Raw genomic sequence first — 144179 nt, 5'->3', positions numbered from 1 at the left:
TATTTCTTTCTAAATATTGGAGGGGGGGACCCTATTCCTTTAAGCATATTATTAGGAAACAAAAGCCATATTTATTATTGAAATTCTAAAAGCTAGCTCAATACTTTATTATCTGAGCTGGATTGATAAAAAATATTGTTCTAATGTGTATTATTGATTTTTTTTCTCCCAATACTTAATGTTGTTGATTTCCCCCCCTTTGTTTTTGGAACACTTATTGTGAGAAATTCATTTCACACTTTGAGAAATACAGTTTAATAACATAATCAATATAAATTAAAGTACCCATTTCTTACAAAAACAGCAACATGAAAACCTGAGGTAAATGATTATAACTGCTAGATAATCTAAATTGCTATATGCACATAGAAATATATTTTATATATTCACTCAGACATGTGTGAACATGTAAGCAAGCATGTCAGGTCATTTCCATATGAACAGAAGGAATACCATCTGAAAGCTTAAAAGTTGTGTAGAAAAATTCTACATAACTTCGTTGACCGACAGTAATAATTGAAAACTGATTAAAGAGGGATTTGAAGCCATTGTGACATAAGTAGCCACTGGGCCAATCCCAAATTCAATATTCCTTATTATTTATATGATGAATAATATATTATCCCAATCCATGTGTGGATATTTGGTATTCCTAAAATGCATGATCATTTCACTACTAAACAATATTACTATACATTTCAATAATTGCTTATCCTAAGTGGTTTTCCCACTTAGAATAATTGTCATTTACCTCTATTCCCAGTGTGAATTGCCATTAAACTCCATAGAACGGAGCATCTGTCTGTTTCCAGAAGGTGAGTAGACAAAGCAATGGACAAAATATACAAGTAGTGCCAGTTTGCACTGGTTAATCATTGTCATAGAAAAAGAATACTTACTATAAATTACTATAATAATTTAATTATTATATCACTCTTTGATTACATCTTTCAATAGAAAAGTACATATAAATGAATATTAACTTTCAAAGAAAATAATGTTATTTCATTGCAGAAAAAAATGATATTGATGATATTGAAAATAGTTAGACCAGATGGATTTTGTCCATACAAAGTCTAGACGGACTTTGTATAAGGTAACTTCATATATTCCACCAAGGTGAAAGAAGCTGACCTTTTCTGTTGTTACCTTGACCTCTGGAATTCTATAACACCCCCACTCACATCTGAAATCTGGCTGTCCCAAACTCTGCTAGCATTTGGAAGATCTTCAGAACATATCTCTGTTTGCCAGTCATGTGGAGTGGGAGGATAATGAGGCCTACGAAATGGGTGAGATGGATCATTATTGTGAATGCTGCTGTCCTCAGTTTCCACAATGTGTATATTTATTGTTAACTTTTATTGTTTTATTGAGTTTTTAACATTGTTAGCCACTCAGAGTCACTGTTGCCTGATAAGCAGCCAAATAAATTGATGAAAGAAATCATTTTAAAAAAACAAATGATATGCTGCTAGGACTGTAAAGTTGTGTTCACTCCACACACTTAATCTGCTTAGTATATTAATCAGTTTTCTGGGTTTATACAAAACCAGATAGTGATCAAATTAGTTCAGTTTTTGGAATATACTAATATCCCCCCAACGCTAAGCAATATTAAATCTATCCAAGTTTAGTATGTTCTAAGAATGCAGACTCTAGGTCTGTCTCTAACCTGGTTAAGCCTGCTATATTTAGTCAGCAGTGAGGAACTTTCAGATACAACTTGGGTTAATCGTTCTATTCTTCACAATGCAGAGATCTCTAAAAACATCCAAAGCTATATAAAGAAAACTTGGAAGGCTGGAAGGCACTTATTGCCTTCTGCCTAGAGGTGACCATGTGGAGGAATTAAAAGCTTCAAGTTCATCATGAAACACATAAAAAGAGGTAAGGCTGAAGTCATGGGCAAGATCTTGACATTTTGATGCTTCCATGAGTGCTATGCTTCTACCATTCTTATTGGTGTTGTTCTTTCATAGCTAGAACAGCACTTGCTTAATCTTAATTCACAGCCTCACTGGCAAATCTACAATCCACTCTCCTAGACTTCCATTTGGGCTTTTCAAATATTGCTTTTCTTAGCACATGGAAATAGAAAAATTTTCCAGGTTTCCTTCTTTGAACACTGAGTCTTCTCTTGTCAAGAGATCCTGTGGCACTTGAGATCTGGTCTTATCACGTGCCTAATTTCTATTCAAATATATTTAAAGGCATTTTCTAAAGTAAACATTAGAGGAAAAGCATTTTTAGGCATATGCCGAACATGCCCACTGAAAGCTGTAAATCTTGGGTTCTGCATTGTACCTGCATGAATACTATAATCTGAAAACAGCACAAGAAGAAGCACAAACAAAAAGCATTTGTAATTTCAACATTGCTAAAAAAAATTAAAAATCATTTAGTTAATATTTGCTTGTCCATATGCCCTGTCATTTTCTGAATTAATTTCTTTCACTGCTGACAATTAGTCTGTAAAGAATTGGAACAAAGCATTCACCACAGTGTTGATACAATAAAGAGAAATTTATATTCACCTTTTGTGTGTGCATGTATTCCCTGCTATACACCACTGGTGGGCAGCAGCCAAGTGTAGTGTGGCTGCATACTGAAAGATCAGACGCTAACTTTACAAGAATGTTTATGAAAGTAATCTGGAAGGCTTTACAAATAAGTATTCCAGTTCTCTGGATTTCAAAGTCAAGAATCTCCAGCCAAATAAAACCCATTAAAACTGGTAAAACTCAGAAACATAAATATTATAGCACCGACAGAGGAAAGAGAAAATGTAAATTTAATAGATTCCACAGGATGAATGTGTTTGTGCGCACACACACACACTTTGTACAGATTGCTAAATTCACAATGCAATCCTCTGACTCTTGGGACAATATTCCATAACACTCAGGAAACAGTGACTTTTTCTGATCAATTCTTTCTGTTTATAGCCAGTTCCAGAGTTTGTGTAAACTACTATTGAAAATTTCTACTTGAAGAAAAGAGGCCTAGCTGGGATCCAAAACCTTCCCCATCATTTAACACATTATGACTTGATGAGAACTAGAGTACCAGCCAGTCAGATCATCTAAGTTATATGCTTCCTATTGCTGACAATAGAAAGGATATTCTTTTAATATTGTTCTGCTTTCACTTCTTTCACCCTGCCTCTTTCTTTGGATTTGGATTTCTTGTATCAGAACGGCCCAAGAAGGGGTTTTAATGTGTTTTGGTGTTGAGATCAATGTGCAGTGTAATAAAAAAAAAAGAGAGAGACAACCACAGGGCATAACAGAAAGAATAAGACTTAGTTGTGACTGATTCAAGTGCCCACCCATCATTATATACAAACCAAGATGAAACCTCTTTATGATTCATACGTAGATATAGATATATTTCAAAAATTACATCTTTGGACCCTCAAACATTTCCATTGTGACCAAAGGACTTCTTCCATTTATTCTATGCCTTCCTCCTTCAATTTATATCCCACATTTCAACTTATTGAACTTACATCATTTAAAAGATATATCAGAACAATACTAAATTATTTTAGTGCAAATCATATTTGTTTTAAGGAATCTTGGTTCTGAAATGTTTATTAAACCAAAACAACCAAAACACATCTCCAAACCTAAATATGAATCAGTCATAAACTGTCCAGAAGTTAAGATATATAAGAAAGGACCATCTAAACATGGATCCTGCTCCCAAAGATTACTGGAAGGACAAGGCTGCTCTGAATGTGGATGGACCCTGAATGTTTGCCTTTCTTTAAAGGTAAGGTTCCCCTCGCACATACGTGCTAGTCGTTTCCGGCTCTAGGGGCGGTGCTCATCTCTGTTACAAAGCTGAAGAGCCAGCACTGTCCGAAGATGTCTCAGTGGTCATGACTGAATGCTGAAGGTGCACGGAACGCTGTTACCTTCCCACCAAAGGGGTCCCTATTTTTCTACTTGCTGTCAAACTGCTAGGTTAGCAGAAGCTGGGACAAGTAACAGGAGTGCACTCCATTACGCGGTGCTAGGGATTCAAACCTCCGAACTGCCAACCTTTCTGATCGACAAGCTCAGCTGTCTTAGCCACAAAAGCAAATTCCAAGTTTGTAGCTGAATTTAAGTAGTCAGGTATACTACAAAAATACTCAGGAGCTTCCAGTTTTAGTCTCTTCGGTGACAGACCAAAATCCGTGATTGTGCATGGTTTCGATCTGTGCTCACCACTGGAGCACCCCGAGCCGGCTGGTTTCGGGGCTAAGCCACCCTGTAGAGGTGGTGAAGAGGGGGGGGGACTGCCAGCAGGGTTGAGGAGAGCTGCATCTCTCTTCCCCAGCTGGCCATTACTCCCGAAGGCAGTTGCAGAGGTGGTCAGAAATGGCCACCTCAAAGAAGAACTGAACCAGAAAAGAATGTGCAGGAGGAAGATAAGAAGAGAAAGTTTTGGTCAACCGGGTTAAACTGAAAAAGCAATTACATAAGGTACCCTGGAATTTGAACTATAAAGAATAACATTGTTCCCAAAGAAGATTTTGAAGCAGCGAAGGAGAGAAAAATGGGAAAGGATTAGGTTTTTTTTCCTTCCCTGTCATATACTGACAGCTAAGAGACTTAAGCAAGAAATTGGGGGAAAAAAATCCATTTTGACATTAATAGGCATTTAAGCTGAAAGTCAAAGGGATAATAAAGATTTCTGGATATTTAAACGTTTTTAAAAGCAGGAAAGGAGAAAAAAAGAATAAAAGGGTAGGATCTGGAAAAATGGAGGAGACTGCCTGGAACTAAGGAATGGAACTGTAACTAAAAGGAACTTACAGTGAAACTTTAACAAGATTCCCCAAAGACACATCCTAACTGAAACTTGGCAACAAAATAATAGAACCCCAGGAAGAGAAAGTAGAAAAAAGAAGCAAGAAGAAACAGCCTTGGATTATTTGGATTACTTGGTGATTTTTGGTTTTTGCATCTAAATGACTAAAACTAATTGGGTGGTTGTTTAAAAGTGTTTAAAATGGCATCACTCTTAGAAGAACTGAAAATGGAACTTAAAAAATAGAAAGAAGATGCACAAGATGGGAAAGGTTCTTTTGGCTTCGTATTTCAATTCTTAGATATGGAGATCTGGAACTATGAGAAACAACAAAAAATGCCTGCAGAACAAGAAGATCGGGACAAGGAAGCAGCCATCTTTAATGGTCAAATAATTTTAAGTGGGGGGAAAAAAGGAAAGGGGGGAAAGAGAGTGAAAGGTTTAAGACTAGAAAAAACAACCAAAAAGAAGAAGAGTTTGAAAGATAAGTATAATATTAGAAAGCAACAGATGAGGTGATTACAGATGAGAGAATTAGAAGTAGAGAGATGAGGGGGTAAAAAGGGGAGGGAGAAGAAGAGGGGGAAGAAGGTAAGGAAAAGAAAGAAACAAGATATAGAGAAACAGGAAAAAGATATAAGGATTGAAACCATAAGCCTATTTAGAGATAATGGGTGAAAATTTAATTGTAAAAAGGATTCTGCAAAGGTACATAACGTAGCATTGTTATACTACAAATAGAAATAATTTTAGAAAATATGACTAAAATGATGGATAAAATATTCACTGTAATGTAGTGGAATGTTTGTTAATAAATAAATGAATTAAAGTGAATGAGAAAATTAAATTAGGAAAGGATGGGAACATTTTAATTATTATTAATGATTTATAAAAATATAAGTGAGAAATATGGGGAAAAAAAGAATTAATTATGGTAAGTTTATAAGTGTTCCCAAGGAAGTATGATATTTAATTGAAAAGAAATGTATATCACATTCCATTCCAATTCAATATATATATATGTATTCAGCTTTGTTCGGGTACTTTCCCATGTCATTGTAGTTGTGCTTTTAAAGTTGTAGCAACGTTTCGGCAGAATCTCATCTGCCATCATCAGGCTTCTGTTGCTACAATTTTAAAAGCACAACTATAATGACAAAGCTGAATACCATATATATATATATATATATATATATATATATATATATATATATATATATATATATATATATATATATATATATATATATATAATATATGTATATATGTATATATGTATATATATATATATTCTTTTTAAGAATATATTGTGTATTTTAAGAATGTACCAAGCAGAATTCGATTTGAAGTTATGTGTTAAATTGAATGCTATAATCTTAAAGGTATACATTGAAGCTTAAATAAGAGTTTGAATGGATAAAATTAAAAGATATAAAGGTGTCATACTTCAATTAGTAACTACAAGGGAAAATTTGTTTAATGAGAAAAGATAATATGAAACTGAAACAGGACAGACAAAAGTATAAATATAATGATTTGAATTGAGATAAGATAATTAAAATAAAGTTGAGAAAATTAAAAGAAGGGAAAACTATGTAGAAAATATAAAACAGTAATAAGATATGGAATAGAACATAAAAATGAGCATGAAATTGAGTTTGTGTCTGTATGAAGAAGTGATAACCTGGGACCATGCTGTTTCCCAAAAAAAGATGTTTTATTTGTATTTTGTTTTTGTGAAAACCCAAATAAAATTTTCAAAAATAAATAAATAAATAAATACTCAGGACAAACAGAACAATTTTATATTTCCCGGCTGTTTTCAGAGCATAACCCTGCTACCTTATACAATGTTGTTTGGTTCTGTACAGCAGCACTCAAAATTTGTGAGATGATGACTAGACTTAATTAGCATCTACTTCTTATTAGAGTGCTCTGTGTTAGATTTTGGCTTCCACGTACTACCTTTTATGTCTTCTAGGCCCAACTAATGCTCCTCCCCCTTCTTTTAGATTCTTATTGACTTCTAATATATATTTTCTGTTTTAATACCTTCTAGCTTTTCAGAATTTTTGGACTCTGATATGTATTATACACTTTAAGTGATTGGACTCCACCTCTTTATGCTGGTTTATGATCATAATAAAGTTTTGATTTGAAATGAAGGTAGTCCTCGACTTAAGACCACAATTGAGCCCAAAATGTTTTGTTACCATGCAGGACAGTTGTTAAATGAGCTTTGCCTCATTTGACAACCTTGCTTGCCTCAGTTGTTAAGTGAATCACTGCAGTTGTTAAGTTAGTAACACAATTGTTAAGTGAATCTGGCCTCCCCATTGACTTTGCTTGTTAGAAAGTTACAAAAGGTGATCATATGACCCTGGGATACTGCAACCATGTCACATGCCAGTTGCCAAACATTGGAATTTTGATCACATGACCACAGGGATGCAGCCACATGTGTAAAAAAAGTCAGAATAACAGAGTTGGAAGGGACCTTGGAGGTTCTCTACCTCCTGCTCAAACAGGAGGCCCTATATCATTTCAGACAAATGCCTCTCCAATCTCTTTTTAAAAGCTTCTAGTGATGAAGCCCCCACACTAAATGAATGGTTGTATAAGTTGAGGGCTACCTGTAGCCACTCAGAATGATTAAGGCACTAGATAAGCATTTTATTTCTTTTTAAAAAATAGATTAGGAATTCATAGCAGAAAAGAAAAAAAAAGTTGTTATTTAAGATGACGTTGGAAGAAATGTCCTTCTGGGTTCCGTTCCAAGTGGGGAAAAAGACACTAGAAACATGGAGGCTGTTTAGAAAGTTGGTTTAATGGTGGACAGGATCACATGCCTTGGAGCTCTTGGGTGAAGAAAAGGGAAGAGATGCTGAGTTTTATGCCCTCTCTGGCTTTGAACTTCCTGGGGCACAGGAAAAGTATCCTGATTGGTTGTCAGACTCCCATGGGGCCATGCAGTGGTAGCTTGGTTGAATCTTGCTGGGTGATGTAATCTTTCCAGGTGCCGTGTGGTGAAATGGGTAAAGGGCTAATCCTATCATGTCCTGAGGGCCGTGTCTTAATCCCATCACCCTGGAGCTGAAGTGGGGTCAGGGAGCTGCAGGAAGCTGCTTTGTCTTTAAAAACATGTTTCTCCTTTTCTCATCCAGGAAAATATAATATCCTTTAAAATATTTCCTAGAATATTTCATTCTTCTAGGAGAGGGGTGGGTTTTAACTTCCAACAATGACCTATAGAAAATATCTACAAATCACTTTAATTTAAAGGTTACTTTTTCCAAAATCAGATTCTGAATCCAAGCGGTCTCTGTGATAATTGCTCCCCTCCACATTCTCATCTACACACACACACACACACACACACACACACAAATCAAAAAGCAAGAAAGTTCTCAGCTTAGTCTTCCCAGGCTGGTGCTCCCCAGATGTGTTGGACTGGGCTAGCTGGAGAGAGGAAGATTTAAAGTCCAATGCATCTGGAATCCCAACACACTTTGGGAAAAGCTCTTTTCGCAACAGACTGTTCAAACAGGAAGATGCAACCATCCAAAACTGAAACCTGATATCCCCATTCCTCTTAGGGCCTTTCTCCACTTGAGTCTTACCAAGTGCAGACTTGAGATTGTCTGCCCTGTTCCCATATAGTGTTGCATTAGTCTCGTTTTTCAGCCTGAAATGGAGATCAACTGTTAAAGTAATGCTGTTCTCTTAAACTGACAGCAAACAGGCAGAGTTGCAAGGATGAGGAGGACTGCCTGCCAAATTTTCCACTCCTGTTGTAGCATCATTGTCAGGTAACCCATGTGGTTCAGGATGACCTTGCCACTTTGGGCTACTGACTCACCCCCACCCAGATTTCACAGCAAACTCCTCTGGTACCATCATTTTTTTTTCCAGAGCAAAAACAGCAAGACAAAATCGTTGAGCTGAAGAAGCTGCATGCTTTCCAGATAACTGATAGAAAAATGGTGGGGTAGAGCTTTGCCTGGGCAGTTTTCCAACCTCTTGGGTATCTGGTTTTGAGGAAGTTAACTGTGTCCAAACAAACTATTAGTGGGTTAATTTGTGGGCTATCTAGTAAAGGCCAATTTACTCAGCAATCTTCCTTCATTGCCCTCTCATTTTAAAAGGCCTTGAATTATTCTTCATTTCTTGAATGGAAATAGTTCTATAGTTCAGAGGTGGCATTCAGCAGGTTCTGACCAGTTCTGGAGAAGTTCTGGTAGTGGAAATTTTGAGTAGTTCGGAGACCAGGCAAATACCACCTCTGACTGAAGATGTTACAGCAGGGGTCCCCAACCACCGGTCCGCGGACCGGTACTGGTCCACGGAACAAATCCTACTGGGCCGCTGGTTTGCTGGGCGCTGCCATCTTGTTTTGATGAAAAAGTGCTTCCGGTGACCTCACCGGAAGCACTTTTTCATCAAAACAAGATGGCGGCGCCCAGCTGATGCCGGTACCGGGCCGCGGCATAAAAAAGGTTGGGGACCACTGTGTTACAGTATCCTTCCCCTGCCACGCCCACCAAGCCATGCCCATAGAACCAGTAGTTAAAAAAATTGAATCCCACCACTGCTATAGATGTTCCATGCTGAGTTTTTTGGAATAATGATATTCCAGTTTTTTTCTCCCTGACCCTTGACTATGCATGGGCCTCTTTGTTTCATTGTGCTGATTCTTCAGTAGTAGTTTCTTCAGTAGTTTCTTAATAGTAAGAAACTTAATTATAAATTGAAGGCTAAATTCAAATATTCCACGTCCGTTCTAAAATCTGGATTCTTATTTCATATCAGAGTTAATTGTATAAATATAAACACAAAACTGTGAGGATAAAACTAGGTCACTTAGCCAAAATTTGTATTTTAATCATGGGAGACTTTGGTTAAAACCTGGTTGATTCATAGGCAAACAGTAGTGACTTGAACAAAAACAACAATAAATCTCAACCAACATAAAATCTTTGTCTTAAAACTGACAAAATGATTATGCATTTGAAAATGTAAGGATGACTGAAACCAATCTGTACAAGACAAAAATGACATGGAAGTAATTAGGGCTACAAAATATGCCCCAATTTATAAAACATTTTTATAATTTTTTATCAGGCATACATTTTATAAAACATAAAACAAAACAGATAGGATGGTGATAATTCTGATAGATGAAAAAATTGCAATTGCTGAGTACAATGCAAGTAGAAAAAGTGGAGTTACAAGAACTCAACAAACGTGGTGCAGCTTTTCTGATCAGTCACCTAATCATGACTTTTCTGGCCTTGAAATGGGAAGACAGCATGGTGTTTAAAAAAAGGCTACCCAAACAACTTAGCTTTTATTATGCCTTACCAATGAAGCTAGTAATGTTGCCCCTACCCATTTTTCCTAAATCATCAGGCTGGAAAGGACTTCAGAGTTCTTTCAGTCCAACAGTTCAGCCCAAGGCAGGAGACCTTATACCATCCCAGAGAAATGATTGTCCAATATCTCTTCCTTAGGCTAAACACACTTAGTTCTCTTATCTGTTCATTGTACAATTTAGCCTTCTGACCCCTTATCATCTCTGTTGCTCTTCTCTGCACGTTTTCTAGGTCCTCAGCATCTTTTATGTATTATTTTATAGAACCTATCCAGAATTGTTGTGGACAGCCAAGCCATGGTTTTCACGAACATCTGTGTTGCTTTGTAAATTGTCTTGGAAGATTACCCAAAATCTTCAATGCAGGCTAGATTCAGGGCTGCAGTTGGTTGGTTCTCTCCCATCTTTTACCCCTCCTCCTGGTATTCTCACCAATCATTCACCCGACTGTGCCCAGTAGACAACAACAGATGGGAGATTAGAGGGGAAGTACAGCTTTGTGCTATACATCCTCGAATGTTTTGTTTCATCTTTGCAGAAATTAGTCCAAGAGTGCAGCTGAAGACTAATGCAAAGGAGAAAGTTAGGCAGGACCATGTTTGGGAAATTGACCAGAATCATGAATCCATTTAGGCAAAACCCTATTCCACCCACTGTAGTCACACCATGAAAAATCAAGTAGGCTGACCTAGGTCTCCATTAGTTGGCTGCTGCTTACAATGTGTCTATGATAGTTTGACAAAAGACCTGCTGGATTCATTACATCAGTGAAATGTGCAGCCTCTAAACTAAGCATGGGCTCCTAAACTTTTTGACTTTAATTTCAATAGACTCAAAAGCACATGGATAGAAAAGATCTATAATGCTAGATGGACTAACATACATAAACTTGAATGAAGTTCCTGGGTAGATTTACAGCAAGGTGAAGTTTCTTTAAACCATTTCCTTCCTCTAGCCCCTGCATATGATCTGTGTTGTCTATTTTCATCTTCTCAGATCAGATTAACAGATTAACAGATAATCAGAGTTGGAAGGGACCTTATAGGTCATCTAGTCCAACCCCATGCCCAAGCAAGAGACCCTACACCATTTCTGACAAATGGCACAAATCTCTTCTTGAAGGTCTCAAGTGATAGCACTCGCACAACTTCTGAGGGCAAGCTGTTCCATTGGTACTCACTGTCAGAAAGTTTCTCCATATTTCCAGGTTGAATCTCTCCTTGTTCAGTTTCCAACCATTATTCCTTGTCTGGCCTACAGGTGCTTTAGAAAATAGCTTGACCCCTTCCTCTCTGTGGCAGCCCCTCAAATATTGGAAGACTGCTATCATGTCTCCCCTGGTCCTTCTCTTCACTAGACGAGCCAAGCCCAATTCCTGTAACCATTCTTCATATGTATTAGTCTCCAGTCCCATAATCATCCTGGTTGCTCTTCTCTGTACTTTTTCTAGAGTCTCAACATCTTTTTTATAATGTGGTGACCAAAACTGGATGCAGTACTCTAGGTGTGGTCTTACTAAGGCTTTATAGAGTGGTATTAGTATCTCACTTGATCTTGATTGTATCTCTCTGTTAATGCAATTTAGGATTGCATTAGCTTTTTTGGCTGCTGCTGCACACTGTTTCAGCTGAAAACTCTCTCTCTCTCTCTCTCTCTCTCCCCCTCCCTCCCTCCCTCCCTCCCTCTTTCCTCATAGGAAAATGATTGCAATATAAATGCCATAAAAATTTTCAAGTTAAATGTGGGTGTAATCAATATATCAAAGTGAAATACAAGGTGAACTAGATCTTTGATGCAAGCTTGAAAGAAAATACATGATTAAGGGGGAGGGAGGGGAACAGCATGTTTCAGTATAAGAGATGTGTGGTAACATGATTACAGGTTCTGATTTATTATAAGCTATAGTTCAGTCAGTTATTGCAAATAGTAATTTTAAAAATTAACATTTTAGAGCATTTTAGCTTTAGAAATCCCTGCAACAAATTACAGAGAAAGTATTATGCCCACATTACAAAAGGATGAATTCAGGGCTAAGGCAAGATACGAACCACGAATTTCCTGGCTCATTGCTCACCTTATTTGTAACCACTACACTACAGACCTGTTACTCTAGCACTTCTGTTTTCACAGGCAATTATAGATGATTATCTGCTTTCACATTCAGTGTATGCAGGAAAGGGTTTGCATGTCTGAAAAAGTACCCGATTATTTTAAACCAAAGCAAAAACCTTCCCTATCCATGGAAAATAATTTCAGTGGACAAGGCTAGATGTTGTCTCCATGGCATGCTACTTTTCTACATTCATGTAGAGTCCCTTAATGAATTTCACTGTGGCGACCTCAGCAATACTGTACATAATTATTCTGAATCTTTTACTCAGTCTTCCTATTTATTTACTGATAATTCAAAGAACCAGACAACATCTGTCATGACAGACAGACAGACATTGACTTAGATACCATTATGCATACATAGAACAGACCCACTTAAATCAATGAATTTTAAATTAGTCATGATTTCAATAGATAGACAATGAGAGCAAGGAAGTACACAAATGCAGAGAGATCGAGCTATTAAAATACCAACATATATGTATTCTTAAAATGAAGTTTTATACTATTTTATATATTCACATGGACTAATATAGCAATAAGAATTCCTTTACACTTCTCTTTTGAATTTTGTAGGGGGAAAAAAAAGCCATTGACCCATTTCCAACCCAACATCAATTTCTCTCGAAATGTGTCATTTCTAATTTGCTTAACACCTTAATTAAATGAAGCTGGCAATCTTGCCAAAAGACTAATAACAGTGAATATCTTGTAGGAGATTTCTTTTGATAATGAGTTTTGGAAGTGATTAATGCTTACACATATGTAAACATTTTCACTATGTCATTAGTCTCTGTGATGCTAATTTATACAGATTAAAGGAGGCCTACGGATTTACATTACATGAGCAATCTATGTGAAACAGGAACAATATTTGAATTAGGTGAGAAGGAACATTTTAATCCCCCTCCCCTTCTAATTCCTTATATTTTGATGCTATTTATTACAAATAACTCAATGGTAATTTCTAGTAGTATTAACTTGAATAAGGATAGGGAGAATTCAGCTGCATTTCAGTCAAGGATTCTTTAAGACAGAAGGAAAAGATGTGTCCGCTTTTGTTTTAAGATCATCTTTTAATTATAGATTATCAGTGAAATGTAATTTGAGAGCAGAATCTCTCCTTCACTCCCTCCCTCCCTCCCCAATGCAATGACATAAGAAAAGCTATTCTTATCTACTTTAGGGCAGCTGCAAAAAAAACCTACGACAACTTCTCCTGTGTCCATTTATTAATGAGATACAAAACAACACCTTTGTTGGAAATGAACCAATTTTAAAAACTGATTGTGTTTACCTAAACAAAACAATAATTGTTTCCTAAATAACTTGTTAGGACTGCTGACTCAAAAGGAAGAGGAGATGGCAGTGGTTCCAGGATACTGAATAGCAATTGATGTTCTTGATGGGGTTCCTGTTTGCTTGCTTTAAAAGAAATCATAAAATCTAGTCTTAAAAAATTAACAGTAGTAATCTGCACACAGAAAGAATCAGATTTCCAGTGGAGCGGGAATTTCTCTAACAAGGGCATACATGACTTTTGGAGTGGTGGTGAGTTTCCATCTGATGATGGTATTTGTGGGGGAAAAAATCTACCTTATTCTATTTGAACCACTACTGGAAATTATTCCATCCAGTCAACTAACCTGTAATCTTCTAGATAGAAGATAGATAGAATTCTTTATTGGCCAAGTGTGATTGGACACACAAGGAATTTGTCTTGGTACATATGCTCTCAGTGTACATAAAAGAAAAGATACATTCATCAAGAGTCAAGAATCATAAGGTACAACACTTAATAACAGTCTAGAGCAGGGGTGTCCAACCTTGGCAACTTTAAGACTTGTGGACTTCAACTCCCAGAATTCCTCAGCCAGCTTTGCTGGCTGAGGAATTCTGGGAGTTGAAGTCCACAAGTCTTAAAGTTGTCAAGGTTGGACACCCCTGGTCTAGAGTCCAATAATACTAGAGATCAAATTGAGAATATTTGTGTTAACAACTATCACAGAGACACAAGTTGTTGTTCGGCATATGTTACATATATAGATAACTGCTTAGATAATAATTCCACATGTGTACACAATAGGGTCTTTTTTTTGAAAACCCATTGATGTAGCATCTCTGAATTATTTCATACAAATTATCTTTGAAAGCTCTATGTAGTGAGTTAACATTACACACTTGCAACGGGAATGGTCAACCAGGAGTTCCAATTTTTTTTTGACCTTCCTTGAAATTGCTTTAAAAATATCTGCAGCAAACCATCCCGAAAAAGGTACATATTCCTTGCAATTTTACTGCAAATGCAATGAAAATATACTGTACAGATAAAGTATTCGATAGATTCCACACTTAAAAGTATGTAACCAAGCAAGGAAACAAACAGAAATACTGGATCCTTTTCAATGACCACCAGAAATCCTGGCTCAATTCAGGGCTTTTGCTTCATATGCCCTTGCCAAACAACAGGTGGTAAAAAAGTGCCTTCTTCGCAGAAATCTCAACACTGTTCAACTATTTACAAAGTCTGCACTACTATTACTATTGATGTTCTCATCACTCCTTATCACTTATCCCCTCCCACTTGTGACTTTATGACTGTAACTTTGTCATTTGTATCCTTACGAATTATATTGACTGTTTCCTAGTATGATTTGATTGCTTATTGTACTCTATGACTATCATTAAGTGTTGTACCTTGTGATTCTTGACTCTTGATGAATGTATCTTTTCTTTTATGTATACTGAGAGAATTTGCACCAAGACAAATTCCTTGTGTGTCCAATCACACTTGGCCAATAAAGAATTCTATTCTATAAAGAATTCTATTCTATTCTGGGGAAAGGCTGCCACAGAGATTTCCTGTAATGCCCTCTTTATGTTCATTTAAACATCTGTTCAAGATCTTTGGTATAAACATACCATTTAAGCAGAGATAGCAATACATTTTTTTTTCTACATAGAAAATATTCTATTTTTTCCCGACATTTTTAATGTTTCTGTTTTTAATTATGGTAAATTGTATTTGTATCTGGTTGGGGTTTTTTTTTTTGTCAGTAAAATAGAGAATATTTGCTAAATGGTAACCATGTAAACCAAAGATATAATCCAGATACTAGTAAATACAATGGGTAACTTCTCTTCCCTTCCATTCCCCTCCCTAATCTATTCTTCCCCATTAATTTAAATCAGCTGTGAAAAGCTACATACTTCTTTATTGGAGCATTTCTGTTTCTGTTTGTTTCTCATTGTGAAAGGGAATTGATGCTTCATCTTTGATGCAAGACACTTAAACATTCTCCCAAATCAAAGAGAAGCTGTATTCTAGCTTGACTTTCACCTGCAGCAGGCACAGTCTAGGCAAATAGCCCAAAGCATATTTAGAGCTGCCCTGCAGTCAACGCAACACATCAAGTGAATAGACAATGTTAAAAATAAGTCAGCCAGAATGTAATTGGCTTGGATTGCAAAGCTGTGAGGTGAAGGCATCAGGGCGACTGGTAAACTGCAAAATCATTTTGACTTGATCTCTTGATTCAGGGCCTCTAATGTGAATAATTTCCATGGGAGGTGATAAAGACAGTGGAGGAAATCTTCCTTAACAAGAATGGACATTTTAAGGCAGAGCAATCTACCCATCTTTCAATTAGCCTACTGGGTATGGCTTGAAATAAAGCAGAAGCTGCAACCCTCAGGACATAAAGCAAGACAGGGAAAGGAACACAGCTCAGCATGTTTGCAGGAAATCCAATTATTTGTCTGATGTTTTGAATTCAAAAGTGGATTCCAGAAGTCCTAAAGCAATTACAATTTGCTGTTGAAAAAGGCTGAACTGAGCCAGCAGCTAAACATTAGTATTGTTTTTGGCTTGCATACTCCATTTACACTAAGGAGCCCCCTTAAGCCCAAGCTCTTCAGCATGTAACCAAAGTTATTTCAATTTTTAATAGGCCGTCTTGAAGTATGTTGATCAAAATACCTAAATGGCAGGGGCAAGGGAAGTAGAATCTCTCTCTCTCTCTCTCTCTCTCTCTCTCTCTCTCTCTCTCTCTCTCCCTCTCTCTCTCCTTCTCTCCCTTTTCTTTCTCTCTCTCTCTCTCTCTCCCTTCCCCTGCCTGCCTCATTTTTTATTTTTTATTTTAGAGCTGGAAAAACAGCACTCTCACAATTCTCTAATTTTTCTTGTCTAAATTAGATGCTTTCTGAATAGCTGATAAGTATATTCTACAGTTTTAAAATATTTGCTATCACTAATTGACATTTTGAATCACTACTTAACAATATGACTATCTGGACAGAATGGAACTCAGCATTTCACCCAAAAGTTTTTAGTGTTCTACTATTTCTCAGAGGTGAAACAATCAGGTGTGAATTTGGATTACAGCAATCCAGGGATAGCAAATGCATTAGACCAGAGTGTCCCAAATGACTGAGGTCCAAAGGGAGTCCATAGCATGTCTCAGTAGGAGCACTGACATGACAACTAACACTGGCAGTTAAATCTTCTGCAGAATGAGAAGTTAGAAGATATATTGTGCAGATACCTTATTGTAGTACAGTGAAACTAAAACAAGAATTTTATGTTAGTCTGGTAGAAAGGGAGACTTCAGAACTATTCTTTCAGATGCCAGTATGTAACTGGAAGATAGTGGGACCACACAGGAAGATCTTATGAGGAGTAACCACAATACATGGCACACTGTCATGGGATCTAGCATCTTGTATTACCCAAGCATACCATAAAAACTTATACAGTAACCTAAAGTTACTGCTTCTTGTAACTTTTCATAAGATTCTTAATTACAGTAATGGAATGATCTGAAACCATAAACCGCCCATGGCATTATATCAGTACTTCTGTTTACTTCACAGCTTTAGTATTCTCAAGGTCATAAATTAAAATAATAATAATAATGCTTGTGCAAGAAGATCACACAAACTGACTATAAACAACAACATAACACAGTTGCCAAATGATTCACTGGAACATCTATAAAAATTAATGTGCCAGTAATGAAAAATTGGTGGGAACATAGAGTTGAAAAAGTAGTTGAAAATGAGAAGGTTAAAGTATATAGTAGGGTTTTCAAATACAAAGACTCGGAGGTGGTATTCAGCAGGTTCTAACCAGTTCTGGAGAACAGGTTGCAGAAATTTCGAGTAGTTCAAAGAACCAGCAAATACCACCTCTGACTGGAGATTTTACAATATCCTTCCCCTGCCATGCCCACCAAGCCACACCCATAGAACCGGTAGTTAAAAAAAATGGAATCCCACCACTGTACAGACTGATAACATCTTGGCACAAAACATACCAGATTTAACTGTGATTGAAAAGAACAAAGTGTGAATAATTGATGGGCCAGGGGATAACAGAACAGAAGACAAAAAACTGGAAAGATCAAAAAGACCTGAAAATCGAAGGAGAAAGATTATGGCATACACCAGCTGTGCCAATACCAGTGGTTATCAGCACACTAGATGTCATACCAAAAAGTCTTGGACAACAATCACAAAATTGTTGAATTTTATCACAAAATTGACAAAATTTCCATCACTCAATTAGAAAAGGCCACATTGCTTGGATCTGCACATATGCTACATCAATACATTACAACATCCTAGGTTTTGGGGAAGAACTAAAGCCAATAACCAGCTAAATAACTGGCAGCTGTGATTTTATATTGTTGTATATGTGATAATATAATATGCTATGTACTCCTAAAACTTTTGTCTTTATATCTCTGAAACTCTCACTCAATGGGGAACAAATTTCCTAATAATAATAATGGATGTGGCAGTACCTGCAAACAACAGAAGAGAAGAGAAAGAATTGGAGAAAATCACAAAATACAAAGACCTGTAAATATTAGTAGAACATTTGTGGCAAAAGAAAGCAAAGATAATACCAATAGTAATAGGCTGCAATCCCAAAACAGCTGGAGCATCACTTAACATCATTGGTATTGACAAAATCAACAGTTTTACTTAGAACAATTTACATCCTGCAATGATACTTTAATACAACCAAACAACATATGCCTATCCCAGATCTCAGATTTAGCACTTTATCCACTCAGTAGGTGAATAAAATGCCAAATCCAAACTAAACATCTAGCTGTCTGTATAACCAATACATATAGGTAGTCCTAACTTAGCAACCATTCAAGTTACAATAGACCACCTCACAAAGTTGCTTACAACCCAGTTAAGAAATTCATTGTTACATCAATCTTGATTGGAATCCTCAGAGTGATACCTAAAGGACTTCCCTGATATCTAGAAATATTGAATATATCAAACTTGAACATTTTTACAAAAAAATCCACCCTGCTTGGAACTGCCTATATTTTTAGATGCTACCTTAATAATTCTTAGGTCCTTGGTTATTATTTGAATTATTAAGTTTCTACCAATCTTTGACTATGAATCTAACTGTAGATTACCTACATATAATAATGATAAAGAGTTGATATCTGTGAATTGTAATCTCAATGCAACCAGAGGCCATAATATTGGAAAATTGTATATAATCCATATAGTACATAAACTATATATAGATAAGAAATGAAACCCAAATCTTTCAAATCATTTCTGAGCTGCAACAATGGAGATAATCAGTAGAAGGCATTAAAGGAGCTAATTCTTTTGTATCTCTTTGCTGCCGCCTATTGGCCATCTTGATGCCTACAAATATTGCATTACTTGAAAGCTGTACTTGAGCGAGTGTTGGATCCATATTGGTCCAGGCAGAAATATGTCACAGGTGATTAGGCTTTAAATAACAATAGGAAAACAGAAATATCTGAATACAAAAGTATATTTTTAATGTTGTGCACATACAAAGACTGAATCATATTTTTTTGTTTTGCATATTCATACTTTCTAGTAACCTTGAGTGCTCTGTCTCTCCCATTTAAGAAACTTGTTATTTTAACATCATCTTTTATTTTGTATTGTATTGTATTGTATGGTAGCAATAGGAGAAGCCTTTTATTGTAACATGAAAAAAAACATTTCAAAATAAATGTTAGTAATAATGATATTAATCTCTTTTAGTCCTAGTCGCTTGGACTAACAGGGTGGGGCATGAGTGCCAATTATTGTGTGGTCATGTAAACAACTGAAACATTGTATGAATTTTATGCATCATGTTCCCAAACCACAGCCTGTTGTAACACATCCAGGTCTGAGTCAACAGGTGTTGCCCATAGCTGGCAACACCACAAGGTAATATCACAATTCTCATTCGTGTTATCATTTCTTCAGCAGGAACTGCTCATACAAATTAAGGCTCAGAATTTGGTGTCACTTATGCTGCTCCTGTTCTTTAAACCACATTCATTTTCATTGAGATATGTTAAATTTTTAGGCATGCCTTCACACATTTTAAATTATGAATAGTCCAACAATGGCAGTGAGGCCAATAATAAGATCATTTTTCAATCTGGATTAATTTCAGATTTTTAAAATGTGTGTTTGTTTGTTTGTTTGGTCATCCATTCAATCACTCCAGATGATTTGATCTGGCTCAAATGCAAATTGACTTACATGCACAGTTATAAAAGAATCATATCAAATTAAAAGTTGATCTGATAATATTTTACAGATGAAATCTTTTAACAGGAGAGTTAAAGATGACCTTGAAAATATGAATCTACCTTACACCTTCCATGGGGTATTCTTTATCTCAATAAACCAAATAGGATAAATATAGAGAGATGTGGATGGATATATAGATGTGAAACTTAGCACCCCAAAATATAGCTTCAAAGACTTTATTGCCAAATCACGGATTTCATATATTTCACAATATCAAAAAATAAAACAGCATGATCCAACCAAAATCCTGTTGACCAATTTGTTCACCTTTTAAGAATAAGTATAATCATATTTTTATGTTTTAAATTCATCAATAATAATAAGTGGGATTTAACTGGTGGGAGGTTCAGCCAAGGCTATCTGAAATGGGAGGGTGGCTGGAGCCCTGGATCCAATCACTCCTAGGTAGCCATTCTCTGTGTGCTGATCCTGTGAAATTCCTTGTTTTACTGAGGAGCTCCAAGAGATGAAGCATCAGAAAGGATGCCTGGAGCATCACTGGAGAAAGATTCAAAACAAGTCTGGCTGAACATGGGTAGGGAACCAATCTTTATCTGCCCTTATTTTGTCCATGGATAAACAACCAGGGACTCTGTTCCATGTGATCTGGTCCAATTGGGGAGGGAGGACACATCCGCCACTGTGAGGTTCATACAAGCAATTTGGTGGATAAAGCTGCTCAAATTTCCTCCAACATAGACTCTAACTGGTCAGGATAGGCCAAGGGAAGGTCTGATGATGTGATCCAGGATGAGTTTGAGGCAGTGACTCCTAAGGAAACAGACAGTTTTCTCTGTGTTCTTAGTTCTGCTACCTGTTTCTTGATCTGAGTTCCTTGTGATTTGTAAAAGTAGCCAGGTGGGTGGCTCAACAGTTTTCAACAACTATCAACCAGTCTTCAAGCTTTTCTTTTTGGGGAAGCTGTTGAATAGGTAGTTTGTCTGTAGCTGCTAAGAAGACTGGAAGAAACAGATTATTTAGTCTTGTTACAGTCTGGTTTCAGGTTGGGATTCAGGTAGTCTTGGTTACCCTTGTTGATGACCTCTGACAGGACCATGATAGAGGTGATAAACCCATTTTTCTACTCCTTGATCTCAGCTGCTTTTGATACCATCAATCATGTCATGCTTCTGAGCTGGCCTCTGGAGCTTGGGGCATTATGTAATACTCTTCTCTAGGACCAGTTCCAGTTAGTGTTGATTGAGGGGATCACTCCCTAAGCCCTTCCTGTATGTGGTGCCATAGGGTTCTATTCTCTCTTCATTCATTTTCAACATCTATATTAAACTGCTGGGTAAGGTCATCTGCCAGTTTGGGATTTGGTGCCAACAGAACAATGATTATGCCCAATTATATGTATATTTTGACTTAGCAAAGTGGGTCTATCAAGGTTCTATTTTACTATCCGACGGTTGCGTGGATTTAGATAGTGAGGAATTGTCTCTGACTCAGTCCTACCAAGACCAACTGTTGTTTGGGATGCCCAGATTTGAAGATACTCCATCTTTTACCCAATTCAAGGGTTGCATGCAATCTGAATATCTTCATAGATTCATAGCTCCTGTTTATAGCTCCTCAACTTTGGTCAGAAAGCTTAACTACTTAAAGACCACCAGAAGCTTCAACTGGTCCAGCAGTGTGGACGGTGATGGGTGTACCTGTGTAACACTTTAGCTTTGAGAGTTGCAGTTGTTGTCATTTTGTTTCTGGAGGTAATTCAAATTACTGATTGTTACCTATGAAGCCCTTCTTACAGCATAGGGGCTGATTACATCTGTCTCCCATAATAAACTGGCTGCCTGATTGATTTCATGTCCTTTTGATTAAACAATGCCATCAATTGGGACCCTCAAGTAGGTCTTCTCAATTGGAATGGGGGTCTCCTTGAGATCTAAATGTTCTGTGTCTTTAGATATTCAATGCATTTAGTCTTTATCGTTAAAGAAGAGAGAGAGAAGACATGTAGGCAGACAATGGAGAATACGCATAGAAAACCACATAGTAGCACAGACTGTTTGCCTCATTAAGCCTTTTGGAGGTGAGGTACAAACTGCATGGGAGGTGAAACAAATGTCTATTAACTTATTAAGGTCAGAGAAGGGAGCTTGTTAGTTCAGGATTCACACTTGGCAAACAAATGGCATGCTGCTTAGGAAAGCGGCTTAGGAAGAACCAGCTTGTTTAAGAAATCTCTCTTCATGGAACTAACTGAAAAAGGGGTCAGTCATCAGACACATGTGAGCAGAGCTGAATGGCCAATAGATAGCAGAAAGGGGAGGATTTTTTTTTTTTGCATCTCCTTGCTGTCACTTAGTCCCAGAATTCTGGGAGTTGAAGCCCACAAGTCTTAAAGTTGACAAGTTTGGGGACCCCTGCCTAAGACCTTGTCAGTGGTCCATGAAATCAGAAATATATGCCAGATGTTGAAGGTATTTGCAAAAAAATTTAAAACAATGTCACTCACTGTTCTTTTTATGAAAATTATTATACTTATATAATAATATAATAATAAATGAGTTTAATAAATAAATGAGTTTAATATTAATATTAAACAATATTAATATTGCTATTTGTATATTATTCAATAATTGTGCAACAATCAATTTTTAAAAATCTTTAATTTTGATAAATATAACCCATACAAGCAAAGACTTTTTTATGTCCTTCATAATTTTTTAAAGTTCCTGATGGGTCCTGAGAATAAAAAAAGTTAAGAAACACTGGTCTAGACATTTGCCACGCAGATCTGATAGCCCTAAGAAATAATATTATTGTGAGAAGGGGTTTAATCCATTCCATAACCTTAGTTGAGTTACTGTTGTACTTAGTTAAATATACACAGTATTATATTAGTAGTATTAGTATTAGTAGCATTAGCATTGAAAAACCTTACTCATCATAGGGTTTTTCAATGCTAATGCTACTAAAAAACTCTGATTTATTATCATGGTATATTCCTACGCTTTCCTCGAAAGTTCTTTCAGAAAATTAATACCCACTTTAACAATGTCTTTTAATTGTCTGTAAAATAAATTATGGATTCAGAATAATCCAACAATTTTTAATCCTGATAATGTGCACATTTAATTGAATATTCAGTCATGTTGCAATTGTAGACAATCCAAATTCCACTTATGATTATTGATATGGTTGAAAGATTTGATCAGCAAAAACCTGTCTGAAGCATTAATATCCTATTAGCTCCTTTCTCAGAAAACATTTACCGTCAATTATTAAATTGAAATTATTCAAAAGTATAAATGTATCATATGTCTAAAGGTTAAAATTAAGCTTCTTTCCCAACAAATTCCAAATTTGTTCTGCCAACTTTAATGTTAGAAATGTAATGACAATATCTAAAGATAGAGCCAAGTTCTCTTCTTGCTACCAAAGGGTCATTTAATAAATTTCCAACTATTTCCAACTATCTTCATAGTTTATCAATTTTATTAAAATACACAAGAATACATAATAATAATAATAATAAAAGCTTTTAGCTGAATCATGCTGTTCCATTTTTTGATTTTGCCAAATACATGAAATGTTTTAGTTTTGAAACTAAAATGTTTTAGGGTCATTTTAGTGGTAACCTCACTGGAAATAAAAAGTTATCCATTGACAAGGTCTAATACTGAATAGCTGTCCTATTCATTTCATTGAACTAGGGAATGTCCAACAGATTGCGTGTGGTAGAGCCATGTTTTCACATGTTTACATCTTGAATAAAAAGCACATTTCAACTTTCCTGTTAATATATTTCTCAGTAATGCCGACTGGCTTTCAGCAAAATGGAAGATTTCATTTTGTGAAATACTTATCCATTCAGCAGCTGATTTGATGTGATTGTTTTGTCAACCCAGTGCAAATAAATCAATTTGCACTTGAACCAAACTAAATGGATTACACAAATTGACCTCAGCTCTGGTAGCCATAGGAAAAACACCAAACTGATTTAATTCCTTTATAGATAACTGGCATGTCCTTAGTTAAGTACTGCCAAATGGTGCCCAGCCATTAACGGCTAAGCCCAGGAGATTTTTATTACAGTGTTAAAATGCAAACTTAGAAACAGGATTTTAGATGCCATTTATTCCATCCTGGACCTTCTCTTTCTCTTTGGCCAACATCACCCTTACAGGGAGTAAAATATACAAGGTTGCAGGATGAACCCAGAGAGCAGTGTTACCCTTCCATATGTCTTCCCTTAATCGATCCATCAGCATTCCCACCCGTTTTCTTTCTGGCTAATCACTGCCCAGTCTGCTATATACTATATCTGGGAAAGAGAAAGGACCCAACAAATCATGATTGCCTAGGAATGAGGAGCCTTCAGAAATAGCATGAAAACTCTTTGCCTTATTGTAAAACAACCTCCCCAGAGAGTCTGGACCCCCTGCTTCTGACTTAGTCCAAAGTCTTGCATCAAATAGAATTCATATGATGATTTAGATAGGCTGCAAAAATCCAAGTGATCACAGATGGCAGCAAGGAAATATAAAATCCCGCACAACTCTTTGCTGCCATCTAGTGAGTATATCTAGAATTTTCCCACCCAAGATATGGGGGTCCTAACCTTACAGATGTTAATCACTCTGGGGAACTACTGGAGCTTTCTTCTATCAGACAGGAACTATTTCTGTTACAGATTTAATTGGTTAAAAAGCAGGGAGAAGTATCCCAAATGTGAGCAGGAAATTACACAATGTGTTTTAGATGGTTTGCTTATTTATTAAATTATTTGTTGTCTCACCTTTCATTCAGGGGTTCAGGGCCACACGCACAGCTCTCACCTTCCTGTTTTTTCTTGCAAGCAGGAAAGGAAATTGAGGTAGGTGGAGCTGACAAAGACAGATAATGCATATTGCAAATCCAAAACAAATAAACAACTTATTTAATTTAACACAAGTAAAATTCAATTTCTAGTCATTTCTAATCAACATATTTTAGCTAGTAACCCCAGCTAGAGGTGCATTCTGTTTAAAGAAAACTACTCCTCTCCCTTTTTACATAATGATAAGGAAAGAGCAAAAATGCTGAAGCCTTTTGGAGAGGTGGAAAACTTGTGCAGTCATTTGGTTTTATATGAGAATGTAAAGCATGAAAACGGTGATAAAAGATGAGCCCCCAAAAACACTGTTTTAAAATATTGATTTAATTAGATTGGACTTTTTCCTCTTTAAAAGTGGATATTTTTCATCTTGCAAATGGCTACTCTTTGCATTAACTTCAAATTCATTGACAGGCATATTTGTTTTCGTGTTTTCAAGATAAAATAAGTTGAATTATAAAATATGCATTTCAGAAATGTGCTTCCTTTGTTGTAGATGTAAACAATATATTGTGCTGAATTTGTTTTATCTTATCTCATGTATACATCGCATTTTTACCTGCATAAGCTATATATTTGGTTTGATTTTGTAGTGCCCTTGATAAAAGCTGCAGCTGAAGAACATAGAGTTCGTATACCATAAATTATTTCCTTCTGGCACTTGAGATATTCTCACTCCTTTTAGGGAGGAAGAACAATGCCTACCTGTTTTTTTTCTTCTATTGCATATCTAACAAGAGACTGTTCTTCAGTCATCCTCTAGTATGGTTAACCCTCTTTGACCAAGTATGCTCAGGTTAGGGTTAGGGTTAATCTGGTGTTTGTTTCTTCATTACTTTTGCACATGTTGGAAAATAATTTGTAAAACTCAGTTTGCTCTTTCCAGTGTATATAATTGTATTATCTGGATCTTTTAGGCTGAATCTAAATTGTACTAGTTATTCTAGTTACAGCCTCAGTGTATGAAAGCATCTGATGCCATTATCTCCATAAAATGATTTAGGGACTCATCCAAGAATAAGAAAAATCCAGACTTGTCCCAAAGATGCTTAAACTCTATTATGTTTTTACCACATTGATTCAACTTATACTGAAGAATGAATAACTAAAAATGGAGGTTTTCATTTTGTATACATTTTGTATACCATTGGGTGACTTGCTAGAAAATGAGACTTGGATGACAATGATGCAATGCAGTAGCCACTGGTTTTTCTTTGGGAAGGATATCTGATGTTCCTCTGCTTTTTACAAGAAATTAGCAAATGGTTCATGCGGATGGCTGGTGGAACATTTATACAGAGGAAAGACCAATATATTGCAGAAAATCTCAGAGAAACATTTTGCACATATTTACTGTGAAGCATTGTGGAAGGAGAAGAAATTTAACCCATAGGAATGTTAAATAATTTGAGGGGATGCATCAAAACTTTTTAATGAAGGTGAGGCTTTCAACTATTTCCTGTGTCTAGTGATCTGCTGGAAAGCCTCATCCTGTGGTGGCACAGTGGTTAGAAGGCAGTACTGCAGACTACTTCTGCTGACTGCCAGTTGCCAGCAGTTTGGCAATTCGATTCTCATCGACTCAAGGTTGACTAAGCCTTCCATCCTTCCAAGGTCAGTGAAATGAGGACCCAGATTGTTGGGGGTCATATGTTGACTCTGTAAACCACTTAGAGAGGGCTGTAAAGCACTGTGAAGTTGTATATAAATCTAAGTCTAAGTGCTATTTGCTAATTTTCTATACATAGATATCAAAGCCCAAAAGTTGAGGACCCTCACTTTGGTTGCCTAGTCAAGAGAACATGTAATTGAATGTGGAGCTTTTTCACTGGGAGCATAGGATTTTATTGTAAAATCTCATGGAGTTTATTAAGAAGTCTGAATGCCCTCCTCTTCTTTAAGTTGGCTGTTTTTAATTCCCAGAGGACTAAACTGCCCAGGTTTGCTAAATTCTTTCACCAATGATGTTTGGCTGGGCTCTTTTGGGAAGATTAGGAAGATTATGTGGAAGATCACTATTACCTAAAGCCCAAGTAGTAACAGGCAAGGTGTTTCCTACATAGTCTGGATCTCTTGTCAAATAACTGTTTTGCCACTAAAAGAAATTGTGTAAATTGGGCATTCAAATTCATATTTTTAATAAGGTTTTTCAAATTCCACCATCCATTCAAATTCATTTTCAGATTCTTCCTTTGCTTTGGCTTTTGGACAAGTCTACATTATTTTCGAGAAGTATGCAGTCTGCAATCTTCAGAGCTTTCCAAATGGTCAAATGCTAAAATATCATCCACACGGAAGCTCCTAAATACTAAACACCAACCATTGGCTCTCTTCAAACATCAGTAGTATTGAATGTCATTGATCAAGTACAGTCAGATTTTCAGTTTCATTATAGGGCCACAGGATCGGTTTTTGGATGCTCTAATATCAGATGTCGGACATGGAAAGCAACGGTGAGTATCAGTGGTGGGATTCAATTTTTTTTACTACCGGTTCTGTGGGTTGTGGCTTGGTGAGCATGGCAGGAGAAGGATACTGTAAATTTTCCAGTCAGAGGTGGTATTTGCTGGTTCTTTGATCTTACTCAAAATTTCCACTACCGGTTTTCCAGAACTGGTCAGAACCTGCTGATTACCACCTCTGGTGAGTATAAAAAATAATAAATCAAAAGAACGTTTTGTTTTCCATACCAGAAAAGAAAGGGTTTGAGGGTTGCATTCACATTTCAACTCAGATAAGGGATGGACTTCTGAAAGTATTCCAAAGGATCCATACATCATCAAGTCTTTCACCCAAAACTTTTTCCCCTCCCACATGCCTGAATGAAGGTATCCCAGATCAGGTCATAACAAAGACAGCAGCAGGACAGAGCATGCTGTTAGATGTTGAAGAGAGTCTGCTGACCGCTGTGAGCATCATAAACCTCTCAGTTTGATGATCAACTGTGCAGTCAATTAATTAATCATCATTTTATGCCTCATCAAGCACTTTGCTGAGGCTCTCAATGGGGGAGCATCTCAATTAGCCAATGGGAAGCAGACTGTTTTGTTTAGCTGGGTGAGCCTTCTATAAACAAGGGAGGCCTTGGCAAGCTAATAAATATGTCATCTGTCTGTGTCAGTTGCTACAATGTGGCTTCACCTGTAAATATGTGGAACTGGGCCTAACACAGCTGGCAGGGCCCTGAGAGAGGAAAGGGAAGTGCTTCTGAATCCGTATACTCTGCCATAATGGTATAACTTGGGAGTTAGAAAGCTGTGCCACTGGGAGAATCAGTCCCTAGGATGTCAATGCAGAGATGCTGTTCAGGGATGCTAGTGGAAGGGGGGTAACCGATTTAACGCAGAGAAGGGGCATGCCGTCACCTTGATATCTTCACACACAGGACTATGGCAAAGGGTATTTCCATCTTGTACGGTACAAAGAATATTGTTATAATTGTAGGTGCGATTTCTTTGCTCTTTGTCTAGTTTTATGAATGCCCATAAAATGCAAAAGAATGTACAATCACAGCCAAATTGTTTTTCTTGCAGACTTTTATTAGTGCCTATGAGTGCATCAGTAATTATTTGTGGGCGGGGAGGCAAGTAACCAGAAGGAAGCTGATAACACACCGTGCATGCTAAAATTCAGAAATAAAAGCAACAGGAATATGTATGGGTATATTAAGTCCAGATAATAGGAAAGCCCATGAGGTGTTTCTGGAAGTATCCCCTTCTGCATTTAGGATCACTGTTTCATTAGTTTTCTCCAATTCCACATTCAACCTGGGATTATGAAGCATGTTATAATATGTCCAAGTGATTTCAGATGGACAAGCTTTCCAAAAATATCTCAGATCTGATTCAAATATGATACCTTCTGTGATGAAAGAATGGCAAGAAGATTACCTAACTTTCTCCATGAAAAGCAATTTGCTCGAAGTACAGTGATTTGGATTTGGCCCTCAAAAACATTATATGATAATACAAGTGTTCATGTATGAATAGGTCTCAACTTTTCAATGGTGGATGTGTGGTGTTCTCATCAGTGGTGGGATTCAATTTTTTTTTTACTACTGGTTCTGTGGGCGTGGCTTGGTGGGCATGGCAGGGGAAGAATACCTTAAAATCTCCAGTCAGAGGTGGTATTTGCCAGTTTTCCGAACTACTCAAAATTTCCACTACCGGTTTTCTAGAACTGGTCAGAACCTGCTGAATACCATCTCTGGTTCTCATGTATTGATTACCAGCAGGACCTACCTGGGAGCAAACAGGACACCTTAGATAAAGGGTCCCCAACCCCAGGTTGTGGCCCACAACTGGGCCTTGAGCCTTTCAGAACTGGGCCATGGAAGTAGTGGGCAAGTGCACACATGCATTTCTACTCTCACCAGCAGTGGGTGAAGGCATGCATGCAGAACCATCCCCTCTCTCCCCCTACCACCAGTCTACAAAGCTGAAAAAGTTGGGGTACTCTGCCTTAGATGGTGTTTCATCTGGTCATCCTGTCTACCTTTTTCCCACTGAATGTGAGTCAGAGAGCTCTGGGAAGTATCTTTGTTGCATGGCTAGGCAAAGGCCTAGAGTCAAACATCTTTGCAATTGATATGTTTATTTATGATGCCAGAGGTGATTCAAGAGGTAAACCAACATTGTTTATTAAGATCAGCACAGTTTCAGCTCATGCTGGAACAAAGAATGTGATGTATTGCAAAAAAACAACAACAACATGCCATTATTCCATATGGGTAGATTCCATTGTTAATAAATAATGATATCCTCACGTCCCCTCTTTCTAAAATAAAATAATTTAATCATGCAACATTCAACACTCTTGAAGTGTTGCATATAGGTCTACAGTCAGGTAAATCATTACATATCTGTGCCATGTAACTCATATAGTAGCAACATATTCTTTGTTATTGCCAGTTATTCTAAACTTTCTGCTGATATTTCTTGAGACTGATCAGGTTGCTGGGTAAAGCTAGAGACTGTTTTCAGTTACATAAAACTGAGTCTATTTTGATTCTAGTTTGACCCAATTGAATTGTGGTGAGCTTTGCACTTCAACTTTGGCTTGAAGTCTCCATTATTTGGGAATTTTTGCTCTGACATTTTCTCCTAGTAAGAATGAACAAGAAGACACAGTTCTGTCATAGGGATAGGATTGCAATTATGTCTTTCAGTCTTTAACTAAATGTTACAAAATCCTTGTTGTGCTTCTTGAAATCTATGATTAGAAGTGGTGTCATTATTGTTCTTCCCAAACAAAATGGGAACTTACAACACTATGAACTATAGGAAATATCCCATCATTCCTAAAAGGAAGACAAGGATTATTACCATCCCTGGATTCTCAAGAAAATCTTGACCATCCTAACGTCAGCTTCTGCCATTTCATTATAGATGTTTAGAATTTTACATCACATGTTTAAACCTATATGCTGCTAAACAACCCATAACTATCGAGCCCTCCTTTCAGAGATATTTCCTTATCTAATCAGAGAAACAGAATGACCACAGGCAGGCAAAAAAGCAGTAGGAATAAAAGCGACTTCCAATTTCCTGCCAGGTTCCCCATTGACGTTGCTGTAGGAAGCTGGCAGGGAGTGTCATAAATAATCACAGCATAATTTTTATCATGTAGTATGAATGAGTAAATGCCTTCTTTTTCCCCTAGGGCCCCCCCAAATTCTCCTCTCTGAAAGATTTTATTGGCAAGCTAGGCTAACAAGTCTGACAGAACTTACATTAAACTGTCTGTACTTCAGTGCATGGTATTGTCTCTGGATTTCTCAATCTCTATGTGCCCTTCATATAGGCTGGCTAAAATTGTGAACTCTAATGAGTGAGGTAGGATGATGCCAGATGGCATCTTTGCAAATTAATGCTTGCAGATTTGTGGTGTGAGAATAAATTTGGAGGCATAATTTACCATGCCCCAGATCTCCTAAGCCTTTGTGGCATGCCAGTTCTGGCATGTCGTGCTTTTTATTTTGGTGTGGTTTAACATTATCTTTCATTAATGTTTTTCCCAGTTCTGTATTTCTTGAACTTTGAAACAGCATTCCCTTTTGTTCAATGGAATATTTTTGGCTTTTTCTAGTACCAGTTATACTCAACCATTGGGGATTTTATGGTGCCATATAGAAGTATGACATTCTACGTTGTCGCTGGAATGCTTTCTATCAGTTGTTGCATGGCCCAGTGAAACACTTCAGAAGCAGAACACAACCCAAAGGCCATATGCACAAAACTGCATGAGTGACATGTTAAACATACAGACACGAGTTCTTTTTTATTCAGTACTATGTGCCAAAATTAGACTGATCCATCCAGCTTGGAAAATTGTTCTGCACCAGCCAGTTCTGCAAAGTGTTGCACTCATGCCAGGATGTGATAATGCTTTCTTTGAATCAATGTCTTTAATTCTTTGGAGTCCAGGCATTTTCTAATGTGAGCTTTTATTTTCCACGTGAGCTATAATCCAGGAATAAACTCATTCAGTTGATTCTTCACTATGGCAGGTACAGCAGTCCTTACAACCACAACTGAGCCCAAAATTTCTGCTGTTAAGCGAGACAGTGGTTAAATGAATTTTGCCTCATTTTATGACCTTTCTTGCCACAGTTGTTAAGTGAATCACTGCAGTTAAGTTAGTAACATAATTGTTAAGTGAGCCTGACTTCGCCATTGACTTTGCTTGTCAGAAGATCGCAAAACATGACTCCAGGACAGTGCAACCATCCAAATTTTGATCATGTGACCATGTGTATGCTGCAACAGTTGTAAGTATGAAAAACAGTTACAACAGTTATTTTTAGTGACATTGTAACTTCAAATAGTCACCAAATAAATATTTGTACATCAAGGACTACCTGTACAACTGCTCTTCTTTCCATTCTGTCCAGTTCTACTTCACTTATGTTCTCAATGCTAGTGGTGCATTTCTGATGTCATATCACCGGGTTGTTCATTTTTGTAACAAGTTATTGAGAGGCACCCAGTACCATAAAATAGTAATAGCAATAGCACTTAGACTTATATACAGTGCTTTACAGCCCACTCTAAGCAGTTTACACAGCCAGTCTATTGTCTCCAACAAACCTGGGTCCACATTTTACTGACCTTGGAAAGATGGAAGGCTGAGTCAACCTTGAGCCAGTGGGAATTGAAACTGTAAAACTGCTGGCACTCAGCAGAAGTAGCCTGTAGTACTACATTCTAATCACTGCACCACCACAGCCATCTCGATACCTGCTTAACCACAGAGATCTTTTTTTTTCTTTCTCCATGTATGTAAATATATGGCTCACATCAAAGGCATCTACTTTAGCCACTGTCAGGAAATGTCTGATTTTCTGTTTGTCTTCTTGGTAGCAGCTAGTTGTTCTTAAGTATAATATGTTTGTGCAAAGCACTCCAATTGGCCTTCTGCACTGACAAGTTTCATTTCTAACGGTGGCCTCAGAGCATCCTTTAGTCTCCACCCCTTTTAAGCCTGTCTTCTCTGTTTTTTCCCTTCCCCTCCTTTTTTAAAAAGCCTGCCACTGCTCAGATAATACCAGCAAAGTGCCAGTCTCTAAAGGCTGCTCATAATATGCAGCTAGACCCTTAGCCCTCTGCTGGTCCTCTAAAGTTGGAAAGTTCAGTAATATTCACATTTTTTTCAAAAATATCACAATAATTGGTTTTTTTTAAAAAAAACAAAACAATAACATTAAACAACAGATTTCTAGGATATCATATTTGCTGCATAGGAATTAAACTTCACTTCTGAACCCATGTGTTGTTCATTTATATAAAGGTTAAAACACAAGAGGTAAAGTGACTCTTTTTATTAAGAACTCAATTCTAATCTGAAGTGAAAAAGAATTTAACAATGAAAGGACCATATTGTTCCTCCTCAGTAACATAGGTAAGATTTAGCAGGCAAATGAGTTGTATAGACCTCAGGAAAAAATATTTTCTTTCTCTGTCAAGCTATTGTGAATCCTCATACTATTGAAACTCATTTTTTGGCTGCTGCTTTGATTGCATCTGTCCCCTATATTGTATCTCAAAGTAGCTTTGTGTACGTTGTTGAAAATGTATCCCAGTTCTTCTATTTTGCTCTTTGATCATCTCTTCTTTCATTGCCTCTTCCTCATCTTGCTCTGGTCTATTGCTGCAATATTTGTTTTGATCCCCAGATTTCCATCTTATTCATTCACTTGCATGCATTTTGTTTAGTGACTTATGTATGAAATATTCTCCTTTCACCCTATAGATCTGTCTTGGTTTTTTTTTCATCATCACTTTCAAGGAGATGAAAGACTTAGCTGTAGCTCAGACGTTTTCTCATCTATTTGAGGAAATTTTGGTTCTTTTCTGTTTGTTTGATAAAATTATTCCAAACTTCACAAATGTCTTTATAAATATGATAAAAGAACTTGAGATTTAAGGAAATTTTGGAGACAACAAAACAGATCCACGCATCTACTATATGTTCAGCAGAGCCTGTGATGCAAAAACAAGGGTTTGCCATTTCTTTTTCTTTGATCAGCTCCGTCTTTGAGAACTCATTGGTAAATAGGTACAATCTCTCTCTCTGTGTGTGTGCTAATAGATAACATTTAAATTTAGGTAGACCATGAATTAATTATAATTTGGTTTTGATCATTTTTTTTCTTAACAACTTGTCCTAATTTGCATTTTTCTTCAGAATCAAACATTGGCATTGTTCCTACTGGTCAGTTCAATGCAGAACTTTATCATGTAATGTGTGTCATGAAAAGCATTATCATACTTTTTCATCCCTTACTCTCTACCTCTTAAATCATGTTACTCTTGAAAATACAAGCTTGTAGTGTACCTATGTACAGGCTGAAACTTTTCCTCCAAGTTTTTGGGTTAGGAGAACCTAGTACCTGATTAAACTTGCATAATATACAACAAACACACTGTCTGGACTGAGCACAGGCATTTTGTTTCCTGGTCTTGACCATTGAGAGACGTCTCAAAGAAAGTTGCTGATAACTATTGCTAGTTTTATGCCAGAATATTGAATTGCAATTCAGTTGCTATTTAGCCCACAGTAAGCTCTCTGAAGAGCAGAGAGGAAAATGAATAATGCTGGCCAGGGAAGAATATCATCCCTTATTTTCCAGGCATTGGCTCTAAGTAATCTCAAAGAAAAGAGCACCTGCCACGCTTATTTTAAAATTAGCCAAGGCACCAAAGTGATCTATGGCCACAGTTCTTTCTGTGATACGGATATCATCCCTATGGGGTTTCATGAAGTAGAATTGTTCATATGGGCAAATCATATGGACGACAGGTGGAAAGAAAACAAAATGAGTTGATTTATTGACAGCAGAGACTCATCTTTCTTAGGCTATCCAGATTAGTCACTCATGCACAGAGGTATTATCTCTGTCTCTTTCTCTCTCTTCCTGTGCCTCTGTCTGAGGGATTCTTTAAATAATATTTTTCTGCCTTGCAAATTAAATTGTTTCATTCAAGAACTTAGCTGAAGGGGAAGTGCAGACAGCCCAGCAACAGTCCCCTTGGATACCAGGCTGGTCATATTTGTCTGGATGTTTTAGAAATCTTCTTCTACAGAAAAACCAAGAAGAGGCTTTGGAAAAGATAATCCAGCACTTCTACTATCAGCCTGATGCAGAAAAAATATATGTGAGATTGACTGGACTGGTTTGTCAGATACTTTGACCATTCCTTATACATTACTACACTAGTAACACTTGAATGAAAATTAATTACTTTTTAAGCCCATATTGATTTCAGTGGCAGTCTTTAAGCCGTAGTTTCAATGAAAAATATTAAACAAAAGGCTAACATTGCAGATGTGGCTATTCATATCCATATGTGGCTATTCAGAAACTACCTTATTTGGATTTATTCCAATAATAATAATAATAATAATAATAATGATGTGTTAAATCTACAGCCTTTCCCATCCACTGGGGTGGAAATAGTGCTATAGTATTAGATATAAATTTGGTTTTTAAACTTTCACAGAAGGGTCTGCAGTGAACCACACTGATGTCAAAACATTGACATGTGCAGGGTGACATGACATAAATGTTGCTATTATGTACTTTTATCATTGACTCTACTCCCTTGCAACCCCCGTGCATCTTCACAGTGACAGCTGCAAAGATTCACTGGGAAAGGCTATCCTCCACTGTATGAATACAAACTTAGCCTTTATCATTATCCCTGTTAGAATACTGTTGTCTGATCTTCCTTAAATCTGTTGTGTTCCATCAGGTTGTAGCTAAGTCTTGGGTGCTGGATAGATTAAAACTCTTCAAGCTATCCTGTCTCTTGTCACATTTTACATTTCTTACAGGTGTTATCTGTGTGGTGGTTACCCAGCAGTAGGTATGGACGGCTGAGGAGAGCAAGTACTTAGATGAGAGGCCAGGACCATTAGGGAGTGGACTGCTGCCTTCAGAGATTGTGGGGGCTGGCAGAAGTGATGAGGAGGTTCCCAAGGAGACTGTGCCAAGTGCGCATGTGCGCAGGATTGCTTGCAGGAAAGAGCAATTGCAACAGCACGGGCAACTTGGGAGTAAGGCTGCAAGGTAATGGCCTCTCCTTCAAGAAGATAAAAGCCAGCTGTGAAGTGAATGTTCTTTGCAGGAAGCAAAGACATTTTTGAAACTCAGCCTCGTGGACATTACAGTATCTTAAGTTGGTATTTGAAGACTCTTGTGTTGTGAAATATTTCTTATCTGTGATTCTTGGCAGTTTCACACAGTTTTGGCAAGGTTTGTGCTTATCAAAGTCAATTAGTTTGCAGCAGCCTTTTAACTGGGGATTCGTAAGACTCATTAAAAGGTTTCTGTTCCCTTTGGTTCGTGTTTGTTTTATTGGAAAAGGGTTTGAGCCAGAACAATTTGTAGGTTCTAATCCTCTGTCTAGCCCTTTATGTGCTCTCAGTCTTTTCTCCATCCACTTCGCTCAACATTATATTCTTTTCCATATAGATGCATCGGTCAGCCTGAAGCATTCCAAAATGCAATAGTTTTTTGTTTCCCTCACAGCCAATGAGCATCCAGACTTGATTTCCTTACACTATGAGAGCAGCGGGACATAAATGTGATACATAAAAGAAAATTAAATAAAAAGGAATGAAAATCAGCCTCCTCAAATACCATCGTCCAATTTTCTTTCACTTTTGTACAGAGTGGGTGGCTTTAACTTGAATTTTCATTGAAATGTCATAATCCTCAATGAGTTTATGTGGGATTTCCAATGCTTTTATGCTCATCATTATTCTTTTTTGAATCTATTTTGCATACCCACTATATTGATTAGTCCTGGAGTATAGAAAATAACACTTGTTAACCACTTCTACTTTCTCATAGTTTATCTTAAAATTCTAGTTTTCTACTATACATATATATTTGTTATCTTAAAGTATGAAGAAAACCTAGCCTTTTTCTTCTCCTATTTTACTGGCAGAATGATTGTTCTGAGGCCTTCTTCAGTTTCTGCAACCAAGGTGGGCTCATTTGCATACCCGAGTTTATTGACATTCCTTCAGTGGACCTTCCTTTAACTGATTCCAGCCTTCAATTCTTCCGGGCACCTAACACATATGCTTTATTTACTATATAGACTGAGCAGGCAACCTGGCCTGATTTTTACAGTGTTAAACAATTCTATGTGACCCCACTTTGGGGGCATTCTAATTATTGTAGAGATTTCCTATCAGAAAAATCAAGTGCTTAAATACACTCATTGGTTTGAGAATCTTCCAATTTATTTAATGATTGGCACAATCAAAACTTTAGAATATAAAACAGAAATAGAGTTCTTTTAAGTATTCTCCTGTTGTTTCCACCAGCCATTTAGTATTAGCTATGTATATGATCTCCCTCTCCCCCACCAGTTCCTCCTAAAATCTGCTATTCGACTATACTTCCCTATCTAAGATTTTCAATAATATCTTGTTAGCACGTGCATTAAAGACATTGTCCTATAATTTAAATGTTCTGTTCTGTCTCCCTTTTTTAGAAATTTGGATGCAGATATATGGTAGTCCTTTTCCATCTTTGGGCCATGTTGCTTTTTTGGCACAGAGCTGTCATAATCTTCCATGCCAGCTTTCTTTTTGAGGTGCGTGAAGATTTCATCCACCTCGGGGCTTTCTTGTTTGACAATTGATTTATACCCATTTGACTTCCTTTTCAAGCACTGTTGGTTTATCATCAAATTCTTCTCTCTCAAATGTGATCTTATCTGACTCGGTCTTCTTGTAAAGGCTCTCTTTGTATTCTATCCACCTTCTTTTAATGTTATGTTTCGTCAGTAAATTCATTCCCTGATTGTTCCTTATGACATTGACATGAGCTTGGAGTGCTTCCATGATTTTCTACTTTTTCTAATGTTCTAAATAGATTCCTTGTTCTTCCAGTTTTGCTATGTTCTTCTACTTGAACATTCCAAATTCAAATGTCTTTATCTCTTATTGCCTTCATTTAGTTCTCTAGTTTTCTCAAATCAGATCTGGGTTTCACTTCTTTAGTAATGTCTATACCTTTCTTTGAGAGCCAGTATTGCCTTCATTTTTCCCTAGTTCTTGTAATATACTTTCCAGCTTTTTATTTTACAATCGTTTTAATTTCCTCCCACAGTTTTTCAGGCTTTCTATCACAAGATCCAGGTTTTGGAATCCCTTTCTAACCTCAGTCATATATTCTTTGGAAGTGAGTTTGAGGATATGTCTCGTGGGGATTGATCCTTTTTAGTATTTGTCAGTCAGTTGCATATTTCTGTGGTGAGTAGTTGATGAATAGCAGTGTTAGTCAGCAAAAAAACTTTTCAATCTGTTGGTAAATGCTTGATAACAGTGTTGTCCATTTGGAGATTTTGTTTGGGATGTTGAAATAACATGTTAGCAGCAAATAGGTCATTTTCTGCATATCAACCATTGTCCTACATTATTGCAGTTTCCTAGTTTATAGTTTCCTACAGTTTCTTTTTTCAATCTTTGCATTTAAATCATCAATAATGATTAGAACATCCTTCATTAGTGTTTGATCCATTACTTCTGCTCATCTTCCATAGAATTCATTAACTTCTTTTTATGTAGTATCTAAAATTGATACATATTACTGCATAATCATGAATTTATCCCTGACTCTTTATGAGAGTTAATCTGTTGTTGACAAGATTGTACCACATTACACAGATGACAATATGCTATGAAAAAAAAAAGTCCATTCTTTCTGTGAGTTTATTTCTAGAACTGAGCTCAGTGAAGTTCTGGATATCAGGTAAGTGTTATACACTACTGTAAAAGATGTATAACAAATTGCAACAGACCATATTGAGGAAAAGTTGAAAAAAATTCAAGCTCGGAATTTTTATTTTAAAGTTGGTTGCTATGCTTGCTACATCCACATTGATGCTTTTCCAGTCTATATGTAAACTTAAATTCATAGACACACATATTTGTATGTCCAAAAAATCCTGCCCACACAAATAAAAGCAATTCACAGCATGAAAAATTGTGAGCAATTGTGAGGGATAATTGTCCATCTGTCTAAACTGAACACTGAGCAACTTGCTGTCAAAGGGACCCAATCTGCATAAATATTTTTGAAACTGGATTAAAGTGCAGCTGGGCATTAGCACAGGATAGGAGCAGCTTAATTGTGGATATGCAGACAGAATGACATGTAGCATTTCTTTTAGTTGAAAGTTTAGGAGCTAGATTTGACGGTCTCCATGTAAAACCATTACGATAGGGCAGCAAGACAAAAACACTCAGCCACTGAGGCCAAATTTTGAATTCAAAATGCAAATTATTGTATAAGTATACAGAAAATTTCACCCTGTACGCTAACCAGCCTGTCTGTAATTTGAGGTTTATGGCTATATATTCAAACAGTCTGCTGATGTTACAGCCAACAATTGATATTTAGATGTATGGAAACCATTTCTGCCATGTTCATGTTGGGCTTTTAGAAGCAGAGATTAGCACTGTCCCAAACCAACAAGAAGGGAGGCACTTGGGTTTTGCTATCTAGCAATTCAGAAAAACCAGGTTAGAGTCAGATCTGATGGCAATTGCAAGAGCACATGTTGCAATTTTTGCTGCAGTGACTTATACGGATCCCATAGGATTCAACTGCTATAATGAGAGGCAACTGAAATGCTACAAAAGCCAACAGATCGGGGGAGAGAAATCATAAGCATTTAACAACAGGGTTAACACTTTACAGATTTTGTAAGAATGACTTGCCATTCAAGATGAGGTACCTTTTCAGGTGAAGCTTTCTTCTGAGACAACAGCAACAAAAAGCTGCGTCTTTTTATGAATGACACTTCTTGTTGTAACTGTTCCCCACACCAAATGCCTCCAGGCTGTCATTTAGGCATTTGATAAAATCTCAGACCAGGTGCTCCAAGTCTTTCAACATCATAAATTCCACTCTGACAATTTAAAAAAAATAAAATAAAAGGTTAAACTAGTTTGATGGAGAGACACTCTCCCAGGTGTTATTTTCAAAGTGCCTGACTAATTTACAGCAGTGAGTAATTATTATAAATGATAATGATCATGTAAATTACCCAAATTAGAAATGTGCTTCATTTTGTCAGGAAGGCACTAAATGGTTTTATCAGGCCTTGTATGACATAGTATTTCTAGAAGATTGTTCAAAATATTTGTTGGGATGGGTGGGGAATCAAGAATCGATTTTGAAAGGCAATGCATTCAGTTTGAACTGCAGAAATTTGGGTGAAGTTTCATTGAACAAATCAATTGACCTATCTGAAATCAGGAGATACACAAATGTATAGTATTTTTTTTTTTAAGGAACATATTTGCATAAGGCAGTTGTACTAGATTTCTTGCAAGATTTCTCATTTTTCCTTTGCCCACAACCAATTTTATTCAATGTCTGAATAAAGAGTCTTCTGCCATCGCTAAAACAAAATTGCTAGAAATCCCCAAGGATTTGTTGGGTAGAGCAATTCCTAGATCAGGAAGGGAGCCATCTTTCCTCTCAAGAGCTAAATTTACCTAGATTATTTTGTCTACAAATACCTGAACCAGAGCCCAAAGTTGAAACCATCCGTTATTTCTCTCTCTTTCTCCTATCACCTACAAGGCAAAGGGCATTCACTTATAAGTGCTTTTCTGATTACTTATAAGTGCTTTTCTGATTAAACCAATGGCTAGGAGTAAAAGCCAGACAATCCCCCTTTATTTAAGCTCCAATTGCAGGGTAGCCACCACACATACAGCTCTATGCCTAAGGACAGGGTGCTAGATATGTTTAGCCTATAAAAGAAAAGGATTAGGGGGGACATAACTATATTCCAGTACTTAAGGGGGAGTCACAGTGAATAGGGGATTGACTTATTCTCCAAGGCACCAGAGGGCAAGACAAGAAGGAATGGGTGGAAGTTTGTTAAAGAGAGATCCAACTTGGAAGTAAGGATAAATTTTCTGATAGTGAGAACAATTAGTCAATGGAATAGCTGGCCTTCAGGATTGTGGGTGCCCCAACAAAAATAGACTAGGCAACAATTTGACTGGCTCCTGCCCTGAGCTGAGAGTTGGACCTGAAGACCTCCAAGGTCCCTTCTAGACTTATGATTCTATTCTCTATGTTATAAATGACCCTTCTTTGTAAAATTTGGGCTGGAGAGTTTTCCCTTCCCCTATTTAGATATTCATATTCAGGGATTTAGAAAACCTGAATATTTTCTAAAAGGATGGTAGAAAATTACTAAGTTGGCTGTCACTGAAATTAGTAATTAGTAGGACCTATGTGTGACACCAGTAGACCTAGGATTACAATAGGTCAGTTTATACTCCATGGTGGAATCAGGCAGTTGTTTTGTTAATAATTGCAATGACTGGATTGCTCTCTTCTAAAAACTGAGAAAGACAGTGGAAGTATAAAGTGGCCTATTGTAACTTGAAGGCAAGGGGATGTTATGAATGATCACAAGGAAATAAGTATATAGAAAGATGATGAGGAAATGTAAAATATATCTTGATGTTGATATAATGATGTATAAAGTTTTATGTTTTTAAATTTTGAAAACTAAAATTTAATAAACAAAAAAAATTATATAAAGGTTTTTGACCTTCCTTTGACAGTCACATATTATCCAAGTAATGTAAACTTTGTATCTTAACAATAATGCAACTATATGTAAAAAATTGGGAGTATGCTATTGTGTATGTGTGTGGGGGGTGTTTTGCTTTTGCTTTTCTAGGAGCAATATGTGGAGACTTCCACTGATGTCCAGACAGGTGCTTTTGAAACACAATTTAAATGATTTATTCATTTATACAATAAACATATGTGCTTTAAATTAAATATTGTAGAAAACAGATACAGAAGTAAAATCATGGGAAATCTTTCACATGGAAGATACTCTTGTCCAACATTTGGCTTCCCCTTCCTTGTTTATTTATTTAAAAGCATTTATACATCACATCCCACTAAAATCTTAAAGTGATGTGCAACAAAATTAAATAAGATGGTGATGACAGTTCTAGCTGATAGGGATAGTATGGTATCCTTCAGACATTTAGCCAAATCTTTTGAAAACCTATTTAGAAGAATAGAAACTGTCATTGCATCATATTTGTTTATTATATTATATCCTATGTTTTGACTAAGAGTCAGTTCCTGGATTCCATGAGCAGTATGTAAAAGCTAGAAGTCAAAAGATTAGGTTTGGTAATAATATAATCACATTGTGTAAATGTCCTTTTCTAACTGTTTCAATCCTTTTTCCTGATCATCCCAGACTATCAGTATAACACATTGGATATAATTAGAGTCTTATTATAGTTAGAGCCTTATATAGTAGGAATAAAACATGGAGAAGCTGCAAGGTCAAAACTATGAGTTACTGTCAGCTTCGTTCCTACTTCACATGTTCAGAACATGCAAAGTGACCTGTAAGTATTTAGATGAACATGCAGAGATACCTGATCACTGGAGATATTCCAATAACATAACATAAATGTTCAAAAAATAGTCACTCCTTCCCATTTAATAATAATATGTGTACCATCAAATGTTGTAGAACAGGGTGTCAAACACAAGGCCCACTGGCTGGATCCAGCCCATGGAGTACTGAAATCTGGCTCGCAGGACTGGCCGGGAAATATCAAAGGACTGATTTAGCTGACTCTGGCAGCTAAAATGGGCTGCATGTGGCCCCCCTGTTCCTTGTTTTCATCCTTCATGGCCTCCTGAAGCATTCTGCTGCTGAATGTATCTTTTCTTTTATGTATACTGAGAGCATTTGCACCAAGACAAATTCCTTGTGTGTCCAATCACACTTGGCCAATAAAGAATTCTAATTCTAATTCTATGCTATGCTTACATATTTTTTAACATTGGAAGGCCACCCACTCACAATGGATTTTTTAAGTTTATCAACATGAATATAAAAAGAGAGGAAGACCTGAATATAAATACAATTGGATAAATATCTGAATAAAAAACCCTCACACACACCTTTAGAATGTCTGTTCAAAGTTTATGTCACAATATTGCAGCATCAAAATGAGCAAAGTTGTAATGTTATGAAAGATAAGAAGATATTTTAGTGTGAGGGCAGTAGTTCCTGGTAAGTAATATTAAATAATGATAGATAATCCTACACAATGAATAATTTCACAGTGAGTTCTCAGCATAACTAACTCTCCACTAGGTAGTCTCAGCACAACTAACTCTCCACTGTGTATTCTAAAATGAGACACAAATCTATTCACAGAGTATAAATGAACTATGAATGCTAGATAATGTGATTGTTTCTCTAGGCGGTCCTTTTGAAATAATAATCAGATTTGCGAGCATAAGTAAACAAATACTCTTGCTTTTGTTAAAATATTAACACAGTCCAAAATAGTTAAACAAAGCAGAGATTCATCATGTTTCAACACTGTCTCACAAAAAACACAAAATAAAAGTTTTACGGATGTAACTTATATGTTTCCATCCAAGATGTACATAATTATCATCACAAAAACCTGTCTGATTTTGTAGTCAGGTATCCATATAACCCCAAACCATACTTTCTTCTCTATGTGTTGATTGTACCCTAATTCCAAATCCTTCTTCACAATAAGAAGATAAATTCAGAGGGAAAAATGAGGCTGGATTTTCACTTTCCATAGAATGAGGCAGATTGTACAACTTCAAAATTTCATGGCCTCCAAATAAACTAACACTCCCTGGATATAGACAGCTAAGAAAGCTCAAACAATGCCAGACTACCTGCTGGGCTACATTTATGCAAATAGAGTCTTTATTTTGTTGTTTAATATGTGAAAGTATTCAGAAAGACTGTTTCTTGTACCTGTAATCTCATTCTGTTGTATTTGTCAGCTTATTCTTCTGGTGGAATTTAAGAGATGAAAAGGAAAAGAAAATATGACTTAGATGATCCTGCAAGGTGCACTTAGCCATGTTAGTTCAGTAGAACAATTCAAAAGTCATAGCCAAACAATATATTTCTGAGAAATGAAATGTCACAAATAAAATATAAAGTGATAAAGAGTATGTGAATAGAAAAAAAACACTACTATCTGAATTAGGAATGAATAACTTAATTCCTAATTCAGATAGTCCTTGATTTACAACCAAAATCGGGCCAAAACTTTATGTTGCGAAGCAAGATATTTGTTATGTGAATTTTCCCCTATTTTACGACCTTTCCTGCTGTAGTTGTTACGTAAATCATAGCACTTGTAAGTGCACATGGTTGTTAAGTGAACCAGGCTTCGTCATTGCCTTTGCTTGTCAGAAGGTCACAAAAAGGGATCACATGACCCCAAGACACTGCAACCATCATAAATATGAGCCAGTTGCTAAGTGTCCGAATTTTGACCATGTGGCCGTGGGGATGCAGCAATGGTGGTAAGTGTGAAAAACAGTCATAAGTTGCTTTTTTTTAGTGCTGTTGTAACTTTGAATGGTTACTAAATGAACTGTTGTAAGTCAAGGATGACCTGCAATTTATTTAAGGAGAAAAAAAGTGAGAATTCAAAACAGGGTGTTGTGTTTAATTCATATATGGTATTGTAATTATATAAATATTAATATATAAATTATATGCATATATGCATTAAATACATATATTATTGCATACTTTTGTGGCCTAACAATTAAGATCTATTTAATTTGCCTACATTTGTTTCTGAATTGTTTTTCCTTCGGGTAACACACCTTCAACTAGCAAATTTTTATATATTAAATTTATGTATCCTCATCCACTTTTTTGTGACTATAGAAACCGTAAGTAAGAAATCCACTTATTTATTTATTTAGATTCATTTAGCCTGCACACATTTTTAGGTTTCCTTACAAAGTACATTATTCAAAGTAACTTTCCAAAGACCTACAGATGCATGTTTTCATTGTGGACAAATGCTACTTAAGCTATATAACTACAAATTGAAAGTTGGCATTAGAGATCTTCCTCCAGAGTAAAGAAATTGGAAGCTGTAAAAGGCTTGGTTTTAAATAAATGACTGGGGTAGGATGGAGACAGTGTATTTCATAAAGTTAAAGATGTGATCACAAACATGTACAAGCAGATCAGGATTAAGCTTCAGCCACTGTAAAAAGAGAGCAAAGTGGAATTTGGTGTTAAAAGAGGTGTGAATACATCCACAAACATTTAGATTCCCTTCAATCATAGAACACCAGGAGCCGTGTGTATTTCTGCAGGATGTAAAATGTTAACTGGGTTGTGATATTCATTTTGAGAACCTCAACTTTCAGCCGTTCTGTTTTTATACCATGACAAATCTTTATTCTAATATTTAAATAATATTGCAGAAATTAAAGTCCAGAGGGATACAATTGAAAATTCACTGCCTGGTCCAGATATAGGTAGTTCTAGATTGGAACTACAATCTATAAAATTTCCTCTGTCAGGTAAGAAGTTGCCCAATACCAAGACTGCTGATTGATTTAGCCCTGTTCGTCCTTAATGATAGGAATGGCAAATGCGTCCTTCAAGATATTACTGGAGTCTAGTTCCCATCAACTTTATCTAGTATGGCCATTGTTAACTCTTTATGGGAACTGGTCTGTTTGTGTATATAGTGTGAGGTAAGCAGGAATATTTCCAGATGGAATTTAGAAATTTTTATTACCTTGATTCTTGCTTTATTCAAACAAATCACCTGATCATATTTGATTTTTGTTTTCCAGTTCCATTTCACTTCCAATCTATGCATAATTGGCCATGAATATGAACATGGGTGTTTTTTTCTCGTTAAAAATTCAGATATGAATAGCAAATTAAACTCTTTTTATATGAAATGCTATATTCTGTCCAGAAACCAAAATTGTGAAGAAACTTCTGCTTTTGCTTGTTAACAGATCCCAAAGTAAAGGAATTCCTCAGCTCATTCAAAGTAACCCATAAGGTTTTGTAGAGTTGTTTGCAAAAATGAGTCCAGCAAACACATATTCATTCATACAATAAATGCCATTGCAAAAACCAATCCCAACCACAAAAAACTTCGCTCAAGACCAGACTTATCCATACTGCAAAGAATCCGCTCCCGTGAACTCCGCAAGGAACTCAAAAGACATCTAGACAATGGAGAGAAGGATCTCTACATTGACTACTGCGCTGATTGTATCAAAAGTAAGTCACACAACCCACAACTCCATATCCAACCCTACCTCATTCAACCCACCATCACTCAAAACTAGGCATGCATGCCCCTAACTACCTCAATTCCAACTACTGCTGGCCTTAAATGCAAGCTACTCAATGCAAGAAGCCTTGTAAATAAAATATCTGAATTTCTCCTCTTACTAAATATGGCTAAATTCGACATCATATTTGTCTGTGAAACATGGCTCAATGCATCTCTCCCTGACTCCATTACCACAGTAAGAGACTATCATATTTATCGATCAGATCGTGAAATCCGTAGAGGAGGTGGTGTTGCCATCTTCTATAAAAAGTCCTTACATCTAAAAAACATCCAAGTTACCCAAGAGCTTGCTATTCCTGAGACCATAGTCTGTGAACTGTCCTTAAATATCACATTTCGATTATTACTATGTTACAGAGCCCCTGATTATGACATCAAACATATAAACAAGCTAAATTCATTACTAACATAAGCAACATCCTGCCCACACACTTTTATCTTTCTTGGTGACTTCAATCTACCTCACATTAACTGGACCCTAAACAAATGTAAAACTGAACCCATACATGCAACCTTCTACAATGTTGTAACAAACCTGGGACTGGAACAACTAGTAACCAACAATACTAGACTTAACAACTGCAATAGTTTTCTTTTCATCTTCTGCAATAGTTTGAATTCAATTTATGGAATACAAATTAAAGAACCCTTTTCCAACAGTGACCACAATATGATTGACTTTTGTCTCAACATATGTCCACACAAAAATCAACACAATGATGTGATCCCCAATTATAACTTTTAAAAAGGCAACTATTATCTTATAGACAACGATCTCTCATCACTTGATTGGCAATCTCTATTCACTGGATGCAGTACTGTTGAAGACCATTGCAACATATTTTTACTTGAAGTCAAAAGAGTCATCAAACTATATGTACCAACAACTCCCAAAACAAAAACAAAAACAAAAAAAACAGATTACCCACAACAATAAGGAAACTTCAATCCAAAAAGAGATCACTCTGGCAGAAAAACTAATCTGGTCACGTTGCCAATTTCAAAAGCCGATACAAAAATTTATGCCACCAGATAAAGACTGAATGCACCAATTATCACATTAAACAAGAGGAAAACCTTCTACGCACCAATTCCACCCGCGCTGTCTACAATTTTGTAAACAACAAACTAAAAGACTCAAGGTCCATCCCACCCCTGAAAGGACCTAATGGTAAAGACTGCAACGACGACACTATTAAAGCCAACCTCTTTAACACATTCTTTGGCTCAGTATTTGTAAACAGCAATGGATCAGCTTCAACCATAACAATACAAAAGCAAACAATAGATACAAACTCAAGGTTAATCGCACCAAACTTGATTGCAGGAAATATGACTTCAGCAACAGAGTGGTCAATGTCTGGAATACTCTACCTGACTGTGGTTTCTTCCCCAAACCCCAAAAACTTAGACTATTGACCTCACCCCTTTCCTAAGAGGTCTGTAGGGGGCATGCATAAGCGCACCAACGTGCCTACCGTCCCTGTCCTATTGTTTCTTTTATTTTTCTTATATGTATCCATGTATTCATAACTATGTTTTTACTTATACCTATTATCTTGTAAGCAATTGACAAACCAAGTAAAATAAATAAATAAAAATAAATAAAATAAAGGAAGGTTCAGACAACAAAGAGATCAGTTAAGAAATGTGGTGACTGGCATTAAAACTGGCACATTTATTTTCCCCTTTGACATTTACAATGGCCATAACAGAAATTGCATATATAAAAACATTCCCTTCTCAACTTTATGGTTGGTCTTCAACCTTCCTCAATCTCAGATCCTCTTCTGGACAGAGAGCTCTGATGTTGTTCCTAGGATCTGTTGGAATCACTATTTCAGCTTAGGAGTCAGAGTCCTGAGTGTTCCTACCACTACTGGAACCATTCTGGCCTTTATTTTCCACAGCTTCTCTACTTCCTCCTTCAGGCTGTGATACTTCTCCAGTTTCTCATACTCCTTTTTCTTAATGTTGCTGTCACTTGGCACCAAGAGATCTATCACCATGGCTGTCTTCTGGTCTTTGTCTACTGTTACATATGTAAAAGAAACAGCAAAAAGTCAATGAAACATAAATGTGTATTAAAGTAGTCTTACATAAAATATCATCACATATTGCAAAACATTTTTAAAGATATAGAATAGCTTGCTTAACAATGTGAATGGTGCATATGAATTAACATGGGCCATCCATTTTTCTAAGTAATCCTCAGGTGGGGCTTCTGATAGCACTCTAAAAACTTTGTTCAGATATAGAAAGAACGATGAACTCATCAGGCTAATGCATAATTGATGGAATATGATTATTTTCCTTCCTCGTAATATCCTCTTTCCTGCCCTTTCTCGCAAACTATCTATTTCCATTGTCTTCCTGTTTTTAAACGAAAAAAGAGAACTTTGTTGCCACAATTATGTACATGATCCTCTTGTCAGAGCACTGTTTTTCTCTGAAGAGCAGCTTTACATATAATGCAAGTAACTATTATCTCTCTGATATAGTTCAGCAATCATCTCTTAGTCATAAAGTTTACTAAATAAGCACTAGGACTAGTTACTATCTCCTATTCGGACAGTAATCATAAATGAGATCCAATTCCTCAGCTCTTGATTTCAATACACTTCTGCTGGTAAAACCAGTTGGCTCTAGTGGTTAAGGCAACAGGCTAGAGAGCAGGAGACCATGAGTTTGAGTCTCTTCCTAGCCACGACAGCTGGCTGGATGACTTAGGGCCAGTCACTCACCTCTAAGGGTTGTTGTGTGGAAAATAGGAGGAGAAAGGATATGTTCACTGCCTTGAGCTGTTCATAAAAATAATAAAGGATTACAAATAAATGGTAAATATCCATCCAAAGAAATACTGCCACCAAAGAAAGAGGAGAAAAGAATGACCACTGGGTGCAGAACCTTATTTATGTGTTCATTTACTTACTTACCCTGTTTCTCCAACAATACGGCCTCCCCCAATAGGAAGTCCCAGCATGTTTTATAGGCATGAAATGAAATTAAGCCCCTCCCCCCAAATTAAGGCCTATATTAAAACATGCGAAATGGGGGGGGGATGGCGGGGGGGCTTGCTGTTAGGAAGTACTTTTGTTGCACACCCGGATATGGTGCTGCCTGCGTTGACCCTGATACAAAGTGCCCCACCAATGCCGAGGTCAACATCCAAGCCATCGCCACCCGTCCTAAGATGCAAGGGGGGGGAATTAAGTCACCCCCGAAAAGACGGCCTAGCCGTTTTTTCAGGGCTCAAAAAAAAAATAAGACCCGGCTTTATTATATGAGAAACAAGGTACTTACTTACTTACTTACTACTCACTCACTCACTCACTCACTCACTCACTCATTCACTCATTCACTTACTCATTCAATTTATATGCTGCTGATCTTACTCTGCAATGCAACTCCCGGCATGTCTACAATGACCTCATATGCTCTGGAACACAATTTAATGAATTTCTAAAAGGGAGCAATGTAAATATTTGTGTATACAAGTGTATATACTTTTAAAATTTTAACATTGATGTGAAAAAAACTAGATGCTGAGAATTAAAACATGAATTTTGAATTCTGGCATTCAATGTCAAAATCTTGTGCATGTTTAACATGTACTGTATAGATCAGGACTGTCAAACTCCCGGCCTACAGGCCGGATGCGTCACACACTGGCCACACCCAGTTCAGCGAAGGGGGGGAAAATCCCAATACGTCACGCCGCTGTGACTCCGCGAGTTTGACACCCCAGTATAGATCAATGATACAGAACTGCTGCACACTCTGCTCTCCTAATCACAATTCATTGCTGATGTTTACATCTTAATTATTTTCAAGACTCTCCATTTCTTGACAGCAATATGTTTAGAGACCACACAGCAACTGAAGCTTGGAATGGTGAATTCAGAAACCAACACCCTTTCAAAGTATGATTTTTCCACAGATAAGAACTTTAATGGAAATCTTCTACCTGATCTCTACAGGTTGATTCAAGTCTTTCCGCATACTCTCCCACACATTCATTTGACTTCATACAATGGTTCTTACAGCACTAGCTTATATCAGGAGAAAATAAATTAATCTGCTTTTAACTGTTAAGCATGCTTCTTAATGACTACAAATCATTTGAGCAATGGCCAGGTTTTAATTATTAGTAATAAATCTAAGTTTGTGCTATCTTTGCGTTTCCGTGGCAAATGAATTGTTGCTGATATGGATAATGAAAGTAATTTTGGATATCCAGGAAGGTCTTTTATTATTCCAGGAGGCAATCTAAATAGACTACATGCGTGGCCAAATGATTTGAGCAAGACTTTCTGTAGTAACAACAACAGCAGCAGCAGCAACAACAACAACAACAACAACAGCAACAAAGGTTGGAAGCCAAGCTTAAACTTTGGGATTAAACCCTGGCTTTAACTGGTGCTTATTGTGATCCGCCTGAGGACATTCCAGCCACATATAATTAATTTACAACATCATGGGGCCAAGGGGAATATTGTTCTTATCAAAGCATGGCTGAATACATGGTTGTATAAATTACAAGTGCAAACAAGACCTTTATTAGAGCTTAATGTATAAAACCACATAACTAGAAGGGGTTATTTAAGCTATCAAACTTTTTCAATACAGAAATCCAAATTAAAACATTGCTAACAGATGGTTGTCTATCATGCATTTAAAAGCATCCAGTGAAGAGGACCTCGTGACATGCTCTGTGTAACTTATTGAATGTTAGAAAGCCTTTTTAAAAGCTTTCCTATAATTTTAACCAATTATTCTGTGTCTTGTACTTTGAAGTGACAGATTGTTTCACTGTTTTAAGAATGCTGTAATATACATGGCCCTTCTCTAAAAGTCTCCACTTCCTTCCCTTTCTATTCACTGGATTTAATATCTTGAAGTATTTTTAATACCTTAATTTAACCTAAATTTAATTTAAATTCAAATGATTTAAAGTGTAGAATGTGCAAAAAGCAGAAGAAACAGTAGATCCTATGACCAGCTCGTGCAAGAGGATTGCACGAAGTGATTATAAACAACATAATACAGCCTCCAAAATGATTCATTGCAACATCTATGAAAATTATCATGTGCCAATAGTAAAAAAATGGTGAGAACATATAGTTGAACAGTAATTAAAATGAGCATATTAAAATATTGTGGGATTTCTAGGTATGGAAATCTTGGCTCATAAGACACCTGATATCATTATAACCGAAAAGAAGAAAGTGTAGATAATTGATGTGGCAATATCAGGGAAGAGTAGAATCAAAGATAAAGAATAAGATAACAAAGTATCAAGATCTGAAAATAAAAAATGAAGATAATGCCATAAACCACCAGTGGTGGTCCCTGTAGTTAATTGGCAGAATAGGTGCTATACCAAAAAACCTTGGACGGCCTTTAGAAAATCTGCACCTTGGCAAAATTTCCATCTTTTAATTACAAAAGACCAGTGTTCCCACTTCTTTCACTTCTTATGCTAAGTCTTCTTGATTGGCTAGCATCTCTTTTGGTTCCTTGTAGTAATACGTCAACAATTGCATAGGTTTTCTCTTTCTCCTCACACAATTTTTTAGCAGCTTCTGCTTATTTAGCAAGAAGTAATCATTTAAACAGGGACAGTGAGCAATCAGTGGCATTCAGGCTATCCTCTTTGCAGTGGCTGAGATTTAAGAGAGTGAGAAAAAAAAGAGACCTAAGGGAGATAGGAGAGATAAAGCTTTAAACTGAGATAAGTTTACTCATGAGTCAGAGATAAGACAACAGGGATGTAAGATAGAAAGTAAGTGACAAAAATACTTGTGAGTAAGAAGTAAGATAAAATGCTCAGTGGTTTTTGCTCTGCACATGCCTTGCTGATGTATCTGGCTATAAATGGAATTCAAGAACAGTGGCTCAGTGGGCAAAGAACTCAATGCCTCAACTGAAGAGATGATTGAGACCAAAAGAGCCAGAAGAACACACTGTGTGGTGGCTGAGAAAATGGACCAGGATTAGGCAGAGCCGAAGAGCTGACAAGAAGTTGATCTTATCTAGAGGACTCAGCAAACAGCAATAGCAATAGCACTTAAACTTATATACCACTTCACATTGCTTTACAGCCCTCTCTAAATCTAAGCAGTTTATGCAGTCAGCATATTACCCCCAACAATCTGGGTCTTCATTTTACTGACCTCGGAAGGATGGAAGGATGAGTCAACTTTGAGCTGGTCAGGATTGAACTCCTGGCAATGGGTAGAGTTGCAATACTGCATTCTAACCACAGTGCCTTGACCAAGATCAAGAGAGTACAAGTCACCAGAATTTAGACCTTTTGGCAAGGCAGCTGTGGTGTGAGCATCCTTGCCAAGGAAAGAATTGGACTCACAGTGTGCATACAATGCTATATAAAATTATTTTTGAATCTGTGTCAATCTGGTTTTGTATAGTATGGCTATTGTATTAATGCATATAATAAAGTGGAATTATTACTTAGCCTTGGTACCATTACACATAACAAAACAAAAGTTATTTATTGATTTGTTCACAATCAGAAGTTGGTTTTGGGATTTACTGGATCTGGAGATGGAGGGAACACCCTTTAGAGCCCCCATCTCGTTGCAGATTTGACAGCAGTTTAGTTGAAGTGTTTTGACTGGAAATTACATTTTTTAAAATGATCCTATAATTGGGAGCTTTCCCTTGAGGGACAGTTTCTCAGACTCAGGACTACAGTAGTCAGTGTGATGGGGTAAAAGGTGTGTGTGTGTGTTCAAAGAACTATATACTTAATTTGCACATTTCCTGGAAATCACAATTTAATATAAGTTAAACCAGCTCTTTCAATAAGTGTTCTATTTGCATTAACAAAATAAGATGGAAGCTGTGAATTCGCTAATATGTGCCATGATTGTTCAATGGCAAAGCAGCCATGGTGATTTTATAACAGCGGTGGGATTCAAATTTTTTTACTACCGGTTCTGTGGGCGTGGCTTGGTAGGCGTGGAAGGGAAGGATACTGTAAAGTCTCCAGTCAGAGGTGGTATTTGCCAGTTCTTCGAACTACTCAAAATTTCCGCTACTGGTTCTCCAGAACTGCTCAGAACCTGCTGAATACCACCTCTGCCTTTATACCCGTTGGAAAAACAAGCAAACAAACAAATATAGGTTTAATGTATATTTTTTATTTATTTGCCTTTGAGTCACTGTTGTCTCCTGGCAACTGTCTGGAAGTAATTTGCCACTGTCTCCTTCCTAGGGCTGAGAGAAAGTGACTGGGCCAAGATCACCCAGGTGATTTTGTGCCTAAGTCAGGACTAGAACCCATGGTCTTCTGGTTTCTAACTCCATGCCTTAACCACTACATCAAACTGGCTCTTTTTAATTTATTTTCTGTATTTACAACAGCTGCACTCAGTTCAAATACAAATCTAAATTCAAATACAAACCTAAACAATCAACATACAGTAATTCAAACAAAATTATTAAAATACAATTTAAACAGTTTCAAAACTATGCTTTGTCAATGCTTTCTATTTCCTCCTGCTTCACTTCAGTGAAACTGATCATCATCATCAATAACATGTTTCACAAATTCTCCCGAATATCTAATCTATGAAATTTATTTGAATGTAGTTGTTCAGTTAATTCCCCCTTTTTAAGAAAAGGGATTACAATGTTATTTGATGTTACAAGGTTATTTGACAGATTTTAATGGAATGTCTGCAGTTCATTGTCCATGATTTCTCAGTGTCATCTTCCCATCCTAGAGACCCTATACAATAGCCTTATATATTTAGGGCAATGTGCCTATATGCAATAGGAAAAGGACTCATCCTCCAGGTCCTTCCATTAGCTTGCCTGTAAACAGAATGCTGTCCTACCTTGGACACACACACACACACCGATTCCTCGCTACCCATTTGATGTGCACAATGTTGGGAAAGAGTATTGGTGGAGATAATAATGGAATGCTACCCAGATTCAGCTTTCATTCTGCACTTCCAGGAGTGAAGGCAAGCATGAGACTTCTACAACTGCTAATTAGAAAATTACACCACAGTGAATGGCTTGGATTCTACTCGCAGCTAAACCTCTTCCCCCCAGTGTTCTAAAGTATTTTTTTGAATTGTTTGCTGTCAGCAAAACAAGCCAGCTACCTGTGATTCAACAGACAACAAAGCCCAGCAGCAAGATTTCAGTCAGATGATGTCACCCAGGTAAAATTGTACTGACAAGCTTTTAATTAAAGTTTTCCCACACATCTTTTGCGGCTGGTCCCCAAGAGCTATTATTCATTATGTGCCGATTGTCAGCCAATTGTGTTGGGAGGGAAATGTTTTATTTCCAAAGCCCTTGCTGACAGCTACAGAACACTTTGTTATGCAATGTTTACTTTTCCCCCTTCCTTTTCTACAAGCATGTTTTTTTTTAAACACGCTAAAGGGGAAAATAAGCAGGTAGTTGTGTTTCTTTTAAGTGGAATTCATATTAAAATGCATCCCTGAGTGGAATCTGAGAAGGAAGGATGTGTGCAAACCAAGGTCTTGTGGGGAATGGTGTCCGGTCTCCCTGGTGAACGGCAATGCATGTAAATATATCTCTTAAGGCCCGGAGCTTATTGTGGGTCCATTTTTGGGGGGGAAAAGCAGGCCTTAACAAAAGCATGTTAGAAGACGGGGGGGGGGGGATTAATATGTTTTGAAGGGGGAGGGAGGATAACATATTTACCTGAAACATCTTTTTCCATTTTAAAAATAAGATGTACTGTACTGTTTCAAAAATAGCCAAGATAAACACAAGTAAGTAAAATCCAGTCCAGTGTATGCAAGTCTGCACTGAAATCTATGAAGCTGAAGATGCTTTATATTTACAGAAAGGAGAACTTATAGATCAATCGATCAATGGAGAATAGTCATCACAGCACAGGTCAGGTCCCAAACAGCAACATGTTTCAAGGCACAGTAGTGAACACAGAGGTACGTCCAAACATGTCAAAGCCTTGTGATAGGGGGCGTGCATAAGCGCACCAATGTGCCTACCGTCCCTGTCCTATTGTTTCTCTTATTCTTTTATTTTTCTTATATGTACCCATTTCATGTATTCACAACTATGTATACATTTATACTTATTATCTTGTAAACAATTGGCAAATCAAATAAATAAATAAATAAATAAATAAATAAATAAATAAATAAATAAATAAATAAATAAATAAATAAATAAATAAATAAATAAATAACGGAATGGGCTGGAGAAGTGCATGGGTTAAAATAGTTAGAAGTTTCACAATTGCCTCTTCACTCCGATAAAATTGATTGTAGTAGCTACAAGCAACTACAAGCAACACATGGAAACCCCTCCCCATTCAAGTGGCATCTTGTGGAGGATAAAATGTACCCTCTGCACAGCTGAATATCTTGCCGAGTTCATTTTCAAATATGGTCATATACTTATGCAAATGAGTCAGGTATATGGCTTTCTCCCCACCAAGCTAATTTTCTACACGTAAGGAGTGAATCTCCTAATCATGATTGACTGAGTGGCACACTACCAAACTGTTGTATGAATAGTCAGATGTCAATCTTACCATCTGAAATATAGCAGTGCCAACTGTTCTATTGTTCGTCTTAGAAATCCATTTTCTAAGCAAAATAATCCCTATCCATTTGTCTCTTTGTACCTAAGAGATTTCTTACAGCTGCTGGCCTTGCTGGCTGAAGCTTTGGGGATTTGTAGTTCCAACACATGTAGAGAACATTTAGTTAGGCAATGAGGGTGTAAAATATTGGTGGAACAACTTTGCATGATCATGTCAAATTTCAGGTGAATGGTTGAAGGAAGAATATTTTGATGTCTGATTTTTTTTGGTGGAGGGGGGGTTGTTTGCTTTTATTATGTATTAAATAAGTACATCAAGCAAAATATCTGTCATTTACACAGTCTTTCATACTTTTGAAAGCATTTTCTATTAATTTTCCCAAGAAAGCTTATTATGGTAGTGTTGTATCTTGTCCATACTATGGATAAGGTGGAACCAAGAAAGAACAGTAAAAACATTGCAAAACACAACCAAACAAACAAAAAAACAAAAGCAACAACAACAGAGATCTTATTTTACCTGCCACCAATCTGGGACTATAGCAGCCAGAAGATTTTGTTTTTCAAATGAGAGTGATCATTTTAAAAATAAATCTGACCCAGTCTCTCAGAGGAGCCATAATAAAAAAAATCAAATAAAAGTCTCTTGGACCTGCATCCTATCTTTCTATATAAATGGCTTGGTCTTCTTAACAACCGTTGGCAACCAATGACAATGTTAGTTTTGGCTGGCTTTGGAAAGAGGGCCTTAAAAGCCAAGAGCTTTATTATACCCTGGTTCATTTTATTTCTCGTAATTAAAGTCCAACCAATGTACATTCCATATAACTACTATGACTATTATATGCCCTTTAAGTCTTTAAAACTCTCTCTGGTATATGCTTCTAGAATATAAATAATTATGTATTAAAGTAGAAATTGTAATGGTCAGTGAAATGCTTTATTATTGCAAAATCAAATGTAAGTACTTTGTTTCATTGGAGAACTGCCATAATCTTGTGACAGTTATACTGTAAGTTATGGGCTGGGAGACAGATCAGTGCATTAGATTAATTCCTTGCCTTTTAAATCTATTAATCCACCACCTTTGGGACAAGTTTTTAAATCCACTCCAGACTGAAGTGACTGAAAATCATTCCCGCCTGACAGTTTTAAAAGATCAGAAATGAAATGTGTTAAGAAGGTCTCCTCTTGGCTGATACCAAACAGAAAGAATTGTATCAAAATAGAATCAGTATAGAAACTATTTTCATATTTTCGTCTCTGAAAAATAGAGAACCACATTCCCAGAGTATATATTTTTCTCCCAGGCTGAAGTCTATCATTAATACCAAGACTGAAATACACTGTCTTGACATACAGACCAAGGCTATTCAAAAGTTAGTGATAGATTAAAATATTGGACAGAAAAAAAATGCTTTTGTGTCACAGATACAGTGTTGTTCAGAAGTTTATTCAATTATGCCCCATTTTTTTTTCCAAATTTCCCTATCAAAATGAACAGGATCAGTGTTATAACACAGGCTGGTTCCTGCTAGGGCATACAAAGCCAGGAATCTTGCATTGTTATTTTGCAGGTTAAAACAGGACTATATACATGTTTTAAAAAGCAGACTTTGATTGTGTGGTTGTGCTCACCATTTTAATATATTTTTTTAGCTCCTATTACTATGGATGTCCCTGAAGCTGTGTGAATTCTGTTGCATGCAGATAAGCCGCAAGAACAAGTTTTACTATTCATAGAAGACACAGAGATCCATCAGAGGCTTTCTGTTAAAGAGAGGAAACATTTACAGATTTCTCCCTTTTCCCTTTCCTCACAAAAGCCCCTTTTCTGAAGCAAAGACACAAGAGGAAATAGGAATCACAACAATATCCATCTTTTTCCACTTGTGCTAACAAGACACTGATCTGCTTGTGATACATTTTTAATCTAGTCGATGTAAATCCACTGTCAAGAAAATATGAATTCTGCAGCCCATATATATTGCATAATTTTTCCTGGTATTCTCTTTGGTATGTTTTATTCTTCTTTTTTTTTTTTACAGTTTTGTGAGATCTGCTTGAATTTGTTTGCTGATGAAAGGGGAAAAACTACAACCTCAACCACGAACCTTTTATTTTGCATTTTTGTATTTTGTGTCTGAATAATCGTTTCCAGCACATTTTTCTAACCATAATGCTGGGTATACATTTTGGGGGAGGGGGGGTAGCTAAACACTGTATTTTGAAAAAATGTGGGCCGTGAACCAATGTGGGAAAATACATAAGGTGTTTGGAAGGTGAGGAACAAGAAGAGCCAGGTTGAGATCTCAGCCTCATTGCTCAGTGACTTTGGGCAACTCTCACTGCCATGGAGAAAAGCTAGGATATAATTCAAATGAATGAATGGCTTGATGTGAGGGACAAATTGAGGAAATGAAATTGCTAAATAGGTGTCTTACAGTTTTCAGTTAAAGTACTTATTTTACTTTTTAACACTGTTAAAATATAAACAAATACTTAGAAACATCCCGATTTTTGTGTTTTTAAGAATAGATTGGACTTATTTCCAGATTTATTTCCAGAATGGTATAGTGTTTCCTGCTTGAGCAAGGGTTGGACTAGAAGACCCTCAAGGTGCCTTCCAACTCTGATATTCTGTTTGCTTAAAAGCCAAATTGGTATTTTCAACTCTGCAGGTTTAATGTATCCACTTCTTTCTTTAAAGCCCTCTAATTTTTTTTTAAAGGTGAACCACCACCTTCAAGAGGACTTTTGTGCTAAAACTGGTTTTTTTTGAAGGGTGCCTTCAAATCAGTGTTGACTCCTGGATGAGTCCCCACAATATTCTTGGCAAGATTTTGGAAATAGTTTGCCATTACCTTCTTTCTAGTGCTGAAAGAGACTGACTGGCCCAAGTCACCCAGCTGGCATTGTGCCTCAGGTGGGACTAGAATTTTCCAAGTTTCTAGTCTGAGCCTTACCAAACTGGTTGTCTTTCTCTGGTTCTCTACTTATGCCATAAAGACTAGTAAATTTATCTTATCAAGGAAAAACAACAGCCAAGATTCTCAAGATGGAATCTGCATCTAACATCATATTTTATACTTTTTCCTGAAATCCTGAAAAATCCTGAAATAGAAATAGAAGAAAGCTTATTTAGTCAAAGACCAGCATATAACAGAGAATCATAAAGCAGTCAGCAAGTATAAATAAAATATAATTAGATTTGCAAAATACTGATCAGGTTTAACATGAGTTTCAAATGGCAGATTGCAATATGATTGCCAAGCGATGTTCTAATGCACACCTTACATATAGTGTGAGTGTACTAGCCTTTGCACCAATGTAGGAAAACTGAGGGGCAAAAGGAGAATTTTCATAAAAAGAGCAATGTGGATACATAAGACCATAGGATCATTAAGCTCAGAATTATCTGCACTATAGGAAAAAAGCTTTCCAGAGCTTCAGATAGATTATTGCTCAGTCCAACAAGGGAAGTGTAGGGATTAAGACAGTAAACTTTTGCATGCCTGGCAAATTCTGCCACAACAGTTCTTTTAGCTTTCCTGCATGGGAAGAAAACAAATGTTGAGAAATTGGATCACCTTCTTTCTCTCAGCCCAGCAGTGTCATCAGGTGAGCTCTACATTGTTTTTTTACCACTCAGACTTCTAGCTACACAAGCACATGAGAATTTTTTCTGAATTGTCTCAGCCCATGACGAGAATGCACAGGTGGTAAGAGCCGTGGTGGCCTAGTGGTTAGAATGCAATATTGCAGGCTGAGTCAGAACCGAAAATGCTTCTTGGTTGAGAAGTGAAACATCTTCAAGGAAAAACAAGAAAGTCCAGTTGCCTTTTGAAAAAGCACCTTTGGGACATATAAAGCATCTATATTCATTAAACAATATAGAGCAGGGGTGTCAAACTCAAGGCCCACTGTGCTATCCTGCTCTATCCAATGTGAAGAGGAAAGATCGGGCCAGCCTGGTTTCAGCTTGGTATGGAGGCTTATTAGTATAACCTCTCAGGGCATGACTAATACAAATACAAATTTTCCTAATACAAATTTTCACAATCATTTTACTTCATGAGTATTTAGGTAACCTATAGGACACTACTTCAACTTATGTTTACAAAGCACCAAATTCCATTACAGTTCTTAATACTTTTTTGTGTAAAGGTTTACATAAATGCTGTAGTAGTCTTTCCCCCATGAATTTGAATGGAGAAGACTCCAAGCAAGTCCATTCAAACCTTCTCAGGAATAGCTCCATTGAATGTTTTATATATATATTAAATGTATGTATGTATGTATGTATGTATGTATGTATGTATGTATGTATGTATGTATGTATGTATTTGTTTTCTTAAGTTTTCTTTAAGTTTCTTAAATCTATATCTATATCTATATCTATATCTATATCTATATCTATATCTATATCTATATCTATATCTATATCTATATCTATCTATCTATCTATCTATCTATCTATCTATCTATCTATCTATCTATCTTCATTGCAGCTTTAGTTCCAATCTGGTAATTAATTAATTAAATTATTTAAAAATATATATTTGAAAATAATGCAGATCAGAAATTTGTTTCTAGAAGCAGATCATTCAATAGAGTAAATCTTTTCTGATCTGTTAATCTCATTTATTGTGCATTAACTGCAATGTAATGTAGAAATGCATAATATTATGTCCCATCATTTTTTTCTACTTTTTCAGACCAGGCAGTATTTACATGGGCTTATGCTACCACTCCCTCCTCCTTTTCTTCCTCTTCCTCCTCCTTTTCTTTTCCAATGTGAGCCTCCTTCTTGTGTCTGCAATGTAGCCTCCTCTTTGTTTTTCCTCCAGCTTCTATCAGTCAAATTTCCCCCTTAGAAAATGAAGGTACATTCAGATACAAACAAAAGCAGCTTTAATTAGCGTTTCTGAATGTCATATTTTAATTAAATCTTTCTTACTTCAGGGAACAATAGCAGTCTTCTTTTAATAGGATCTTCCAGATGTTGTTGCTGGGGCTAAGAATAAAAAGAAGACATCTGGACATTAAAGTGTAAATATATTGTAAAGATTTGAGAGAAGGCAAACTCTAGTTTCATGCTATCACAGTAACTTCAAGATAACACTGTAAAAAAAAAAAAGGCAGCGATTGTCCCCTAGCAATGAATAAAATTTGATAGTGTCCATGATTCCAGTTTCATATCTTTTTTCCATTTTAAACTACTACAAAGATATAGTTATTATATTGGTCTACAGAATGCTCAAAACAAAACTCTTCATGTGCATTATATCAGATTTCTCCTGTAGTTGTACCTTCTTATGTGCTTTAGAAATGTCAAGATTACAAATTTCAGAATGTCTAATTAATATGGCTGCATCTTCTCTATCATCCAAGCTTCGAGGTAAAAGTTTGAGGAGAATATCTTGCTCTACAACTCTCCCCCTTCTTGATAGGACCACGATGATTTAAAATTCTACTGGCTCAATGTCCCCCAGTTTTGAGCAATGGAGAACAAGATCAGTGAGGATGGAGCTGACTAATGCACCCTACCCCATTCTTCCACTCACATAATAGTCTGATGAGAAATGACTCAAGATATTGTACTGAAAAAAATAATTATTTCCTGATCCCACTAATTTCTAGTACATATTTATTTGTAATAATGTAGAATCAAGGCATTTTATAGGATTCGGGGGGGGGGGGGAATATTGGGCAGGAATACACAGAAAAAGCCTTCGGGTGCTTTGGTAGATCACAAACTGAACATGAGTCAACAATAAAATGTGTCCACAAACAAAACAATGCAATCAATAGATACAGGCTGTATCAACAAAATATAGTATCAAAATCAAAAGAACTTATCTTTTTTTCTATAGTTTGCATTGGTCAATCTGTATTTAGTTCTAGGCATCGTATTTCAGGAATGATATCATCAGCAGGCTGGAGCAGAAGAGATTAACCGAGATGATAAGAGGCCCCAAAGGAAAAACTTACAAAGAATAATTGAAAGTGTTGGGTAGGTTCATAATACTTCAGGGAGACATATAGCTATTTCAAGTATCTGAAGGGTTGTCATGCAGAAAATATGGCAGAATTGTTCTGCATTGTTCTGGAAGAGTAGAAAATGAACAATGGAAATACAATTACAGAGAAGTCAATTTTCATTGGATGTGGAAATAATGTTCCTAACAGTAGGAACTGTTCAACAATGGAACAAACTGCCAAGGGAAATATTTAAAAAGAGGCAAAATGGTCTTCTAGGTGAAATCTATATTAGGAACATGGATTACTGCCTTATCCTAAGACATGTCCTTGGTATGTCTTGCTCCGAGTAAGCTACATTGATTGATAGAGAGGCTCAGGTCTTCAAATGGGAAGAGAAATACCAAGAAATGTATCTGGAATGATAGTCTCCCATTGTGTATGTGAGAGTGACCTTGGGAGACTGGGCCTAGATATGCTGTATAGGGAACAGTCAGATAAGAGACAGAATTGTCCATAGCTGGATAGCGGACAGGGCAAGAGGTTCAGAACAGACTCTCCTAGTTTCTCAGGTTATAAAAGAGATAGATGAGAACTGTCCTTTCAGACTTGCAAGATTCTGTTAATATAGCTTTACAATAAAGTAAAATTAGCTCATCTGGTCATGTTTCTTGTCTGGTCTACCTGGTAAAGCTGACACATTGAGCTGCAGCTTTGCCAAGCTAAAGCCAATCACAAGATGCCGTCCCCACAACTGCAGATAAACTCCAGAGGGAGTTATTGCCATCATTATAGTTCTCAATCAAGAATGGTAAATAACAGCAGAGGGATGTGGGAGTTATTGTCTGTTTCTTGGACTGCACAGGTGGGTTGAATCCTTCTTGCTGTATAAAAAGCATTTGATGGCTTTGGTGCATATTATTTATTTTAATTATGATAATGTTTTATAACATGTTAGTAAATGTTCTGCAGTGTAAGTAATTATCATTAACATGAGACATCACAGCAGGCCTCTGCTATTAAATTTCCATCTATTTTCTGTGGCTGAACTTACAGGGTGTGCCTATTAGCAGTATGCAAATGAATGCCATTCTTTAGGCAGAATTCAACAAGGAATACATATGTTGCCATTCCCCAAAACCCATTCTTTGTTTCTCTCCTGTAAACATTGAGGAAGGAACTTCCATAGGCAGTCATTATGCCAGCTGATAGTTATATTTTGCAAAATCCCCACTTGGAAATTGTGCAACCAACTTTGAATTTGGTTTATTTCAGCTCTGATACATATGGAAAGATTAGCTCCCTTGGTTTCTGGGATGTGGTTGTGGGTATTGTCTTAATGTACCCTACCTTTTGAGCATTTGCCTACTGTGGGATTCTAGTGCTATACAGGGTTGCACTTCCTAAATGTTTACCAGACCTCTAAAAGAAAAGTGAAAATATATGGAGGGGGTGTTGAAATTTTAAATTGAACAATGGATACACAAATACATCAGTGGTAGGAATAAGGGGAAAGACTGGCATACCTGAACTATGGTTTAAAGAACTTTTTTTTAAAAAAAAACAAACAAGTTTTATTTTCAAGACAAACAATACATAAATACACATAAACACAAAACATAAAAGCATAAAAAATCTCTTTTCTGAAACTTGCTTAGTCCTGGGTTAAAACTCTTGGTACAGACACAAGTTCAGTTTCATATTCATTTTACATACCATTTCATATCTTATTAACATTTTCAATTTTCTATATAACTTCTCCTCTCCTTTAAATTTTCTCAATTTTTTTTCCTCCTCTCAATTCATATCCTAATATTTATTATTCTTTGTCTGTTCTATTCCAGCCAATCATTTATTTTTCTTCTTTAAAAAAAGAAGAAATACTTCTCCTGTACACTATATGGAGATGATGCCTTTATCTTTTCCCTTATATTTATAGTACCTAATATAAAATACATAACATACATTGGGATTCTGTCTGGTACATTCTAAAATTATACTATATTATCAAAATAATACAAATCTATTCATTAATATTGATATTCATTCATATCTTAGACGTTTAACTCATTACTTTTCAATTAAATCACATACTTTTATGAGAGTCCTATTTTCCATAATTATCCCCCCCCACATCACATATTATAGCTCAATATTTCATTGAAATGTTCCTCCTTCTTCTACTTCAAATCTCATTTCACAAAATTTTTTGCTAGTATACCATGTTCTAATCATTAATTTTAACAATCATTTATATCTTAAACATTTTATCCATTTCAATTGAATATTATGCCTTTGTGGGAACACTTATGCTTTCCACGATTATTACCCCCACATCACAATCTTGAATCATATTTCATTACAGTACTCTCTTTTTCTTAACAAAAATTTCACTTATTTATGTTAGATATTTTATCACATTTTAAGCTACATATTATTTCTAATTTTCTATAATTACTTCTAAATACAGATATAAAAATGCAATCTTATGTACCTTTCTAGAATCCCATTAACAATAAGATCTATCCATTATCTCTGAAAAACTTTTGCTTCTTAATATCCTGCTCCCCACCATTAGAGCTTCTCATCCCTTCCTTTCTCCCTTGCTTCTTCTTCTCCTTGTCCTCTTTAACCCCTTGTCTCTCCACCTCCCTTTTATTCTGCTTTCCCCTTTCTGTTGTTTCTTAACATAATGTCCTTTTTTCACCTTATTCTTCTCTTTTTGGGCTGTTTTTTCAGATCTTAAAGACCTCTTTTCCTTTTTTCTTTGCTTTTTCCCGTCTCCAATCAAAGTCCTTTTTTCATCAAAGATGGCTTCTTCTTCTTCTTTGTCCCCATCATCCTCATTCTGCTTTGCATAAATATAAACCGCCATTTCTAAGTATTGAAAAATAGTGCCAAGTCCATTTTCCCCTCCTTGTTTTTCTCTTTCATATTTTTGATATATAAGTTCCAATCCATCCACAGGTGATGCCATTGTGTAGAGAAAAGTTTTTCCAAACAACCACCCAGATGATTTAATCAGAAATAATTTCCAAAGGTTCCAAAATCACCAAACAATCCAAACAGACTGTTTCTTTTAAATACCTTCTTCTTCTTCACTTTTTCTTTCTGAGGTTAAAGTAATCACAAATCCTTTTCAAATATATTTTTGGAAGTTTTTAAACTCTTTGCAATTCTAGGCAATTTTCTCCTTATTTTCAAATTTTGCTCTGATTTTTTTTTCACTCTCCCTTCCCACTCACAGCCAAAAAGATTTTTTTTCCCGCTGTCACTTTAGGAAGGAGAGTAGAACAAAGAGAAAAAAACTTTCCCTTTAGGGTATTCGCAGCTTGTGGCTCTCACAAGGAACAATATATCCTTAACAGCTTTCAAGGTTCCAAATCACTTTCTCCCGTCTTGTCCCAGTTAAAAGCACCTTTCACTTTCTCCAGCTTTCTCCCTCCTGCACTTGCTTACCCGGCTGCAGCTTTCTTTGTGGCGGCCATTACTGACCGCCGTTCCTCCGCCTCGGGAAAAGGGAGTTTAGCCAGCTGGGGAGGGGTTTGCGGCACCCCAAACCCCTTGCCGGATCCCCTGTCTTCAGCTGCCTCTATGGGGCAGCTATATCCCCAGATCCAGATGGATTGGGGAACCTTGGCGGCGAACGCAGCAGGGATCGTGTGGTCGCAAATCCCTACCCCGCCGAAGGCTAGCAAACCGGAAGTCCGGTTTAAAGAACTTCAGTATATGACATCCTACAGTACAAACATGCCCACTCAGTTCTATTAGGTTTTTTTAGCAGCACCTGATATATATCTAAAAGGACTGTAAGCACAATGCTTCCATGGTTAAGCTCTTGCCTGCACATAGAATTTCAACCTGTAATCATGGAGCAATTGAGACCATTTTGGATTGCCATAGGATTCAATGCTCACACCCATGTTTTTTAATAGAAAACCACTGGAAAAGATCATTTGGTGATTTGGGGTAAAGTGACATCAATATAGGCATGAGACTCATTTATATACTGCACACTGACTCAGAAATTCTGAGAGTTGAAGTACAGATGCCTTAAAGTTGCCAAGCCTGAAAAAAAAAATCTGTTTTATGCTGCCAATTATATACAAGAGCCAGCTTCTGATACAAACTCAAGGTACTTATTGCAGAAATTAACTCTTAGCTATAATAATATAACCAAGTTGCAAATTATAAACTTTTTGCTTATAGAATGAAGACACAAAAGTCTACTTTTCAAATAATCCAGAAAGGGGAAAAACCCAATCAGAAATGATCCTGATCAAGTTCCAGTCCAAAGTTTAGCTGGAAAATCTAAGGAACATACAGTTAGGATTATAGATAGGCAGTGGAGTGGATGTAATATGTATAATTTGGTGCTTCTTATAATCAGAGATTTGAGTAGGACTTTTCTGCCTACATGTTAAAGTAACTGTTCGACCATTCCTTTAACCATGTTTCTGGATGGCATCTGGAAGCTTTCTCTTAACTATATATCATTCTGTTTATGTTTTTGTTCTTGTACACCAGCCAGAAGCTATGCCTTGGGTCAGGTTACAAAATTGTGAAATAAATAAAGCCCTCATTTCCTGAAGTGGTTATTCATTTGTGGTTCAGGATTCACCCACTGAATGAAGCTCTGTGGGCATGATAATGAGGTTATATAAATCTTAAATTTATCAGACTAAGGATCAAAAACACAAAAAAAGTATTCATTTCTAAAACATTTGTTTGCTATTTACTATTGTTAATGTTATGGTCATCATCATCATCAATAGTAACATTACTTTTGAATTCTTAAATGCTATCCCCAGTAATTATTAAGAAAACAAAACTAAACCCAGAAATATTCTCAATATCTGACTGGAAAAGTGCAATGAAGGGGAATTTCTGCCTGAATAATTTTATATAAGAATGGGACTGATCTACAGTAGGGAGTTTCAAACATTTTCAAGACATAGAATCCGTTTGCTACTGAAGTTGTTGCTTTGAACCACTAATCAAGAGGTGAAGCTTGAAGGACAGAAAATTAGCAGCATTTCAGTGAACCTTTCCGCCCCTCTTTAGCTGCTCATGGAATAACATCAAGTTCTCATGAAATCTTTGCATTCCATGGAACACAGTTTGAAAAACCCTGACCAAAAAGGATGACAGAAACTGTTACTAGAAGTGATGTTTCCATATAGCCTTTTTTCTCCTATACTTCATGAGCGAGGAAATGCATAATTTAATATTGCATCACCTGCAAGTTATTGAGATGAGAAATGAACAAACACAGGGGTGCCACAGGGGCATGGTAACCCAATATCATTTTAATACTAGTTTTGTTACTGATTGATTGATGTATCTGGCCAGCTATTGTACTATTTTACCAAAAATTATGTTCCAGGCAACAGTGAAACCACAGACACCTCTTTTAAGCCTTATATAGCACATCTCTAGTTTTCATTCAAAAAAATTCCTGAAATTTAGAATATTTCATTGTAAATTGAAGTACTAAGCAAGACTCTCCGATTTCACCGTTATTGCTAGGTATGGAAATCACTAGCAATCTTTTTTTAAAAAAAAAAAATAGTTATCAGAAGCATGAAGATTAATGAGAGGAACATCTGATAAGTCAGTTTGTAAATACTGTAGCCTTATTCATTTTAGGAAACATTTTGGAGCTGAGGGGGGAGGTGAGATTTGCCTTCCAGAGGTCTTCTGTTTACATTTCTTCCCTTTCAAAACCAGAACCGAAAGTAACCAACAAAAAAGCAAAAACAGGTCACCCTAATGCCATTTTGTCACTAAATTTTGTGGACCAAAATTGAGACAGAAGGATCCCATGTGGGGTGTTGGAGTGCTGCATAGGATGTATGGGGCCTAGTAGCTCATTTTATACCAGAGAGACAGACAAGGAAGCAGTAGCCTGTTTTCTGATGGATTCAAGTCCTGATTGCATGAGGAGATTCAATTACGACAGCAAGTGAAAGGGATTCATGTTGTTCCACTTGTAATCAAATTATTCTTGCCTTTACCTTTTATTAAAATAGGTTAATTACTAGAAAATGCCTCTTTAGGAAAAGGCTGGAAGTTGAACAAAATTGGAATAAGAATTTTCATCCTTGTTATCTGAGAAGAACTTTGGTTCGGATATCTTGCTAAGCTATAATTGGACTTGTTGGCTGATGTGTGAGCCGCCAATTATGGCTTAGCATGATGCATAAACTGCATACACATGTAACCTTTCTAGCAACCTTGAATTATACTTTAAATCGTGTCATTAGCATAGAATCAAGGCTAATGCATGTCCTCTGATTGGAGTGAATAATAAATTCAGGCAAAGCAAAATGACAAATTTATATTCATTTTCAAATACATTGTAACAGTTAGTAGTTATTTATGGGCATTACATTCTACTTTTATTAAAATAAATCTGAAAGCAATTTATGTTAAAAATAAACAGCAGATTGTCTAGATTATTTAAAAACCTTTCTATTTTTATATAAAGCCACTCCTTAGGTGCTAAAAAAACTTTTTTTATTTATTTTTTTCCTTTATAGATTTTTCAGGGAAAATGTTCTTACAGTTTAAAGCAGATCCCCCTCCCCATTTATAGAAAAATGATTGCACGTATACCATTATGCTGTGCCAAGAAAAAATGTTTTTAAAAGAAAGATTCAGTTCGTCGTACTTGTACAGTTGCATTTGAAGGTGCATGTGGGTTGCAGAGATTGTAACATTGGCATGCTACTGGAAATTATGAATTTCATCTGGTCCCATTCTAACACTGTAACATCTACATAGAAACAACACTGTTTCTATGTCAGGAAAAGTATTAACAGAAAACAGAGTATGAGCATAGAGCTAAGAGTAATAGTTTGTCACTTGATTTATTTTAAACTCTCGTGCTCAGAGTTATGAGATGGCAGGGAACAGGGAAAGAGCAGAAATGTTGCTAAAATTTCCAACTTTTTTATCATTTGGTGGAAATCTTTTTTGACAATGTCCTTCTAACGCATTATCCTGTTCCACTTTCCCAAATCAGGGGACCTATTTTCTTTTGGGGGTTTTAAATATAGAATAGGTTGAACAATTAAGGACAGAGAATCTGCCTAGAAATAAATGACACCAGTCTCAATGGTGGGAAGGTAGTTGAACTAAACTGATATCATTGGACAAAAAAGATTTAGCTTTCTGAATACTTTTAGGTATATATTACAGATTTTTGGCTGCTAATCCCAAAAATAACCTTTAACTTAATATTTCATGTACCATTTTATATAAATCTTCTGTTTTTACACTGTGGCAATGTATAATGTTCAGTGTCTGTTGGCTTTGCTGTACGCATGAAATAAATATATGAAAACATGAAACTGTCATTGAAACACATTCAGTAAAACTGGCATATCTGTGGAGATCTAAAAGTAGTGGCTCTGCAGCTTGGAATGCACCTCAGATACACCAAGTACTTGGCTGTTACAGATATGCGCATTATATGCATGGGACAGCCATGCAAGAGAGATTTATTGCATTTAAAAAATGGACACTCTGAAAGAATTTGGTTGCAGGACAGAAAAATATTGGAAGGGGATAACTTGCCAGAGCCAATTTGCTGCAGCCAATTCACTGCAAGAAAACTCACCATAGGACAACTTGCTGCAGGACAATTTAACAATTCTATTTAATTATTTAAAATAAATAAAATTATTTTAATTTTTGCCATTCACATTTATTCTGTTCTTTCTTTTACATCTTTTCTTTAATGATTCTATTCCACTATTTCTTTGATATTAATGTAACTCTTGTCCTGCAGTAAGTTGTCCTGTGGCAAGATTGTCCTGTGGCTGTGGTGAGTTAGCCGTGGGGAGATGGCTGCGGTAAGTTAGCCATGGGGAGATGGCTGCAGTGAGTTGGCCATGACAAGTTGGCTGTGGTGAGTTCGCTCTGGAAAATTATCATACACCCCAAAAATGTGGCATATGAACCTCTTGTTAACCCAACAAAGATATTTTTGCCTCCGCTTCACATAAAACTCGGATTGATGATTTTTTTGTGTGAAAGTGATGAACAAAAAACAAAAAAAAAACCATTATGACTGTTTTCCACATCTATTTCAGAATTAGTTTCTTTAACTCTTATTTTCTTTTTCATTTTATTGATGATTCATTGTACATTTGAGTGCAATAGGTAATAACGCATCCATAATCTTATGAAAATATGAATCTGGCTGTAAAGCCTGATAAAGTGTTCCTCTTGAGCTAGGTTGGGGGGGAAATGTTTAATACTGGGGCTGTTTCAACGTTCATTTATACATTAGAGAGAAAATTACATATGAATAAACTTTATTGGATCAGCAATGTCTTAATAAAATGTAGTAATTATATGCACTGCCCCAACTCTCTGAACATAAGGTAATGTGGCAGATCCTTGAAGTTTGAAAGCAGTATTTACCAACTGAGTCTATCACCTTTGGGTTTTTATCTTCTATGAAGCAACAAATATTAGAACAAAAAAAAAAAAAATCAAATGTATACTGTGATGTAGCAGGACAATTGAGATAGACAATTATTGGGTTGTTCTACATGACATACCAGAAGGTTGAAGTGTTTTTTGTTTAAACTGATTAAATTAGATGTTGCCAAATTTGAATGGTTGCTTTCCTTTTCTTTTTATTCAATAAACTTTTTAAACATGTTTTAAATTCAATCAGCAAATGTCCATTACCAGAGATACTGATCAATTAGTGTGAGTTAAAGATGAGATAATTTAGATGAATCGCACCCATGGGAAATAAAATATGTCCCATGCTTCCAGCTCATACTGAGCTTCACATTTTCCTGATTATCTCAGGTAGCCAATCCTGATAAAGGATTTAGTGCAATTCAATCCTTAATTGCATTGAGTGGAAGGATAATTTTACTCTTCCATCAAGAGTCTCTGGACTTGCACAGCTATCCATGAACTATGTAGGTGTCAGGTGGGTTCCCATGATCCATGGGGCATTACTCTGTGTGCCAGACCCTGTGACCCCTATATGGAGGTGTTTTATTCAGTGTTGTGTCCAGACATATTACACTATGCCCAACAGAGAAGATACAGGGGGTTTAGTACTGTTGAAGATGGGTTCTGGGTCTAAAAACATAAAGGATATACAGAAGTGTACCTATGAAACCTCTGAAAGAAAAATATTAGTCAACTTCATATAGTGTGTGTGTGTGTGTGTGTGTGTGTGTGTTCAAATGCACAGGTGCAGTATATGTGGTACCTTGCTCAACAGCAATAACTATGAGAAGAATCTCGGAGTCCTAGTAGACAACCATTTAAATATGAGCCAGCAGTGTGCAGCAGCTGCCAAAAAAGCCAACACAGTCCTAGGCTGCATAAACAGAGGAATAGAATAAAGATCACGTGAAGTGTTAATACCACTTTATAATGCCTTGGTAGGCCACACTTGGAATAGTGTATTCAGTTTTGGTCGCCACAATGTAAAAAAGATGTTGAGACTCTGGAAAGAGTACAGAGAAGAGCAACAAAGATGATTGGGGGACTGGAGGCTAAAACATATAAAGAACGGTTGCTGGAATTGGATATGTCTAGTCTTATGAAAAAAAAGGACTAGGGGTGACATGATAGCTCTGTTCTAATATCTCAGGGGCTGCCACAAAGAGGAGGGAGTCAAGCTATTCTCCAAAGCACCGGAGGGCAGGACAAGAAGCAATGGGTGGAAACTAATTAAGGACAGAAGCAACCGAGAACTAAGAAGAAATTTCCCGACAGTTAGAACAACTAATCAGTGGAACAACTTGTCTCCAGAAGTTGTAATGCTCCAACACTGGAAGTTTTTAAAAAGATGTTGGGTAACCATTTGTCTGAAGTGGTGTAGGGTTTCCTGCCCAGGCAGGGGGTTGGACTAGAAGATCTCCAAGGTCCCTTCCAACTATCTTATTCTAATATATATATAAAAGTTTAGACCTACACTAAGTTTAATATATAAAGCAATATGAAGTCAATGCAAAGGAGGATAACTTAAGATAAAAAAGCAGAAAATATAATTGTATGCATTGTAGTGAACCTATAATGAATAAGAAAGGGCAGGAAATAAACCTGCACATAATTGTTCTTAGGAAAGATCTGGCTCATTTGTACGTTACTGATGATTGTTTTCTGTTCAATTTACATACTCCATCTTACTCTGCGGAGTGTTCTTCATTGGAATTAGCTATAGCCATTTAAACATCTTCAGATTATACAACAAATGTTAAATCAAGTGAAATCCCATTGATTTTCATAGGATTAGCAAAAGGAAAATCAATGGAACACTTTTGCTTAATTTTATCTGTCTTTTTGTTAGGCCAATTCCAATCTTTCTACTACAAACGTTGGAAATTAGAACATTTCCCATAAGAACTTCCAATTTTTAAAGTTTAAAAAGAAACAGATTACATAATATATCGAGAACTGATATTTATTGTTTATTATTATATTTCAGATATTTAACTGTTAACATTTAACTGTTTTTCTGGATCACTATGAATATGCTTGACTTGTTTCCCTGAACTTAAGAATGATTGTACCATCCAAACTAATTCACATCAGATCAATTATACCAAAATTAAACTGTTTGGTTCCATACTTGCTTGCATCTACTTGCTCCAGGAAAAAAGTTGAAGAAAAGTTGTTGAAGAAAAAAAATACAACTCCTGGTTTGCTGCCAGTGCTTCCTCTTACTCTTCAGTCCAGATCCAAACATATTATTACTGAGAATCTGGCACTGGGATCTTATGGCAGAGTAACTTGCCAGGAATAAAAACAATGTCAAGCTAATGTAAGACTTGGGCATCTGTGGGATAAGCTGTTTTTGCTTATTACTTGTGTGGTAACAGATAATAATAGGGGTTACTTTCTGTTGGACTGGTTCTAAAGTTTTCACCCTCAAATTGTTCTAGTGTGTTACATCTATTTTCTCCTGATATCCATTGGTTTGTTCAGCAATAAAAAAGTTACGATTCAGGCTTACCACCAAATAAATGGTAACATTGTTCCTTCTCTAAATTGTCAATGAGGTACCCAGAGATGCCAATGGTCTCAAAATAAACCTGGACACCTACCTGACCCTCAAAAAGAACATTTCTGTTTACTTTTTAAAAAAAAAAAAACTGGGGAAATGATAGGGTCTGTTGGAATGGTCTGCCCCAGATAACTGATTAACTCAATTGAGTCCCAGAAGAAACTTAAAGTTTTCTGGGGATATAGCGGATGGTTCAGTCTTAGTCTCTGCCTAGAATGGGCAGCTAGCTGGGACCTTGGAGTGCATTGCCCCAATGCAGCCTCTCCTGTGTGCTGAACCCAGCTTATCCTTTGGTTTACTGAATTACTCCAGGAGTTGCAGCATCAGAAGAGATTATTGGAGTGCTGCTGGAGGAAAACTTGGAACAAAGTCAATCAACCAAAAAAATGCAGATAAGAGAGCCCATATTAGGGATTACCTTGTGGCAATAAGGGCAGTGATGTATTAATATTTTCCCACCTTTATTGCATCTGCTGACAGCATTCATTTAGGGCAGGGGTGGGCAAACTTTTTGGCTCGGGGGCCGCATTGACTTTTAAAATTTGACAGACGGGCCGGGTCAGCACAAGATTTTTTGGGAATGCCCCCCCACCCTTCCCACACCCTTCTCCTCCTTCCCCTCCCCTCAGAGGCCGCTGAGTCAGGAGTTGCTACCGCCGGCGCGCTCCGCGTGGCTCCAGTCCCGCGTTGCCTCGGGAAGGAAAGGCAAAAAGGAAGAGCCGTGGCGGTGCTTTGCAACGGGAGCAGCGGCACGGAGGCTCAGGCTCAGTGGCTCCTGGTTTTGCCTTTTCCTTCCCAAGGCAACGCGGGACTGGAGCCGCATGGAGCTGCGCCGCGGTAGCAACTCCTGACAGCCCCAGACAGACACCTGAGCGGAGCCCGGGCGAAACTGCCTGTTGCTGCTGCCGGGAGCACCGCCGGTCGCCTCCTCCAAGCAGCCTGCCCGCCCACCGGGCTTCCCTCTGCCGCGCAGCTCGGGGCCAGGCGCGAGCGCCCGCAAGTTAAAAGGAAGCCGAAAGTTGCTGGGAAGTTGCTCGGGTGCTGGGAGCAGGCTTTTAAAGTGCCGCCCGAGCAAAGTTTAAGCAGCCGCCCGCCCGCCGGGCGGAATCCTTCCTGCTCCTCGGCGGGAAGACGCTCCAGCCTGCAAACTTTGCCTTTGCAAAGTTTAAGCCTGGAAGCCCCGGAAAAAAAGGGGATCGGCAGGACTCACCTTCGGAGAGGTCGCACTCAAGGTGATTTCGAACTCCCAGCCGAGGCCTTTGCAAATTTCTTTCTTTCCTACCCCTAGATCGCTCCGCACTGTTTTGCAGCTTTGGGGGCCACGCGGCACAGGGCAATATGCCACGCCCAGCGATTTTTTTTCAGGGGTGGGCCGGATTGGACAAACCAATGGCAGCGATTTTTTTTCAGGGCGGGCCGCATTGGACAGACCAACGGGCCGGATGTGGCCCGCGGGCCGTAGTTTGCCCACCCCTGATTTAGGGTGACCTGATCCCTGCTGGGCAGAGATGGACCTTGAGATCCTTTGCCCATGGGCCACAGGATCATTTGCAAAGCATCTGTAAAGAATATCCTAGTCATCTCTGCAGATAAAGTGCTCAGATCTGATCCAGGTTTCTCTCAGATTGAGCAGGTATGACCAAGGAGCCTGCAGTCCGGTCTTGTAGTAGATGACTTTAACCAGTGATCCCTGATGAGGGGGACTGGGTTCTTTGTGCTGTAAGTTTGGTTTCTTCTTTGATGGATCCAGCTTTTTCCTGAATTGTGAAGAAAGCTAAGGAGGGTCAGTTCCACATTGTTGATGATAACCTCTTTGATGGAGGAGGTGGTGCCTCTGACCTTGAAAGAGGTAGTGATATACCCAAAGTTATTCTTTGACCAAACAGTCTTAGAAATTGGTCGTCTGTTTTCTCTTTCTAGGGAAGGTGTTTGTAAAGATGGTCCTAGTGCAGCTCCTAAAAACCCTGTAGGAAATGGATTATCTAGACCCAAGTCAGTTAGGTTTCAGGCTGATATTTGGTATGGAGACAACTTAATTTATACTTCTTGATAATTTGTGGTGGTGCTGGGATGGAGGTAGTGCATACATCTTTATGCTCCTTTAATCTCTCAGTGACTTTTCATACCATCAGCCACAGTATCTTTCTAGACTTGCTCTGGGAATTTGCACTATCTCTAGCTCTACATCTAGTATTAAGCTTGTCAAGGGAACAAAAGTACAATTTGCCTCCGACAATAGTCGCACTACACATCATGCTCACAGAGAGACAGAATCCTCCAGTATAGAGAAGTCTTCTTAATTCTTAGGAGGGGTGTCTCATCAAGCAATCAGACCAGAAGGGAAAATGTGGCTTTGATAAGTGTAAAACCAAGAATGAAGTCTAGAGAAGCAGGTTGTCTTTTACACAATGGAGTAATTTTACAGGAATAACTATTTGGGAGACCAGAGTGGATGGATGGGAGAAAGAAAGAAAGAAAGAAAGAAAGAAAGAAAGAAAGAAAGAAAGAAAGAAAGAAAGAAAGAAAGAAAGAGAGAGAGAGAGAGAGAGAGAGAGAGAGAGAATGAGAATATAGAATTCAGAAGACATTTTTGAATATTTGAACCAAGTCTGAGCAAGGTAATCTGATTTGTTATGCTGAAATTTAAACTCCTTAAAATAATGTCCTTGATATCCTTATGGATTTAATCATGAGTGTTCTGTTGTTGTAGGTGAATGCTTCTCTATATGCCTCAGAGGGAAAATCTAAAAAAGACGTACCTAGAACAGGAATACAGATTAACAGAGTTGGAAGGGACCTTGTAGGTTATCTAGTCCAACCTCCCAGCAGACCGTACACCATTTCTGACAAATGGCAGTCCAATCTCTTCTTGAAAACTTCCAGTGATGAGGTTCCCACAACCTCTGAGGGCAATCTGTTCCATTGGTTGGTTGTTCTCACTGTCAGAAAATTTCTCCTTATTTCCAGGTTGAATTTCTCCTTGTTTATTTTCCATCCATTATTCCTTCTCTGACCTACAGGTGCTTTAGAAAATAGCTTTACCTCTGTGGCAGCCCCTCAAATATTGGAACCCTGCTATCATGTCTCCCCTGGTCCTTCTCTTCAATAGACTAGCCATGCCCAGGTCCTGTAACTGTTTTTCGTATGTTTTAGCCTCCAGTTTCCTAATCATCTTGGCTGCTCTTCTCTGTACTTTTTCTAGAGTCTCAACATCTTTTTTACTGTATGGTGACCAAAACTCAATACAACATTCTAGGTTTGGTCCTACAAAGGCTTTATAGAATAGTATTAGTACATACCTTGATCTTGATTGTATCCCTCTGTTAATGCAATTTAGGATTTCATACAAAGGAACGAGTATTATAATAAGTAAGAACAACCTGCTCGGAGGTTTTTACAGTTTAATTCCTAAACAGATGAACTAAAATATCCTGAAAGTCCCCAGCACATAACAATGGGGAGTTCTAAAGGCAGCCACTGTAGAGGCACATATTTACAAAGGCTAAAGTAGGATCACCTCCTGTGGTCCTTTGGGATCTTCTGAATTTCAGGAGGGATTTCCTGAATTCTCACACATACAAAGCCCAAAGGTTCTGGGAATGTGACTGATCCTTTAATATGAGTCCATTTTAATATGATATGCCATTTTACATGACAAGCTAGATAGCTGTACACTCTGAATCATGACAAGTCAACTAAAAAATGCTGAGGAAGAATGCCCCTAATCTGACAAAATTACAAATTACTGTAATCTCTTGAGGAGAGCCAGTTTAATGAGTGTCTAAAGGGGCTGGAATGGAACCCAAGAACAGAAGCTAGGTAGTGACTTTGGGCTAGTCACACTTTTTTTTTAGCTCTAGGAAGAAGGTGATAATAAACCACTTCAGAAAAATCTTGCCACAAAAACTGCATGGACTTGTAAGCGTTAGGAGTCAAGACTGACTTGGAGGAGTAGAAAAATTAAAAATAAATAAATAGAAATCCTTAAATATTGCATTGTGTTATTATTTTGCGAGCCCCCTCCCCAAAGTATGAATCTCAATGTTTATTCTAATCATATGGATGTGACCAAAAATGCACATCTTGCATCCTACGTGAAACTGATTTACATAGCCAAATAAAAGGGATTCCAAACACAATTCATATGATGACCCAAACTGACTTCCGTACAAGATTCTTTCTCTCAACCTTTAATCATCTTTCCTGTTTTGGTTGTACTAGTTCTGATGAGGCTATCTGAAATTAAGACTCCAAGAGTTTTCCTCATTAAGAAGTGCTACTAATACTTCATCTAGTTTGAATAAATTTTTGTAACTATTCTTACAGAGTTCAACATAAAGATCACTAGATGAATCACCATATCAAAAGCAGTCTCGAATTAACTATTTAGCATGTAGGAAGTACACATCCAGTTGGGAAATCTGCATGCAGCATGATGATAAACTTGTTCTCTGTCTTCATATGAATGAACATTTCTCTTGATATTTGAGGATGCAGAATAATCAGGTAATTAAAAGGAAGTTTCCTTTCCAATCCATATTTTCCAGTTGAAAGAATTGATAATTGATAATTTTAAGGAAAGCTATACTTGTGGAACATAACACTGGGTGTTACTTGTCCATAATTTGCTTCTGATTACATGTGGAAAGTATAAAATTACAGAGAGTGGGTAGGAAAGACTCATATTCCTAAGACTTTAATAACAAAGTAATGAGTTCAATGGAAACACTGACACTATAAATGTAGTGTTTTTCACCTACAATTACTTTAGTGCACTTAAATGTCAGATATCAAATGGATCATTTTTACACTAAATGTTCAAATATTTAGGGCATTTGACAATTGATATGCAGTATTACTCAATGTCTTGCTATATTTTGCCTGCAGAAAGTGCTTGTGAAATTCACCGTACATCATCAAAGGTAAGGTCTGTACTATCATTCGTGATATTCAGAAAGCTTTTGAAATATGGCTTTTCCAATCTGCATTTGGGTATTGAGAAATCACCAAGAGATAGTGAGAAGGTGGAAGTGATGAAATATAAGTCATGCATGTTCTGTCTCTAAAAGATACACAATATTTTACCAGGTAATGTATAAAAAGGTGAAGTTTGTGTTGTGATGTCAACATACACATTTTGTCATTGTAGCATTATCATTGCTAGCTTCAGACACCTGATTCAGGGACTGAACCATGAGTAGTTAGACATCTACCCATGACATTAAATCAAAAGGACTGACAATAAGAGTGGCAATTTTAAACAGACATTGAGATATGTGATGATATGTTTTCATGATAGTGCTATATTTTACAATCAGGAATAACTAAGACTTAAACTACTACATGATAGTGTATTTCTATGATTTGGGTCTACGTTTTATGATCATCGTATTTTGAATAAAAATTTGTATTTTTCTGCTTGAGTGTCATTTATTGTAGAATTATTGAAACTGCATAAACACATTTATAATAAATAAATAAATTTGGAATCATGAGTTGTTTTAATCACCTCAAATATTTGTTAATGGACCGACTTTATTTTTCTTCTGTCTTTCTGTTTTTTACAATAAAGGATTAAAATCTCATACTTGATATCCAGATTCCTCATTTGAATTGTAAACTTTTGGGTAATGTGAAATAATAATAAACAGCAAAATGGGTTTTTTTATTATTCAATAACAAAATTTAGGATGTAGATTATTTTCATAGTCAGTGATAAAGTTCTGTGAAGGGATGCTTTGTTATTTCTCATTTGGGATTCCCTGACAATGAAATTCTTCTATAACCATTAATTTTATTGATCCATCACTCTTCTGAGCTCTCCATCTGCTCAATTCCTGCTGGTTCTCTTGTGAGTATCCTTTGCTGTAGCCAGATGAGTCTCATCAGGAAGATGAAATAAAAGTTATAATTTCCCCTGAAGTATTTACCATAATGTGCTTATTTTGAGAGCTGTTATGTCTTGTCCTAAATTCCACCCACACTATTGAGGTTCTGAAATCAATTAAACCACTGCTCACAGTTGTTTTGTGTGTATGTGTGTGTGTGTGTGTGTGTAGTGTGTGCAGTGTATGTGTGTTTGTGTGCTAAAACCAATTACTACTGTCACAGTCCAGTTGTATTACAACCATGTTCACACAGAATTATGCTTTTACATTTATATGTGACCCTTCCTCTGTAGAGTCTATGACAACTCGCCATGGCCAACTTGCTGTAGTCAGCTCGCCATGGACCAACTCACCCTGGGACAAGAGTTACACTAATATTTAAGAAATAATCTAATAGAATCATTAAAGAAAGGATGCCAAAGAAAGAACAAAATAAAATGTGAATGACAAAAATTAAAATATTTAAAAATTATTTTAAATAATTAAATTGAATTGTTGAATTGTCCCACAATGAGTTAGCCATGGTGAATTGGCCATGGCGAGATAACCTTGGTGAGTTTTGGCTGTGGCAAGGTGTCCCATTCCACCCTGCATGTGTATAAGATTAGAGAGGGAACAATGTGTACCTAGTTTAGTGGGAATTAAGTCCATGAGTGTCCATAGCAGTATAGCAGTTGTATCATCCTTCAATAACTCTTGAAGTTATTTCAGTGTGGCCATTATTTTGGGATGGTAGTTCTCAGTTAACAAAAGTTTCCAAATAACTTCTTGAAACTTGGTGATTATCTAAAGGCAAAAAAGGGCAACACTTTGTGAAGAAAGCATAACATTCAGGTAACTATTACCAGAAGGCTTATCACTTATGATTTGATCAGTGTATTAGAAATATAGAAAACTTATGGCAGAAAACACCTAGTGATCTATTGAGTCTTCCCTTTGAGGTTTTTAACCTATTTAATTTTTAAAATTTGTTGGATAATGGACATATGTTCAAAGCATGTTTAAACTCAATTACTGATGACTGGTCCCATACCACCACTAGAAGTTGGTTTGAAGCTCCCACTGTTTTTTCTGCAAAGCAATAATTTCTGACATTACTTTTAAACTTCCTTCCTGTCACTCTGAGCTTATGCCCTCATGTTCTTGATTCTTCCTTAATATTGAAAATACTGCCTTCTAGAACAGTGGTGAGATTCAAAAAATTTTACCACCGGTTCTGTGGGCGTGGCTAGGGGACATGGCCATGTGACTAGGTGGGAATGTCTCCTTTTTTTGCTTTTTGCAGCAACCCCCACTGTTTTGGGGCCTTCTGAGCCTCAGGCAAACCTCCGGGGGGGGACATTTTTGCTCCCAGAAGTCTTCTCTAGGGCTCAGGAAGGCAGAAAACTGAGCCGGGGGGGCACACATCTTCCCCCAACCTCCATTTTGGGGCCTTCTGGGCCTCAGGGAAGCCTCCTGGGGGTGTTTTTGCTCCCAGAAGGCTTCCCTCGGGCTCAGGAAGGAAAAAAAATGGAGCCTGGAGGGGGCGTGCAGCACCTCCCACCCTCCATTTTGGGGCCTCCCTGGGGCCCAGGAAGGCAAAATGACTTCCTGAGCCTCAGGGATGCCTCCTGGGCAAAGCAGTGGGTAAGTGAGGGGAATCCCAGCACAGCTGATCACAGGGAGGGGGAAGAAAGAAATACCTTAAGGAGTGACTGGGTAGGTTAGCATCAGGCAGTTGGGGTAAGCGAGCATTGAGCAGCGACCAGGCGACTGGATCAGGGGCGTGGCCAGCCAGAAGTCACAACCAGTTCTGCGACCCATGCTAAATCCTTGCTACCAGTTTGCCCAAACCGGTGCGAACCAGCTGAATACCATCACTGTTCTAGAACCTTATTTAGACCCTTAATACATTTAAAGATTTCAGTCATGTTCCCCATCCCCTTTCCCCCTTCTCCTGCAAGATATGCATATTCAGTTCCTCCAGTCTCTCCTGTTATACTTTTGCAAGGTTTCTCAGACCTTGTATCAGGTTTGTTGCTTGTATGAAATCACCTTGTACACATATCACTGACAGCAAAATTATAAATTACAGTTTGTAAAGCCCAGCAGTTGGCTCATATAATACACTAAGCAACAACCAACCCAACCCAATTACAGCTTAGTTCTTGGGCAAACCAGGCTTTATAACAGATTGACAAGATAAGAATTGAGGCTTAGGGAGGTCACAAGTTAATGCCCATTAAAAGAAGGGTAAGATGAGAGTGCAGAACAGAGGCAACATAAGGCTGCATTCATTTAATGAAGGCTTCATTTAAAAAGTAGATAAGGAAACTTAGAAGGAAAATGTAGATAGAAATCCGTTTGCAAAGAAAAGAACAGGAGCTGGTGATGAAGCAGCATGCTGTGGGTCTTAAGCTCCCTGCTTCATGTGATTTTGATATTTGAAAAAATATTTTTAATTAAAAACTGGCATGCTACAAAAGACTCAGTCGTCCCCCTCTCCCCTCCCTCCAACCCTCCCCCTTTCTTTCCAAGACTGCTTCCTGTACTTAAATCAGTTTTCTTACAAAATAAAAATGATGGATGACTGTACCTAAGAGAAATACATATATTCATCTGCCTGGAAAGAGGACAATGTACCTCCACAGGATGGTGGCAAATAGCATTCTGGTGCTTTATGACTTTGTAAGATTCCCCATGATACTCATTTTGTTAATTGGCAATCACTCCCCTGGCAGCCATTTTGCAAAAGTGCCTTCAACATATACTCAGAATTCTAAATATACCCATTACTAAATAAAAAAAAATTAAAAACCCTGGTTTAAGTTATGGAGGTGGCAAACAGAAGAAACTTAGCTACAAGAACTAGGATATATCTAAGAGGAAGCACTAGACGAATAAAGCAATAAAAAAAAAAAACTGGCTGCCAAAAGCTTCAGGTTGGTATGAAACAGCATTCAGAGTCAATATAAACAAGAAAAAGGAAGGAGATAAGAATAGCAGAAAACTAAGTTTTGTTTGCATAATAAAAATGGGTTTTAAGAAAACCTGAAGTGCAGAAAACTGTGCCTGACCCATTCCAAGCTAAGGGGACTTTCCCAACACAACTAGAAGATCAAAGGGATAAATGCCATTGTTGATCTTGACAGCTACATGCCATGGGGAGATGGAGATCAAGTGTGCTTCGGATGGAAGAGACATTGTCAAAGACAGCTTTTCCCAATCTGCTGCATTCCAGATGCGTTGGGACTACAACTCCCAAAATTCTGAAACAGAGTGAGCCTGTAGGGAAAAGTATGCTAAAATAAGACTATAAACTCCATTTTGGTAGGGAAAAAGGGAACAATTTTTCATTTATATTCAGAAAGTGTAGGGGAAAATGATATTTATCTGTATGATCCATCATTCCTTTTACAACTTTATCACTTTCAAAAGTATGTATGGCTAGAAACATTTCTATTTTTGAAAAAGCAAATGCGATAAGAGGGGGAAACTGTATTAGAAATCAAAATATAATATATTTCATATTGAAAATCCCACATGACAGCTATAATTCTAGTAGAGCTCCCCTCCAGTTTCAATATTATCAAAAATCAAAAATTTTAAGGGAATCTTATGTCTGGACACAAATGATAATAATGTAGAACATAATTATAAAACAAAAGAAAAACAAGATAAATGTTTAGGGAGAAAAATTAAATTTTATTTGTAGCTGAAGACCAAATTATTTTATCTTTAAAAGATTTTTTAAAAAGTATGTAAAATGCTCTACAGACAGAAAGAAACACAAGTGAGAATTAAAGTCAAATGGTTTGGATGTCCTATTGGGGTGTGTGGGTTTTTCTTTGACACTTTCCCATCCTGTAATGCAAAAATGCTGCAAAAAACCATTATAATTTAGATAGAAGTTTCTTAATCCTTCGTCAAACTCTTTTCTGCTGAAAATTAGTCTTCAAGCTACTTTTCTCTTGGAGATAGGCTACATAAAATGCAATCAATGGCTGTCGTTGGTGTAACTGAAGTTGTAAATATTTTTACTTTACACAATTAGCAGACTAACTTCTAGAAACCTTTTCCATTTATCTCTGGAGAAGGTTCCTAGAAACTAGTCCATATTACTAATAAGCTTCCCACAATACCCTCATTAAATCTTTTGAGATTCTTAGCATGTTTTAATCACCAGACCCTCAGCTGTTCAGTGTCTATGGAAGAATTGATGATGGCAGAGACATGGAAGTCAAACACAACAATTGCTGGGAAAGACTGTATTGTTGGAAAATCACAACATAACGACGCAAAAGAATTGGAATAAGCCCTGGGTGAAATCATCCACCACTATCGCTTGCGATATCATCAATATGCTAGTGATACTCAACTTTACCTCTCCATATCTGGTGACCTGAGTGATGGTGCCACTTTCCTTTGCAGTGCCTGGAGGCTGTAGGGAACTGGATGGGGGGAAATGGGCTATGATGAACCCTGGCAAGACCAAGTAGTTTTGAATACATGGAGCTTCAAGATCCAGATCTTTGACATCTGTGATTCTGGATGAGGTCACACTACTACCCTGTTAAGACCCAGTTTGCAACTTAGGGAGTTTCCTGGATGCACAGATCCTGATAAAAGATCAGGTAGCAGTCATGACTAGGAAAGCTTTGCACAACTTTGACTAATGAACCAGCTGCAGGCTTTCCTGATTCAGGGCTCCCTACGCTTTGTCACTCAAGCCCTAGTCATCTCTCATCGGGATCACTGCAATGCACGTTGCATGGGGCTATGCTGGAAATGCTATTCGGAAGCTTCAATTGGTACAAAGTGAGCAGTGCAAGAAGTCTTTGGAATTGGTAGAATGACCAATGTTACACCACTTCTTCAGAAGTTGCACTGGTTTGCTTACGGGTACAGTTCAAGGTGCTGGTGATGACCTTTAAAACCCTTCATGGCATAGACCTAGATTACCTGATGAACTGTCTCATCCTACTAAGACAAGCCCACCCTATTTGTGCCAGCAAAAGTCTGCTGATGACCCTGCCAGTTAAGGAACTCTGACTGACAGAATCCAGAAGAACCTTTGTGCTGTAGTGCTGGCCCTCTGCAATATCTTACCCTCTGGGGCGAGGTTTGCCTCCACCCTCTTATCCTCCTCCAAAGGCCTGAAACCCTGACTCTGCCAATTGGCCTGGGGACCCAATAGGGGAGCACATTACTGGAAGTGCCTGCTGGTCTAATTAGATGACTGAACCCCCTCCCATCTTTCTGCTCTGCCTCTACCCATCTTCCTTAATTTCATATTATTTTACTTCCTTTATTTATTTTTATTGTTTTATGTCTTTGCTATTGTTATATTTATATATATATATATAAATACACATACACATACACATACACATACATATACATATACATTTCATTTTATTGCTATAAGCTGCCCAGAGTAGTCCCATGGCAAGATGGGCAGCAAACAAATTTAACAAATAAATATTCAGAGGGTTCCAAATTGTTGAAGTAATAAAGCTTTATCCCTCTTTGAACATTAACGATACCCCATATACAAGAGGAGCTGGATCTGTTTTGAATAGGCATATCTTCCTGGTCATCAGTCCTGCGAACACTAATATGGTCACATGACCCAAGAGGACAATGTGTTATTTCTAATATTTGCAGAGGAGAAAACATTGGGCCAGTTCTCTTTCTCCATTTGTAGGATGACATGTGAACAAGACAGAATCTTTGGTTCCCTTAGGTGGCACATATGTTATTTTCAAAGATTTACCAAACAGTTCTACTGTTTACAATTCCACAGCGTCTGTGAGATCATTTCCATCCATTAATGCTGGTCATAACAAAGGGGTTAAACCATTATATCTATATATGTCTATATCTATCTATCTGTCAATCATCTATCTATCTATCTATCTATCTATCTATCTATCTATCTATCTATCTATCTATCTATCTATCTATCTATCTATCTTCTGCTATAGTTTATCCCCCCAGAGGGGGGGATCCTCCTTAAAATATATAGCAATTTCACTAGAAAATTTTTTAGGCCAAACCTTGATGCAATGATTGACTACTTAAAAAAAAAAAAACACATGCAATCAAAGACCACAATTTTATTGCTGAATTTTGTAATACAGGAGGGTCTGTACACTGCAAAAGTGAACTGATTTCAGACATTCAGGGGTAGTGGATTCAAATGCCCTTGAGCAATAAACTTTAATACTGTAGAATGGAATATAAATAAGATGTTGCCTGTAAAAAAACAGAATGAAAACCTTGACTTTCTTGAAAGTATTGTGCAAATGGACATGAAACTGGACAACTGTCTTGCCCCATTCCATCCAGAGGCCTGAAACCTCCAGTGAAACAGCCACTCCACCAAACCCATGCATATACTTTGAATAAAATAGAAAGAAGAAAAATACCCTTGCCCAAATCTACTGTTAGATAGCAGAGACAATATTTACGGGAAATGTAGAATTTCTCCCTTTGTCCTTCCTCTTCTCCTTCCCCTTTAGCATTGCTGGGTTGTGCTCTCAGGCCACTGGACATGGATCAGCAATGGGGAAAGCACATATCACAGTGATACAATTTTCTGTTGGGTCACTATAGATGTATAGTATAACCCTAACCCTAACCCTTCAGAGTAACATTAAATTTATGTATAGCTTTTAGAATTTTGTACTTCAGAAAGGGGCTCATTGTCCTTGCAGGATTTTCCTCACAAACAAACCTTTCCACTTACAGAAAAATAAACGTTGCCAAGCATCCATATTCCTTGGACACTTTCTTTTTGTTGGTAGCTGGTACCTGTGCTTTGTCACATCAATGTGAATTCTTGCAATGAGTTATGATAGGCCTGTTATTACAGAACATTTATTTGGTGTGTTTTTTTTACTTGAATATATTAGCTACTCGGTTCCAATGGACCCTGAGTGATGTGTTTTTAATTTATTAGAATTTACTTACTGCATTGATATGGGTGCCCATCTTATAACAGTAACTCTGGATGGCATTCAGTTAAGACAATTTAGTCGCTGAAAACCACTCACCCACCTGTGATGTCACAGTCTTGTCACTCTAATGTAACCTTGTAAGAAACCTGTATAACCAGATTTGCAGGAAAGCTCTTTCAAGGCCATTCCTATGAAAAATGGCCTATTTGTTGGGCCTAACTGAAAAGGATTTGTGGTCATAGCACCATATGAATGCTGTTCTCCTAGAGCAGGGGTGTCAAACTCGCAGTCCATGGGCCGGATGCGTCATGCGCTGGCCACGCCCACCCCCAGTTTAGTGAAGGGGGGGGAAAGTTGCAATACATCACGTGATGACGTGTCATCGCAAGTTTGACATCCCTGCTCTAGAGCAAGGTTTTCCTTTCAGGTTTTTAAGACAGAGTTGAGTTTTAATATCCCCTTTGTATTTTTACAGGTTGTTATTCTTTCCAGGTTACATTGTTCCTATTTGTGTTCTGGCAATGTTTACCCAAAGGTGGCATGCAAAGGTGGCATACATTTTTTTTGCCCAAAGGTGGCATACCATAGGCTGGATTTTATTTATTTTTTATTTATTTTTATTTATTTTATTTTGTCAAGCAATTATAAGATAACAGGTATAAGTATAAACATAGTTATGAATACATGAAATGGATACATATAAGAAGAATAAAAGAAACAATAGGACAGGGACAATAGGCACATTGGTGCGCTTATGCACGCCCCCTACAGACCTCTTAGGAAAGGGGTGAGGTCAATAGTAGACAGTCTAAGATTAAAGTTTTTGGGGTTTGGGGAAGAAACCACAGAGTCAGGTAGAGTATTCCAGACATTGACCGCTCTGTTGCTGAAGTCGTATTTCCTGCAATCAAGTTTGGTGCGGTTTACCTTGAGTTTGTATCTATTGATTTGGGCTAGCAGAGGGATGCATTCCTTGGTCAGCCACTTGTGGAAAAAACAGGCCCCAGATGTGTCTTCCGGGAAGTCAGTGAGGAGCATACGTATTTGTTTTCTTCCCCCCAGGTGTTAAGTTTTGAGAGAAGACTAAGTTTGCCTTGTTGAGCCTTGTAACCCCCCCTGACTTCTTCTTGTAAACTTCTGTGTCAGCAGAAGAGGAAAGAACTTCAAAAGGGTCGGCACAGCCCCGGGGGGGAGGTTGTGCAGAGACGCCAGCACAGAGATCCTAATCAGGCAAGCAAGCAATTGGGGGTTATATTTGTCTCAGAAGCTGGGACAGGCCGAGCCTTCTAAGGCAGAAAGAGGAGCTTGATTCGGCCTCCAAGCCCCTCAGAGAGTATTGGCTTTTGCTGGGCTCCAGGCATCAGCTGCAACGCCAAGGGAACAGCCCAGTTCAAACTCAGGCGGCAGAGAAGGAGGGAGGGTGAGAAAATGAAGTACAGGAGCTGTTGGAGATAATGGATTTTTAACAGGCTTGGGTAGACCTTGGACAGAAGCAAGAGATGTTATCATCCAAGCCCAGCATTCCTCTTTTTGAAGGGGGTGAGGTGGGGTAAATGGTTGTCTCCCCCCCCCCCGCTCTTACTTCTTCCTAGCTAATATTAACATTCCAGCCAGGACTGCTAAACAGAATCTTAATTAGAGCTGATACTCTTGTGCAAGGATTTTTTCTTAACTCAGGGTTGCTGTCAGGGTGTCTTGCTTCTGCTCTTCTTTGGGGGATATTGTATTCAGCTGCAAAAAGCATGACTGAAATGTAATGTGCATGCCAGGAAGAGAAGGGAAACGGAAGGGGGGAGAAGGAGAATGAAGATCAGCAAAGCTGGAGTGGCTTGCCGCCTCCACCTCGTGTCAGCATGACCCACCTCTTTCCGGAGAAACCCAAAACATGCTGTTTCAATCAAAGGATACTTTGCTCCCATTCAGCTAAACAAAAAAATAATAATAATAATCCAGCAACAGGGCACCCAATCTGGTTGTCCATCAGCCACAGCAATCTGTGAGGAGATCTTAACTTTCTTCATCTTTTGGGGAGACAGATGTTATTTCTGGATTAGAAGGGGCCTTTTTCCTGGATTTAGAATATTAACACAAGAATACCCAGATACTTGCTAGGGAGCAGGCACAGACCTGGATCCAAGGTTCTTATGCAGAGCAAAATACATGTTGTTTGGTTCTAATCCACACAGCGATTTATAACATCAACTGCCTACTCTAGCTGAGGCCAACCTTGGCTGTTGTGCAAGAAGTGAAACACTGTAGGATGTAGTTATTAGTCCTATAAAGTGGTTTAGTTTGATTTCAGAAAATTGCATGTGAAAGTATGAACATAGATTTTGGTTTGGAACTCTTTAAAGCAGCTGTATCTTTTCCCAAGCAGGAAGGATCCCGGGAGAATGATGTCACTGCTTTAAAGAATCTGTAAGTCAGATCTATCTTCTTTCTCTGGTTCATTGAATGCTACACACTAGATAGCTAAATTTCTTACTTTTTGGATGGGAGCCACCACAAAATCCCAGAACTGAAAAGGATCTTGGGGGGAAGGAGGTAGCAAACTACTTCCATATTGTTACCAAGAAAAACACAACAGCACTTGCAGGCAAATTGCAATATCGCTAAACTGTCAAAATCCTCGCCAGAAATCATTCACATCCAGCCTGCATCACACATCAGGACATAAGTATGGAATGGCAGCATTGGCATCAATTGCAGCATTGGCATGATGGTGTCATCATGCACATTTTACCATTTCTCCTCCTGCTCTTCTCGTGGATACTCATGCACGGATGTGCCCATATTTTCAATGGGAATTGAGTTGGACTCAAGAAAGCTTGCACTTCTGTGGCATGATGTAACAATTGCTATAAAGTGTCCTCATTATTCAAGCTGTTTTCTCATTAGTGAGAAACTAGTGACTTATAGTACCTTATCCTATCAACCAACGATGACAGTGCTGATATGATAGTAACAAAGGCACACTTTATATGGCTAAAGGTGTGACTATAAATCCCTGGGCACTCTTACCTGTAACAGAACTGCCTCTTGCCACACTTAGCAAGATTCCTGAATAAATGTACTGTTGATTTGCCTTGCAGAGGTTCTCAATGTTGTGGATCTCTTCAGTCCTGAAGTCACTAGAGATTAAATTGGTCTAATATCTGGTTTTAATATATGGAGAAAATAACACCAATTATCCTTCCCACTCAGAGGTGGTATTCAGCAGGTTCTGACCACTTCTGGAGAACCGGTAGCGGAAATTTTGAGTAGCTTGGAGAACATGATAGCGGTCTTCCAATATTTGAGGGGCTGCCACAGAGAGGAAGGGGTCAAGCTATTTTCTAAAGCACCTGTAGGCCAGACAAGGAATAACAGATGGAAACTGAACAAGGAGAGATTTAACCTGGAAATAAGGAGAAACTTTCTGACAGTGAGAACAATCAACCAATGGAACAGCTTGCCCTCGGAAGTTGTGGGAGCACCATCACTTGAGACTTTCAAGAAGAGATTGGACTGCCATTTGTCAGAAATGGTGTAGGGTCTCCCTCTTGCGTGGGGGGTTGGACTAGATGACCTACAAGGTCCCTTCCAACTCTGATTATCTGTTATCTGTTAACTGGCAAATACTACCACCTCTGACTGGCCCCCACCTATTCTCTGCTTTCCAAGTCGAGTCCCAGCTGATCAGCTGAGTCTTCTTTTTGTTGCCCTGGACAGGAGAACGGAGCTGGAAAGCAGGTTAGTAGGGTGGGGAAGGAATGGGATTTTGCAGTAACCTTCCCCCAGGAGTGGGGAGGGAATGGAGATTTTTGTAGTAACGTTCCTCTACCACGCCCACCATGCCACGCCCACAGAACTGGTAGTAAAATGTTTTTAATCCCACCACTGTTGCCACTGGTATCTCTAGTCCCCATTGAACTCCTGCTCCCACAGCTCCCCTATTCGGCAAAGAGGCCTCTGAAGGCTTGGTGTGGCAGAATGGGAAGCCTTGTAGTGAAGTTCTAGCCTTGGTATTTGGGTGCAGGGATCTTTTGTGCCAGGCTGTCTGGAAAGCTTATCCATAAGGATGTCTGCAGAGGAATCCAAAAAAAGTCAAAATGGCGGCCACAGCCATAGGATCAAAGACCCTGGCATGGCCAACATTTTGAGGGTATTTTGTTTTCGTTTTTAATCTCAATTTCCCGACCACCATTGAGCCCAAACTTTCTGCTGCTAAGTGAGACATTTGTTAAGTGAGCTTTGACGTCCATTTTACCATCTTCCTTGCCACCATTGTTACGTGAATCGTTGCCATTGTTACATTAGTAGCCCGGTTGTTTAAGTTAATCTGGCTTTCCCCATTGATTTTGCTTGCCAGAAGGTCTCGGTATGAGCCAATTGCAAAGCATCTGAAATTTGATCACGTGACCATGGAAATGCTGCCACGGGTCGTGTGAAAAATGGTCGTAAGTCACTTTCCTCAGTGCCATTGCAACTTTGGATGGTCAGTAAACGAACTGCTGTAAGTCGAGGACTGCCTGTATTGTCCACCTTCTTTTTCAGTTCTTATACATAACTCCAGTCCTCTCTCCTGCTTACTCAAAGTCAACAGGACTTCTACCCTCCCCGCATCTGGCCCATTAACTCCTCCCCTTCCCAGCGACCAATAGAACGGAGCAGCCTCCACCAGGCGCCGCCTAATGCAGGGGTCTCCAACCTTGACAACTTTAAGACTTGTGGACTTCAACTCCCAGAATTCCTCAGCCAATCTAGGCAACTTTAAGACTTGTGGGCACTCCCAGAATTCTCAGCCAACCTCGGCAACTTTAAGACTTGTGGACTTCAACTCCCAGAATTCCTCAGCCAACCTCGCAACTTTAAGACTTGTGGACTTCAACTCCCAGAATTCCTCAGCCAATCTAGGCAACTTTAAGACTTGTGGGCTTCCACTCCCAGAATTCCTCAGCCATCTAGGCAACTTTAAGACTTGTGGGCTTCCACTCCCAGAATTCCTCAGCCAACCTCGGCAACTTTAAGACTTGTGGGCTTCCACTCCCAGAATTCCTCAGCCAACCTCGGCAACTTTAAGACTTGTGGACTTCAACTCCCAGAATTCCTCAGCCAACCTCGGCAACTTTAAGACTTGTGGACTTCAACTCCCAGAATTCCTCAGCCAATCTAGGCAACTTTAAGACTTGTGGGCTTCCACTCCCAGAATTCTCAGCCAACCTTGGCAACTTTAAGACTTGTGGGCTTCCACTCCCAGAATTCCTCAGCCAACCTTGGCAACTTTAAGACTTGTGGCTTCCACTCCCAGAATTCCTCATCCAACCTTGGCACTTTAAGACTTGTGGACTTCAACTCCCAGAATTCTCAGCCAATCTAGGCAACTTTAAGACTTGTGGCCTTCCACTCCCAGAATTCCTCAGCCAACCTTGGCAACTTTAAGACTTGTGGCCTTCAACTCCCAGAATTCTCAGCCAACCTGGCAACTTTAAGACTTGTGGACTTCAACTCCCAGAATTCCTCAGCCAATCTAGGCAACTTTAAGACTTGTGGGCTTCCACTCCCAGAATTCCTCAGCCAACCTTGGCAACTTTAAGACTTGTGGACTTCAACTCCCAGAATTCCTGGGAATTCTGGGAATTGAAGTCCACAAGTCTTAAAATTGCCAAGGTTGGAGACCCCTGGCCTAATGGTTATCAGCTCCGGTTGCAAACCTCCAAGCTCTCTCACGGCCTTCTCCCCTCTTCCGACTGAGGGGCGAACCTGCCTCTGTGGATCTCTTCTTCTTCTTCTTCTTCTTCTTCTTCTTCTTCTTCTTCTTCTTCTTCTTCTTCTTCTTCTTCTTCTTCTTCTTCTTCTTCTTCTTCTTCTTCTTCTTCTTCTTCTTCTTTCCCCGTTTGATGTCCGCGGTGCGAAGAAGGAGGGAGGCCAGCGCGGCCACCCTTCACCCTGAGAGGCACAGAAAGCCGAAGCCACTACAAAGGACTTCGGCTTCTTGCCCTGCGATCCCATTTCTCGGGAAAGGCTCCAGAACAAACAGCCCTTTGTCTTACCCACCGGCCGTCTGCCACCACCCAGATTTTCAAAAACCAGGTAGATTAGAGTTTGACGGTAAATACCACCCACAACTCCAGCCGAGCAAGAAGTAGAAGAAGAGGGGGTGGAGGTTTGTATGGGAAAAAAGGACTTTTCAAAAGCCCTGATTTCTTTCTGTTCGTTGTTGGCGTTTCAGCGCCCTTCAGATGCCTTTGCCTTTCGACTCTGGGCGTTTTTCTGGAAAGGCGGACTACAAAACTTCAATGCTTAGAAAGCCGCAGATGAGATCTCCCGTTGGCTGCTGTCCCTTGAGCCTCGCCGGCTCTTTGCTCAACCAAGTGGGGGCTGACGTGGGAATACCGGAGGGCGGGAGGGTGGAGGTGGGTGGGGGGAAGAGACATCAGACGGCCCTTTAATTCACACACACCCCCTTTTAAACTTGTTTTTACGACGTTAACCGGCTAAGTAAACGTTGCTGCCTTTGATTGCCTTGAAGTGACAAATGAAAACATACCCCTTTGAAAAGCGGTATTCTTTGGTGGACGGAGAGGACGGGAAGGGAAAAGAGGGGGGGGATTCGGATAGAGCTGTCAGGCTGAATTAATGTGGGGGTAGAGCCGCATTTTGAGAGCCGCGAACCGAAGCAGTCAGTCCGAACGGGAGTCTGTTTGGAGGAGTTTCTCCAGCTACACTCCAGATTTCTTGATCTTCCCCCGCTACAGTTTTCCCACCCCGACGTATTTTACTGCCTTCGATTCGATGTGTACAGGACGAATTAAATTGCGAATATTATCCGCCTTACAGATCGGTATAGAAAGGCTTAAATCTAATAAGAGCCGAGTTAATAAAGACGATTGAGCCTAAAGGGGTAACATTACGGATGCGGCTGGAAGTGGGAAGGTCAGCTGAGGTCACTCCCCGCTTAGTCCTATTTCAGGGAAATGGCGAGGAACAAAACCAAGAACAAAATACTTGCCGGCAAGAATTTATCCAGAACGCCAAACCTTTACAAGGTTTGCCCGTTTCACGGACCTCCCGTTAGGACGTAAATCGGGGCCGCTTTGGTTTGCTCAAAAAAAACAAACCGTGATTTCAGAACGGTGTCTTGACACTATGTGCGAAAAGGCCAACCAATTCAGGATAGTCGGTCTAGTTAATCCAAATTGGAGACGCGTTCAGTGAAGAGTTTAGGATCCAGGTAAGAACGAAGAATGTCATTTTGTGAGTGGGGTTCCCCTCTCTGCTTTCCAGCCTGAAGAAAAACTTCAGCAGGCTCACTACCAGTAATAGTTACTCACTGAGCTGATGGTCTAAAGCAGGGGTCTCCAACCTTGGCCACTTTAAGCCTGGAGGACTTCAACTCCCAGAATTCCCCAGCCAGCAAAGCTGGCTGGGGAATTCTGGGAGTTGAAGTCCTCCAGGCTTAAAGTGGCCAAGGTTGGAGACCCCTGGTCTAAAGAATACAGTCTCTTTGCTTTGTGGGTAAAGACTGTTCCCAAGAGAACACAAATTTTTTGGGGTTCCGTAAATGTGGATTCCGGGACTCCGATTGGGTGATATTACTATAATTGTGAGAGGACCCACCACAAACGATCCTTACAGAAACATTTCTGCCCTTGCAATGTAATCATGATTATAATTGTGTCTGAAAACCCAAGTGATTCTCTGAAATTTATTTGGTCCTGCTTCATCTACCTGAACTTCAAAATTGTATTTCTTGGTGAATTTCCAAAACCCCACTTAGAAAGAGGATCAGTGGCCTGCTTGATTCCAGTCCAAGAGCAGTTTCTACCTTCATTCTAGGCTTGGGGAATTTTTTTCAATTCTTTAAAAGTCAAGATAGGATAGGATAGGATAGGATAGGATAGGATAGGATAGGATAGGATAGGATAGGGTAAGAGGAGAGGAGGGGAGAATGACGTTTGTTTTTCTTGAAAAATGACTATTTCACAAATGATGTTCAACAAGAATATTTTAAGGAAGCTGCGTCCATTGGTGAAAAATGCTTTCTTTTTATCGCTTTCCATTTTTTCCCTAGAGGGATTTTAGCCGTGAGTTCAGAATGCTTGAAATGTCCCGCCATAAAGATTCCTTGGAAGGCTACAGTGACTCCTTCCTGCCTGAGTGTCGATACTCCTTCCTTTCCTTCCTTCCTTCCTTCCTTCCTTCCTTCCTTCCTTCCTTCCCTTCCTTCCTTCCTTCCTTCCTTCCTTCCTTCCTTCCTTCCTTCCTTCCTTCCTTCCTCCCTTCCTTCCATTCTTCCTTCCTTCCTTTCCTTTCCTCCTTCCTTCCTTTCCTTCCTTCCTCCTCCTTCCTTCCCTTCCTTCCTTCCTTCCCTTCCTTCCCTTCCTTCCTTCCTTCCTTCCCTTCCTTCCCTTCCTTCCTTCCCTTCCCTTCCCTTCCTTCCTTCCCTCCTTCCCTTCCTTCCCTTCCCTTCCATTCCTTCCCTCCTTCCATTCCTTCCTTCCCTTCCTTCCCTTCTTTCACGGTCGGGTGAGGAGGAGCCGGCCGAAACTGCCCGGCTGCAGCCAAAGGCTTGATTCCCCGAGGGAATGCATCCGCGTTCCCGCCTTTCCTCGGCGGAAGGGTCGCCCTCCTCTTTCTAGTCTACTGCGGCCTCCGCAGCTTCTTTGCAGCTCTTCCCTTCGCAGCAGCGATCCGCTTAGCTGCCGCCCCTCCCGTCTCGGGGCAAACTGATTCTGTGAGAGGGGGAGAAAGAACCGCGAGGGAATCTTGGAGCGGAGAAAGGCGAGGAGCGCTTCCCCCCAGACCAGACAGCCAGAATTGTCTGCCCAGAGGAGGCAGGGAAGAGCGCCGAGGACTCTGCTGACATCCGAATGAAATCAACTCGGAGTCCATTACACCAGAGGATTAGCTAATTGCCAGATCAGAGAGACGAGGAAGAAAAATAAATAAATATGCCTTTAAGTAACCGAAAGTAATTATAACCCCATTGTTGACGCTAACGATTAATAATTGATCGGCTGTTCTACACAATGAAATGTCAGTTTACGCTCCTTTGAATGCACATATGGCTATTTCTTTCGGGGGAGGGGAGGGACCCGCCGTTTCGGATCCTAAACATTTGATATTTGGAAAGGCAGCCGGTAAGAGAACCTTCCTGGCTTCGGAATAAGAAGGAGCTGGATATTCAGCTGGGTGCCCTCTAAGGGGAGAACGGGCACGTTTGTTTTATTACATTTCAGACGCTGCTTATTACAATACAAACTACTTATTTAATTACAAACTCAAAGCTCCGAGCTGAGGTGCAGTCCTGACGAGATTATCGTTATCTTTCCTCTCTTAAGGGCGAGGAAGCGAAAATGCCCCCCCCCCACCACCACCACCAGGAAACGATCTTAAAGAGTATCCTCTTGTCTGACTGTTTGATAATTTAACGCGGAGATCACTTAAACGCCCGTCATCGGGAAGGGGCGCTTGCAGGTGGGCCCACCCTAAGCGGCTCTTGGCTGTCAAGGAAGCGCAGGGGACGATGATGGGCTCAATTGGAATAAGCAGGTCGCTAAAGACGTCGTTTTTGGGGGGTGGGTAGGGGTGAGGGAACCGTCTTCTGGAGCCCACGGCGTCCTGACAGTCCCGGGAGGAGAACCCTGTCCCTTTCTGAGTGCAGGGATCGTGTGAACGGAGAGAAAAGGCAAAGGCCGACCCTTGCGCCAAACAGGCAGCCAGGGACAGCCAGGCTTTGGCGGAAAAAGAGCCATCACAAAACACCCTTCTGCGGACTTGTCGCCGCTTTTTCCTTTTCGAAAAGCCGCATTATCTCACGCACAGGCACTTAAGGCTTGGTGGGGGAGGGGAGAGAAGGGGGGGGACCCGACACGTGTCTAGTCTTCAACAGTACGAAGGTCCATTGCTGAGATCTTCGGGGTGTCACTTTCACCATCTGTACGGACGCGGTTTTAAGCGCCTTTCGTCAGAGTCTGTACGTCGTTTTGGAGTCTTTTCAGATGCCCCAAAACCTGAAGCTGGGGCAGTGAGTGAACCCCCAAACCGGCTTACTCCCGGGTTAAAAAACAAACCAAAACCAAACTCATCAACCTTAACCCCTTCCTTTTGGGCATACTAAGCAACCACCAGAACAGCTAAATTAATTTCGCCCTCACTTTCTTCCGACGTCTGTTAATTAGGGTGGCGAGTAACGTTTAGGATAAATTCATTCCGCTTTTATCCCGCTTCGGGATCAGGGCGGTCAACAAACGGCGGCACCTCTCAAAAAGTTACCCTGTCCGCTTTATGGGCTGCGTAAAAAGATTCGACGCCTTCTCACACACCCGTAGACGCGCCACGCTGCGCTCCGCGCGATTGGAGAGGCGAGACCGGAGCCCTGCACTAACTAAAGGCAGCCTCCCAAATAAGCGCCCCGATCCATTGCGCTCTTGCAGAATCCGATTTTGCTGCGGCTGTAAGCCTGGGATGAAAGCTCTGCATTCTCCTAAGTAGACGCTGCAGTCGACAGGGAATGGAGTAGGCGCGTTTACCTGGAATCCACCGGTTCACACCAACTGAGCCAAAGAGACCCAGGAGCAGCGCCGGCGAACTCTCGGTTGTAACTCTAGAAAAAAGGACGCGGAGCAGGGTTATTGTAACTCTAGGAAAGGACGTCGACTGCAGGGTTATTGCAAGTGGGAAAGAAGCGCGCCGGTGGCTTCCAAAGCCGCATTAATGGCAAGCCATTTTTCGGCTGGGAGGGCTCAGTGGCAAGCAATCCATTGCAAGCAATCCGCGAAGCCTCCTGTTCCCCGGCCCTTGTGTCTGGAAAGCTAAAACCCTCCACCTCGCCGCGTTCCGGTCTTTTTCAAGCAAAAGCACAAAAACAGCAAAGCGATCACAATCTTACACTTGACTGGGGAAGGGGGGGGTTAAAAAAAAACCAACCCTGCGGAGGAGTCTCTTAACTGCCCCGCCCGCTCTTCCCCACCCCGCTTGCAAGAGAAATGAGAGCGGGACAAGTATCAGTTCTTTCAGACTGTTTCTTTTCTAGAAAGAAGTTTCTCTTATGGACAACACGCATTGCAGCCCTTTGAAGGTCAGGACAGAAAGAGAGCAGCGAAAAATTGGAGGGGGGCAAGCTCATCCCCCTCCTTTTGGGACAATCAGCCCAACCAGTCTCAGAGGGGCAGAAGAAGGGAGAGAAGGCGGCTACCGGACTCCGAAACTAGCGTTAATCGTTAAAATTAGAGGCACAAGGGTTGTGCTAACCCAACAGAAGTTGAAGGCAAAGGGAAATTGGAGAAGGCTCGGATGGTAAAAGATTTGGGCCGCCGTCTGGGCTGCAAAGCGATGAGATATTACAACAATCAAATCGTTCTTTAAACGTTATTTAAGAAGAGAGTGGACAACCGTTTGTTTGAAACAAACATTGTAAGGTTTTCTCCCAGAGCAGAGGGTTGGACTAGAAGATCTTTAAGGTCCCTTCCATCTGTGTTCTTCTGTTATTTAAATGGCTTCCTCATTGGGGGAGGGGGGTGGAGAGGAAAAATGTGAAACCAAATATGAGAATACCACATTGTCCTTTGGCACTGCATTTTAATGTTATCGTTAGTCCTTTGCCTTCCTCGTCTCCGGACTTTTTAAAAGAGTACAGGTCTGTCTAATTAGGGGGCGAAATCCCTCAGAAAGTTCTCCTGCGAGTTGACAAGAGACTGAAGTGAAACTTCGGATCTAGAGGAGGAGAATTCCTAAATTAAACCTTCATTAAAACGCAGCGGATACACACACACACCGGATTGTGCAGATCCAGTGGAGAAGAACTGCCCTGTAATCTTAGGCGTACTAGATGTGGAACGGATCCTGCTCTTCTTTTACACCGCAGAAGGTCCGCAAGGAGGGTGAGAGGGGCCGCGGTTCCATTAGGCACCGCTCCGTGTTGGCATTCTTCCTCCGCTTCGACCCCGAGATTACACCAAACCGGCTAAAACCTGACAGTCCCAGGAGGAGGAGGAGGAGGAGGAAGTGAAGAAGGAAGCAATTCACAGCTTCAAGTCTTCCAACTTTTCCGCTAAAGTCGTTAGATTTCCTAATCTTCGCCACAAAATGAATTTAAAGTAAAACCCAATGGAATGTGCATATTTCCTGTCAAAACAAAACAAAACCCGGAATATAACAAGAAGGGAGACAGGCAAAAAGACAGAAAAGTGGAGGTGAAACTATTATGTAAGTGGTCGATCTTAGGGGGAAAAACGTTCCCTTATAAAGAGCCTCCAAAAAGGGAAAAGAGGCAGGTTGGTCTAGCAATGAAAGCACCAGGCCCCCAAAAAAGGAACTGTGAGTTCTAGTCCAACATTAGGCATATGAAGTGGATGTAACTGTGGGCCAGTCATCACTCTCAGCCCAACTCACACCACATGGTTGAAGTTGTGAGGAAAAGTGCAGGAGGAAGGAGTATTAGATATGTTCAGGACTTATTTATAAGAATAATAAAGTTATTTATAAGAATAATAAAGGCAGGATAAAAAAAGTTTTTTTTTTTTTTAAAAAAACCCAAGTCTCAGCTTTTCCCCCAATAATCTGACTAGGAGAAATGATTTGTACCCCCAACTGGGGAGGGAGATTGCAAAGCCTTTCTTCAACATGTTTTAGCCTGGATTTTAAAAAGAAAACACCACTACATTGTGTTTAAATGTGAAATTATTTTAATACCACATGTCATTCCTAATAAGAAATCTGTTTTGCCAGCCACACAATAATGCACGTGGCTGAGTGTTATTAATTCAAATCTCATTGTAATCTGGGCTAGTAGAGATATTAGTAAATTTCTGATAGTACCATCTACCCCTGAAATAAATTGAAGGGGTGCAAACCCTAATATAGCATCTTTTATGTTAACCCAAATTGGAAAAAAAAACCAGGCATATCTTTATTTCTGTTTAGCTGAAGCTTTCGGGGTGAATTCCTCCATGGGCTGGTCCTCTACTGTTTCCTGCAGATCAGTATAAAATATCATGTACTCTAAATTATTTCTTAAGTGCAAAAAAAAATTGCACAGACACCCTAAGAAATAAGGAGTGGGAAAAACATTTCAATAAATTCATTTGTGTCTGTGTAATGAGCAGTAAACAGTTTTCACTTAGTTGGAATAACTTCTAGAAATGAGGATTAGCCTGATTAATTTAATTGGACTTATTTAACTGCCTTACTAAAATCCAAAGATGTACTTTAAAACGTATTTATTTTGAAACCCAAGCCATTTATGTGTGTGGGAACTTCAGGTAAAGAAAAGAATCCCATTGGGTTAAGAAGATTCTCTCTCCCCTTCCTGCAAATTTGTCAACTTGTTCCAACAGTGTCTCTCATCTTTTGGCTAAGCTGCTCTAAGCACCAAGGGACTAAACTGCAAATGCCTAAAATGTTTCCAACCTTCCTGTAGCTGCAGCCTTCCCCTCCTTCCACCAGCCCTCTTTCTCTCTTTCCCTCTCTCTCTCTTTCTCACAACTCCACATTCTTTATCCAGTTAACATTCCCTTGGCTGAAGTCTGAACTATCTGAGATCACTTTCAAATGCCCTTTCTAACAAGCCCCTGAGCCAGAGGCCACTAATTTTCAGTGAACAAAAAGCCACTGGAGAGAGTCCCGTTTGTCAATATCAACTGTTCCAGCCATTTGCCATCTTCAGACACATCGGCCTATCTGAGCTGGCAGATGTTTAGACAAGATTTTATAAATGGTTCAATATCAGCCCGTAATGAACCCCAACTGACCATCGCAAAGCAGCTAAAAGCATCCAGGATCTCTCCTGCTGGGATCTAATAATGCTCTCATGCCGGAACATTATTAATCATGGAATAAAATAGATGAGCCTCTTGAAAAATAAGTGTATGATTGATTAAAGGGCAGTCTAAGAAGCTATTATTCTTGTTTCATAACCGTAAGTTATATTCACTCAATTTATCTTTGGAAAAGAAAATAAATGGTTGTTTGTCTCTTTATTGAAATTTTACTATGTGGGAATTCTCATTATTTGCTGGGGAGTGTAAAAAAAAAAAGACAGTTGAGCTTCTTCTTTTTCCTTTTTTTTTTTTTTAAAAAAAAGCCCAAGATGAATGTCTTAGGTGATTAGTGCATTATAGAAATGTGTAGAAAGCCCTTGAAATGAGGGAGAATATTTTTTACTGGGAGGATTTCTTACAGTGTTTTTACTTTTTGATTACAAAAAATAGCTGCGTTTATTTCAAATGTGGGTTAAAACATCATTTTGTATGAAAAATGTTGGTTATTTCTATATGTGTATTTATAGAAATTGATTAAAGTTGAAGTTTTTAAAATTTTCCTAATAGTTTAAGTTTTAGTCACATTGCTAAATAAATTCAAAAGATATAACATATCTGTAATGCTTTGCAAATTATAATAAATTACCAAATATGCATATTTATAACCAGTAAAATAGAATAAAAAGGCAGCACCTTGTTGTAGACTAATCTGTTTTATTTACAATTATAGATATAAATTAGTAAAGAATTCTTGTTAAACAACAAGGGATTGTATAACCATCAATGTTTCAAATAAAAACCAGGCATAATTTATTTACAAAAGACTTGGGATTCCATTGCAATACAACTTGCATAAATTACTAGATTTTATATCATTACAAAAATAAATATCAAATATGTTTCATTTTGTAAGTACTTGCAGTTTCTTTAATTAATCCCTACTGTATCTTTTACAAAGAATTTGTACAATAAGTCCTATCACACCTACAGAATATAGATATATAGATTATATATTTATATATATATATATATGTATATATGTATATACCGTGGCAATGAAGTGATCAAGTCAAGATATCCTGAGAAAAAACAGATTTCCTTTTTTTTCCATTTTTGTTTTCCTTTTTTTAATCACACATACATTAGGGAAACTAGACTATACCAGCAAACGCACATTAATGTCCAACAAAATTCTGGTTCAATAATTAGAGAGAGTCTGTAGATCTAAGAGTGCTCTGTGGTCTTCTTTTATACAGTGGCACAAGTTGTGATCCGGATTTAGAGTTTTGTTAGAGTTACGGATAGAGATAGATAGATTAGCTTGGGAAGAGATGATGGCTTGTTGACTTTTCTCAAAGCAATTGTGACACCTACCTGTGGACCAAGGAAAACACCAGATCATCCTCAATCTTTCATTTACACAGAATGTGTTAAAACTGGCAGTAAAGTGAAAAGGTTATTCTCCTACCTTGCCTGAGAAGGACCGAGGTTATTTTTAGGCAGTAAAGAATATTTGATCAAAAGATTATTATTTTAAAAACCAAATTAACTGCAGCAGGTTCTTGGAAATAGATGGGTAATGAATGCAGATACTCTTTGGAACCTGGCCAAGGTCTATCTCATTGTCTGTCTCTGCTATTTGAAATGTATATCAGATAAATTAAAGGCTTGTTTTGATGGACCATTCTCTAAATTTAACGTCTATGTGGATACCTTATTGTACAGCCACCCAGAATCAATTGGAGTCAGAGGATGCCTAAACTGAATTAAATAAATAAAGTAGGAAGTTCTCCTGCATTTCCTACGGGCAATATAACAACAAAGGTTTCTTGCATCTATTATTTTACATGCTTACTTCAAATAGTGGAGGAGGACAATGAGATCCATTCTGGCTGGATTGCAAAGTGAACACCATTCTCTCTTCCCGCCACACCTATCATTTCAATGAGGTTTTGGTGCAATAATTGCTCACTCCCTTATTGCAAATAACATTTAAAAAGTCTAAGTATCCATTCCAAAAGGGATGGTGTGCATAACAAAACAGCTAAACGGTTTTCTGCAAAGTGAAACAAAAGGGTAAAAATGCAGTTGGAGGTCCTTGGTAATCATAGTCTTTGGTAATGGAGCAAGAAATGAGCATTAAGCCAATTTACAGGCCTGGGCAATGCGTCTTAGGACCTGATGCCAAACGATGCCCCCTAACTAGTGCAACAGAATAAAAGGCAGAAAGAAAAAGAAAAGAAAAGAAAAGAAAAAAAGGGTCTCACTTACTTGCCTGGCTGCTGTGTGATTGCCCTTCTATAGGTATGGTTGTACTCCTACTGTGCACATTTCAGTGGGGTCTGTCAAAATAGAAGCGTCAGTTAGTCACAGGACACAGCTGGCTAACTAGATTATTCACTCTGGGCTACAGCTCCTTCTTGCACAAAAGCTCAGAGCTGGTTGCTTGAAAGGCCTGCCCCTATGGCATCATTTCTCAGCTGATGGAGATTTAAGGGGAGGGGGCATAATTGCTCATCGGGAGACCACCTTTCCTAATGATCTCCCATTTAAAGCTTAAGTAAGCTCATCAGGGTTCGTAGGGTGATAGGACACCCTTAGATGGGGGCGGTTGTTCAAGCTGCAATCCTCGGCATCCAGAGTTTAATAACCCCACTCTTACATTCTGCTGACTAAATATACTCATACAGAGAATCTACTAGCTCACAGACTGCCAACATTTCTGCTTGTTTCACAAAATGAGTGGGTGTTATTGCTACTACACTACTATCACATTTACTCAAAACATTGTCTCCAGAATTAGGAATGTTAGATGTGTGGTATTTACACAAGCTGGCGTTCTATCTGTGTAGCTTTCCATTTTTCAGGTATGAAAAATTCATGACATAACTTTTTAAAAAAAGGAGTTTTAGAACTGGTTTGAAGTAGTTTTAACCACCTAGACTCCACATTTTGTTTTTCGTTCCCTCAATCTAGTTTGGCTAATTTTGGAAAGGGCTATTTGCATTTCCTTCCTAACATATGAATTCCTAGAAGGAAAATCCTCTTCCCTTCAGGCAGAATCTTGATTAGGATCGCAGCCCAGGATCCCAAACAAAACAAACCGGAGGTGAGGCCAGTGGCGTCTCAAGGAGTTGACATGCCCTTTGCCTTTGCCTTCTCGAGCTATGGAAAAGCTGCCTCCCCCACCCCACTCCTCCATCTCTGGACCGTCTATTCCGCTCCCCCTCCAGTCTTCTGGGGGGGATCGGGAAGGCCCTCCCGTTTTGGCCGCTCCTGGAGTCGGCTAAGCGGGTGTTTCTTTCCTTGGAAGCAAAAACGAGAAACAAAGAGTTTACCTACCTTTCTTGGGATCGGAACTGGGAGGCTTGTAATGCTGTTCGAGGTGGCTTGTGATGGTTTTCAGCGAGGTTTCCGAGCCCGCCTTCAGAGCCGCGCCGCCGCCGCCAGTTAAGACCGCTTGGTTGAGTCCCTCGTTGGAGGCCACGGCGGTCGAGTTGTACCTCAAGATGCCCTGTCCCTGGAGGGCGTTGAAGTTCCCGTAGTTTGTGTAATTGCTATAAAAAGGCGACGTATAATAAATATGCCTCCCCAAGAGCGAAGAAGGCGAGTAGGCAGCGTTGTGTGGGGCGGAAGGCGGTGGGCCCGAAGGCGGGCAGCTCTGGCCCAGGCTGTGGTTGTGGGGATGCGAGTGCGGGTGTTTAAGGTCCGAGGTGGCGATTTCTGCCAGCGACCAGAGCTTGGGCTTGCTGGCTTGCGTGGTCTGGGAAGCCACCGAGGGGGAGATCCGGGCGTCCAGAGCAGCTTTGGCGGCGTTTCTGGCAGAATCCTGGCCGTGCGGGTGGCCCAGGAGCGGGGCTTCTACCCCAGTGAGAGGAGACGAAGTGACGGGCTTGGGGGGCAGGCCTCTGCCCGCCTCGTCGTTTTCCTCGTCCTCATCCTCGTCCACGTCCTCTTCGTCGTCGTCTTCCTCGATCTCCTCGTACTTGTCCTTATACTCCGAGCCGGACTCGCAGAGAGGGTCCCCCGCCCTGCACGGGCCCTTCTCCCCATCCGATTCGGCCGAGCAGGAATGGTCGGTGAGGGAATCCACCTGCAAGCTGATCCCTGCAGCAAAGAACCAGAGGAGCTGACAAGGGAACAGGGCGACCAGCAGCCCCAAATCCCCCCCCTCCCCGCTCTCCTGCCCACCGCCAGGGAACTCCTTCCAACTCGAAGCTCGGGTGACCCTTCTAGAGCTCGCGGCCCAGCGCCCGTCTCCCTACCCGGCTCGCCAGGCCTTAAACCGGACGCCACCCTCTGCAAGGCCCCAGGCCTTTTGCCCTATTCTGAAGAGAAGGGCCGCGGCTCATCTGGCCGGAACTAGGCCGGGAAGAGAGCCACGCAACGGCCTCCCCTGACTTTCCCCTCTTAGCGCTTCTTAGTGGTGTAAGGCCGAGCTTTCTTGCCGCCTGCAGACACTATATTCCTAAAGCTTTTGAAAAGGGTAGCGTAAGGGCCCCAGCATTGCTCCCACTATTCCTCCAGCTCTTCTATCCGATGCAGTAAACGAGGCCCTACCGGTGGGAGAACCTCACAGAAACTTTCGCTTAGTGCTGATTTATTTTTTTTGTTTTGTTTTGTTTTGTTTGGGGGCGGGTGTTGAGTGTTGGCTAGACCGGAGGGGCTAAAGGCCGTCAGAAAGAGACGGCCGCTGAAACCTCCTTCCTAACTATTCCAACATGGAGCAATCCCGAAGCAGGCGGACCGCCGCCGGCGCGTTCACCCCCACCCCCCCACCCCGCCCCGCGGTCGAACTCTCACCTTCATCCTCCGCCGACGTTTCGTTGCTGTCCCGCCCTTTGTCCGAGCCGGTCTCCTCCTTGCTCCGGATCCCGCCGCTCTCCCCTTCCAGGTCCTCGTCCTCGTCCTCGCTCTTGTTGCGGGGCGCCCAAGTCATCTTGTTCTCCTTCTTGAGCCTCCGGCGGGCGTTGGCGAACCAGGTGGAAACCTGTGTCAGGGTCATTTTGGTGATGATGGCCAGCATGATCTTCTCGCCTTTAGTCGGGTAGGGGTTCTTGCGGTGCTCCTGCAGCCAGGCCTTCAGCGTGGCCGTGGCGTCTCGCGTGGCGTTCTTCCGGTAAGCCGGGTCATTTAGCTGATAGGGGTAGGCTGGGCTGCCGTAGGGATGGTAACTGATGGCCCCGCTCATGCCCGTCGTGTGGGCGTCGTAAGGAGAACCCTGCCAAGCGCCAAAGCAAAGTGTTTACTCAGCTATTTCTACAACTGGTCGTCGGCACAAATATTATTATTATTATTATTAAAATATAAGGGAACACAACAGAGCACTATATATAATGATTTATTTTTGGGGGGGGAACACTCCTACGCATTTTCCTTTATAAACAAGCCCGGGTGATATTGGAACCAGATTCCTTCGCCTTCGGGAAAAACTACTGAAATTGTCATTTAATGATTTCAATTTATTTAATACATTTGTTTATTTTCCTCTCTAAGACTCCTTTCTACTATTCCCCCCCCGGGGAGCGGGGAGGGAGAGATAGGAAGAGAGAGACAACAAAACCCCCCACTTAGCAATTCAGCCCGCTAATGCATTGCAAATCCAATTTGCAAACCAGGAGATATGCACCGTTTCGAATTGGTCAAATACGATATAATTAGCATTTTAATTCACCCTTTAAACGTTTAAATTACGCTGGTTTAAAGTCTGCGTCATACGAGAGTATGGAGAAGGGAAGGAAATTAGTTGAGCAACTTGGTAAGTTTTATAGCCGGTTCAGGAAAGAAAACGACATGCTCCAACTTTACCTAATGTTCTTAAATAACCCATGGAGGAAAAAAAAGAAAGACTTGGCAACTTGCGGGTGCTTTTCTTTTGCCACGAGAAAGTCAAACAGAAGAGCATTTGAGTTGGGGCTCTCACCATCCTAAATAAAGATCGCCCGGCTGGGAGAAAAGGCGAAGGTTATGGGAGAGAGAAGAAGGGAGGGAGAGAGGGAGGGAGAGAGAGAGAGACTCCAGCCAAAGACGCTGGATCTGATATCTCGTGCTTAGTGAAAGAAAACGAACCCTTCGACCCACTTTCCCAGGACCAATTGGCTCTGCTATCTTTAATCCTTCATCGGTTTGCAATAGCTACAAAATACGCACGAACGCCGACATTAACATACTTTGCAGCAATCGGAAAGTGGTGGACATCTGGCCGAAGCTGCGTGAAAAGTGCGCTCGTACACACGCACATACACACACACATACCCACCCGCGCGCGCGCGCTCCCGGCTTGGGCTCCTTTAAACCAGTGAAACGTATAAATTACACAATCAGAAATAAAAGTGGACAAAAAGAGACAAATAAGAGAAGAAGAAGAAACTTAACAGAAAAATAGCGAAAACATAAAATAGAAAGGAAAGTGAGAAATCCAAGGAGGAAAAAAAAAAACCAGAGAGGAAAAGGGAGGAGGAAGTTTTTAAAAACCCGGGGGATACAAAGAAAAGGAGAAGAACCTAAGAAAGTAGAAAAGCAGCGAAAGGTAGCACAAGCGAAGAACAAAAAGCAAGCAAGCAAGCAAGCAAGCAAGCAAGCAAGCAAGAAAGCAAGAAAGAAACGAAAGAACGAAAGAAAGAACGAAAGCAAGCAAGAAAGCTTCCAGAAAAAGAAAGCCGACGAGGGGAAGACAGCTGTTCACTCCTTTCCTCGGTTCACACGGGGAGCTTAGCGCGGGGTCCATTCACACGATCCCCCAGCCTAGCCCAGATGGTCTCGGAGATTCGAGTGGGGGGAGCGATGGATGAGGAGGAGGAGGAGGAGGAGGAAGATGGAGGAGGCGGCGGTGGTGAAGGATGGCGCCGAGGCGGCTCGCTCGCTCGTCAGTTACCCACCATGTAAGAGGGGAATCCCGTGGCCGGGTCGGTGGAGTACTGAAGCGGGCTGCTGAAGCCGGTGGCTGCCGCTTGGGCCGTGAACGCCGCGGATCCGGGATAAGGGCTGAACGCCGAGCCCGAAGACGATCTGGCCAGCTCTTCGCTCCTGGGCGCCGCCAGCGCCGACGCCCCGTAAGCCGGGCAGGAGTAGAGCGCCAGCGAGCCCGGGGGCTGGTAGAGGTAGCCCTGAGGGTAGGACATAGCTGGCCGGCCGACTGTCAGCGGGCGGGCAGAAGGAACGGAAGCGGGGGGCCTGGGCTGAGCGCCGGGCGGAGAGGAGGAGGAGGACGGCTGGCGCTTCAGCGGCTAGGCTGCCGCCGCCGCCGCCGCCGCTGCCTGTTTGCTGAGCACTCCGGCCGCGGAGGAGCTCACAGCGTCCGCTCCATAGGCGAGGAGGAGCCGGAGCCAAAGGAGAGCCGGGCGCGAGGCGGAGGAAAGCCGCTCGCTCGCTCTCTGGGCGCGCGCGCGCGCTCTCTCTTTCTCCTTCTCCTCCTTTCCCACGCAGAAGTCACCCACTGCTGCGGGGGGGAGGAGGAGGAGGAGGAGGTGGCGGCGGCGGTGGGCATCTGGGCAAGAAAGGCGCGCGGGGAGAAAGAGAAGAGGAAGAGGAGGCGTCTCCCCAAAGCCCGGCGGGGAAGAGGTCCAAAAGAAGGGAGAGCGGGAAGCAAAACCAGCCTCGGCCGGGCTGCCCCGGGTAAGCAGTCTCCGCTGGCTCCGCAATCCTTCCCTCTCTCCTGCGCCCGGAGCCCGCCGGTAAGGCAAGGCGAGCTTTCCCCCCCCTCCACCGAGCGCCTGCGACAAGCCTTGGATTTTGGAGCAGGCATAGGAGCTTGGGAAGGCGAGGAGTTTGTGTGAGGAAAGAGAGTTTCGGAGGGACATTGGCAAGGCGAGCTGTCCGTCAACGGCGTCTCATCTGCATATGCGGGAAGACACGCCCCCTCGGCCGCTTCTTCCCGGATAGAACCAAGGAGGGAAGGAAGGGCTTTTGGGCGGGACGCTGGGAAAACAAAATCAAATCAAATCCCGCCCCCACGGTCCCTCGGCAGCGGCGGCGGCTCCTCAGAGAAAATCGCGCGCGGTGGCTTTTGAGGCCCAGCGGTGGAGCGCAGCGGCTGCAACTGAAGAAGCTGGCCGGACGCCGAGCCACGAAATGCATTCTTGTCTTCCTCTCTCCACCCCCTCTGTCCCCCCCCTCCAGCTCAGGAGGGTTATATAGCGTCACGTAGTTTCAGAGCTGCCCGCGAGGGAGGCAGGAGGCGTTAAGGGAAAGGGGGGTAAGGCCTGCCTGCCACCAAACTAAAGGCATTCCCCCTTGGCACCAGGCTGAGGCTTTGACAATGGACATGTGGCTTCGTTCCATTGCAGACCAGCCCCGGATGGAGGCCTGCAACGGAACCTCGCCGCCCTAAATAAAGGAAGGGAGACTTGCATTCGTGCGGGGCGGGGTGGAGACTCGCTGCGGGGTGCTTGTGGGGAACTCCCTCTGGGGACCCAAGAAGTGTTTGGGACGCCTTTGGCAAGGCTGCAATCCTAAATCCAACAGAAGCTTAAAACTTAACAAGCTTTTGGTCTCCACCACGTCAACTAAACGGGGACTGAGTAAAAGCCGAATCAAATTCCAGGTGTTGTAGCGCAACTTCCATTCGGATGACTAGGACGCGTGCTTTTAGGGTAGAATGAAGACATCTAAACGAGCAGCAGTAGCAAAAAAAAACCGTTGGACCAAAAAAAAAAAAAAAGCGTCCATTAGTCTGAGTTTCATGGGGTCACGAGCGATGATATTGGCGGGAAGCAGTCCCTATTCCAATGAAAAGAGAAGCGGTCCGTAGACACTTTCCATTGGGATGGTTTTTATGTATTTATTTATCCCGAACTTCAAGTAATTCTTTCCAAAAACCCGCGCCCCCTCCAACGAAATTCCGCCCACTTTGGGGAAGCAAAGGAAACTATCACTGACCTCTGGAGGATTTTTCTCACGCTGGAGAAAAATCTATGTGGACACTAAGAATCGACACGTATATAATCGTCAATAAGTTGGGGGAAATCGGATGATTGGTTGTGTGTGTGTGTGTGTGTGTATACACGCGCTCGGTCCCGATTCAGCAGCTGCTACGTTTGCTTCAGTAGGATGGGTGAGGGGACTTGAGGTACCTGGTGGTCTTTCTTTCCATTTACCCCGTTTTTCTCTGCCGCCCATATTCTATACAGGCTGGCTTTACTCGAGTGTCGTCCTTACGGCCTGACACGCGCTTTAAGCGCTTGGCCCTAAAAGCCACCCCGACCGCTTAGCTGAGGCCTTCGCGGCATTGCCCCCTGAATTGCGGGGTATAAAGAAACGGCGTCCAAACGACTGGCGTTCCTCAGCGATTCTACACAGGCACAACGTGGGCCGATCTCGACGGGGTGTCTTTCCGCTCAGTGACTCAACTCTGGGTAAAGATCTAAAGAACAGCACAACCTCCATCCCGCCTGGTCGCCGAATGCTGCTCGGAAGCAACAATTTGCTTTCATCATCCAGCAGATGGCGGGGAGGGTGACCTGAGGTTTTCATGGGGTGGGTGGGAGAGGAAACACCCTTAAAAGTGACAGGTGGATTTACAAATTGTGGCTGAAGCTTCCCTCGAGTCTGATCGATTACCGAATGGGGCAAATCGAATCCGCGTACTTGGGGGATTGGAGCTAAAGTGGCTTAATAGCCGTCTGGCTTTCTAACTTCCACGAAACCCAGTGCCCGGCACTTTCTATCTCTTCGCACAAAAGCGGGAAATTTGGGTTCGAGGTGCACTACCGATCATTCTTTTTTTTTTTTTTAAACTTCTCTCCACTTCTCTTACATTTGACTGCTGGAAGATCATTGTCACTTTTCTTTTGCAATGCAATGGTCGGGGGAGTAAATCCACCCGCTCATAAAACGGTAGCTTGACGTCTTAGGTGTATTTTAAATAGTAACAGCAAATAAGCAATACCACCTGGATGAATTTAGACGATAAGATGAAGCATCAGCTCAGCAATAACTTTCCCCCATACCTAGAACTCCCGCGATTTGAATGCTCTTTAGAATTAAGTCGACCTGCCGATTGTAACGTTTAGAACCGAAAAGCCGAATGGCTGCCTTTGCCAAGAGTTGTGGTCTCTACATGAAAGAGCCCTGCCCCAGCCTCCCCACTTCAAGAGTCTCCTTATTATGGAAGGCCTTGGCCCTTGGCACCGCAAAACGAATTGGGAGCCCTCCACAGCTTTCCTTTTCTATACTAAGCACACACAAAAAAGGAATGAGCCGCTCGTTTCTTTTATTTTCATTTTTTAACACCTCGTCAAAAAAATTCGCCTTGAAATCTCGAATTGGAGTCAACGGTCGCGTGGAAAATGGGGTACAAAGAGGAACGCCCTTGTCCTCTCCGTCCCTTTTAGAATTACCGAATGGGACAATTAGGATCAAATACAATTGGGGGAGGGGAAAAGCAATTGTTCTTCGTCGCCACCCTGGCCAGCAGCCCAAAATCCTTCACCCAGAGTGGTTTTCCCCATTGCTTCTTCTGTGTATGCTGGACTACAATTCCCATCATTCCTGTACCTGCTGGGTATCGGTGCAAGATGGGAATTAAATTGTGATGGAACACGTGCGTGTGTGGCGGGGGGGGTGTGTGTGTGCCGGGAGAAGGTTAGCGAGGGTGGGTTTAGGAGCAGGTTCCAGCGATTCCCGAGGTATTTTCCTGCTAATAATGTGTCTGAAACTGGATTCTTACAGTCACCGGGTTCGGAGTCGGAGATGGGATCGAAACACATCCCGGGTGTAGCAAAGAATTATCAATACATTAAAGGGAATAATCAAAGGGGAAAAAAAACCCCTCCAAATATCTAGACAGTTTAAATACCCCAAGTCATATTCCTCTTCGTTTCTCATTATTTTGCTCTTCCTCCGAAGAGATAATGTTGCTTTTCTTGCAAAAACTAAAAAAAAAAAAAAAAATGGGGGAAGGGTGGTGGTTGAAGGGGGCGGAGGTGGAAAGCGGCTAGTTTTCCAATAAGTACTTAATGAATAGAGCATTACCATTTCAAAAGGCGATCGCTTGCTTTGGGGTTGATTTGCATAATTTTTCTATGGCTTCAAAACAGCAACACTACGTTGTTGCCATGCATTTCCAAACGCAAGCAGAACGCAGGCGGTGTGACAAAGAAGATTCCCCCCCCACACACACACACCCTACCCTCCACTCCACCCCCCACCCCCAATTTGACTCCGGGGAAGAACTAACCGGAGCGTTTAGCTATAAACGGGACATTCGGTCTTGTTTCGGGAGACTGTTTACAATCATTCTTTTCTCTCCCGGAGTTGGACTGTGCGGGTTTGTAAGGAAACGGCGCGTTAATCTTCCGTCTCCCAGGCTTTTGAGAAACCTTCTCTTGAATGGCTAGTTTTTATTTTTTTTAAAAAACAAAACAAAAAACCTACGGCCTTTCCGAGGTTTTAATTTCTCATTCCGCTATGATTATGCACCCCACCCCCCCGCCTTTCCTTTTTCTTTCCAAAATTCACGTAACCGGCAGCGTTACACTTCAGGGCCGCCTTTCGTGCGTCTATTACTGCTAATAAATGAAAGCGATGCAAAGCGACCACAGACGCGTCGACCTTGCCAGGAGGATCCTTGCTATTTATTTAAATATTTGTTTCTTAGCAGAGGGCATTCGCCCCGTGCTTCTAAGCGCAATTAACCAAATACCCAACATTTCTCACGGTGCACTTTAGCAGAATTGAAGAAGGAGCAATCCATCACGTCTTGTCAATCAGATCTAGAAATAAAATCTAGGGCCGGGTGGAAGTACTAAGCGCCTTTCCCCAATAAGTCATCCGCTCTCTGGATGACTTTAGAGCCATCCCAGCTATGGGTGTCTATAACTGGATGCAGCCGAGGTACTTAAGATCTCTCTAAATCCCATTGATTTCAGGCAGAGGAGAGCTGACTTAACTCTCCGCCACCAGGATCAATGGGGTTTAATCACGCAAGCTGAAGGTGGTCTGGGAAGACCATCTCGTGGAAATCAATGTGGTTTATTTTGAAGGGTATCTGCTTGAGATCGGCCTCTGGAAAGAATATCAGGATTCGTGCAGTTTGAGTTATTTGATTGGCCTTGATTAACATAGTCTTCTGTGATCCTCTCTTGTGTTGGCCAAACTAAGAATGCATCTTATTGAGTTCAATGGGGTTTGCATCTTATTGAGTTCAATAGGGTTTGCATCTCTGCGATAGGTCTGTATAGCAAGGCACTGTTAATTCCCTGAGAAAGTTTTGGATGAATCTGAAAGAAAAGGAAGGTAGGACTTGCTTCACTTAGGAGATTGGGTGTCCCCTTCTCTCAGTGGGATTTGGGGGTGCTCTGAAGGAGCTCCTGCAAGCATCCCCCCCCTTAGTTGTTTCTTATCTCAGCTAGTCTTTCCTAGATAGTGTGAACTGAGGAAGGGGATGACATGATCCAGGATGAGCCTTGCCAAACTGATAGCTTTCAGATACGGTGGTTGCAACAGCTGGGAATTGTGAAACTACAAGGCAGGTTTTCAGGAAAATAGCAGGTGGGAATATCTAACCTCAAAATTTGGCTCCCAACTCTAGTCCCAGATAATTCAACCCAATTACAGATGTTAAATATCTCAATAGTGCAGTCCCTATGGAACATCAAAGTAAATATAATTCAGGATGCAGGGCTCAATCCAATGCATACTTGTGTGTAACATCCATTGGATACAGTGAGATAGCCAGTTGCTATAATTTACATGCTAGTAAATCTCTTTGAAACAAAAAGATCAGATTTCCAAGTAAATATACTTCCAATCATCCTGAAGAAGCAGGATCTTTCAAATGTTTACCTGGAAATTTTGTTGTGTTCTTTTGAGCTAGGCATGTGGGCGAAGGGATTGCACTCATATTTGCAAGCCATTGCACTCCATTTCCAAACTGGATCATCCTAACCATCATCACAAACAACTAGAGGAACCATTTCAAGAATCAGTGAGTCACAAAGAAATGTTAGTGAGGTGAGAGTGCAGAATTCTTGCCTTGTGTTGAAGATGCTCAAGAAGATTACATTTCAATTCCAAATCATCATGCAGGATATTTCAATAGCATTTGGATAGCAATATTTTATAATGCTTTATATTCATGTTAAAGAAGTTTCTGAAGAACGTGATCTGAATACTCTGTGAAGAAAGAGGATAATTTCTCCTCTGCACTACCTTTTTTCCCAAGCATTTCGTGTAAGGAAAGTTCAGTCATTCTTATTATGACCCTGCAAAATGCACCACAAATTATCAAATTTGCCTTCCAACAATATCTGTTGAAGTGAAAATAAATACAGAGGTTCCTAATTCCAGCTGTATTGTTTAGCTTAATTGATGCACTGCAATCTCCTGAAATACATTCCCTATATGTTTAGCCTAAACACACTTGCTATTTATGCATGGTTACCTCAGGGCATGTATCCATAGCGCTGCAAAGTGCCTCTACTGCAAGAAAGCTAGCTTCAAGGTGTGTAAGTTGCTGGGATGACCTCGGGTGATCTGTGAGGGCTTAGTGGCTCCCTTTAGACTCAACCTCCATGGGTAATATTATTCACAGCAAAGACTTCCACAGTAACTCTGGCACAACAGTGGCACAACAGTATTCAGGGGAGTCACTCAAGTCACACGATCACACAAAGCTTCCGCCAGCTCTGAGAAATCTAAGATGCACGTGTGAACCAGCCACTTTGTTCCCTTAGGTGGCAGCAAGTCCCTTTAAATTCAGAACTTAATCTCTCCTTGATGTTATCAGAACTGTCCCTGCAGGCTGCGATCCTTAGAGGTAAAAAGGTTCCCTTCTAAGGAAATTCCATTGCAACAAATTAGGTGTTTTTAACTAAAGAAATGACTGTCCTGCAGCCAAATTGGGCTCCGGATGGTGCTGAACTGATAGCGGCTCTGCAAGCATCAAATCAATGCCAATATATATTCACAATTATTTGAATGTATCTGATGAGACATTTGAAAAGGCCACTTGGGCCATGGTTTACTGGTTTACTGAAGCGAGTTGTAGAGAACGTTCTATTTAATTCAGACTTCCCAGACTGTCCTTCCCAGATGTGTTTGACAATTGCTGCAACAGTGAGCGAAGCCAATATCATGGTGTATGTGAGTGATGGGGACTGCAGTCAAACACTTCCAGAAAAAAAACACAAGGGCTAAGGAAATCAGGCTTGGTTCAAAGGGAAGCTGTTTGGATCACAATCTGAAAAGCTTTTTTTTTTTGCTTACAGAACCTGCCCCCTGAAAGATTCATTCTGCAGGTGATGGGATGACTCATCAAGACCCCCAAGTAGATACCTTAGAAAACCCTGGTTTTGGACAACTTCTCAGAAACAGAACCAGTCCTATCGCCACCAGCAATAAACTCCCCAACAGCAAAATGGGTTAGGTGCAAAGAAAAAACAAATGTTGATAATGATGATGATAACGATGATGAATAATGATGCTAAAGTTTTTAGATAGACGGTTCCAGTGCTAAAGGAAGTTACAATATTACATTATCCAAGCAGAACCCCCCCTTCCCCCCCCCCATCCATTGTCTGGCACAACTGGCTCACCCCCACCAGGAATACTAAGTAAGTTGGATGGATTAGGTTGTGTGCACATGACAAATCAAATTCTGCCTGGCATGCTACCCTCTTTTAGGCCTCTTAGTAATCAGAATTGAGCACTTCATTAGTTAATTTTGCATAATTGAAGGCTGCACAGAGATTACAAACTTCTGGCATCCATTTTGTACCTATATCAAGGCTCCACCCAGAGCAGATACTTAACTCCTTGTGTTATGCTACTGAAGTGTGTTTTTTTTTTCCCCTAACAAATCTCGTTGCAGACACATTGAATTTAGTGGGCTTATTTCCTGTTAAGTCCACCTACCACTACTTTAAACATGTTTATCCAGTATATTCCACTGTATTCATTTGATCTCCTTTTAATAAGTCTTAATGAGCACACACCAAGAGCCCTCCAAATTAGATCAAAAGTCTATTTGTAGCTCCACCAAACATGTTTACTAAAGAACAAGGCTTATTTCCAAGTACAAGTGTATAAAAATGGTACTGTTAATCCAGCACTTGGTTTCCAAGAGTCTCTGGAAAAAGCCAAGTATGAAATTTCTATTTTTTTTATCTCCAGCATAGATACACTGCCTCTAAACAAAGGGACTCTGTTGTTGTTTTTTAAATTTGCTTAATACAGGGTTCCCCAATCCCCAGTCCATGGACCAGCACTGGTCTGTAGGTTGCCAGTAACTGGTCCGTGCAAACAAGCGAAGCCCCATCCCTGGGATGCAGGCAGCATGCAAAACCATGCCCCCTCTAGTCTGTGGAAAAATCTTTCTCCATGGAACCAGTCCCTGGTGCCCAAAAGGTTGGGGTCCGCAGCAGTGGGGAAGAACAACACACACAACCTTCTTCTATCCTTGTTCTCAGTTACTCAGCCTGGGGAGGCAGGCATGGCCCTGGCTTCCTTCTTTCTGAGGCTGCTTCTGGAACTCTCTCACATCATTCTTTATTTCATTTTCTTTCAACTTAGGAGATGCCCATCTTTGGGTGGGTGGGTAGATTAGTCTAGGAAAGCTCAATCAGTCTAAAATCAGACCTCCTTGCTCAGTGGTGCCTTGATCTATGTCCTTCTGTGTTCTGAGATGAATGGATGTTCTCCGTGACGATTAGGGGTATGCTGAAAAGCAGGGGTCTCCAACCTTGGCCACTTTAAGCCTGGAGGACTTCAACTCCCAGAATTCCCCAGAATTCCCCAGGGAGTTGAAGTCCTCCAGGCTTAAAGTGGCCAAGGTTGGAGACCCCTGCTGAAAAGGGTCAAGAGGAGAAAACCAATCAACGAGTGGCAGTCTCAAACATCTGAACAGCACAGTTCAGCAGTGATTCAGAAGAGACACAAGAGAGACCGCACAAGAATTAGCAACATTGTTTTGTGCAGACTCCAAAATGATTGGAGAGCACTTCAACTCAGCCCCCCCCCCCATCTGAATCTCAAAACAAAGTTCTAGGACAGTTTATAGAGACCTGTTGCAGCTGAGACAACCCCAAAGCCATTTTTTTACTAGTGATTTACAGCATCTGGGGACATTATCCAACTATGGCTCTGCCGATATATCAGTAATGAAGACAGGCTTTTTTATTGTCACAACGATGGTTGGGTGATACTATAAGATGCTATAAATCACTAATGAGGAAATGGTCCAAGACTCCTCAGACTATAAAGTTTACACTGCTCTTGCACTATACGCTTTGACAGACTGGAGCTCACTTTATTAGATTTGCAAAAGATACTCCCTGTCTTCCTGGCCAGCTCTATAAAAGCATAGCTTCCTGCATAGAGTTGGTGTCAGTCTTGCCAAGTTGGCAGCCCCCAAAATAGTTAGATTACAGTTCCCACTTTCCTGAGGTCACTCCTTTATTGAAGTTGAAGGACTTATAGCTGGAGGGCCCGAGACTGAGAAAGGCAAAAGCAACGACAATGAAATGAATGAATGAAATAACAACACAATAACAGTGTAATAGTAACAGAGTTGGAAGGGACCTTGGAGGTCTTCTAGTCCAACCCCCTGCTCTGGCAGAAAACCCTATATCATTCCAGACAAATTGTTGTCCAACCCCTTCTTAAAAACTTCCAGTGTTGGAACAGTCTCGACTTCTAGAGGTGAGTCTTCCACTGATTAATTGTTCTAACTGCTAGGAAATTTCTCCTTAGTTCTAGCTTGCTTCTCTCCTTGATTACTTTACATCCATTGCTTCCTGTCCTGCCTTCAGGTGCTTTGGAGAATAGCTTGACCCAATGGTGGGATTCAACATTTTTTATTACTGGTTCTGTGGGCATAGCTTGGTGGGTGTGGTGTGGCTTGGTAGGTGTGGCTTGGTGGGCGTGGCAGGGGAAGGATACTGTAAAATCTCCATTCCCTCACCACTCCATGGGGAAGGTTACTGCAAAATGCCATTCCCTCCCCACCCCACTAACCTGCTTCCCAGCTCCGTTCTCCTGTGCAGGGCAGCAAAAGAAGACCCAGCTAATCAGCTGGGACTCAGGAGGCAGAGAATAGATGGGGGCGGAGCCAGTCAGAGGTGGTATTTCCCGGTTCTCCAAACTACTCAAAATTTCCACTACCGGTTCTCCAGAACTGGTCAGAACCTGCTGAATGTCACTTCTGGGTTGACACCTTCTTCTTTGTGGCAGCCCCTGAGATATTGGAACACAGCTATCATGTCACCCCTAGTCCTTCTTTTCATCAATCCAGACATACCCAATTCCAGCAAATGCACAAGAGTTATGCAAAGGTACATACATTCCCTAGTCTGATCATTACAATGATAATTGTGCATTAGAGCAAAGATGTGCAAAATGTTTTATGTTCAAAATATCCCAAGCTGAAAATATTTTGTTCCATCTTGATAATAGGCCATTCTAAGTTATCAGAAGTGGTGTGAGCTTAAAATGGCCTGTTACAATCTTGAAAGAGCAGTTGGACTGATATAGTTGGAAGTTGGATCACTTCTGGTATAAGTGGAGTTTTTTGATCCTCTTCATAAGATCCTTCTACGATATAAAATTCCTCTCTGTTGTTAAACTCTGGACCAGCTCTTTTTCCAGTTTTGCTTGTTTGTCTGTTTTCCAGCACTTGTTTGATGGCTTTCATTATTATTTCATTATGATTCTTTTTTATGGACTTTATGTCTTATAAGCTGCCTTGAGGGATATAAGTATTTATTAAAAATATAGAAGTCATTTTTGTGTGCAGCTTTCAATCTGGCATTTGGCAGGTGGCAGCCAAAGAAATATTTTTTTCCCAATGTTTCTTCTACGTTCTACCCTAGAAAGTTCACTGGACACTTCTTTTGCTATTTTTTTTTTTTGGCGGGGGGTGGTATTTGGTAAAAAGATGATTTTGGTTTTTGAAACATAGTTACGAATAAGTGCAATAATAAATGTATTTGCTTTTCAGGTGCTTAAAAATTCTTCAATCTTTTTACTATAATGGAATAGTGTAATATAGTCCTCCCTCCCTGGAAGTTTAGCATTTTTAAATACTTTAAGCTCAGATATTTTGGTGCTATGATATTTTTCATTTAGTCTACCAGTCTTTGTAATCTTTATTACATTTATTTTTATGCTATAGTATTGGTTTATTGATGTAGTTCTTAAAATATTGTGTTTAGGGAGCATGCACTTTTTAAAGTAAGTAACACCTTAAAAGAGCATGTTTCAGAAATATTCGAGCTACATATTTGAGCCCATGAGATAAAATGGGAAACATGTCTCACGTGTCCATTCCCCATGAATTTCACAAGTCAGTGAAGAGCAACACCTTAGAGCAGTGCTTCTTAACTTTGGCAACCTTAAGATGTGTGGATTTCAACTCCCCCAAAGTGGTACTGACTGTGGAATTTGGGGAGTTGAACTCACATATCTTACAGTTGCTAAGGTTGAGAGATTCTGTCTTAGAGCAGATACAAACCCTAGGCTTCTGTCTGAATTATTGTTTGGGTTGTGTTTGTCTCCACATCTTCATTCAGTGGATCCAGTTACCTTTTGATGTAGTGTTGGGACAGAGGAATAAGTAGAAAAAAGAAAGGTTCAAGCTGTTACCCAGAGGTGGGATATGACAGGGTTAACTACTGGTTCAGGATTTACGAGCTTCCCTGCACACTGGGAGCCGCACGCCTGTAAATCGTCATCAGCGTGCTGTGTGCAGAGACGCAACCTTTGAAACAGCCCTCTTCTCCTGCTTTTTTAACTACAGCTGTGCCTCGTTCGGCAGCTGAAGTTGAAAAATCAGGAAATAAAGATCAGGTAAGAGCCCAGGTGGGCGGGTGGGCAAAAACATCAGCAGACATAGAACTGGTTCTATGTCTGCTGCTCTTCAGAGCTACCGGTTCTACAGAGGTGGACAGAACCGGTAGAAACCCACCCCTGCTGTTAACTGTGTGCATGAAGAGCAGGTACAGTAGATTTGTAGATATGACATTGGGTTTGTAGGAAATGTAACATTTTAAATAATTTCTTGCAACATGTTCAATATTTGCATGCTTATTATTTATTAAACCTTTTGGGCTGCACACTATGCAAGGTTTTTGGTCTTTTGGAGGTTTTTTTTTGTATATTTATATTGTAAAATTTAATAACAAAAGCATTTTTGCGCATTTTAAAGTAGTTAATAAAATACAATCTTAAATGCATGTCAAACTATCATAGAATTAAAGGTGGTGCTTTAAGATGCAAAAGATTATTGTATTAAAAGCCCAGCAAAAGAACTGCATGAGATAAATCAATGGCTTCAGATAGTTGTTTCTTTTGTTTCCCCATTATTTGACCCATAATTCTCAAACCGGTTTACAGTTACAGATTTATTTACATTTGGGACACTTTGATTCATTTGGGACACCATGATTCTCCTTGAAGTCCATTTGCAATATGGGCTATACTTTATTTTCAAAGGCATTTACCCATACTCTCTTTCTCTCTTTCTGTCCCCCCCGCTTCTTACTCCCCCACTTAACTCCTGTATCAGAATTAGTGAAAATGGATGTATAGCTTATGGAGCAACCTAATCTAAAATTTCTTCACTCACTGAAGTCCTTGCCATCTGAAATAATGTTAAATGCAGTCGACACCCATGAAAAGATAATTCATCCCAAACCTAAACGAAGCATTCACTATTAGATTTATAAAAAAGGAAAGCTAAAATAAAGCATAGTTATTTATATTTTAATTTATATAGGACCACACTTCCAGAGAATAGGATACTGGTGGCCACTGCCTATATCGTTATTTCTTTACGATGGGGATATTGCTGCTTACCTAATGATTACAAGGAAATACAAAAAACAAAAATTTGAACAATAGCGGCAACACAATGAAAGGACATCTCTAAATCTCAAATCTTAGAAGGCCCTGGTGGGAGGGGGAGGGGTAAGTACATCTTAAACAGTTTGCAAAACTGGGCTTGAGTAGTACTTCTAGAAACACACAATTTCATCGAAGGAGTTTATTTGCCAAATGCTTCCTCAGGTAACTCCCCTGGGACATTGCTCATTAACAACATCAAAAGCAAAGGAACCTCTTCAGATCTTGCTTAAAAATCAGGACATAAAAGAAGCAGCCATTGTTTGGACTTTAAGCTATATAAACCAAACACTGAAAGTAATCTCAGATGTACAAAATCAGCCAAAGGCAGGTTACGATGAATAATTTTTCACTTCCATAGCTATCCAAAAGGGTACGTTGGGAAGGAGTTAATCTAATATCGCTACAACTTTCTCCATATCACCACAATGTCTAGCACAGAATATAGAGCATAGAATAACAAGGTTGGAATGGTTCTTGGAGGTCTTCTAATCCAACCTCCACCCTATACCAGGAGTGTCAAACTGGCAGCCCGCAGGCTGGATGCGTCATGCATAGGCCACACCCACCCCAGCTCCACGAATGGGAAAAATGTCACAAAACATCACATGACAGCAAGCTGACACCATAAATTTGATACCCGTGCCCTATACCATTCCAGAAAGATGGCTATCCAGTCTTTTGTTGAAAACCTCCAGTGATGGAGCACCCACAACTTCCAAAGCTAAGCTGTTCCACTCATTAATGTTCTCACTGTCAGGAAATTTCTCCTTAGTTCCAGTTGTCTCTCTCTTTAGTGATCTTCCACCCATTACTTCTTGTCCTGACAGCCCTGCAAGTACAGGAAGACTGCTATCGTATCACCCCTAGTCCTTCTCTTAGCTAGACTAGACATGCCAGTTCCCTCAACTGTTCATCAGTTCAACAAATCGTTCAACAACTTGCTTTCCAAACTTGGCATAAAACCTATAATTTCTATGCCTTCTCCTTGCTTTCCAGATCTGTGATTCATTCCAATCCTAATTGCCTTTCCAAACTGCCCAGTAGTGATGGCAGGGTCAATAAGGAGGCCAGAAAGGTTAAAGGTCTGTTCAAGAGAAGGCAGGCAGGAAATACAGCTGTACTCTGAGTGGCAGCAATAGAGACTCCAGGAGAGACAATATACGATGCTTTGCTCACCTCTCCTCCTTTTTACAGTGCCTTTGTTATGATGTTCCCAAATAAATATGCAGAGGACTACTGTTTTAAAGAGCATTACATAGCATGTCTGTCTGTCTGTCTATCCATCCCTCTATTACGGAAGAGAATCTTAAATGCACAACCTCTTTAAATCTAAATGACAAATCTGTCCCCATCAACAAACAATGTTTGATGTATTAACTATTAAGGTATACTAGATATTGAAAGCTTACTGAACGTCATTCACATTACTGTTAGTTTATTATGTTCTTCTCCACCACACCACAAAGAAAGTTTGCTTTTGGTTCTCACATCCCTTAAGAAGAGAGCACCTTCAGCAGGTGTTGTCTGTTCCCTCAGGTTCAGCAGACAGAAACTATATGGGATGGGCAGGCTTGAAGATACCCAAGCCCTGATGAGTAATGATCAGAACCTTCAACTGCATTAGGAAACAGGGCAGCTTTCAAGGCAATGGTGCTACTTGGCAGTCATAAGACTCTCAAGTATGGGTACGAGCCACTGAACCATATATTAACCGAAGTTTCTGGGTAGCTTCCACTTCAAGGGCAGCACCATGTAAAGAAAATTATAGCAATCTATAAGAGAAATAGTAACTGCTCCTGTAAGGCCACTATCACCCACAGTATACTAGAGGAAGTACAACACAATGAGAGATACTGTAATCCTAGAATCAGTGGACTTTCAAATGAATAACCAATCAATCTCAATTGCTGCTCCTCATATAGATTCAAACTGTCACCAAAAGGTTTCCCCCCCAAATGTTGTTTTATTTGCTACTTTCAAACGTCAAAGTCATATCCTGATCTCTCTCTCTCTCTCCCTCTCTCACCCCCCCACTGCACATCACCACACTGCACAATTGACAATTCAGCTGGAGCCGTGCAAGTGGGTATCATAGTGCATATGACCTTCCCCAAGAGTTTCAGAGAAATCGTTCTCCCCAAATTCCACCACAAAAGTCACTAAGGCAAATTACAGCCCCGTTCTTGTCTGAATCTGGATTGCTGTAGGTCTAGATCAAGGGTCTTCAAACATGGCAAGTTTAAGACTTGTGGACTTCAACACCCAGTATTCCTGAGCTAACGTGACTAGAAGAGGAATTCAGGGAGTTGAAGTCCACAAGTCTTAAAACTGTCAAGTTTGAAGACCCCTGGTCTAGATAGTCTATTTTTTTTCTGAGATTTTCTGTAACTGTTGATCTATTGATTACTCTATTACCTTTCCCAGAAAGGAGAAGTTAGATATACAATGACATTTGTCTGATATAACTGGATCTTGCAGATTTCACAAAGAGGGGTTTGATTCGTTCTCCCTACTGGCTCTTGCTGGCATCACCCTCTCATAGCCGACTGCCTGAATCCACTTCCCTGCCCACTCCCAGAAAGGCAGTGGTCAAATCCCACAGCGGCAGAGTTAAGGTTACAAACCTTGGGAGCCACACCAAATGCCAAATAGAAAAAGCAGACACCTAATAGCCACAAAAAGTTCAGCTAAACCATTGGGACTTAGGAAAAAAGAAGACGTAAGAAACAATTTACTGAAGACCGCGTGGGAGGAACAGAGACTTTCCCCATAAATATATCCCAAGTGTTCAGATTCAATGTAACATTAGGGAGCATTTCTGCAGTAGTAATTTATAGTGTCACAGAGCCATTGATGTAGTGATATAAAGCCTTTCTCCATTCGTGATTTATCACCACAATGATGGCTGGATAACAGTATAAATCATTAGCATGGAAATCTTTCTTGTCACCAGCTGCTTCTATTCTCTTACTAATGAGAAAACATCGGTACAAAAGTCCCATTGCATTAGTATCGGCCTCTAAATCTGGTAACCAATCTAAGCAATCATAGATCTAGAACTCAGACCTGCCACCCAATGCTTCACTCTCTACTTCTGTAGCCATACCTCTGTTTTCATGGTCGAAATGAGTGGACCTTCTTTCCTTGCCTAGTGTAAGATATCAGAGAGGTCCCAAAGCAAAGGTTTTGGAGATTAACCACCCAAGCTCCTCCCATGCTTTCTATGGTTGTAACATATCAGAAGGGGGAGCTGCTGCTCTAGTTCTGGTGCACTTCTGGACCATCACTGATAAAGATCACATGGGACCCATCTTAGAAGTGGACATATGCCAAAGGGTATCCCTGTTTTTCGATTCAGTTCTATATCGTTTCAGAGGCTAATTTGGATTTTTAGGCTGTCCATCCCCAATAATCCAGTCCAACATTTTGATTGCCAGGCTCCCTCCTAGAGTGACGAGGAATCCAGTGCATATTAACTGGCCATCATTATCTCTGTTAGCAATGCTGCCAAACTATCAAGGGTCTTCAAACATGGCAAGTTTAAGACTTGTGGACTTCAACACCCAGTATTCCTGAGCTAACATGACTAGAAGAGGAATTCAGGGAGTTGAAGTCCACAAGTCTTAAAACTGTCAAGTTTGAAGACCCCTGGTCTAGATAGTCTATTTTTTTCTGAGATTTTCTGTAACTGTTGATCTATTGATTACTCTATTACCTTTCCCAGAAAGAAGAAGTTGGATATACAATGACATTTGTCTGATATAACTGGATCTTGCAGATTTCATGAAGAGGGGTTTGATTCGTTCTCCCTACTGGCTCTTGCTGGCATCACCCTCTCATAGCCGACTGCCTGAATCCACTTCCCTGCCCACTCCCAGAAAGGCAGTGGTCAAATCCCACAGTGGCAGAGTTAAGGTTACAAACCTTGGGAGCCACACCAGATGCCAAATAGAAAAAGCAGACACCTAATAGCCACAAAAAGTTCGGCTAAACCATTGGGACTTAGGAAAAAAGAAGAGGTAAGCTATGGTTGGTAAAGTATTTTCAATGTAAAACACACTATTGTTTTGAAACAAGCAACCCCTTAACAGATCTTTTTGATTTGGCTTGTATTTCAAGGCAAAAAAAAAGCCATGATTTCCTCTTGCTATTGCCATCCAATCACTTAAATGTCACTATATTAGTGTAAACCAGTGATAGTCAACCTGGTCCCTACCGCCTACTAGTGGGCGTTCCAGCTTTCATGGTGGGCGGTAGGGGTTTTTTCCCCTACTTTATAAATCACCATTACTGTGGAACTGGTGGGTGGTTAGAAAATTTTACTACTAACAGAGATACAAAAGTGGGTGGTAGGAATAAAAAGGTTGACTACTCCTGGTGTAAACAAAAGTGCAAATTCTCTTCCTGTTTTTCCTTAGAACCAAACAAATACCATAACCTTGTTCCTTGGTGCGTGCCAATCTCCTTATCTTACTTGACTTTTGAAAAAAATTAATGATAGAAACAATGAAATAGTAAGCTGGTGAAATGGGAACTTTAGATCTAATGCTGTCCAACTAATTCATTTTCTGATTAATCAACTGAGGTTTTAATCAATTAGATTCATGGATAAGTTGAAAATGTTCTTACATAGCTGATAATTTACTTTTCCTGCCTATCAATTCTGGAATTTAAAGTGACGTATAATAATTTGGCCACATTAAATAATTCCTCTCTCTCTTCCCTGCTCCCTGCCCCCAAGTAAAGAATTAAATGTTTGAGACATAGCAAAGTCTTTAGAACAGATGAGACAATTTGGGAATCAATAAATGGATAGAAACAGAGTTGCCTGTTTCTTTTTGGATCTCAGGAGGAAGTCACAGGTTTGTGACTTAGTTTTTATCATACTTTTTATCATGTTGGAAAACCAAATATTCTGATCCTGAAATAAAGAACTCTTTCTTAGGTGAATTTCCAACACTATTTTTAGATGAATTACAAGGCCTATTATAAATTCTCCAGGGAAGGGTATATTAAGTTAATATAGCTATTATGCAGATAAACAACTGAGTGACAATACAATAACAATAAATTTGACTTGTATAGCACTTACGACATAACAAACTGAGTTATAAAACTAAAATTGTATAATGAAAATAAGCAGGACAAGACAAGTGATCAATGTGTGCTTATTTTGCATACTATAGATGCTGATATCTGGTACTTGTTAAGTATTCAAGAAATATAGGAATATTGACCAAATTTGTTTGTTATTCAGCATTAGAATGCAGCACCACACACGACATGTGATGACATCATGATGTAACACATGTATACAAGTTCCATTTGTTGGTTAGTTGAGGAATGACAAGAAGAGATGGATGTCACCATTTCCCCCCGACTCCTTCCCCCATGGATGCTCATGATAGAAATCGACATTTGAACATTCTGCAATTTTGGTTAATATTTGACAGCATTTGAAAACTGCTATATGGTGATCAGTATTACCTGACAGTGAGTAACATGGGGCAATCAGTGTCATAGGAGATCTGGCAGCTGACATATAGCAGTGATCATGGTTTGATAGATCCTTTTCTCCCTGGCTGCCTTCTTTCCACTAGTTTCTGAAGTGGCTAACAAGAATACCGGTTATGTTCAATGTGGATACATATTTAAAATATCAGTACATTAAACTTTCACAGCAATACTAATTAAAGAGCAAAAATTGCAGTGGGGAACAAAAGCAGTCATAACCTTTTTCCCCTTGAACTTTGGGGAAATTTTTTTGCTTTTCTTTATTTTCAAAAACAATTTAAGAATATTTCCCATCCTTAATAACTTTTCACCGTAACAGAATTGGAAATGCCAGAGATTAGAAGGCACCTCCTACCCCAAAGAGATTGGTGGATAACATTCTAGTCCTGAATAGACCACTCCATAATTTACAATTATTACAGATTTAGCAATGCAGATCCACTAGATTATTTTTTTAATTTAACAAATTTATATTAATAGGTTGATTTTCATGCTGCTCTTCAGCCTGGAAACAAAGTTAAAAGAAAAGAAAAGAAAGGGGAACAGAAAAAGTCGTGCATTAAGTTGGAACCCAAGATCTGTTATTAAATTGTTAGTAGGTGGATTGGTGCATTTTAGTTCTAAAGTTCAAGTGTCATATTCAGAATGAAGCTATATATTTTTCTTTCTTTTCCTTTTTTAAAAAAATATAAAATGCTGCATTTGATTTTTTTTTCCTAGTTCATTTCTTTGGAGCACAGAGTCCATATGAAGACAACCAGAAACAATCTTTCAGCCACTGACTGAACAAAAGGGCCTGTTTACTTATAGTTCCATTTTCAATGCAACTTCCCATTGTTCCACAGCCATCGTTTTACCATAGTCTCTTTCTTACTTTTATTTTTTTTTGCACTTTCTCAGTTCAAATAAATAACATCCACACTAATTAAATTATGTGAGGGCAACTAAAAAGTTCCCGAATATTCTTGTCTTTTATATTATATTAATGCATCATATTAGTTACTTTCTGACTCTAACTTAAGTAGAATACTGTTTGATCACTAATAAAATAAAATAACTACCCAGTCCTGAGATTAGTGTGAGCAACTATGGGCTGCTTGGGGGTGAATTACTTTGTTGAAATAATACTCATAGGATTAAAAATGAGTATATCCGCTGGGAAATCATAGTGCTTTCTAAATCCATTCTGAGTTTTCTTCAAAAGAACTTGTAAGGGAACAAGTAGTGTAGTATATAGAATGATTTCCCATGATCTTTGAGAAGCAATTCATCTAATTGTGTTACATTTACATAACTCCAATGCTGTCTTTCTCTGCTGGGTTCATTCCCCCCATCCATCTGTCATATTTTATTCATTAGAACAGAAACCACAACAAGCTTCAGAAAGTTTAATGATTAAAACTATTAACAGCACTTTTGCATACAATAGATACAGCTAGCGGTGTAAATATTATCAGGGAACATTGAAGAGTCCAGAATGGGAACCAGGAGCTTCAGTTGGTGTCCATCTGAGACTAAGTCAAGGAAACTTGGCATTGATAAGTTCTGCTAAGATGTCAAGGTCTCCCTAGAATAACACTGTACCTCAGTGGCACAGTGAGTTATAGTGGGCAGGAGATATGAAGCTTTTGGATGGACAAGGGGCCACAATAAACATTGTTGCCTTATGTTCTACTGAACCTCATATGATAACTGAAAGCTTCACCACTTTCAAGTTTTGAACTGACAGAAGTTCGAGTGACTTCCCCATGAAGAGGATTTATTGTTGTTCTTTTTACCACCTCAAATCAAATAAGAGATTTATTATACACATCAAGTTAATTCATTCAAAGACCAGAAACCTGATCTTTCCATAGATATTATAAAAAGGAACATCTAACACACTCACTCTCCTGATTCCATAAGTGTGCAACAAAAGGGGCATTCTAAGAGTTCTTTCGTAATGGAGCAGAAAGATGAAGCATACTTTTATTTAGGAAGATTTGACACCTGTAAATAGTTTGCCACTTTAATCCCATAATTGGAATTCTCAACACAGATAACAGGGAACAGATTTTATTTGCTTGAGATTGCATATTTTGGAGATCTAAATCCCTAATTCTCTGTGACAGTAAAATTTTAGCCTGATTAGCTCCTGACATTATTAAAACCTCAGGGGGAAAAATGTAGTACATATATCTTGTTTCAAGGAATTTCATTGAAGCAGAAATGTAAACTTCACTATGTAGTTGACCAATAACCCTTACTGTAACAGAATAACCTGAGGCACAGTAATAGGCCTTAGATCTCACTAGCTGGAATCCAACCTCCAGATTAAAAGCTAAATCCCCAACATATCCAAGAAAACCAAGAACAGAGCAGAGGCCAGTACCTGCAGCAGATGGTCCAACATTTTCAATCAAGTTTGTAGCTCCAAATAGCAACTGGATAAGCAACTTAGATTGAATATGTTTGGGTGTTGAGAGTAGATGGGACACAACTTTAGTATAAACAAAGAGAACAATAGAATTTGAAAGCTTTGTCATGCAGCCTTAATTCTGTCACTCTGTGACAACAACGATGGAGATTTAAATGTATCCAAATACAAATAAGACCTTCTCGATCACGGTACCTTTTCATTGTGCTTTCTCAGTAAAATCCTCAAACGTTTGGAAGATTTTGCAGTGTTAGTTTCCTAAGAATTAACCAACAATTATTTGTTAAAATTGTAAACCCAAAATTATAAAAAAATTGGGGGGAGGGATCAAACAGTAGGTAAGAAATGGGCTATCAAACAAATATGTCCCCCAAACCCTTTTTCTGTGGCTGAAAATGTTGTCAAATAGGCTCACTATACCAAATAAAGGTAAATTTTCTCCCAGAAATTAAAAAAGATGTATAACAATTCCTTGCTCTATTTTGATGTTGTAATATCTTTGCCCACATAGGGATTTTCTTTAAAAGTATAACTCTTGGTACAACCTTGATGTAATGTTAGAATTGATGAAAACCAAGATGATCCAAAGTTTTTGCATAACCTTCTGAAAAATGTATTTAAATGAATAAGCACAGAAGTAATAAAGGAGTAAGATCCTCTTTCTCCTAAGAAAAACCGAGTCAGAGATGTATTCTTGACCACGGTGACAATATACATTCAAAACTGAAAACTCTATTACTGTTATAACAGTATCAAGGTAGAGATCAGAGGTGGCATTCAGCAGGTTCTGACCAGTTCTGGAGAACTGGTAGCAGAAGTTTTGAGTAGTTGTGAGAACTGGCAAATACCATCTCTAACTGGCCTCGCCCCCCATCTATTCTCTTCCTCCCGAGTCTGGCTGGGTCTTCTTTGGTTGCCCTGCACAGGAGAACAGAACTGGAAAGCAGGTTATGGGGTGGGGAGGGAATGGGGATTTTGCAGTGACCTTCTCCTGCCATGCCCAAGCCACACCCACAGAACCGGTAGTAAAAAAATTTGAATCCCACCACTGGTAGAGATGACTAAATCAAAAGCAATTAATGCACCTAAAGTTGACCCACCTTTACGCTCCTTGCAAGATGAAAGGAAAGGAAAGGAAGCAGTAAACATAAAGATAGAATCCTGGCCTAAAATCAGTTTAAGCTTGATAAACTGCCTTTTATAAATCACTCCATACAGTATATACAATTATGCTATTTGTGGTAAACATGATGCAGAGTGCAGAAAAGGTATAAGAAAGAGTCAGGCATAAGAAAATACAGCATAAAATGAGAAAGAGAAACGGCAATGTAGATTAATTTCATTTTAACCAACACCATTTTTTAATACTATCCTCGGAAACCTTCCTTGCTTCTCTTAAATTCATACATTGCTCCATACTTTGCATCTTGTTCTTTGCATCTTTCTTCTCGTCTCTCTCTCTTTGAGGATTTCATCAATCCCGTTTCTCCTTCATCTTCACCCATCTACTCTTTCTTCATATGTTTGTTTTATCAAGCCTCATTTATTGTCTCTACATGACCAAACCAGTTTGAGATCTCCTGGGACAAGGCAACAACAGCGGCTTCTTCTTATGAAAAAAGTAGCTTTCATAAATTGTTAAAGCAAGTCAATTTGTGACCTTACAAGCAAACTGTATCCACAGTTTAACAATTCTCTAATTATATCATCTATGCCCACTGCCATATCATTTGGTAATCTTCTCACAGTATTTTAACTCCCTTTTTATCAGTTTCCTTTTCTTGGACACCAACCTTTGTAAAAAAAATTGTTTCAATTCCACTCTTCCACATAGCTCTGTTCTTATCACAGAGATGTTTGAAATATTCCTTCCAGCAATCCTTCAATTCAGTTTCATTAATTAATGGCTTTTATTTTCCATTCCATTCATTTTGCTGGAGGTCCTCTCCACCCACATCTGAAACCTTTTTTATACATCAGATTCACTCTGGATTTTCTCTGCTTTTTTGTTTTATTTATTAGCCTTAACTATTCTTTGCTTTCTTTGACCACATTATTTACAACTCTTTTTTCTTTCTATACACGTATATAGGAGATTTCTCTGATTCCTCACATTTTGCAGGAACCTAATATGCATGCTTTTTTTCCTCATCTACAGCCTCCTCCACTTATTCTTCGAAGCATGCTTCTTGTGTTTCCAGTTATCACAATTCTACATGATTCTATGGCATATTGCAATACAATTATTTTTACTCTGCTCCAAACTCCTCCATGTCTTCTTTCTTAAGTTTATTTTTTGGTTTTGGAAAGTTTTATCCAAGCATACCCATATTCAAGTTAGGATCTCCAATGTAATGGCTAGTTTGCAAGACACATTGTGGCCTACATCCCACCAACAAAGATGTTTGTATGTCTATGCACCACTACTCAAGATGTGATGGATTTCAAACTATTGCCAAATATGGTTACATAGGAGCGTACTATATTTTTTTCTAGTTATTGTGGGTGGGGAAAACTGGGAAATAGTTCTTGGATTGTACTTATACTGTGATTCTACATATTTGTCCAATTTCTGAGGCATTCTAGGTTTTGAACTATGATATAACTACATAACTAAAAAAAAGGCATTTCAAAATCCACTTTCACCATGGAGCTAGTTTTTCTGTGGTCAGGTTGTCAATATAAAGATTCTATTTTGATGATCTAAATGCTACAATCCAGCCTTTTGCTTTTGCCTGATCCTAGAGTGCAGAATTATTTTGCCTGCTTTATCAATTTACCAATTTTCTGTTTACAGCTCCAGCTATAATAGCTGTCAGAGTGCTAAATAACATTCCTTTAACAAATGCTTGATGTTAGATTTGCTCCTTCTCCTTAAACATGAAGACAGATAGGCTGGAAATTTGCCATCCAGAACAGGAACTTCTAGGCAATAAAGAAGTAGGTGGCACAGCGATGTAAGGTGGTTCCACCCTTATCAATTTCTTCATCCTTTGATCTGGCATTAATGGTTGCTATGAAGCACCCACACATTTACATTCCATTTTTAATGTTAAGAAACTAGTGACTCTTTTCCTATGATCTGAGATTTCCCATGTGTTTTCAATCCAGTAAAGAAAAACAGATATTCTAAGTTTAGCCTGAGGCATAATTTTGCAACTCGGTGATCCAACAGGACTTGCTGTTTCTCAATCCCCATTTACTTCAATAGGCTTTGTGAAAAGTTCTCTTGTCTGGGCCTAAAGAAATTAGCGCAGAAGTGATGCCCGGGTGGATTGTACCCTATATTTATCTTATCACAATCTTCTATGGACTTAACTGCCTTTGATCTTATCTAATAATAGATAAATGGCTAAAATAATCACCATTTAAGTATATTAGGTTGTTTGACATAGGTACTACACACAAGGAAAATCAATAATGATTATACAATCAGGAGATACAATGTAAACGGCATACCACAAATGCCTTTGCACAGTTAGATAACATCACAGATCTCCTAATGAAAGTCAATAGCTATTTGTTTTCAGAAGCAGCACTTGAACTTTGAGGGTATTCATTTTTGCAATTACTAACCCAGCTGTGTGTGCAAGGTTTTAAAACAAATGAATATCAAAGAAAGAATGACAAGTAGACTCAACAAACAAGTGTGTGAGAAAGAGCTTCGGTACCCTTTTGAAAAACAAGTAGCTCTATCAGTTTTCACAAGAGAAAACTAGTATTAGCTAGATCAACTTGTTGATGAATCACTCTCTGGGGACAATATAATCAAAATTATATGCTAACTATTTTTAAATGGGAGAATATAAGCAGACATTAATGCTCACATGGAAGTCAATGCTATCTTTCTATTATTTTGTGCATATTTATTATTTATCTGTCTGTCTATCTATCTATCTATCTATCTATCTATCTATCTATCTATCTATCTATCTATCTATCTATCTATCTATCATCTATGTATTTCTCATCACAAATGAAGTATTTGATTTATGGCAAATGGAGACCACATAGCTCTCCCTTCATAGACTTTGATATTCATTGTCCTGAGGTTGACAGAATGCCCAGCTCTGATTTGTGTTTTTGCTGGTTTGGTTTTGAAGGGACTATAGTACCAGGGAGAAGCAGGTTTAACACTCTCCAACCAGAAGCACATATTGGCATCTGGGAATATGTGTGGAATATGCATACTTATATCTTTTATTAGAAATTCACCAAGAGTAGAAACAAGCCTGCTCTCCCAACCACTATTTTCATTCAGTTCTTGAAAGGATGTAGCTTAGTTTGCTTTTTCTCTTTAAAATCAAATCAAAAATAATGTCTATTGCAGAAGGTCTGTCTACTTCCTTTTTCATATTATTATAGTATTTCATATTATCATAGTATTATAGGTTGAAAAAGGGCATGTTCATTGTTTCAAGGTGGCCTAACTTATTGGTCTTTCAAAATGTCTAGACTTGTAGGGATGTTTCTACTAAGAAACTTCTTAAATCTGGCATTATTTGTGTGAACTTTGAAATGCCTCTGCTCTTTCAGTACCCCCCTGAAAATTATGATGATGATGATGATGATGATGATGATGATGATCATCATCATCATCATCATCAAATTATGTTTGGGCTTAATTTCTCAGTCTTGTCACATTGTAACCCAAAGATTGCCCGCAAAGCAGAATTAATTGCTCGCTTGCTGCTACTCAGTTTTATTCCCCTTTTCTTGCTGTCTTTTCATATTGCAATTTCTGAATTGTAAACTCTTTGTAGTCTGTAGTCTCAGTTTTGATTATGGTCTTCCATAATGATAAATGCACATTCATGGTGCCATATAAGTGGAGGCATATTTAGAGAAACAGTATTTTACTATTCATGTACCTGTCATTGGAGGAGCAGCCCAAAATTCAGTGAATAAGTAAACATCCAGCTGGAAAAAAATTAATTGGTAATTAATTGTCTCTGAAAATGAAGGACTTCTGAAGGTGCAAAACACAACATTCTGTATCTTTGATCTCTTAGTCTCTCCAACATGGCTGTCACATTTACTGTTTACATTTTTCTTTGTAATCACCTCTATTATGCACTTCATCACCTTCCCCGCCCCCATGATTTGACTTAATGGTTTTAAACGGGAAGGAAATGACTTGTCTTGGCTGCCAGCACTTGACACTTTTATGGGTCATTTGTAATGAAGCCATTCTTTGGTTTTAATGGAGACCTTGATTTGGATTGGTGTGAATAATCGTCAAAAGGTGATTAATTAAATAATCACCACAAGCAGCACCCTGTAAAATGGATCAACGTATTACGTTAATGTAATACACTGATCCAAAAGTTAGTTTATTTCTGCAGCAGACTTTGAATTCTATGCATTTAAACAAGCTTTAAGCCCAGCTGTATAATTTACTATACATTAATTATACATTGTGCGTGTCCAAAGAAAGTGTTTTACACCTTTTTATTAAAGCTTAGTAAAGTATACTGTCATGGTGTTTTATAATAGAAAGCGATACTTGTGAAAAAAAATATAATTCACCTGATCATTAAGCAGAGTCATTTGAAAATTAAATAAAATTCACTTTAATTTAATTTCAGGAAATGTCAGCATGTTTTAGAAATGTGATACCTTAGCTATTGGAACAATCTATTATTTGTTGAAAGCAACTGCTAAATGTTTACTTATGTGGTTTCAAAGACTTCGAAGAAGGATAGTTAAAGGGTTAGTCAGACATGAGATAAATTAATAAGCTCTACAGAATTATCAAGTGGTGTTCTTGAATTCAGGGAGTACTCCAAGGAACCAGGGTCTGCTTTGAATTTTTCCCCCTGAAATTAAACACACACATCTACTCAAAAGATATATAAAAGCACCATTGCCTCTGTTCTATTGACCTAAAGTTATTTTAAAAGGTTTAAATCCTGAGTAAATAAATGTGGTATTTATCTATAACAGCAGTGGCTTTTCTCTCTAAGGAAAAGATCTGATGTTAGGAACAGCAGCCAATACCATTAATTTATGAAGTACAAAAGATGCTTCTATACAGGAAATTTTGAACAACGGGGCCTTGGTGTGCTATTCACACTTCAAATTCCAGGTGAGGAACAGCAAGCAGTGTAGTCCACAGTGTTAAAATTCACACAAGTTTGTGGGATAAGGGACACAGATAGGAGGTAAGTGCTTGAAAGTCTTCTCTGAAGGATAAGCAAGGAGACTCTTTCCTAGTTCATTGGTCTAACCTAACTTGAGGTGGGATGTTTCCTCAGCTCTGATGCTGAGATATGAAGGACTGAATATAAGCTTTTTGAGAACATGGTCTCTCATCAAAATATGCCCCCTCATTTGCAGCCTCTCATTTTATCCATTTGGTGCCACTATCATTCACTGATGCTCCATATGGGGTGTCACAAAAATGCTTTTGAAACATCTCTTCCTCTTCCATTCAAGGGAAAAAAAATCCAAGAAAGTCCAGTTGCCTTTTGGAAAGCACCTTTGGAACAACCATGACCTGGATGACTGAGAATCGCCATAGGCACTCTGTATGGGGTGTTTGAGGAGGAATTCATTCTGTACACCACCATGTTAGAGAAAGACTCATATTTGCAGGTCATGTTTGTTTATTGGTTTATACTTTTACAATGAGATTCCATTCTTGTATTTTTCACTGGAGAGACTCTCGAGAGCCCTCAGGATTCAACGATGTCTAATTTTTGAATAAATCATGCCTTTTGTATGCAAATTATTTTCAAGGATAAGGGTAACATTAAACGTAGATTGAAGAGGAAATACCTAGATTCATGTATAGTGAATCTGTATCTCTCTGCCAAAGTATAAACATGCAAGGGAAGGGGAGGACTCTTAAAGGATTATTTTGGGGCATAGCATTTCTGCAAAATATTTCTGTGTACAAAATATTTCAGTAGGCTGACAACAGCCCCATTTCAGTCAAACATGAAATAGTTCCAATGTGTTAAGTGATGATGACAGAAAAGGCAGCACTTCAGAGAGAAAGGTGGGTGTCTGCTGTACTCTAAAGGCAAACAGCTGTTTTGAACTGTGAAAACTATTTAAAGGTTTAGTGTACACCTTGGATTCCTGCTGTCTACATAAGTACAGAGACCTAAATCCACTGCATACTGGGACTATCTGATCAAAGCAGTAGTTAAATCTATCCATGGAAAATCTAAGTAGCCTTTGGAGGCAACTCTTTGAATGCAGATTAGTGATTTCATTGAAGTCGTCAATCAACAGGGCGTTCCCCCCTCCCCCATTCCTGGCTGTTAGAATGTCATTGAACAGAGAAAAAGAAAGAGAAAAAGAAAGAAAGAAAGAAAGGAAGGAAGGAAGGAAGTGTCAAAGAGAATATGCTTATACACACACACGCACAAACGGACACACACACTTGCTCTTCGTAAGAGTTGATCCCATGAATCTGCTTGAGACTCAAGATCATTTCAGAGGTAGCTACAGGAATGAATCCCACAAAGGGACTAGGTTTAATCATCCAATCTCAGACTGTATTGATTTTGGAACTACTTGCAATGACTATATAAATAAGCCATTTCTTTGCAACTGTATCTGGAGTCGGTCATGAACCCAAAAACCTTCACAACCTAGTCCAAAGTGAATTATGCCCTGCAGAAATAAATTAATAAAACCAACATATCTAGGCTTCTCAACCAACTTATTTTCGCGTTTCAAGAGCTTAAAAATATAAAATCAATAATCATTTAGTCATAAGGGTAAATGAAGCGACAGAACATCAAAGTATACCCTTTAGCCATTCAAGTCATTCTTGGTAATTTATCTCATCAAAAGGCAGGGGTAATAATCCTTTCCACTCTGAGACAAGCCGCCACACAGCTGCTGTATTATCCCAGAGTAAACAAGTTTGGAGAAAATATTAAAAATCGATATCTGTTTCCTTCTATCAGGCCAGATGGCATCCATCATAAATCTGTTTTTTAAAGAGTTCTTTAACTTGAGCAGACTGTGAAAGACAACTGCATTAACAACAGAAAACTCTGCTCCATTTAATGGGAATTGACAGCTGGATTTCCTTACACTTGCAATTTGAAGGCAATGAGACAATTTTCTGAAAATTAAACAGACATGCAAAAAAATCTGTTACATTTACAACGCACAGGCATAGGAAGTGCAGCCAGGATGGGGACTCCAAGCAGTCACAGTGAATTTGCAGGATGCATGAGAGCACAAATGGAAAGGGAGGGCTGGTCTGCTATGAGGAAGTTCTTCGCATTGGGCCATTTTAGATTAAAGTGACATTGTGTCTTTCCTCTAAACAGTCTGTCATGCCTCTGTTGGAGACTGACTCCAAGGGAGGGGAGGAAAAGCTGACAGGGAGTGGAAGTGTGGCTCTGGAGATTGTGGAGGAGGCTGGGGAAGGGCACAGGCCGGCTGGGCAGTCAGAGGAAGACCCAGGCCCATCCCCTCTCCATCCTAGGGCATGCAGGGAGAAGAGGATAAGGGAGAGACAGGAATGGTGTGGTTACGGGGAGGAAAGGGCCTTGATCCTCTTCATGGGTTGCAGCTGTGAGAACTGGTTAAAAGGATGGACATGCGTATGGGCCAGTGCTGGAAACAAAGTGTGGAAAATCTCTAATTTGTTGTTCCTTTCTGAGTTTGGCGTTTCCCAGTGTGTGTTCCGATATCTGTGGACATCTTCAAGCCTTATCTTGCCTGGTTCCCTTAATTGTTTCAGTGTGGTTTGTGTTGTTTTTACTCTTTATAATTGATAAGCATTTTTAGTTTAAATGGCATTTCCTCCTTTCCGTAATTGTTTGTGGGGGAGTTTTTTTGTCAAGGATATTTGGAGCTTTGAAGCAAAGTGAAAGAATAAAAGGGGCGTCATCTGTTTTTGGGACTTTGTTTATTTTGTATCCCACCCTGGGTCATCACACAGTCCTGCAGGACTGCGTTTACCTAACCTGTAGGCAAAATGTTCAAGCTATTTCTTATGAATATCATTGGAGATGGTATCTTACAAAAACTAATTCTTAGAGTATATAGGTATGCTAGGAAAACAGTTTAAACTGGTTTAACATTTCATTCTCACTCATCTGGCAATCTGCATATACTGTGCATTCAATAATGCAAACTTCTCAACCTGAAGGTTGAAGTGGCACAATCTCAGGGTAATTTTTGTCATCTCATCTGGTGTTTATGTAGTCACAGATATACATTCATTACTTCAAGGAGCCACTCAAGCATACACAGGAAGCATAGTCCCTTCCCTTCCTTTCCCTTCATCTGCTTATTACAAACTTTAATAAATGAGTTTATCTTTAAAGCTCTTCTGCTTTCTTTCTTGGACTGTTTCTTACTGAACAACTGACTATACACTATCTCATAGCAGTTTTTGCCTTCCATTTTGAAAAGGGATAGTCAGCTAGAAGTGGGGCTGATCGTCCATTATGTAGAAAGTTGATGTGGCCTCCGGTGGCAGATATTAAGGACCAGTTCAGACAGAACCTTGCGTACCACTTGATCTACCCTTCACCCTTAAGGCTAGACTGATGTTCTTAGAGGCAATACCTGACACTACTTCTCTTTGAAAATAGGATTTAGCTGTCAATCCATCTGCCTTTTGAATGTTGGGATTTTACCCATTTTCCGTTGTCTTTCACTTCAGGCTGTAACCTATCTTGGTTGAATTCTGGGGATGATCTTTTGCTCTGAAGATTTTTAAAATAAATAACAAAATTCAATAGAAGTAAAACCTGCAGCAACAGTATTGCATCAGAGCTGAAATCCTAGCTCTAGAGCAGGGATGGGGAACTATGGCCCTTTTATGACTGGTGGACTTCAACTCAATTGCTCTAAAGGCTTAGACCAGGGGTGTCAAACTCAGATCATCACATGTTGTATCACAACTTTTCCCCCTTCACTAAACCGGGCATGGCCATGGCCAGTGTGTTACGCATCTAGCCCACAGGCCATGAGATTGACAGCCCTGGCTTAGACCCAGGCAGAGCAGGCACACAACATGGAGTAAGCTTGTTGATTAATCATACTGTACAATGTTTATATACACATTTTTCTGGTATCAAAGATGCTCTGAGATAGTGCAGATGTTTCATAAAAGAAGTAAGAAAATGTTTTGAAACTTCTTGTACAATGTTTTAATTTGTCAACTTGTTGCACTGATTTCTCAAAGGTTCTCAAGGCTCTTTTTTCCTCATTAACTATTTAGCTTTACAATTAAGGATTCTTTTAGTAGGAAGACTGGTATAAAGATAGAAGAAATAAAGATCATGTTCCATAATATGGTCAATGAGTTCTACAGATACATTTCCATCTTATTTTTCATATTTATTTTCATTATTAAAGATACTAGACAGATACTAGGCAAATACATGAAGCAATATATAAGTCTAAGTGCTATTGCTACTGCTATTGCTATTGTAACTTTATAGAAAATATTCATTTTTGAATTTTGAAAGAAAACCAAGTTTGTGTTATTTATCATATTTCTACACCATCCATGTCACAAAAGGACCCAGGACAAATTTCATTTACAAATAATAAAATTCCATTTTGATTCCTTGATACTTCTATAATTGTCTCTACACAGTTGTAATTTATGTTCAATTATCATAGCCTATCTCATTTATGATCCTGTTATTTTTATTTTTTAGGAATGTTACAATAAGCTGTTTCTGAATTATTTGATACAGTGTTAGCCATTGATTTTTAATAGATTAAGAATTTCTGTGATGTTCTTCATTTGTGACTGGGCTACTCATAATCTGTTTTATTTTTATGCTAGTAAAGCAAATATTTGTAGCTTAGGCTCAAACTGTGGGCTATTTGGTGCTCTCGAATCATTCTTGCAGATGTTTCATTATCAAACTAAGAAACATCTTTAGTGCTAGTAGGGAGTTGGGTTTGCTCTCATTTTATATACTACTGGCTTGCCCTGTCAGTATTGATGGGAGTGATCTTGTAGGTTCCTTGAATTGTTGTTTATTCTTAACTTATTTGTCTGTGTTGGTAGTTTCTTGATTGAAGTATTATTTGCTTCTTGATTTTCAGTCTAATTTTAATCTTGATGTTAATCTCTGCTCATCTGAGTGTTGATTGCTGGTGAGGAAATGTTTGGGTTTTTTTGTTCCCCAAAGTCCCCCAAAATGCTAGAGAATTCTTGGAAACCTGGTATTTAAACAAATCAGCCATCAACAGGTACATAGAGATAAACAGTATCTACATACCATTCAAAAAGACTATCAAAAAGCTACGTTAATAATTCTTTAGGTCTTGGACTTAGTAATATTTGTTTAAGGCACAACTGATGACTGTAAACTATTGAAGATTCAAAGGAAACTCAAAGGAAAAGTATTTGAAGATATGGGATTTCATGTGAAAGTATTTTCTATCATGTTTTTGTAACTCTGATGTTCAACAAATGAAACAGAATAAGTACCATTGTTTGCAACAAGGTAGATAAGAAAAAAAAATGGAAATGAATGGAAAGAGAAAACTTTAATTGGATAAAGGATGATATTGATAGTTCTCATGTATATACATCCAAAAATTATTTAATCTGTTATCTGAAGAAAAATGTTATTTATCCTGGAGTGCAACCTGGACCCCCAAGCAGACTTAAAACCAGGTAATGTAGAATTTATTTGCTTCATTCATTCTTTAGAGCAGGGGTTCTTAACCTTTGTGTGCCATAGACTCCTTTGAGAATCTAGTGAAATCTGCAGACCTCAGAAACATATTTAAATGCATAAAATAAAATATATAGATATATATTGCATTACAAAAGAAACCAGCTATGCTCAAAATGCTGCAATCAAAATAATAAAAAATAAATATATAATATAAATATAGGTATTCTGTTATTAAATCAATTAAATTTAAAACAAACTCTCCTTTTTAACATAGTTATTTTAGATAATGAGATGCTGAGCTCATTTTCATATTTGCAGAAGTCTTTTGTCTTGCCTTTCTTTGTCTTCTACCGCATTAGGCTCTCCAGCTACTCCAGAATTAATATACTGCATATTAGTGGTGAGAACACCCTCCTAATTTCCTGCTTTAGGATCTCTTCTATGATTGTTTAATGCGAAGAGCTTGTTTTATGGTCAACTCCTCCTTCCTCATATTTTCCCCACAACAGCAACCCTGTGAGGTGGGTTGGGCTGAGGGAGAATGATTGGCGGCTCAAAGTCATTGACTGGTTTTCCTGGCTAGGCTGAGATTAGAACTCAGAGTCTCCTGGTCTCTAGCCTAAACCATGAGGCCAAATGGACAAAAGAAATTCTGAAGTCCCATTGCATTCAGAATGTACAATACTAGGGAAGATTATTTAATTCAGCATTCTTCATATTCTAATATTATTAAAGTGAGTATTTTCATGTCTCCTTCTAGAGTTGTACCATCTGGCTAATTGTGGAAAAAATAAATAGGGTTGTAATTACACTAAAATTAGACTAAAATTCAGATTTCCATATTCTACTTACAACATGTACATTCAGATATATTTGTATAGAACTGGACTGTAATATCATTACTCATTTTGACATAAGCACTTTTCCCCCTACAGTCTTCGACAAGTCAATACACTTTAAATAGTTCACCTTAGAGTGTGCTAAGGCAACATTAAATTATTGATCAGAAAAGTTTAAATTCAGCCATGTGTATAGTATAAAGAGTGTGTACAGCTGAGTTGTACCTTTAAAATGGAAAATAAAATATTCATATGGAATCATGAGAAGAAAACAAGACTTGGTATTTTATTTAATTTTCCTTTCCTTTTCTTAGCTATAAACATGGATCATTTTGCTCCTTCAACATGTGGCATAAACTTTTAACTAATTTCTGCCAGCACTGATTTTTCTTTATTTGATATCTATTTACAGAAATTACTGATTTTAATTTGAATTATGTTCCAACAATTCCAACATCCCAGAACATTTCCAGCATTATCATGAAATCTATGTTTATATGTAGCATTTGGGTTCATTCGCTTCTAGGGGGAAGAGTATCAGTTCCATGTTTTCTTCCCTCTTTGACAGAGAATCTGGAAATCCGAAATATACATATAAATAAAGTAAGTAAGTAATACCGGAGAGTACATTAATTTATATATACAATTTGGCAGCAGCCAATTTAGTTGATCAGTGAAGATCAGAGGTGGTATTCAGCAGGTTCTGAACAGTTCTGCAGAACCGGTAGCGGAAATCTTGAGTAGTTCAGAGAACCGGGAAATACCACATCTGACTGGCCCCACCCCCATCTATTTTCTGCCTCCTGAGTCTCAGCTGATCGACTGGGTCTTCTTTTGTTGCCCTGCACAGGAGAATGGAGCTGGAAAGCAGGTTAGTGGGATGGGGAGAGAATGGGGATTTTGCAGTAACCTTCCCCCAGGAGTGGGGAGGGAATGGAGATTTTGCAGTATCCTTCCTCTGCCACACCCACCAAGCCATGTCTACCAAGCCAAGCCACGCCCACCCAGCCATGCCCACAGAACTGGTAGTAAAAAAAATTGAATCCACCACTGGTGAAGATGTAGCAAATTATTTATAGTCATTACAAACATTCCTTTCATTTGTAATATATGCAGCTGAGATGAAATATTGAAATGATAAAAATACTGTAACTGCTGAATTACAGAGTATGATCCTTCTTTCAGTACACAGGTATTGTGCTCCTGGTAGGAATATAACAATTTCCGTAGTGTTGCAAAGAAGGCTGAACTGCAACAGTAGATATGGATGGCTATGGGGAGTTTTTCTGTGAATAATTTAGCCTCTGGAGCAATGGGTGCAAAAAGAGGGAGAAGCACGCAGTTTTTCTGAACAATGGAAAGAAGCATTGATGTTACTCTGAATGGGATTTCTGAGGCTTCATTCAGCGAATTTTACCTTATTCCCAAATAAGAAGCTGTAGTAGTCATACAATTCTGGGATTCTTTTAAGTTATTCTGCAAAAACCTGCTATGAAATGACGGCTAGATATTTCTTTTGATTACGGTGTTGCAATGATTACGGGTAGTCCTTGACTTACAGTCATTCCTTTAGTGACTGTTTGAACTAACAATGGCATTGAAAAAAGTTATTCATGACCGTATGTCATACTTATGACAGTTGATGGTTACGTGATCAAAATGTCTTACCAGTTAATGAATATTTCAGCTTTAACCACAACAACACAAGAGCACACAACAGATATAAACTAAATGTAAACCACTCCAAACTTGATTACAGGAAGTACGATTTCAGCAACAGAGTGGTCAGGGTATGGAACTCACTGCCTGATTCTGTTGTCACCTGCTCAAACTCCCACTCCTTTACCCTCAAACTAACCTCTGTTGACCTCACCCCAAGAGGTCTGTAAGGGGTGTGCATAAGGGCACCATCGTGCCTACCGTCCCTGTCCCCAATTATTAGTTCCTATTTCTTGTATTTAAATTTATGTTTATTCTTGTTTCTGTTGTATTGTAAGCTTTTGACAAATAAAATAAAATAAAATAAAATAAAAAATAAAATAAAATAAAATAAAATAAAATAAAATAAAATAAAATAAAATAAAATAAAATAAAATAAAATAAAATAAATAAAATAAAATAAAATAAAATAAAATAAAATAATAAAATAAAATAAAATAAAATAAAATAAAATAAAATAAAATAATAAAATAAAATAAAATAAAATAAAATAAAATAATAATAAAATAAAATAAAATAAATAAAAAATGTGGATGCTTGGCAACTGGTTCATATTTACGACAACTGCAGTGTCTTGGAGTTATGTGATCACCTTTTGCAACCTTCTGGCAAACAAAATCACTGCGAAAGACAGATTCACTTAACAACCATATTGTTACTAAGTTAAGGACTGCAGCGATTCACTTAACAACGGTGGCAAGAAAGGTTCACAAAATGGGGCACAACTCACTCAGCAACTGTCTCAGTTAGCAACAGAAATTTCGGGCTCAATAGTGGTCCAAAGTCAAGGACTACCCGTATAAAGCAATCCTCAACTCCTCATTGAAATATTGCATTTTTAAAATGAACTTTACTCTTTAGAAAGTAGAACAACTTGCATTTTCTTTCTGCATATTGAAATGTCTGATCATCCAAAGTGCAGCATGAGAGACGTCCTTTATATCTGTTGAATTCATATTCTTCTTTTCTCTCCAGGAGCCCAAGAAATAGAACACTCACTCCTCCAAATCTATTCAACTCTGTGAAATCAGATGAACTGAGAGAGGGAATAAGTGTCTCAAACTCACCCAGTGAGCATTTTTGCCTGAAGGTAGAGTGGAAGCTAAGTGTCTCCTGTCCTAATCCACACTGACTTTAGGTTTGCTGTTTCAGTGCTCAAGAAACAGCTAACCTAAGCCTTTGGAACGACCTGCTCTGTATAAAGAAAGGAGGCATTTGGTGTTTACAGCAAAAGATTTTTGTCAATGATGTAAGGCTTAATGTTATTAAGGAATAATTAAGAAGCTGAAGTGTGGTCTTTTATGCCTGCTAATCTTGGTCACTGCTGTACATGCGATTGTTTGTTAAATGGCAAAGTTTATTGATTTGGCAAATTCTGCCTTACATTGTATATTTCCACCCAGTCAGTGTTTCTCTTTGTGGTTCAGCATTTTTAAATGTCAACAGCAAAGTATTATTGATCTGTAATTAAAAGTGCAGAGGAAAAATTAGCATAGTAGAAGTTTAAGGTCATTAGTACAAGTACTGTTAGACAATTATTTAGCTTGTTTTAACATTTATTTCCTTCCCAGATATTGACACTCAGTTCAGTTCCCACTGAAACATTTCCATCTTGCTAAAAAGGCACATTTAACAATTGCTACACAATTGTGGCAATACAGCAGGATTTTGGCATTTGACTTTCAAGCTGATGTGGCAGTTCTTAAAGGTAATCTCATTTGACGGGTCATTTTGAAAAACAAGACAGACTAGGTGTTTAGGAATCTGCTACAGCTAATCATGTGACCAAATCGAGACTCCTGATATTAAATAAGATGCCACATTTCTCTTAAAGATGGAAATGGTAAAATTATACATTGATCTTTCCTGGTGCCAAGTGTTCCTGCAATGTATTTTCTCCCCTGATTTATTTTTATTCTTTTGCTAATATTGCTATTTGGTGTACTCTTGCTAGTAACTAAATGAATAGAAATGAGTTAATTTTTTAATTTGGTTAATGTTAAATGGATCATTTTAAATACAACTTAATGCTAAATAATATTTGATTTCACTATGTGATATATCTGATTTCACATTGGACAGAATTTGTTGGGGGATATATGATAACATTAATCAAAGAACTCTTTCCTTCTGAGAATAAGTCTGCTATTTTCACCAAGTGAACACACCGAAGATGAGATGAGCTTTTGAGCCTCACCATCATCTTATACAACAAACACTTCATTTAGAACACATCCAACATTCTTCTGTTGGATCCTAAGTTTTCTTTTCTTCTAAGAGGAAATCATATTGAGTGAATGTTACTTCAACTCTTTTTCCTTCCTCTATATTTTCCTAACCTATCTGACCTCAAACATACCAAGAGAAAAAAGGACTATCTCCATCCATCCATCCATCCATCCATCCATCCATCCATCCATCCATCTATCTTTATCCATCCATCTTTATCCATCCATCATTTCTCTTCCTCCCACCCCCTTCTCTGTCTCAACTGCAGGCATTGGCAAGGTAACTTTTTAACTAATTAGAACCTCTAAGTAAATTACTAATTTTTAAAGAAAGGATCAAGTTAGAAATGTGGCAAATGCATCCCTTTGTTTCTACCTTTTGGTTTTGGATAAACACTGCAGGAATTGCCACTAGACTATCAGCCTGAATTTCTTATGCTGACTAATGTTTTTGTATTGGATTGCATATATCCTCCCATGAATATTGAATAAAGTAAAAATGTCTTTTTTTTCTGAAAAATGAGGCATGGATACTATTGCTAGGTTTATTTAATCATGGATGAAAAATAATGGAAACTAGGAATGAGCCTTTCTTCCCAAAGAAAACTGAGACCCAGAATAACTATCAATCAACTTATCAATTAAAAATACATATTTGGTAAATAAACTTATGGACTGTTATATTAAACATAAGGTTTCTCTCATGCATTTCAGTTTGGAAGATGAAAAAGTAATTTAAATTTGTATTCTCTGTTAGAGTTGCTACAAACTGCAGACTTTTAAGTGCCAATTATGGTATTATTTCCCACAAAATTAATCAGTACAATATCTTATGGCAGGTTTAACATTGATCTTATGTTGTGATATTTTGATTGGCTTCAAGAAGAGTATTTGTTTACAGCATCTTTGCGATTTTTTTTCTCACTAGATAATCTAATATTTTTATTACTAAACAAACAAATAAACAAATCCAAACAATAATCTGAGTGATGCATTATGGATTCCCTACCTTGACATTTTTATTTTTCAATTTCTTCCCTTTGAAGATGCACAGTTGTCATCACTACATTTTTGCACTGACTGGCAACCCCCTTTGAACTGCAGTCTGTAGCTTTAGTTAAATTCACATACACAGGAACATACACAAATACAAAAAAAACAAAAAAAAACCCTCACCGTCATCACACGCCTTTCCACTTTAACCTTTACACAGACTTTCCAACTTGTCTGGTCTTCCTTGAAGGTCGATTGGGTTTTCAACTCTGCTATCTGCTAGGTGTTTGATGGAGTGGTCCAGATAACAGAGGAGAGAGCAAAAGAAAAAAGGTTTTTTGAAGATCAAAAGTGGCTGTTCATTTTGTTATCTGACCCTATCTGTAGT

At 39.0% G+C, this 144179-nt stretch overlaps 1 protein-coding gene and 1 long non-coding RNA gene across 6 annotated transcripts; one reads left to right on the top strand and one right to left on the bottom strand.

The window, feature by feature from the left end:
• Positions 1-32263: 32263 nt before the first annotated feature.
• On the top strand, positions 32264-35845 carry LOC148131386 (uncharacterized). The gene is made up of 2 exons (XR_015748768.1): positions 32264-32615; positions 35052-35845. It is a non-coding gene; the product is annotated as an uncharacterized LOC148131386 (long non-coding RNA).
• Positions 35846-47085: 11240 nt separating this feature from the next.
• On the bottom strand, positions 47086-106729 carry IRX2 (iroquois homeobox 2). 5 transcript variants are annotated; one of them, XM_026672509.2, is made up of 5 exons: positions 105495-106729; positions 103420-103837; positions 101959-102723; positions 100888-100958; positions 47086-47463 (listed from the first exon to the last, which is right to left on the bottom strand). In XM_026672509.2, the coding sequence occupies exons 1-4, from the start codon at positions 105735-105737 to the stop codon at positions 100915-100917; spliced, it is 1470 nt and encodes a 489-aa protein (XP_026528294.1). In that variant the 5' UTR covers positions 105738-106729; the 3' UTR covers positions 47086-47463; positions 100888-100914. The 5 variants fall into 5 exon arrangements, with proteins under 5 accessions (XP_026528294.1, XP_087817244.1, XP_026528292.1 ...); XM_087961118.1 differs by lacking the exon at positions 105495-106729 and adding an exon at positions 104425-104657; XM_026672507.2 differs by lacking the exon at positions 47086-47463 and adding an exon at positions 99311-99990 and having other exon boundaries at positions 105495-106727.
• Between the last annotated feature and the right edge of the window lie 37450 nt (positions 106730-144179).

Source organism: Notechis scutatus, chromosome 3, assembly GCF_049901735.1.
Source record: "Notechis scutatus isolate UNSWTSFEM ecotype Mainland chromosome 3, rNotScu1.2, whole genome shotgun sequence".
In the NCBI taxonomy this organism is placed as follows: domain Eukaryota; kingdom Metazoa; phylum Chordata; class Lepidosauria; order Squamata; family Elapidae; genus Notechis; species Notechis scutatus.
Note: the sequence above shows the minus strand (reverse complement) of the source record. Positions and strands in the feature narration are given on the sequence as shown.

Excerpts from the sequence above, each read along its gene's own strand:
- IRX2 (XM_026672509.2), bottom strand. The coding sequence starts at position 105,737 with ATGTCCTACCCTCAGGGCTACCTCTACCAGCCCCCGGGCTCGCTGGCG. Across the intron at positions 102,724-103,419 it reads AACGTCGGCGGAGGATGAAG|GGATCAGCTTGCAGGTGGAT; the intron begins GTGAGAGTTCGA and ends TCTTTGCTGCAG. Across the intron at positions 100,959-101,958 it reads CAGTTCCGATCCCAAGAAAG|ACCCCACTGAAATGTGCACA; the intron begins GTAGGTAAACTC and ends CTATTTTGACAG.